Consider the following 144,179-nt stretch of genomic DNA (forward strand, 5'->3'; position numbering starts at 1 on the left):
TACTTGTAACCTATCAATCCTTTCCCTTTAATTAAATGTAAAGGCCAGCTCCTCCAGGAAACCCTTATAGATTGAGTAGATGAGAGAGAAGATGTCATTTGCCCAGGCTTACCTGAAAATCATGTTCTCTTTCAAATTCCTGAATCTTGTGTCTTGATGTGAAAATGCTTAAAATAGGTGCTAGTTCCGTTTTTGTCTGCTAGGATACATTATAATTTTGCCAATGAAAAGAAAAGCAAAAAAAAGTATGCTATCAACACAAAATTAGCAGTACTATACTTTCCATTTGAAATTCACAGGCTGGCTTGAGGTTGTGGTATGGAAGCTGTGTTTAGAACTGTGTGTTGCAGAGGTAATAGAGGTCCGTAGTCTAAGTGCATGAAAGGTGGGGTGCCAAACAATTGGGAAGCTGGGATCTTGATGTCCTGCTTTAGGGGAGCTAAACTCCGGAGGGACTAATGCGGACTAACGTAGTGAATAGCAACCTGAAGACCCTTGATTCATGATTCTTTATTAAACACCTATAATATGCTAGATGTTGTTCTAGATGGTGGGGATACAGCAGTAAACAAAAATAAAGATGCCAACCTTATAGTCAAATAGACGGAGACAGATTGTCAGATGGTGATAAAAGCTAAGTAGAAAAATAAAGCAGGGTAGTATATATATATATATTTTAAAGGGCTGATGGAGTCATTGGGTGGTACAAATGGTTAATGCACTTGGATGCTAACCGAAAGGTTTCGGTTCAAATCCACCCACAGGCACCTCAGAAGAAAGGTCTGGTGGTCTCCTTCCAAAACAAAATCAGCCATTGAAAGCCCTATGGAGCACAATTCTACTCCAAAACATGTGAGGTTTGCCAGGAGTTGAAATCGACACCACGGCAAATGGTTTTAAATGTAGTTATGTGGCTATCTGGAGGGAAGTCATTCCAGTCAAAAGGAACAGCCTTTGCAAAGGTTCTGAGGTATGAGTGGGGCTAAGGAACAGCAGGGAGACCAAGAGGCTAGAGCTGGGTGAGCCAGGGAAGAGTGGTGGGAGGTGGAGTCAGAGAGTTGATTGGGGAGTGAGATCATGTAGGACCTTGTAGTGAGTGAGATGGGATTTAGGTTTTAGAAGAATAACTCTAGCTGCTCTGGTGTTGAATAGATTGCAGACAGGCAGCAGAGAAAGCAGAGACGACTCGGAAGCCTATTGTGGAAGTCCAGGGTAGAGACATGGTGGTTGGACTAGCAAAGTTGTGCTAGAAATGGTAGGATAGAATCAGGTTCTAGGTATATTTTATAGATAGAACCAACAGGATTTTATAATGAATCGTATGTGGGGTGTGAGAAAAAGAAGTCAATGATTATTCCAAATATTTTTTTTTGTTTTATTTTCTGAGAAAGTAGAAGAATGGAGTTGCTACTTACTGAGATGGGGAGGAGAAGATTTTGGAGAGAAACAAGAAGTCTGCTTTTGGACATGTTACATTTGAGATCCCATTAGACATTTAAGTGGAGATGTCTAGTAGGTAACTGGTCATAGGAGTGTGGAGTTCAGGAAGGAAGTTAATCATAAAATAGGCTTTCCTGTAGTGTGAAGATTCAGTTCATTCATCATCCTGCTCTAAATAAGATGGTTAGGATGTCTTCAGGAGCCCTGGAAACTATTGAGTATCTGAGGCATGCTTTGACCCAGGGATTGCCTGAACAATGGAAAACTCTAGTCTGTTCCCTAGGTCCAACCAGCAATTCTTTCATTAAACAATGTTTATTAAGTGCCTACTGCGTGCTGGGCACTGTGCCAGGTGTTGGATAAACAATGGAGATCAAAATACACTCCTTGTCCTTACAGAATGTTTAGTCTTGTAGTGTATGAGGACGAGAGAATGGAGATCTCAGTGCTATGTGGTGGGTACACGGTGCTATTGGACACAGAGTAAAGGCGCTGAATCCAGTCTTGCAGCCAAGAAAAAGCTTCCTAGAGAAAGTGCTATCTAAGCTGACCCCTGAAGGATGAGTAGGGATAGCCAAGGTGAAGGGGTGAGAGACTGGGGGAGAGAAAGTTCTAGGCAGAGAAAAGAGCATGTGACAAGCAAGGAAAAAAAATTTGTTCAGACAAAGAACAAAAGTTCAATTTAGCAAGTCTGGGGTGCAAAGCAAAGGCAGAGGCAGAGAGGCAAGTCAAGTCTGGAGAAACAGTTGTGGGCCAGACCATGACAATCTTAATGAGCAACACTGGGACTTTATTATAAAAGCCGTGGAAAGCCTTGAGGAGTTTGAAGCAGAGGAAAGAGAGTAGGGTAAAGAGTGGATTGGAGGGAGGCAAGTCTGGAAACAGTTGCACCAGGGGGGCTGGTGATGGTGGCCTAAATTAAGTAGTGGCAGTGGGGATCAGGAGGAAAACCGGGTCTTATCTCTCCAGGCCAGCTCAATCTCAGATTCTGACTGCCCTAAAATATCATATATAAATATGTCCTTATGATGTGAGGCAGGGAAGAGGAGGCAGGGCCTGGATCTGCTCTCCCTACCCTCAACTAAAGGGAGACTTGCTCTGAGAAGCTAATTACCTCAATGAAATGAGGCATACAATGCCTACATTTTAATAGGGGCCAGGTGTGGGAGGAAACAAGAAGGAAAGGTCTAGAATGAGGTAGTTCCTGGGAAGGACATACTCTAGTCTTGAGGGGTGGCCAGGGACAAGATTCAAAACCAAAAAACTTATTGTCTTTAAAGTACAGTACACCTCGCTTTGTGTAATGTGTGTGCTGTGCAGTGTGTATTCAGGACAGGACCTGGATTCTGTATGAAGGCCCTTGAGTGCTGAGTGTGTGCTTGGGAATGGATGTATATGATGCGAAGTTTTCTCTGAGTCTGCGTTAATATGCAAAATTCTGGAACGCATACTGTGCAAGTACATACCTGCCGTAAAAAGAGACATGCAGGCAATATATGCTGTGAGAGAACATATGCCCTTTGGCGGTCCATGTTCCCAAGACACAGCCTGGAATAAAACAAGCTAGGGGTTCTGTTCAAAATTAGAGACCCTTTGCATGCAGCAGGCACTCACATATTGTCAAATGAGTGACTGTTTTAGTTTTTTTTTTTTACAGCTCAATAGTTTTAGGGAATATATAAGTTTTGTTGTAAGTTTGAACTAGATGTTTACTTAAGAAAAATAAATTCACAGCCAGGCATCAATGTCCATTTACAAAACCTGTAGTTTAAACACTATAATGAAATTTATACACTAGCTCAAATGCTACCTCCTGTAAGAAATTTTCACTATTTTATTTCATTTTCTTCAACAAACATTTACTGAATACCTCAGGTACTCAGGCGCTGGGCTGTTGCCGCTCAAACTGATTTCCCTTTCCTCTGAACCACCTTAGTCTTAATTATATGCTGTCTCGTATTGTTCCTTCATTGCTGCATGTACATTAATCCACTTCCAACTATGTTCCTTGGGGGCAGGGACTCTATCATAAGCTTCAGGGTAGGTGAGGAGTTTGTTGTTGGGTGCCTTTGAATTGATTCCAACTCATAGCCACCCCATGTGACAACAGCAGAATTTCTCCGTAGGGTTTTCTAGGCTGTAGCCTCTATGGGAGCAGATCGCCAGGTCTTTCTCCTGCAGAGGCTGGGTGGGCTTGAACCCCCAACCTTTCTTTTGGCAGTAAGCGCTTAACCATTGTGCCACCAGAGTTCCTTATGAGGAATTTAGTAGAGAGGTGAATACACAGAAGTGAGTAAATACCCACTATTTGAGGAAAACTAAGAACAAAAACCATTTTTGTTTATGAACTTTAATAATATAATAGATAATAAAATACCTTAATAACAAGGGAACATTGCAATTAATTAACAAATATTTCTCTAATAATAAAACACAGTAAGCCTCCCAAAACAGGGAACTATAAGGCAGGAGACTGTCAGAGAAGGAAAACTAAAATATTTTCCATTAATAGTGACAGAAAAGTGGTAAGACTGCACCCTGTCAAAGTTAGAAACTTTTCTAGACCCTGAAAAGCAAGGCAGTCCCATGGAGTTCCGGCTTTCACAGTATATGATTCTCATATGTATGTTCACATTAAGAAAAAGATTTGTGCATTGATGTAATTGCTACTATTCCCAGAATGTCATTTTGTTGTTGTTGTCCTTATTCTTTATGCAAAACAAAAATGTTTCCTTCCGGATGTTGGCTAGAAGGTAGAGCCAGTCTTTGGTGAATTATTTGAAAGGCATTCATTACCTTATAGCAGGTTTTTTTTTTTTTTTTTTTTTTTAGCAGTGGCACTGTAGACATTTTAAGCCAGATAATTCTTTGTTGTGGGGGGGCTGTCCTGGGCATTTTGGATATTTAGCAGCATCCCTGGCCTAAACCCACTACAAGCCAGTAGCACCGCCCCCTCCCCAGTTGTTAAAATCACTAAACGTCCCCAGATATGGCCAAATGTTCTTTGGGGTGGGAGCAAATCCCCCCCCCCCACCGTGGAGAACCACTGTCCTATAGAAATTTTGGTTTTATTTAGGTAATTTTCTTTTTAAAAAATGGTAGGCGATGGGGGAAGGGAAAGAATATTGCTTATTTGCTAAGTTAAGTGTTACAATTCTGTTATTTTATTTCGTTTTACAGATAAACTAAGGTTCAGAGAGAGAAAAGAACTTAGTGAATATCATAAAACCAGTTCAGCAGTTAAATTAGGATTTCATGCTAGGCTTGTATGACTCCAAAGCCTTTAGTACTTTCCAGCACATTTCCCACTGCCTCTCTGTAAAAAAGGCAAAAAAAAAAAAAAAAAAGCATACTTCAAATCGAAGGTGAACTGCAAATTAAAAAAAATTATATGCAAACATATTTTGAAAACTTCATTGCGGGAGGGGGAATCAATACTCTTCTATTCATTAAATGTACTTGAATATGACTATGTATGCTCGTACACATACACACTTGGGGCCCCTTACTATCGTTGTAGCTCTGGTCTTATCTCTGAAAAACAAGAGCAACACAATGAAACACCTTCAGTTCTCCTTGTTACAAATTATACAAAACCAGGGTCTAACGGTGCCAAAAGGAACCAGTATTGTTTACATAAGGACCTAAGGCTAATAGTTAACTTTCTCCCATTAAATCCAGAAGCAGTAAATAACGACTCACTTTACAACTACAAATGAGTAAAATCTAGTAAAAAGTCATAATATGGAGAAGAAAACATTAAATAAAAAGAAAAATGAAAAGGTTGGTTTTCAACCGCTGCCTTTCTGGCCCCCTTCCTCACACTATCGCGGCAAGTCCCAGTTCCGCGGCCTGCGTCCCTATCACCCCCGCCAGCTCCAAGCCGGTAGCGCCCTGCATGCTCTGGCTCCTTTCCCGCCCTAGAGCGAGCTCGGGCTCTCTCGAAGACTGTCCCAGAGGCAGGCCTGGAAAAACAGCAGTAAGAAACTTCGGCTCAGTTTGCGGTTCATTGAAAAAAAGCAAACTGTCAATTTTGATTCGAGGCTTCAGCCGCCGGTTCCGATTTTGGGCTGGGGGGGGGGGGCGTCATAATTCGTCAAGTTCAAGTGCGCATGTGCATGAAGAGTCGCTCGGGCCCTTACTGAACACCCTCGGTCTACGAGCGGCTGGGGGTGTGTATCCCGCGTGCGGTGGGTGTGTGGGGAGGGCGCGGGCGCGCGTGGCCGCCGAGAGGCGCGCAGACCCTGTGCGCGCGCGGAGCCCGTGGCTGGTGGGAGTGGGGCCCGGGACGGGCGGCGGGGGGTGTGTCCCTGAGGCTCGCTCGCTCGCGCGCTCCTCCGCTCCCTTCCCGGGCGGGAATCCGGGCCAGGTTGTGGCTGCGGCCGTGTACGTGAGCGCAGTGTCCCGGAGAGGGAGGGGAGGCCGGCCAGGTGGGCGCGAACCGATCCTGGGCGGGCGGCCGAAGACGAGCGGGGCGGCGGGCTGCGCTGGGTGGGGGGGCAGGCAGGAGCGGCGGGAGCTGCAGCCCCGAGCCGAGCGGAGGCGTTTGAGCGGGAGCTGCCCGGTCCGTGCTGCTGCTTGCGGCGGGGCGAGGTGAGCTGCGCGGGGACTCGCGGCGTTGCAGCCCGGGGCCGCGGGCGGCCCGGAACTTCCCACGCGTTGCACGCCCGCGGGGTCCAGGCCCGCGGCCTGGGGGCTCGGGGAGGCCGGAGCCGCCGGGGCAGCGGCGGTCAGGCCGTAGGGGTGATGCTGCAGTGCCTGCGCTGGATGGGTGGGGGGGGGGGTAATGTGGGGGGTGCCTGCCCGCTCTCCCGTGCGCCGCCCTGTTTATCTCGTCGGCCGCCGGCGCTTCCATCGGATCCCCCTCCCCAACTTTGGAGCGGTTGTGCAGAGTCGCGTCACCGATGGAGGCTGACCGGGTTAACGTGTCCCCTCCCCGACCCTTTCCGGCCGGGCCGCCAGCTCAGCCCTCCCGGCTCCCTGCGCATTCCTGCCCACTCCACGGAGTGAGCGAGAGCCGGACTCTGGGACCGGCGGCGCAACACACCCAACACCTCCGGGGCTGCTCCCAACTTCTATCTCCCGTTCTGCCCACTCCCTCCGTCCCGCGCGGTTTCACCCAGCCTTGCCTCGCCTCTCCCAGGCTCCTTGCCCTTCCTGGCTGTGGCACTGCAGTGAGTGTGGGCATACGGGTGGGGGCCTGGATAGGGAGTTTGTGATGTTCGAACAGTTCCAAAGGCAGCATTTTCTTCCCTGCCTTGGAGCTCAGGGCTCCGCGCCTAAGCTTTAGGATTGCATCAGATATCTCAAGAAGCCCACCTGCCAGACAGTGAGGGGTGCCACTGCCTCCTTGTTTTCAGGTAGCCCTGGCCAATTCCCAAAGACTTTGGGGCGCTTCCGCTAAGCAGGCGTTCCCATGATGCCAGGCCATCAAGCCAGGCACGGGGGTTACCTACAGGCTACCACTAGTTTCTTTACATTCTTTCTACAAAAAAGTAAATGGCTCCTTTTGGCTCAGAATAAGTGATCAACAGGTATTGAAGGCCTGCTTTACACTCTGCCACGGTGCTGTGTAAACAGAGGTTCTTGGTCTCAGGGGAACTTGAGATGCAAGGAAACAGCAATTAAGTTCAACTCCACAGGTACTTTTGAGGAGCTGTTGTATTTTCAGCAGTATGCCAGGCTCTCCTAGAGATGGTAAGAAAAAAAAAAAGAGGCACACAAAAACTCCGAGATTTCAGGGAGCCTCCTGACTAGGTGGAAGTGATTTGAGAGCTCAAGTTCAAAACAGTGTGCTGTGGATGCCTAAATTGGTGTAAATGCCCAGGGGCTGGGGGAATATCAAATAAAGAAATAGAGTTGGGGGAGGGACCTACAATAGTACATTTTAAAATAAGTTATGCATGTGGAGAATAGCTCACTGATGTTGCCTCAAAGACAAGAAAGGAAGAAGTAACAGGTGGGAGAGGTCACAAAGGAATTACTAGAGGAGCAGAGATTCATACAGCTATCTCAGGATGCAAAAGATACATGAGGTGATTCCCTCTTGGGTTTATAATCTCATGAAGGAGATGGAAAGACATGAGCACGTGAAGCAAATTAGATCTCGAGCTAGAGCATAGCTAACTGTCAAAATGCATGGTGTAGAAATAGGTGCTGCTGGAGTTCGGAGACAGAAGGTGTGGGCAGGAGTTGCCAGGACTGTATTCCCAGAGGACATTATGACCCTTGAGATGGGCCATGAAGTGGGAATGAACATTGCTTTCCTGAGATATAGAAGAATGGCCTTGACCAAGCCAGGGAACTTTCCTTGAACAGTGGGAGATAAAGATGGAGAGGAACAATGGTAGAGATTGTGAAAGTCTTTGAAAGCCAGGCTGAGAAATTGCACTTTACACTATGTCTGGTGGGGAGACTAAAAGTTTATGAGCCAGGGAATGATGTGACAAAAAGTATTCGGAAACGTTTTTAAAGTAATATTAGGAGATGAATCAGTTAGTAGACTATTACAGTTGTGGAGTGCTCAGGGCTTGGACTGGGATAACTGGAAATAAAAAAGGGGGTGGGTTTTAGAAAAAGTAACGTTGAAATAATCTGTTGACGGGCAAGGTGAAGGAAAGAGATGAATGGAAATTAATTTTTTGTGGAAATTGATTACATGCCAGGGCCTTGGAGCTGCTGTAGTCGGTAACTGGAGAAATCGGAAGTGTGTGTTTTGGAGAGAAGTAATAGATACTCAGATTGCAGAGAAGTTTCTTGGTTTGCCAAGGCATCCAAATGTAAGCGTCCTGTGAGGAACTGGGGCTATGAGATTGGTGGGAACCAGGGTTGTATAGTATTATTGGAAAGGCTGCCAACACCTTGAGAGGAAGACACTCCTAGCGTATGTAAATGGAGCATGTTCTTGGTAATAGGGAGGCAGCAGAGGATGCTGTTGAGTGGGGTTGAGGGTCTGAATCAGAGGGCACGTGTTCTTATTGCCATTCAAATTACAACTCCTGGTCCTGAACTGAAGTTGGCAGAGCAGTTTTGGGGAACTGGGGCACTGAGGATGGGGCCACTCATTCTTCCAGTCGTGAGGATGGGCTTGGAGATTGGAGAGAATTAGAATGGAATTTACTAAAGATATAATTTCTTGGGTTTTGAAACAAGTTAAATGGAATCTCAGCTGGTGTTACTCTCAAGTAAGATCTTCAGGCTAGTCCTGGTGCACCTCTCATGAGGGGGAAGCATCAAGATGATCTAAGGAGTGGGAGGAAATTTTGGGTCTAGGGAATACTGTCTTTCTTAGGCCCAGGTCTGTTTTGACCTGCACTGCTTGTCTGTTCTCCGGAACCCGGTGAACAGCAGGCAGATGGGAGCTGGTGGTATTTTTCCTGAGCTCTGAATTTTGCTTTATTGTTGCAAGGATGATTTAGAGTGATTTGCCGAACAAATTCCCCAAGCCTGAACTTGCAACATCTGAGAGCTGGTCAATTTGAAGGATGTTGCAAAAAGTTGCAGGACGAGCTGAGAATGTAATTGTAGTTACTGAGCCTCTCTTGTTTCTCTGAGATGCAGGATCATTGAACTAGCAGGTGAGGCTGACAATGGGGGGGGGGGGGGGAAGACGACGACGACGGCCAATCAGGTTTTGTTTTGTTTTTTTTATAGGGAATAGTTGACTGTCAAAAAAACTGTGTGGAGCAGTGATTGAACTAATAACTCATTGTAAAGCAGTGTTTTCTGTGCTGTTTTGATCGTGACCTTCATTAAGAAATAATATTTACGTCATGACTTAGTACAATTATGTATTTAAAAGTCTAATTTAAGTTCACGAAAGTATGACTGTTTCCCTTTACTTGGTGCAGGCTGCTCTGATACTTTTATTTTTTTGTCCTATTATTTTTCATTTAAAAAATACTGTGCCCCACTAAACTGATTTAATCACTCTAATGGCTCATAATCCATAGTTTGAAAAACGCAGTTACAGAGAATTTTCACATTTGACAAGTATTTATTAAGCTGTTTGTGTGTAGAATTAGCATTACTTGTGTGCTAAAGATAGGAAAAGAATGGCGAAGTGATTGACAATTTACAGTTGAATTGGAGAGATAAGATATACTATGATTAAGGAGAAAGACAAGATGACGAAATGACAAAATCAATAGTAAGTATCTTTAGGACTCAGAGAAGGGAATGAGCAACCTGTGCTGGAGTAGCTCGGAGAAACTTTTGGCGTAAGGAAGGAAGCCTGGGGTGAACTGTTTGTGGTCTTTCATGGTGTTGCACAGTCAGGAGGCATAACATGAGCAAAGACTTGGAGTCAGGGATGTGCACAGGGTGCTTGCGTAAGAGTGAAGAACAGAAGATTCTTGTTAGGGAGGAGGGAGAAATCAGGTTGGAAAGGTGGACTACGGTCAAAATGTAGTGTAGGCGTTGTAAGCAGGAACCCACCCCATCGAATGTTTTAAGCCTAGAGATGTGTTATCATTTGGACTACATCAAGGTTTTAAAAAAGTGAGAAGAAGCCAGAAAACCTCTGGATTTGGGGGCTATCTTAAAGAATCAGTTCTAGCAGCCCTCTAGAGCTGAATGGTGGCTACGACAGGCAGGATGTTCTCCAGTTGTGTAGTTCCAGCACTCTCTGTTGCCTCAGTTCAGTCTCTTTAGACTCCTTGCCTAGTCCTCTAGGCTTTTGGGTTTGTGACATGTTTTCAAGAGACTTGAATGCCAGTCTAGGGAATTTGGGACCTCTGTCATGGGCTTTGGGTTTTTTTGTGTTGTCATGGGCTTTGGGTGGCCACTGGAGGATCCAGGGTAGGAGAGTGACATTATAGTATCTGAGATATTTGGGTGCAATGGATTTGTTTTAGGTAAGTCAACAGCATTTCATGAGGAGCTGCTGATTGGAAGCTTGAAATATTTTTATGATGATTGTTAATGGTATTAATTAGAGAGGGCTTTTAACTGTATACTCTATAGTGAGGAAAATTTTTGGTGACCCCCAAGTCTGTCAAATCATCTCCTTTTTTACTTTTGGCTGGCACAGTGAGATGTTGGCTCCTGGCATGTATTCTCTGAGTATGATGTCTGGGTAATCACTTGGTGAGATGTGAGTCATGGCCACCAAATTATGTATGACATTAGACTCTCAGAAGCTTTGGTTCTGTGAGCCAATAATAAAGGAATAGTAAGAGGAGGAACTGTGTCATTTCTTCTCTTACTTCCTTACCCTGAGGATGACCCCAGGGGATAGGTCTCCAGGATCAGGAGAGATTCATAATGACCACAGAATAACTGGTTCAAGCCCAGGTGTTCATCCAAATCACTTTCAGACTCTCAAATGATTATGCTGATTTTGGAACCAGGGAGTCCCTGGCTGGCACAAATGGTTAAGCGCTCAATTACTAACCATAAGATTGGTAGTTCACACCCGACCCAGAGGTACCTCAGAAGCAAAACCTGGTGATCTCCTTCTGAAAGATTACAGCATTGAACACCCTATGGAGCACATTTCTACTCTGACACACATGGGGTCACCATGAGTCGGAAATGACTTATCGGCCACTGGTTTGGTTTTTGGTTTAAAGTGAGTAAGTTCACAGCTCTCTGGGCTGGAGACAGTCTGGTTTAACTGGGAGAAATCCATAATTATCCATGATGCAGAGCTCTTCCTAGGTGAGCTCAGGTGAGGGGGACTGAACAGTAGTTACCCAGCTTTTTACAGGTTGGGCAAAAGTCAGTTACTTAAAAATATTGCTTTTGTAACATTAAAAGAGTAGAAATGCATTTTTGCTTAAACATGTGTGGCAGTAGGATCAAGCATAACAGTTTTACATGATTGTTAGGTTGCTAAATCGGGAATGGTGCAGCGTCTGTGTGCACTTTGGCTTTACGAGCTGTTAATAGTTTCTTAAGATAGGATGGTGCATATTATATATAAATGATAAAACGTGAGCTGGATGATGGTGTTATTATTTAATAATCATATGTAAAAATGGTTATTGTTGGCGCTGGGTCAGCCTGGAAGGAGGTCTGAAAATGAGTGCCATAGGGTTCTGTTTTGGCCTTGATCTATTCAACGTTTTTCCAGTGTTATGGATGAAAATACAGAAGGTACGTTTTGTTGGTGGCACAGAGGTGGAAGGGATGGATTATTTAGAAGTCATATCAGGGCTCAAAGTCATCTACAATGCATGGCCTGAATTAATGGGCTGGGGGGGAAAGAAATTCAGTAAGGATAAATGTGAAGTCTGGATTTAGTTTTTAAAATTTGGATTGTAGTATATTGGGATGTTCATACATTGTAATAAAATAATTACACTTTTGGGGATATAACTGAGACCATATACAACACGTAGACGATGTTTTATGCACAAAGAGACTATTTAGAGTTTTTCACTATAGTGATAAATTAGAAGCAACTTAAATATCCAATGGAGTGGGCTGAAGGTAATACATAACTGAATTCTGATAATCTTGTCTTTACAATGGAATGTTATGAAACCATTAAAAATGATGTTTAGGAATAGTTTTAAAATTACACGAAAAATGTTTCTGCTAAAACTTAAGGTGCATCTCCAATATGATTTCAAACGTGAAAAAACAATGTACGTAGAAAATGACTGGAAGGAAATATACTAATGCTAATACCAAAATGCTAATACTGGTTGTTTCTATATAGGTTGGCTTGAGTGACTCTTTTTAAAAAATGTTTTAAACTTATTATTTGTATTTTCTTTAATATGTATGTTTACAGTGGGAAAAACATTGTTATTTTAAAAATATTTTTCAAGGACAGGATGGGGGAAAGCTAGGTGGTTCATTAAATAATTAATCTTAAGCACCTGCCTGCTATGTGCCAAGCACTGGGTTAGGCACTGGGGTCAGAAAAATAAGATTCAGTTCCTGACCAGAAGTTGTTCATGGTCTAAAGAGGAAGACTGACAGGTAAACAGAATAGCATAGTATAGCCCTGGTGATGTTCCAGGTACACTGAGGAGGGGCAGGTCATGTGGAAAAAAAGTCTTGGGATTGTGCCATTGTTCATGAGCCCTGAATGGGATGGGTGTTTAAAAAAGGTAATCTAGTTTATAACTGGATTACAAATTCAGTAACCCAGTCACAGATAGAGTCTTAATGGCCTCTGCTGATCATGTGACACTTGAACCATGGGGGAGCCATGATTTAAAAGGGACATAACAAGCAAGACTTTATCCACAGGAAAGAGACTAGGATGATGTGGGATTAGGAATGACTGGAGTATGCTCATGGGGTGGATAACAAGAGTGCCTTCAAATATTTTCATGGTTATCAGATACAAGAAAGAGTTGACTTGTTCATTTTTGTTCCAGGTATTGAAATATAACCAATGGGTGAAGTAATCACTTTATCCTCTCTAACTCAGGTTTCTAGAATGATTAGAAAATAAATCAAGGCTCAAAGTAATTTACAGTGAGGATGGGCTAAAAGTCCTCTTTACCCTAAAGGCTGGAGCCCTGGCGGTGCAGTGGTTACATGTTCAGCTGCTAACCAAAAGGGCAACAGTTTGAATCTACCAGCTGCTTCTTAGAAACCCTATGGGGCAGTTTTACATTGTTCTGTGGGGTCGCTATGAGTCAGAACCGACTTGACGGCAACAGGTTTGGTTTTGGTTTTTACTCTAAAGGCTAGGAGAGCAGATTTCAGTTCAATATGGAAAAGAATTTTCTAGTTGGCAAAACTGTCCAACAATGGAAATACCTGTCCATGGACTTAGTGAGCTTCCTGTTATTGGAGCCATTCGAGTAGGGCTGAATATAGTTGATCAGGGATGCTGTTCAAGAGAGAACAGGAATTAGAGCTCCGGAGTCTTTTCCAATTCTTAGGGTCAATTGTTATGTGACTTGCTATAGCTCAAAGATAATGTGAAATAGGGAATGTAATATTAGTTGCATAACATCATCACGTAAATTCTCTAAAAATTTTATGAACAGGTTCTAGAATTTTCTAGAGATCCTTCTGGTGTCATTTCTAAAGGATAAAGGGAACTATTCTGAAGTGGTTCAGAACTCAGTTTGTAGCCCCAGAGCTGCTGAAAATTGAATTTTGTCCTTAGAAAAAGTAAGAAGGTGAGGGGGTGGGGAATGACACATAATAATAAATGAAATAGATTGACCTGTAGAAGAATAATGTGTTTACTGGCTAGTTCTACTCAGTGTAATGAACAAACCAGAATGAGGCTCTTCAGTTGAATCCTGGATCTGCCACTTGGCTGTGGCTCCGCTTGAACCTGGAAGTGCCCTTGAACATCCATTCTCTCCTTCATTTCTCACACCGTGGGTTTACATTGCTGGGAACAGTATTTAAATGCCATCCTGACACCAGGGATGAGACTGAGCCTTATGATTGCTCTGTAATTTTAGCTACAAAAAGAACAAGAGGCAGACAAATTAAAAAAAAAAAACTTGGGCAAGATTTTCCCGGAAAGCAGATACTTAGTTTATATCAGACCATATGTTTGTGGTTTGAGTACTTAAAATCTTAATTTTAGCATTTTTTAAAAATTAGCAGTTTACACGTGGAAAATTTGATTTAGTTTAATCTTTCCAAAGTTTTATTTGAAATTATTTAAAATTTTTTGATTTTTCTTACTGCTATTTTTGTTATTATTTTTTGATGTGGTTAAGTGTTCAGCCGTTAACTGAAGGGTCAGCAGTTTGAATCCACCAGCCACTCCTTGGGAGAAAGATGTGGCAGCCTGCTTCCATGGAGATTTACAGCCTTGGAAACCGTATGGGGCAGTTCTGCTCTATCCTGTAGGGTTGCTATGAATCAGAATCGGTTTGACAGTAGTAGGGTTGGTTGGTTTGTTTACTAGGGCTAAATCATACAGCAGAGCTTTCTTAGAGAGCTCTGCAAAGAGAATGGAGGCTACTTTATCTCATCAGAATATCACAGGATGATTTCTGTCTCCATGTGATTCATTTTCACATTTTGGCATTTGAAAAATCAGCATTCTGCAGAAGTGCTCTCTATTTTCATGAAGTAAAGTAATTTTGGGTACACTGACCTAAGGACTGATAGTTTTAGATATCTGTAGAAAGTATAGGCGAAACTTGGTTATTTAGAGCGAAAATGAAAAATCCTTGTGACCTTGTTGACACTGGGTCTCTGTGTCATCTGTGCCTGGCATGGTGTCTGGCTCACGGACCGTGTTTACTGAATTGCAGTGAGTCAGTTCACTGAGCCACATATAGCAGATGTGGGGAAAAGTTAGACTGCCATATACTTTTCATTTGTTTTTTAAAGCAATCATAGCCAAGAAATAACTGTTCAGCCTTTTTTGTCCTTTGAGTATTGGGAGGCCATAAAATTGTTTTAGTAAAAACAACCCACATGCAGTGGATATTTTTTAGAGTGCAGGAAGAGTGGAAAACTTCCTTACCTTTTTCTTTTTCTGCTGAAAATGAATTGCTCTTGGTGTGCTGTTGTTAAATTCATGTGTCCTCTATCCATTTTCATCTCATCTATTTTTATGGTGACTGTCGCCGTGGTACTCGTGCTCTTTACATAGCACAACAGAGATTTCAGGTGTCTGATAGAACAGCTCGAAGTTCTGCTGCAGTGGGAGAGAAGTTGTGTTTCAGTAGTGTTTTTTTTTTTTTTTTCTGTTGAGGTATAATTTGCATATGGTGAAATACTCAGATCTTAAGTGTGCAGTCTTGATGAATGTGTATCAAGACAGAACCTTTCCACCACTCACCCCAGAAAGTTCCCTCGTACCCTTCTCTAATTCCCCGGCCAGAAATATCACAGATCTGATCCCTGTCACCACAGGTTGATCTTGTTAGGTTAATCGTGTTTAATAGGTTCTTAATATTTTAATTTTGTCTAGCAACAGGACTTTATACGGAATGCTTTGACAAGGTATAGGGTTGTGGGGGTATGTATTTAAAAATCAGTATCCTGTATGGTTAGGAGGCCCCATTAAGTAAATACTAGTATTCTTGAGCTCATCTTGAGCTTAGATTCTTCCTTCTTATTAGCCTAAGGGATCCAGATTTGTGTTAGGAATCCTGATTCCCAGATGGAAAAGTCAGAGGTGCAGACAGCTGACCTGGTGTGGGCTAAGTGTTATTGGACAAGTGCTGCCATTACTGGGTGTGTGTATGTGTGTTTGTTTTAGTTGTTCCGTTGGAGAGCTGGAATGCTCAGTTAGAAGATCTGGAATTGCTCCTAGGACATCCCTTTGGATTATCCAGAAGCCCCTTTGACATACTTTCTCCCTTTTCCTGCCTCTTCCTTGAACTAGCATATAAATTTAACAATCCACAGAGTTACAGAGTTGGGCCTGTAATGTTGAAACAAGATCTGTATTGCAAAGCCCATGGCTGACTGGAAACACAGATTCGCTTTGCACTGCTGAGCTCTCCGCCTCCTGGGAAGTGTGTGTCAGATCGCCTCCCCTTATTTGGGTAGAAATTGCTCCCGGACTCGTTTGTGAAATGTATTGAGTAGGATCAGTTTCTTCCTTTTTTAAAATTAAACTGTTTTACAAAAATTTCATTACACAAGTAATATATGAACACATTCGCAATAGAAAAAAATGCAAACCTTCCTGAACAAACAAAAATCTTTGATGTCCTTCCCCAGGGATTTGTTGGTATTCTTTAAATGTTTTATATACCTACATTTATCTGTATAAAACCAAAAATTAAGTGCATTGTACTACATGTATTGTTCTATTGCCTTCACCCCGCCCCACTCAACAGTGAATCTTGGTAATAGTTCATGTCAGCACTTACAGGTCTTCTTGATTTTATTTAACTCCTCCTGCATGGTCTTCTGTATAATGGGGAGGACCACAGTTGTTTAGCCTTTCACCAACTGATGGACATTCAGGTTATTTCACTAAGAGTCAGAACTGACTTGATGGCAACAGGTTTTCGGGCTTGTATTACTATTACAGATAAAATAAAATAAAATAAAAACATCACTGTGCATTTACAACACATGTGAGTGTTCTTCCAGAGTAGATACTGAGAAAGTGAGATTGCTGGGTATTTGTTGTTAGCTGCTATTGCGTTGGACCTACTCATGGCGACACCATGCACAATGGCATTGGACCATTGTAATCCATAGGGTTTTCAGTGGCTGATTTTTGGAAGTAGATTGCCAGACCTTTTCTTCTTAGTCTATCTTAGTCTGGAAGTTCCACTGGAACCTGTTTAGCATTATAACAACATGCAAACCTCCACTGGCAGATGTGTGGCAGCCGTGTGTAAGGTACGTTGACTGGAAATCGAACTTGGTACTGTAATTTTTTATTTTAATAATGATACATTATAGGGCCAGTTCTTAGTGTAGATTTAATGTAGGCCAGGGGATACGTGAAGTGTGCTTAGGCACTAAGCAATTATTTTAAGACTAGGGCAGGATTTAGGGTGTGCCAGGAGTAGGTTTATGCATCTTCACGTGCTAGTGCTGGTTGAGCTAAAAGGATTGGTGTTGGGAAGAGCTCTTCAGGACCCTGTAGTTGCTTCTGTCTGGTGCCCACCTGTCCTTGTACTTCTGCAGAGGGCTTTGGCTGCTATGTTGATAGTGTTGTATGGAGGAGGAGAATCATAGGAGGGATAAGCAGCAGATTGTGGACTCAGGATGGTAAATTCTAAACTGAGTTCATTCTCTGCGTAGAGACCTGTGATTCTTCTCCTAAAGTATGGCTTAAGCATTTAAGCCAAGGGTGAGGCATTTGGGAACATTTTTGTTTTCTTTAAAAACAAAACAAAACTAGAATACTGCAATTTTTCTTTTATTAACAGTTTTATTTTAGTTACAGAAGAATGCTGTATGTGTGACTATATTTATACTTCATGTCATCTAGACCTCTGAAAACTAGAAAACACGAAAATTAACCACATCAAGGTACACCCATGCCAGCGTGGCAAGGGAGGGCTTGGTTGTCCCCTTCTTGAAGATTCCTAAGCAGATGTTAATGGGAATATTTCTGGTTCCCACCTCAGAACAACCCGACTCTTGCATTCAGACCGTTGTCCAAACCCCTTAATGCATTTATTGCCATTTTTGGGGGTTCCATAGGCTTCTCCTCCTTTGGTCTCCCGCTTATGTCAGCAGGAACTCCCTCTCCTTTCCCTTCAGGATTTGGTGACCAAGTCCCCATCCACCTTATCTGTCCCATTCATGACTTGGTAGATTCCCTCAGGGCGTCCTGGCCTCGACCTTTCTGACCTAAAGAGCACTGTTTTCTTAGCCCGCCCTCCTCATTGCACAGCTCATTTAGGTTGACTGCTCCCTAGTTTCACAAATCTTCTTTCTTGATGGGCTGCAACCAGTGTTCCCAGTGTAGATGATTTCCTGATTTTATGGGGAGTGACTGGGCAGAGGGGTCCCTGCCTGGCGCAGACTGTTAAGCAGTTAACTACTAATCGAAAGGTTGGTGGTTCAAACCCACCCAAAGGTACCTGAACAGACAGGCCTGACAGTCTGCTTCTGAAAGGTCGCAGCCTTGAAAACCCTGTGGAGTAGTTCTATTCTGCACACATGGGGTTGGCTTTTTGATTTTTGGAGTGAGCCGTGTGTTTCTTTTTGTTTTTTGTACTTTTGTAATGATGATGGACAAAACTTTTTTGGCTTCGTGACTACAGTAGAATGGCATTTTGCTCTACATTGACCTAACTAAACACATTGACCTAGAAGTCCCTTTATTGGACTGTGAATGTTACCACGAAACTCTTGCATGTTTCTTTCCTCCATGAATGTATTATATCTCTCTTGAAGATGTTAAAATATATTGGCTATTTTTTCCCCTACTTGTACAAACTCTTCCCTGTAAACTTTCCACAAGTTTACCTCTTCTCTTCACTACCAAGAATTTGGTGTCTTTTTTTTTTAAAGCTAAAATTTATTGAGTATCTGTGCCAGGCATGGTGCTCAGCATGCAGTGTATGTTTTCTCAGTATTTTCTAGGCATCTCCTTCAAACTTAGGAAATCAGAATCTCGAAGAAGAGGAGCTTCACCTCTTAAAAGGCAGGGCACTTTTTTTTTTATCTTGGTGAATATGCCATGTCCACTTGGAATGTCATTTAGGTCAAGGTGATTGATAGTGTTGTTGAGATCTTGTGGGTCTTTCTAACTGGAGGACTCCCTTTAGTATTTCTTTTTTTATAGTGCCTTAAGTGAAAGTTTACAAATCAGGTCAGTCTTTCATACAAAAATTTATATACACCTTGCTATATTTTTTTTGCTGTATACTCCTAGTTGTTGTCCCCCTAGCAAGATAGCACACTCCTCTTCTCCACCCTGTATTCCATTCAGCCATGTCCATTTAGCCAGCTCCTGTCCCCCTCTGCCTTCTCATCTCGCCTCCAGACGGGAGCTGCCCACATAGTCTCATGTGTCTACTTAAGCCAAGGAACTCACTCCTCACCAGTATCATTTTCTGTCTTATAGATTAGTCCAATCCCTGTCTGAAGAGTTGGCTTTGGGAATGGTTCCTGTCTTGGGCTAACAGAAGGTCTGGGGACCATGACCTCCAAGGTCCTTCTAGTCTCAGGCAGGCCATTAAGTCTGGTCTTTTTCCATTAGTATTTCTTCAAATTTTGGTTTGGTTTTTGCAAATTCCCTAAACTTCTGTTTATCTGGAAATGTCCAAATTTCGTCATCTTTGACAGACGTTTTTGCTGTATATATAATTCCTGGCTGGCAATGTTTTTCCTTCAAGGCTCTATATATGTCGTTCCATTTCCTTATTGCCTGCATGGCTTCTGTTGAGTAGTCAGAGCTTAGTCTTATTGACTCTCCTTTGTAGATGACTTTTTGTTTATCCCTAGCCACTCTTAAAATTCTCTTTTTATCTTTGGTTTTGGCAAGTTTGATTATAATATGTCTAGGTGACTTTCTTTTGGGATCTACCTTGTATGAGGTTTGATGGGCATCTTGGATAGCTGTCTTCTCATCTTTCACGATATCAGGAAGTTTTCTGACAATAAATCTTCAACCGTTCTGTCTGTATTTTCTGTTATTTCCCCCCTCACCCCCCAGCCCATTCTGGTACTCTTGATAGAGTCCCACATAATTCTTAGGGTTTCTTCATTTTTTTTTTAATTCTTTTATCTGATTTTTCCTCAAGTATTTTGGTATCAAGTGCTTTATCTTCAGTCTCACTAATTCTGACTTCGATTGCCTCAATTCTGCTCCTATGAGTTCTTATTGAGTTGTCTCATTCTGAAATTTTATTGGTAATCTTTTGGATTTCTGTTTGCTGTCTCTCTAAGGATTCTTGCAGTCTGTTAAATTTGTCATCGTGCTCTTCTGTAATCTTCTTAAGTTCCTCTGTTACTTTGTGTGTTCCTTGGCTTGTTCTTTGTTTTGTCTAATCTCCCTTCTGATCTCTTGAAGAATTCTGTATATTAATCTTTTGTATTCTACCTTCGGTAATTCCAGGAAGTTTTATCTTCCTCTGGAAGTTTTCTTGATTCTTTGCTTTGAGAGCTTGCTGAAGCCATCATGGTCTTCCTGTTTATATGATTTGATATTTACTTTTGTCTCCGAGCCATCACTAAGTGTCCTAGCTCTTGTTTTGATATGCCTAAATAGGATGCTCAAGTAAGCTGGTTTGATTATTGGTGCCTTTGAAGCTCTAATGTCCAGTCACCAGGTGGTTAGATTTGTTACTAGGTATGTGAGCCCAGGAGTCCTTTACTGTTTTTGTGTGGATTCAGCTCGGTGTTCAGATAGTCGGTCATCAAGTGTGTGGTGTAGGCTCTTACCTGGAGTCTTAGATGGGCAGGGGTGATTGGAGTAGGCGTAGGCATCTGGCTGCAGTAGGGGGTCATGTACTGAGCAGGAAAGGGGGCTGATGGCTGGCCCTGAGGGTCTGAAAGGAAAGTGTGTTCCTGTTCCCAAGAGTGCATAGGGGCGTGGGTTTTGCAGCCATACTATGGGCATCTAGTGGTACAGGCTGTAAGGACTGGGAGACACCGCTTATTCTTGGACCCCGTTGCAGGTGGCTAGGTGGCATGGGTGGAGCTACCAGTCCTCAGGCCCCTGATCTGGGTAGGTAAGGACCCTGCTTAATGAGCACAGTGGTGTCAAATGTCACAAACCTGCCACTCCACCATATAGCTAGTAGTGCAGTGAAGTTAGGCTTCAGGTATATGTCCTGTTGTACGGTGCTAATGAGGGCCTACGCTGCATAGGCCTACACAGGTCTATGCAGGGGTGAAAGTCATTCAGAGTCTGTGGACCCTTATGCCTGTGCCTAGGCAAAGGAGCTGTACCCGCCCTGAGTTCCCTGCTTAAGGGAGCTGGCAGAGCATTTTTTTCCTGTTTGTTAATTCGTTCCCTCTCCCAGGCCAGGAGAATGGCTCAGAGCTTGTGCTGGGCCCTACTTCTGGCCCAGGGGAAGTGGAAATCAGCAATCGGAAGAAATCGGCAATTGCTGAAGCCAGCCCAGGACCTGGTGCAGAGCGGGGAGGGAGCAGGGAGAGAGGTTCTTCCCGAACTGAGTGTTTTTTGAACTGCGTGGTAGGTTAGACGTGTGTACTTATCTTTTGCTGATTGAAGGCTGCTTCTCGCTGGTTCTGGAGGGTTGAACAGACTCTCTGCTGCTCGGTCTCTCCTCATGTGGAAAACATGTCCTGAACTCCACTGCTTGCCTCACTGTGCTCGTCAGCCGATCTGGCCTGCAGGGTGCCAGTTTCTGCTAGGTCAGGTCTGGCAACACCTCGCTGCTTCTGAACCATGTCTCCCCTGCCAGCCCCTGCCAGTCAGTCTGATTCCTCAACTTTGCTTTTGATGTTCAGGGCTCCTAGATTGTCATATATAATCGATTCACTTGTTTTTTCAGGTCTTTGTTGTGAGAGGGACCACCGGAAGCATCTGACTATTCTGCCATCTTGGCCCCGCCTCTGTCCTTCTCAGATCTTATGGGTCTTGAGTGATATTTTGCCTTGTTCTACCAATTAAAGAGTGTTAAAGTCTCCAGCTATGTTTGATGATGTGTCTAATTTTTCCCTTAGTTTTCCAGTTTTAAGCAAGGCACTTTTGAAAAAAGTGCCTTATCCTTTCAGCAGAAGTTAATGTTTTTCTCATTTTATGGGTGAGGAAACTGAGGTACATAGAGGTGAGGTACTTTGCCCAAGGTCACAGAGTTGGGAAGTTACAGCTTATCTGCAGCCCTGAGTGTTTCACTATGTTTTCTCGTTCAGATATTTGTAGAAGTGTTGAAAACAGTTTAGCCTTGATCCTGGTGGAGCCCTATACATTATACTTAGCTAACCAGAGAAATGCTCATTTCTCTTCCATGCCACAACCACCCAACCACAGTAACCTGTTGGTGACTCAAGTTTTTAGTAGCAAGGAACCTTGGGAGGTCACCTAGTCCAGCCTCTTACTCGATGTACAATTTTACTGGCTGTACAGTAGAGCATAGATTTCAGAATCAGACATATTTGAGCTCAAATCTTAGTTCTGTCACTTTCTAGCTTAGTGGCCTCAGGAAAATTACTCAGCCTCCCTGAGTCTCAGTTTCCTCATCTATAAAATAAGGAAGATAATGATTCTTATCTCATGGAATTAGTGGGGGGCTAAATGAGATTTTATTCCTTGTGAACATCACAGTACTATTTCCTGAAAACACTTCCAGTCTTGTGGCCCTGAACTGAATAGTCTGCCTGCTGGGGTGAGACTCACTGCACATCAGCCTCTTGGCTTGTCCTCTTTTGGACCAGGCTTGGTCTTACCATTGTTGTGGCACGGCTTGCGGGTTGGCTTCCCAAGAGCCAATTTCATCCTTTACTTCTCTCAGAACTCTCAAGGGTGGGCCATCTGGTCTTTGTGATTTATCTACCTCTATTTTTTTATTTATTTATTATTTTTTATTTATTTGTCACTTTGGCTTAGAACATCCTCATCAATGAGCATTATTTGATTAATGCTTCCACGCTGTCCATTATAGAAAAAACACCAGAGAGTAGACACCGGATATCCTGAGCTAGGGCTGGGGCGAGTACTCATTCAGCCTATTTCTCCCTCTCTATTTTGTCTTCGAGTCTATTCTCAGTCCCAGATTTATGAGTCCATAAAAGACTTTCTTTAAAGAAACATGTTTAAAGTGCTTTAGTGGTTTGTGTCTTGGGCAAGCCCACCTGCCCCACTTCGCTTGCTTTTCTCTATGCGTGTAAATTATCTTCCTTTATGGTGTCTTTATTCTCTTCACTATCCCTGGGTGGTGTATATGGTTAATGTGCTTACCTGCTAACCAAAAATTGGAGGTTTGAGTCTACCCAGGGATGCCTCAAAAGAAAGGCCTTGTGATGTACTTCTAGAAAATCAGTCACTGAAAACCCTATGGAGCACATTTTTTGTCTGACACACGTGGGGTTGCCAGGAGTCTGAGCTGACTCCACAACAGCTGGTGGAGGTGGATTCTCTTCACTTAGACTGGCTTTTTATTTTTTGGGGGGAACACGTCTGTCTTAATCTCCAGCAACTCAGCAGAATTTCAAAGATGCCAATGTTTTTGTCCTGTGGTGTCCCTTTCTTTGGGATCCTCTGGGGTTGATAATAAAGAAACTCCTATGTTGATTTGAATTGGTATGGGCGGGATCCAGGATGATTGGAACCCAGAAACTAAAGCTTCAGCTGGGTGGGACAAGAGATTTGGAAAGGCCTAAGCAGCAGGCATTGGAGGTAGTTCAAAGTGGCTGATCAGGCACTGCCTCAGGGAAGTTTGGCAGCAGGCGTTGAACCACACTGGGCAGGGAACCAAGACTGAGATTTAGGCTTCAGGGAAGGTGAGCAGGATTGGACCTATTTGCTGAAAGTGAGGTAAGCAGGGGCCAGGTCATGTGGGGCAGAGGGCAGAGGCTGGTTATTGGTTTTGGGCCCTAGGGTCGAAGCCCATCTGACTTGGCGTTAAACTCTCACCACTGAGCCCTGGGGTGGGTACATTTTGGCCAGCAGGCCTCTAAGTGGAGTAGGTTGGGGTTCCCCTCTCTTGCCAAAATCTGTTTTGTTGTGATTTCAATTAAAGGCTCACTCATAGTCAACGTTTTGATTTCCTTTAGTGTTAGTTCTTGAGTTATTACTGGTTCTGGTAGAATATCCTTATACAACCGTATTTCCTAGATGCTGCCTGTTATAGATTGAATTGTATATCCCCAAAATATGTGTTGTAAATTCTAGCCTCTGTGCCTGCGGTCATAATCCCATTTGGGAATGAGTTGTCTTTGTTATGTTAATGGGACAGAATTAGTATAGGGTGTGTCTTAAATCAGTCTGTTTTGAGATATAAAAGAGATTAAACAAGCAAGTGAGAGAAGCAGAGATGGGGGGAGAGAGATGTCAAACCACGCGAAGATTGTCCAGGAGCAGAAGCTCAGAAGAGAAAAGGAGGACCTTCCTCTAGAGCGAACAGGGAGAAAGCCTTCTCTTAGAGCCAGCACCCTGAATTCAGAATTCTAGCCTCCTAAACCATGAGAAAATGAATTTCTGTTTGTTAAAGACACCCATTTGTGGTATTTCTGTTAATAGCAGCACTGGATTACTAAGATACCACCATATAGTGGCTACTAAGGGCTCAAAATTGTTTATTGTGTTATTTAGCTGTCTAGCACTGATCTGGAGCCCTGGTGGTACAGTGGTTAAGTCCTCAACTGCTAACCAAAAGATTGTGGTTTGAACCCACCAGTTGCTCCACAGGAGAAAGATGTGGCAGTCTGCTTCTGTAAAGATTCCAGCCTTGGAAGCCATATGGGACTATTCTGCTCTCTCCTATAGGGTCCCTATGAGTTGGAATTGACTTGATGGTGATGGAAGCACTGGTCTAAAATAGGGTAGTGGGGGAAGGAAACACATCTGTTGAGTACCTTCTAGATGCTAGGCACTGTGTATATTTTATCCTCATGACAACTCTGTGAGGTATGTACAGTTCTCATTTTGACAGATGAGGTGGGGGAACTGAGGCTCTGAAATGGTGGATAAAAATTGTCCAAGGTCACGCAGGTCAGACTGGCTGGCCCATGTCTCTGGGTGCAGAGTCTGCTGTTTCCCTAGAGAAGCTTCCTCTGTGATGTCAGGCGTAGCCCTCTTCTGGACATATTTGGTGTCCATCTTGATGTGTCAGTTTTAGTACCTCGGTGGTATCCATTCTTTCCCCGTCTCTCCAAGCCACAGCACTCCTGAGGAATTGGAAGCATTCCCATTAGTATTAGGAGTCCCCCATGATGTGTGGGGGGCTTACCCCTTCCCATGAGAACAGAGCAAAATCTTCCAAAATGTGCTAGGATGGTTCTGAAACCATGCTCCTTGATGGGGGTGTGGAGGCAGGGGGGAGGTGGTGATGCCTTCCATCCTGAAATAGAAAACATGTATATGCCAGAATTGTGACCTTGGGTTGTGCAAATGGTTAATACACTTGGTTGCTATCCAAAAGATTGGAGGTTTGAGTTCACCTAGAGATCCTTGGAAGGATAGGCCTGGTGATCTACTTCTCAAAAATCAGCCTATGGAGCATAGTTCTACTCTGACACACGTGGGGTCACCAGGAGTCAGAATTGGCTCAGTGGCAGCTGGTACTGTTACATATCAAAATAAAGGGAAAAGTTAGATTAAAAGTTGATCTGCGACTGCCTCATACCTCCTTTTGACCAGAGAGAGTTATTCATTCCCATTGGCCCCCCAACCATCCTTGTCTTCTGACACACAATGCTGGTATCCAGCTATTAGTTCAGGCTTTTTTTTTTTTACTGTTATCAACCACTAGAATGTTCTGTCATCCCAATAGCACAGGTTTCTTATCTTGTGACTTATAATTTTGAATATTACAGCGTATTTTCTATTACTTTTCATTTTGGGTGGGTGATTCTCAGATGAGATTTGGATTCCTAAAGGATATTTGGGTGGCACCTTGGTCTCCTTCCTTCCATGTTTGTTATCTTTTCTGTTAGTTGATCAGTCTTGCCTGTGTGTGCATTGTTTCTTATCTTTAATTTTGGGTCTGACACTCATGGCTTGGCCTCCAGACAGGGTAATGCTCTTCTTGGGGACCTGCAGCCCTCTGTGTCCTGATTACCCACCACAGGAGAGGCTCTGCCTTTTATTACCTTCAGACCCGCCAGGAAAGTCACTAGGTAGCTCTAACCCTCCCTGTAGACCCCACTGCCTGTTTATTTGGCATTGTCAAGGAATGTGATAATTCATTTAAGTGACTGTTGAGCTCCGAACCAGTTTTCTAATTTAACCATTCACTGCCTGGAATAATTTATTTGGTGTCATCGAGAACTGTGATTATTTGTAAGTGAATGTTGAGTTCCAAATAGTTTTTCTACTTTAACCACTTAAATGAAGGGCCTTAAAGTGACTGGCCCTTGACTTTTAGAATTTTTAGATTCTCATGTCCGTGTTTTGTATTTTCCTGGTGATTCTTCTATTGTTCGGAGTTCCTGGGTTATGCAAGTGATTAAGGGCTCATCTGCTTCGTTTTCTTTTGTTGTCAGTTTTTGCTTATCATCACTAAAGTTTCTCCAATAGGTCTGTCTTAGTCATCTAGTGCTGCCATAACAGAAATACCACAAGTGGATAGCTTTGACAAGGAGAGATTTATTTTCTCACAGTCCAGTGGGCTAGAAGTCCAAATTCAGGGCGCCAGCTCCAGGGGAAGTCTTTCTCTCTCTGTCGACTCTGGAGGAAGGTCCTTGTCATCAATTTTCCCGTGGTCTAGAAGCTTCTCTGCACAGGAACCTTGGGTCCAAAGGATGCGCTCTGCTCCTGGCTCTGCTTTTGTGGTGGTGTGAGGTTCCCCTGCTTTCTGCTTCTTTCCCTTTCATCTCTTGTGAGGTAAAAGGTGGTGCAGGTTGCACCTCAGGGAAACTCCCTTTACATTGGATCAGGGATGTGACCTGAGCAAGGGTGTTACATCCCACCCTAATCTCGTTTAACGTAATCTAATCTTGCCTCATTAACCACAGGCAGAGATTAGGATTTACAACATGTAGGAAAATTATATCAATCACAAAATGGAGGACAACCACACAATACTGGGAATCATGGCCTAACCAAGTTGGCACATTTTTGGGAGACACAATTTAATCCATGACAAGGTCCCTTTTTTCTAATGAAACTTAGACTTTCTTCCTCACAGCATTGTAAGGACCAGATGTTGTTGTTGGCTGCCACAGAGTCGGCCCCCAATTCATGGTGACCCCAGGTGTTACAGAGTAGAACTGCTGCATGGGGTTTTTCTGGCTGTAATCTTTATTGAAGCAGATTGCAGGCCTTTCTTTCTTGGAGCTGCAGGGTGCAAAGCCCTTGCGCCACAGGAACCTAGGACCAGATGAAGCAATGTTAAGGTGTCCAAGCTGTGAACTAGATAGTCCGTATCCGGCTGCTGGATTTCTACTTGTGAGAAGAGAGACCTGAACTCAGGAGGACCTAGGAAAGCTGCAAGCTTCACAACTTGCTAGCTGTGTGATTTTGGGCAAGTAAGTGAAGTTCTTGAAGATCCTCAATTTTCTCAGCTATAAAATGGGGAGGATATTACCCCTCTATATTTATTCAGTTGCCGCAAGGCCAGGAGAAACAGAAGCTCTCAGATGTGTGTATTAAAGTGAGTGTAAACCCAAGTGGCTTTCAGGCATTCACTGGTGGTTTTATTAAATGTGCAGGTGTCTTACAAGCTTACTGTGAAAACTGCTGTAAAGAACTGCTAGTTCTCTGGGGCTTGTTCTCCTGGGGAGACTCAGTTCCCGGCCCCTTCCGTCCCATTCCTGCTCTGGGTAAAGTGCCAAGTCAGCAGTCATCTGTCTCCCCGCCTTCTCCTGGAACTCTCAGTTTCAGCACAGTTTAGATCAGGTTTAACTACACACGCAAACACACACGCCCATGCATTCATGTGTGCTCATCCTGCAATGAGTGCTTATCCCCCCATGTGTGTGCAAAACAGCAGTGGACAGCCTCTCCACTTGTGCGGCACATTTGTGAGCACGATTTCACTTATACCTCCTTCTCTATAGTATTCTCCCCGTTTTCACAACTGAGTTTTCTGCCTGTTTCCTACCTGTTTTAGAACTAAGTTTGAATGCTATTAAATACTCTACTCTTGCTTTTGATCCCTCTGTGACACAAGCAGTAATGGCTACTGTATTAGTCATCTAGTGCTGCTATAACAGAAACACCACAAGTGGATGGCTTTGACAAAGAGAAATTCATTTCTTCATAGTAAACTAGGCTGAAAGTCCACATTCAGGGCATTAGCTCCAGGGGAAGGCTTTCTCTCTCTCTGTCGGCCTTCTCATCAGTCTTCCGCAGACTAGGAGCTTCTCCACGCAGGGACCCTGGGTCCAAAGGACACGCTCTGCTCCCGGCACTGCTTTCTTGGTGGTGTGAGGTCCCCCTGTCTCTCTGCTCGCTTCTCTCTTTTATATCTCAGGAGATTGCCTCAAGACACAATCCATTCTTGTAGGTTGAGTCCTGCCTCACTAACACTACTGCCGCCTATCCTCCCTTATAACATCACAGAGGCAGGATTTACAATATATAGGAGAATCACACAATACCAGGAATCATGGCCTAGCCAAAATGATACACACATTTTCTGGGGGATGTAATTCAATCCACGACAGCTGCTAACTGATAGGCCGGCGGTTTGAGTCGACTCAGAGGCACCTTAGAAGAAAGACCTGGGCAATCTACTTCTGAAAAATCAGCTGTTGAAAACCTTGTGGGGATCAAATTGACCACCCCAGCTGGAAAGATTAGATAGGAGCCTACAGGACAGTGAGTTTATGTTAATAAGGGAGCAACAACTCTAGAAAAGGAGAATGAGAATAGTTGCTCAACTTGAGGAATGTAACTGATGTCACTAAATTGTACACGTAGAAACCGTCGAATTGGCATATGTTTTGCTGTGTATATTCTCAACAACAACAAACATAAATAAAAAAGGAAAACGAAAATCCTGCGAAGTATGGTTCTACTCTGACACACATGGAGTCGCCATGAGTCAGGGTCAGTTTGATGGCAACTGGTTAGTTTGTTTTTAGTCTTTATTTTAAGGCAGGCAGTAGGTATTATTTCTTATAACACATCATTCTTGAATATTGTCCCTCCTCCTCACTGGGAATATCATGTCTTTAAAATCACAAATCTGGATGGGATAAGCAAGATATGGTCTTTACTGTCCAAGGGCTTACAGTCTATGGGAGGTAGCAGTCCTATTGGTTCGAGCTGAAATAGTTATTGAGCGCTAACTATTTTGCTTAATATAGAATGGTGTATACATGATAGAGGTATGAACAAAGGGCACTGGTGTTTCTGAAGGCAAATAGGGAGGTAGGTGTGAAGGAAAGGAGAAGTATTTCTATTCCTAGATAGGACTGTGAATGTGCTTCTCTTCCCGTGCGGCGTGCAGACTTGACTGAGTGCCTGATGCGCAGTCAGACCAACGGAAGTGTTTGGTGATCAGGATCATTTATTATTTCTGGGGAGAATTCCCTGTAACCAGATCAGATGACCTACTTCTATGGCCCATCTGCTGGAATATGAGAGTTGCACTGCTGTCTGGGGCCCTTGTGTTTCTCTTCCATCGTTCTATTACATCTGTTTCTCATAGTAATGAGAAGGCTGGGGGCTCATATACAGGGGATGCTGTAGAGAGCATTCCAGCCCTGAATGGGAGCTGGTCAACCTTTAAAGTTTTTGTTAATCCTGATATTCTGTAATTTTTTGGGTAGCCCAAACTATTATACATTGATGCAGTATAATCCAGTTTTTAAAAACCTTCAGCAAAAAGGCTATAATTAAAATGTCCTGAGACTCCAAACTGTCATTAACTGACTGGCTGATTTAGAAATATTGGTATCCAATTGACCACTGATGTGCTCAGTGCTATGTATCTCAAGCTTGTATCGTGAAAATCTAAAATACGCATACACATAGATTTTTAAAAATCATGTAACAGGGTCTGATAAATAATTTCAGAGCTCTACAAGTTTTAGCTCAGAGGCTTGAGTGCTGCTCGTAGGATTTTTATCCAAAGCCTGGCTGGGCAGAGGAGTCCTCTGGGAAGAAAAGCTCAGTATGTAATCAGTGAAGTATTTTTCCCCCCTGTGGAGAGGCATCCCAGAAAAAATAAGACTTGAGAATAGGCAGCAGTTGGGTAGTGATGATGGGATATGACAACCTGCTCTACCAGGATTTACATGTTATTGTTGTTAGGTGCCATTGAGTCCATTCTGACTCATAGCGATCCCACGTGACAGAGTAGAACTGCCCCATCGGGTTTCCTAGGCTTAAATTTTTGCAGGAGTGGATTGCCAGGTTTTTCTCCTGTGGAACCGCTGGGTGGGTTCAAACCACCAACCTTTCAGTTAGCAGCCTAGTGATTAACCGTTTTGCCACCAGGGCTTCTTAAGGTTCACATGAACTGCAAACTAGGAGGATCACACATGTATTTGCATTTAATCATAAGTATGCTTGCAAGCGCCCATGGCATCTGTCAATGCAGATATTCCCTGCCTAAGAATGCTAAAAGTGAATTGTTGAGGAATCCTATTCACCACTGAGTTTTACTGTAAAATAAGAGACATAGTTTGTTAGCAAACATTTTGGCTTTTGGATGAGCTTAATGCATCACACTGGAAAAAAAAAAAATTAAAATTCTTACAGGTTTAAAAAAAAATTAGCAACTTGCTGATAAAACATTAAGGATGATATGCAAAGTATTGGCCAAAGAACTAAAAACTTAAATTGTTTTTCTGTGCAGTGGTACCCAATGGGATCACAACATACACAGAAAGGTGAGGTTTACTAGAGAGCCTGAAACTGTTGTCTCCCGAGGATTGATGTTCCTCACCTTGATTGATTAGAGAGGTAGCAAGCACCCAAGCTTTAGCAAATGAGAATCTTACTACAAACTTCAACTTCCTTAACTTTAAAAAAAAACAAAAACAAAATTATTTATGTAATGAGTCACTTTAACGTATGACCTGTGTTCTAGAAGTGCCCCTAGGTGTTCATGGTTTGCTGCGGTGTCACTGGGGGATAGGAGAGAGCAGCCAGTGTGCGTGAGTGCATGCACACGCCTCTGTGTGCTGAGATATGGTTGTCCCGCAACAGTCACGTGCCAAATAGCAGTTTGCAACTCAGAGCCACAGAGAGGGTTTATTTTACTAGCCTGTCTGTCCCAATTATTTAACTGATGGCAGATGTCCTCATTAAGGGTCATTAGGACATCAGAATAATGTTTGCTGAGCCTGGAAAAGGGCTAACCCCTTTTGGTCATATACCAAAATACATATTCTGGGCAGCAAATTCCTCCTGTTGGTGACAGTAGTAGGGGTGAGAAGCACGAGAGAGCTCAGGATCCCCTAAAACTGTTCATCAGCCTAGAACGGTTCTTTATCGTGAATTTCAATTCTTTGTTTTAATCAAGGAATTTCATAAGTCGAGAATGTAAAATCATGAAGTGGACTTTGGCTACATGTTGAAATACTGTTATTGTTACCCTGATATAGATGTTTCTTGATTTCTCTTTGCTGCCTTGGAACCGTATGGAAAATTAGGGAATGGCTAGTTTTTATGGGACTTTGAGAGCTCCCAAGGAAGCAACCAGCAGGGGAGTGAATAGAAGTAGAGATGAGGGAAAGAGGGGTTTGAAGGAGGCTACAACAAGGAACCCTTGCAGCACAATGGTTAAGTGTTTGGCTGCTAACTGAAAGGTCAGCAGTTCGAACCCACCGTCTGCTCCGTGCGAAAAAAGACCCGGCGATCTGTTCCTGTAGAGATTTACAGCATAGAAAACCCTGTGGGGCAGTTCTGCTCTGTCATATAGGGTGACTATGATTTGGAATCGACTTGATGGCACACAACAACAGCAATTAAAATGGTAGAAGCCTACTAGGAAGGGAGAGAGAAGCCATCGATACCCCAGCATGATTTGCTGGAATGGTTGAAAAAGAGACTGGGATCATGGAGATGTGGTGTTGGTCAACCACTAATTGAAAGGTTGGTGGATCAACCCATCCAGTGGTGCAAAAGAAGAAAGGCCTAGTGATCTCCCTCCATAAGAATTACAGGAAGAATTACAGCCAAGAAAACTCTGTGGAGCAGTTCTCTGCTGTAACACATGGGGTCGCCATGAGTCAGAATTGACTTGACAGCAACACATTTTTTTTGTTCTGAGGTGGTATGGAACCCAAACAAAGTCCTGAGGCTCTGAAATAATAAGCGATCCTGGAGAGTCACTCTGGGGCCCAGAGTTAGCTTTCCTTCTCCACCTACCTTCATGATAGACCTTTGTAGGTGCTCTAATTCACTTCTGGATCCCCGAAGACTCTCTTATCTGTAGAGCTAAAGTCATTTGTTGTCATGTGCTGTCCAGTCAATTCTGACTCACAGTGATCCTGTATGACAGAGTAGAGCTGCCCCATACAGTTGCCCAGGCTGTAATCTTTACGGAAGGAGATGGCCAGGCCTTTTCTCCTGCAGAGCTGCTGGTGTGTTCAACCTGCCTACTTTTCAGTTAGCCAAGCGCTTAACCATTGTGATACTAGGGCACCTTAAAGACATTTACTCCTCAGGAAGTTTAAGAACTATTGAAGTTGTCAAGGATTTCATTTTACATGGAGCCACAATCAACACCCATGGAAGCAGCAGTCAAGAAATCAAACGATGTATCGCATTGGGCAGATCTGCAAAAGACCTCAATAACAAGTTTAAGAATTATGGTTGTCTTTAATGTTACATGTTGCTGATTAATACAAAGGAGGCATTGAATACCACCTAGTGATACTGCGTAGCCTACGTTTTTTTCATAGATTATTTATCAAATTTTCCGTTTCCACGCTGTTAATCTTCACTATAAAGTTAGCTAAAGTTTTCCATAGCTTTTTGGATTCATTACATTATCTCTTTGTGCCCTCTTGTTGTTGTTGTTAGGTGCCGTGGAATTGCTTCCGACTCATAGCAACCCAGTGTACAACAGTGCTGTACCATCTTCACAGTCTTTGCTGTTTGAGCCCATTGTTGCAGCCACTGTGTCAGTCCATCTTGTTGAGGGTCGTCCTCTTTTTTGCTGACCCTCTGCCTTACCGAGCATGATGTCCTTCTCCAGGGACTGGTCCCTCCTGATAACATGTCCAAAGTACGTGAGAAGTCTGCCATCTTCACTTCTAAGGAGCATTCTGGCTGTACTCCTTAGTGCCCTTTTAGAAGGCAGTATGTGTATGAAGGTCTTCCCAAACCTCTAAATGATTAACAATGAGTTGGACTGTTTGACCAGGTCAGAATAAGGCATTGACCTATATTTTGTAGGTAGGAGGGTAAGATGCAGGTGGAAAAGAGATTTTTAAGGAAAGAAAGTACATGAGGAAATATAAGTATAGACTTGTAGGACTGGGAACTTTTTTTTTTTGTTTTAAACAAAGGTTCATTGACATAGGGAAAAAATACATGTAGGTTAGAGGTGTTTGTTTCTGGCTTGAGGCTTCAAGGACAACTTAATCGAGTATTTCATTTTGAGAGCTCATATACCTACTGGAATAATGAGAAGAGCACCATTTTTGACACCAGATGGACATGGGTTCAAACCCTAGGGCTGCCGTTCCCTAGTTGTGTGGCCTCTGCAACCTAACTTCTCTGTGGCCCAGATTCCTCATCAGAAATAAAAAACATGTTCACCACAAATTGTTCTGAGGATTAAATTAGATACAGTTTGTGAAAGCCAGTGCTTATTAGGCACTTAATAAAGATATTTTCCCTTCTTTCCTATTTTTAAAAATCATGATTTGGAAGTACTGTAAATAAAACTAATAATAAAATGTGTAGTATTTCATTTTGGAATTTGGGCTTGTTAAAGGAGAAGAGCTAGAGAACGGGACAAGTAGATTTGGAAATAAGCCAGAAGTGGGCAAATTTTATACCAATCCAGCAGATTTGGGAAGTTGCATGCTTAAAAACAAAGTATTCGTTAAGTTAAAAAAAGAAAAAAGTTTACAAAAGCACTGTTAGAGTTTGTTAGCCAAGCATCCCAGGCTCTGTCTAAAGATTAGAAGCCCAGGAATTTGGAAAAACTACCATTTCTTCATTTTTACTGGTAGAAACCCCCAACTTCCTGTTTTGGAAAGTGGGAGTGGCCACCTCCTATTTGTCCTGAAAACAGTTGTCTCTTTCTCTGGGATTGATGCTGCCATCTTCTGTCTGTAACTGGCATTACAGCTTCACCCTTTGCTCTTCTGAGCTGAATAAAATCAGACTGAGAAAAAAAAATTTTTTTTTTTTTTTTTTAGACTGAGAGAGGCGTTTTATTTCTGGCCTCAGACTTCAAGGATAAAGGTAGGTGACTGAGTTTTGAAAACCCATTTAGCATCAGTACCCTGGTGGCACAGCTGTTAAGAGCTTGGCTGCTAATCAAAAAATCGGTAATTTGAATCCACCATCAACACCTTGGAAACCCTATGGGGCAGTTCTACTCTGTCCTGTAGAGTCACTAGGAGTTGGAATCAACTCGATGGCACTGGGTTTATACGTTTTTCTGTAGTGGTAAAGAATTTATCCTTTACATTTTTCTTACTCTTTATGGTCTTAGTAAAGGTTTTTGATACAGTGTTATTAAATGTACAATCACCAGACACCCAATGAATGCTGAGACTCTGACTTATCTCTTCTTTGCTTTGTAGAGAATTCATGGTGGAAATACCATGCTTGAGTAACATACTTGTAAAACAAGCCAAATTCTTTTTCTTAACATTTGTAACTTTATTGTTATTTTTTCCATTTCCTTTGTGTTATGTGGAGATGTTCTCTAGCATGATCTGCTGGGGATGGCTAGGAAAGAAGCTAGGATTAGGGTGATCTGAAGATGACATGGGACCCAAACAAAGCCCTGAGGTACTTTTGAATGAGGGTAAAAAGTTAAGGTCGTTTACAGAACTGTTCGAAGAAAATGTGAACCAGTTGCTCTGGTGTGAATGCAGGCCAGGGAGGAAGAGTGGGTGTGCGTGTGGGAATGTGGTTGAGGCCGTCTTTTGAAATGCTCAGCTTTATAGACTAGGTGGAACTAGCCTGGTAGGGCCTTCTGGGTAGGGGAAATGGCATTGGTGTTTAGGTACATGAACGCTTTAGTGTTCTTTACTTGCCGCAACACCTGGGATTTGCTTTGTACCTGTCAAGCCCTCAATTAACAGGAGTACATGAATAGGAAGGGGCGGAGGATCTGGAAGAGCTGTGATTGGGAATGTGCCAGGGGGTCCAGAGGAGAAGAACATAGGAAGGCTGAGGAACTGCGAGGGCTCTGGAGAAGGAGGGTGTTTGCAACGTACTGCGTCTCATCCTTCTGCTTCCACCAGCAGAGCCTGGACCTGGGAGCAGGGACTCTGTGTAGGAGCAAAGCAATCAGGTTTGTGGGGGAGGAACTGCAAAGTTCAGGCCTGTTGTCTGTGAGTAAATGGAAGTCAGTTTGCAGAGAGGAGCTGGTGGAATGAAGCTGGCGAGAAGGGCAACACGTGGCTGAGGACAAGAGGGGTAACCCATTAGGAGTGTGCATTTGGAGGTTGTGAGCACAAAGCGTGACTCTTTGGAGGTTGAGTGGTACCTTGTGATACCAACTTAGGATATAGATGGTGGAGATGGAGGTCAGTGGAGCCAAAGAAAATGAGAAATAGGGACATTGAAGCCATACGTCGTAAGTTACAAGAAGAGCTGGAGCATTTCTGGAAAGAGGAGGAGGAACATGGTTTAGTAGCAGGAAACACAGACTTTGAAGTCAGCAAATCTTGGGATCTGGATCCTGACTGTGCTTAGTACCAGCTTTGATTTTGGTCAAGTTTCTTAATGTCTCCGAGCCTCGGTTTTTTTTTAAATTGTGGTAAAACTTAGTTTTTTTTTTAAGAGTAGAACAGGACGGATGCTGATGGTACCTGCTGAGTGAAAGAACGCCTGTAAACCACTTAGCACAGAGTCTGGCAAAACAGTCAATGGCCTTAAGTGCTAGCGATAAGTACAGTGTGTATATACGTAAATGAGGGGTTCAGAGGTGAGCTGTCCGAATGGTGTGAGGGTTAGAAAATATTACCTAAATGGAGAAAAAAGGACTATTCATCTTGGAAAGGTGTAATCTTTTTAACGACTTGAAAGTCTGGTAGACTTCCCCAGTGAAGACACCTGGTCCAGGGCTTTTCTTTGTTGAGAGGTTTCTGATTACGGATTCAATCTCTTCACTTGTTATGGGTCTTTTGAGGTTTTCTGCTTCCTCTTGAGTCAGTTTAGGTAGGTTATGTGCTTCTAGGAATTTGTTCATTTCATCTAAATAATCATATTTATTGGAGTACAGTTTGTAGTATTGTTTCGATCCTTTTAGTTCTGTTGGGTCAGTTGTAATATCTTGGCTTTTGTTTCTTCTCTTTTTTCTTTGTCAGTCTAGCTGAAAGTTTGTCAGTTTTCTGAAAGGAAAATTTAATACAGAGTCGTATAGAAGCCTATACCCAAATGGTTTATTTCCACTGAGGCTAGAGCTAGATTGAACTTCATCATATCAGTATCACTTTGCATGTACATCACACTTTACAGTTTGTGAAGAGCCTCTACAGGAATGTTCTCATTTGATCCTGTGAGGTGTCAACAAGAATGGTAATTAGCATTCTGATTTATAGATGAGGAAACAGGATCTGAGAGGTTAAAGGAACTCGAAAATGAGTGGGGACTGACTGTGTGGGCTTTGATAGCTGATCTAGTATGCTTTCCCCTGAATCTCACTTAGCAGGGAGGATGTGGGTTAGAGCAGGCATTTCCTAGTAGGAAGGTTGTTGACTGATTTGGATTCCTGAGGGAAGTTATAGAGCCTTTTTCATGGGAGAGACCTGAAAGATGGAGTTCCTCTTTTCTGGAATGGTCTAGGTGTTTGAAGCTGGAGTGGTCCAGATGGCCTCTGAAGGCTCTGCCCAGTCTTGTGGTCATTGAGTGCCAGGGGTGTTAGAATCCTTCCTTGGGCAGGACACCAAGGTTTCTGTGTTTGATCTCTTCACTAGCTCTTCCCCTCTATAAAATGATGAGGCTAGTACTATCCATTTCTCGAGGCTAGTACTATCCATTTCCCTGCTTTCTGCAGTTGTTGGGTGATAAATGCGATGTATTTGGAGTCCCAGAGTATGCGAAAATGATGTGTTCCATTTTCAGATGAGCACCTGAGCCCTGGGTGTTGAGTAAAACTTTCCCTCATGATACCAGTTGTGGGATGAGGTTGACTAGGCATGGAATAGTCTCCTTTGGTTTATGTCAGGGGAAGACAGGTTGTCAGGAAGAATAAACAGCCCTGCTGTGGTCCTACATTTCAAGGATACCTGAATGCATTAGTGGCCCAACACCAAGTGCTATTGGAAGCAATGTTCAGGCAACTTTAAGGCAGAGCAGGAAAGTGGAAAGAGCCCTGGATTGGGAGTAAGGAGACTAGACCTTGTCCCGGCTCTGGCACCAACTACCTTTGTCACCACAAACAAGACATTTAAGCTCTCAGCTTTAGTTTCCTCAAGTGTAAAAATGAGGTGAATGACATGGTTCATATCTGGGGTTCTTTGCAGCTTTAAAGACAACTGATCTTCAAGTAGCTTAAGAATCTGCATGTGTCAGACAAATGCTTTGACCTGGCAATTTTTTATCTAGGAATTTAAGCTAAGGAAGTGATCACTGATGTGCATTTATGCCGAAGTTTAGCTCCAAGGGTGTTCACTGCAGGCAGAGCATTTTAAGCAGCAAGACATTGGGTACAACCCTAAGGTACAGTTATAAGAGGTTTGTTATGTTAGCAGTGTGCGTCCATCTAGGAAAATACTGTTACATTAGCAGCGTGCGTCCACCTAGGAAAATACTGTTAGGTTAGCAGTGTGCGTCCACCTATGAAAATACTGTTACGTTAGCAGCGTGCGTCCACCTATGAAAATACTGTTACGTTAGCAGCGTGCGTCCATCTAGGAAAATACTGTTACGTTAGCAGCGTGCGTCCACCTAGGAAAATACTGTTACGTTAGCAGCGTGCGTCCACCTATGAAAATACTGTTACGTTAGCAGTGTGCGTCCATCTAGGAAAATACTGTTACGTTAGCAGCGTGCGTCCACCTAGGAAAATACTGTTACGTTAGCAGTGTGCGTCCATCTAGGAAAATACTGTTACGTTAGCAGTGTGCGTCCATCTAGGAAAATACTGTGTGGCTTTTAGAAGTGTTTTTGTAGAATAATATTTAATGATATAATAAAACATATAATATATTAAGTAAAAGTTCAGTTTACCAGTGATCTCATTTTTGTACAAATAACAGTGTATGTGAACAACGTATATAGAAGAAAGCATGGAACGTTATACGTAAAAGATAATATACCTCTGGGAGGCAGGTTTATGAATGATTTGTTTTTCTTTGTGCTTATCAGTATTTTCTAAATGTCCTACTTTTGTAAAGAGAAAAAATTGTAGAAGTTACTTTAAGATGTTTCATTCAATGTAACTGACACGTATTGGCTCTTGCTGTGTGTAGGGTGCCAAACTGAATGCTGAAGGAAGTCCCTGCTTCCATGGTCCTGGGGATAATGGGTGAAGGACTCTGTTCTCTTTGTCTCCCCAGGAAAGGCAGCAGCATGGCCAGTGTGCTTTCCCGGCGCCTTGGTAAGCGGTCCCTACTGGGAGCCCGGGTGTTGGGACCTACTGTTTCAGATGGGCCACCAGGGACCGCCCAGCCCTTGGAACCTCAAGCGGAGCTACTGGAGAGGGCTGCTGCACAGCCCTTCCTTGCCTATAAGGACGGCTCCTGCCGTGAGCAACCCAAGGAGGTCCTCAAGGCTCCCGGCATCTCAGGCCTCCAGCAGGTGGCATTTCAGCCTGGGCAGAAGGTAGGTTGGTACCCAGTGTATACAGATGTCTGCTCTACTCAGACTGGGGCTGGAAGGCCAGGAATGTCCCCAGTGGCAGGCAGGAAACTCTTTGGGCGCTAGTATGAGCACAGACCTTTTCCTTCTGGCCATGTGGGCCCTTCGGCAGGTGGGCTTCCTAAGAGAAGGTACCATCATTAGGGGCCCCAGGGCTCCTTGAGGGTTCCTTCGTAACAGTGTTAACTGGAGGGAAAGCTGGCAAAACCTGACATCTGCAGTTCTGGGCTTTAGCCTACTCAAAGTCTTGGTTTGAAGCATGGCCATAGGTCCATTTCTTCTTATTCTCCCTTAGCTTGCCACTTCACAAAACTAGGGAAATAATCTCAGGCTTAAAAGAGCCAGCTAAGATTGCTCCTTTGAATTACCTTTAGATGTTTTCAAGAGATGAAGATGTTTCTTCAATCAGAATTCAATTTGGATTTCCTTTTCCCTTCTGTTGCAGCAGGGCCCAGCCACATCTATACCTGAATATTAGCATTAGATCCAGGTGCATGGGGTTCTCTTTCATTGCCTTTTCCAGGGCTCATCAGTAGAGACCCTGTCTTCCCATCTCTTCTCCCTGAGGCTTGTGTCCTCCAGGCTTCTCTTCCCACAAGGCAAGATGTCCTGCCAATATCCAGGTGCCCTTTGAGAGAGGTCAGCCTACCTCTTCACCCCCTACCCTCTTGTCCAGGTAGACTCAGAATTCTTTGAAGGGAAAAATGCAGGGTCTGATCACTTGAAGACAGTAGTTGGGAATCAGCAGATATGCAGGGGCATTAAAGGCAAGGCAAGGGAAGAAATCAGAAGGAATGGACACAGATTCCAAATTCAGGTCAAATCTCTAGAAACTGTTCACTGTCTCTAGTCTAGAGAGTTTATAAGGACCTGTTTTGGGGAGAATCAGTCCAATTTGCCTAATGTGCGTGCTCAGATGGGAAGCAGGTACCTGGGAACATCTAGCTCAATTAAAGCTGCGTGAGTCAGAGAAGCAGCTTGTGACAGGCAGATCCAGATTCCTGGAAGTTGGGGCATATGAACTCTTCGGGGGTAAGAACTACCTAGTGCTGACTGCTATTGCTGTTTTTCTTCCTTCCAGGTTTATGTGTGGTATGGGGGTCAAGAGTGTACAGGACTGGTTGAGCAGCACAGCTGGGTAGAGGATAAGGTGACTGTCTGGCTGTTGGATCAGAAGTTACAAATCTGCTGCAAAGCAGAGGAGGTGTGGCTTGCAGAGCTGCAGGGCTCCATGTCCCAGGCACCACCCACAGAGCAGGGAGCCCAGGTTCCAGCCTGCAGGCCTGTCTCCAGGAACATTGATGTCCCAAAGAGGTTCGTGTGGGAAGAATTTGGGCTCTAGAAGTTGTGTGGGTCATGTGAGGTGTTAGGCTGTGGGCTGTCTTATGATGGAGGGATGGAAAGTGGGAGTTATAGGTATCTAGTTGTCAAGCTATTGGACAAGTGGCTCATTACCTCCTACACAGCAATAGTGTCAAAACAGCCTGGTATTGGTACAACGACAGATGCAGAGACCAATGGAACAGAATCGAAAACCCAGATGTAAATCCCTCTACCTATGGCTACCTGATCTTTGACAAAGGGCGAAAGTTCATTAAATGGGGGAAAAGACAGTCTCTTTGACAAAAGTGTTGGCAAAACTGTATGTGCATCTGTGAAAAAGTGAAACAGGACCCATACCTCACATCATATACAAAAACTAACTCAAAACAAATCAAAAACCTAAATATAAAACCTAATATTATAAAGATTATGGAAGAAAAAATAGGGACAGTGCAGGGGGTACAAACCATAACCAACATTACAGAAAGTCCAGAAGATAAGCTAGGTAACTGGGATCTTCTAAAAATTAAACACTTACAGTCATCAAAAGACTTCACCAAAAAAGCAAAAAGAAAACCCACAGACTGGGAAGAAATCTTTGGCTACAATATATCTGACAAGGTTCAAATCTATAAAATACATCAACACCTCAACAACAAAAAGACAAATAATTCAATTAAAAAATTAGCAAAGGATATGAACAGACACTTCACCAAGGAAGACGTTCAGACGGCTAACAGACACCTGAGAAAATGCTCGCGATCATTAGCCATTAGAGAAATGCAAATCAAAACTACAGTGAGATACCATCTCACCCAGACTTTCCTGGCACTAAACAAAAAAACAAACAGAAAATAAATGCTGGAGAGGTTGCAGGGAGATTGGAGCTCTTATACATTGCTGGTGGGAATGTAAAATGGTACAGCCATTATGGAAAGTGATCTGGCGCTTCCTTAGAAAACTAGAAATAGAAATTCTGTGTGATCCAGCAGCCCCACTCCTATGAATATATCCTAGAGAAGTAAGAGCTGTCACACAAATAGACGTATGCACACCCGTGTTCATTGCAGCATTATTCACAATAGCAAAAAGATGGAAACAACCTAATGTCCATCAGCAGGTGAATGGATAAATAAATTATGGTACATACACACAGTGGAATACTACACAACGTTAAAGAACAATGATGAATCCACAAAACGTCTCAGAGCTTTATGCTGAGTGAAATAAGTCAATCACAAAAGGATAAAGATTGTATGAGACCACTATTATAAAAACTCAAGAAAAAGTTTACACACAGAAAAAAAAAATCTTTGATGCTTATGAGGGAGGGGACAGGTGGGGAGGGAAAATCACTAACTAGATATTAGACAAAGTGTTACCTTTGGTAAAGGGAAAGACAACACACAATATAGGCGAAGTCAGCACAACTTGACCAATGCAAAGTCCTAGGAAGCTTCTTAGATACATTCAAACGCCTTAAGGGACTGAGTTACTGGGGCAGAGGACTGGAGACCATGGTCTTCGGGGACATGTGGGTCAATTGGCATAACATAGTTCATAAAGAAAATGTTCTATATCCTACTTTGGTGAGTAGTGTCTCCCCAGGGTCTTAAAAACTTGTAAGGGGCCATGTAAGATACACCTGTTGGTCCCTTCTCATCCGGGACAAAGGGGGATGAAGAAAACCAAAGATAGAAGGAAAATTCTAAGTCCAGAGGACTAATAGACCACATGAACCAGTCTCCACTAGCCTGAGCTCAGAAGAACTAAATGGTGTCCAGCTACCACCACTGACCACTCTGACAGGGATCACAGTAGAAGGTCCCAGACAGAGTGGGAGAAAAAGGTAGAAAAAAGTTCAAATTCACAAAAAGAAGCAAACAAACAAACAAACAAAAAAAACAACCAAAACCAGACTTTCTCGTCTGACAGAGACTGGAGGAACCCTGAGACCATGGCCCCTGGACTCTATGCTAACTCAGAACTAAAGTCACTCCCAGAGTTCACCTTTCAGCCAAGGATTAGACAGACCTATAAAATAAACAGTAACACACATAAGGAATGTGCTTCTTAGATCAATCAAGTATACAAGACCAAATGGGTGACACCTGCCCAAAAGCAAATGCGAGAAGGCAGGAAGGGACAGGAAAACTGGACAAATGGACATGGAGAACCTGAGGTGGAAAGGGGGAGAGTGCTGACACATGCAAGGATTGTAACCAATGCCATGAAACAATTCGTCTATAAATTTTTGAATGAGAAACCAATTTGCCGTTACACCTAAAGTACATTAAAAAAAAAAAATTGGACAAATGAGATACAGAAAAGAAAGGCTTGCTTCCTTTAAAAACCCAAAATGGCATATTTTCTTCCCTGTAACTAATATGGATGATGTATATTTGGTTTGGCCAGGGGCTTTTCTTTACCCCATTCATATTTAAACTACAACCAGATCTGAGTTTTTCTTGATAAGAGTCAGGGAAGGAGCGGCTTAGTTCAGAGTCAGCAAAGGTTTTCTGAATGGGCCAGATAGTAAATATTTTAGGTGTCGTGGGCCATGCAGTCTCTGTTGGAACTACTCAACTCTGCCATACAAGAGCAGCCATAGAACAGACAATATGTAAATAAGTGATTGTGGCTGTGTCCCAGTAAAACTTTATTCATGGACACTCAAATTTGAATTTCATATGACTACCATGTGTCATGTGCCAAGAAATAATATTCTTCTTTTGATTTTTAAGAACCATTTAGAAATGTAAAAACCATTTTTAGCTCACAGGCTATACAAAAACAGGCAGCAGGCCAGATTTGGCCCACAGCCTGTAGCTGCTGACCCCTGGCTTAGAGATTCAAAACCACAGATGATGAATAAAGAATGTGTATGTTTTGCTTTAGAATTTTATTATGTAACTTTTCCCTGAGAATGTATATTCTGATTTCTATCTTAAGAAGAAAATCTCCTATCAGTTTAGCCTGTCTTATATACAAGATGTGCAACAGTTAAGCCCTATTCCACCTTGCGCTTTGACTTGGTCCCTAATCTTGTCTTTGGGTGTTCTTGTCATTGACAGTAAACCTAGTATTTTGAGACCAGACCAGAACAACAATATTTGTGATTGTGTATTCAGTGGGTGCTGGCAAATAATGTGTTTTTCTAGTCTATGGAAATGAAATATAAAGATCATACTTAAAAGGTGATTCTGATACGTTTTGTTAATACTCTTGATTTAGCTGCTTTACACCCAGCCACATATGTGTGAACCTGAATTATAAAGAATTTATTAATACAATACTTTGAAATAGATGAACCACCTAGAAGTTTATTTCAGACTAACTTTTCGTAATACTGTAAATTAACTTAGAGACAGCTCTGATTTTACTTCCAAACAATATAACTTTATATGGATTTGAAAAATTACTTATAAAGGTGTATGGAACTCTGCTATATAAAGCATTCAGATTTACATTGGGTGATTTATTTTAGCGCTTTTAGTTTATTTGTAAACTGGCTTATGTAATAGGTTCTCTTGATGTTCAGGAACTGTCAGAATGTTTCTGCAGGGAGGGCTTGGTTAGGGTAATTGTTCCCTGTTGAATTTAAATATAAGACAGGAGAAGGCAGGTAATTTTTTTGAATTCTAGTGGGTGTATTTTATCCCAATGTTTTATTTCATTGTTTTGAGTCCTCTCTCTTCCCTCCAAATAAAATTCTCCACTTGAAGTTGCAGAATTAGGAAGAGAAGTCAGGGGAGAATGCAGCTACCTCAAGGTGTTGGCAGTGGGATGGAGACCATCCTGCTTACACTGGCTTGATTAACAAAGTCATAATTCAAAATGTTTCTTTTCCACAAAGTATTAGGAGACGCCTTCATGCTTTACTTATATTTTTTGAACACACACGGGCTGATCGGGGTGGGTGTTTTGGAAGGGACAGTCCAGAAGTCTATGATTATCATGTGGAAATAACCAGAAACAGAATCTAGTTCTACAGGGTCGTGAATTAGCTGTTTCAGGAAGTAACCTTTCATGCTCTTCCATTTGAATCCAGGAAGTCGGATGCAGTGGAAATGGATGAGATGATGGCAGCCATGGTACTGACATCCCTGTCCTGTAGCCCAATTGTGCAGAGTCCTCCTGGGGCCGAGGCCAACTTTTCTGGTGAGGAAGTGGGGCCTCCATGGGTTCTGGGTGTGGCAAATGCCCAGGACTGACTTCTTCTGCTTCCAGCAGCTAATTGTGAAAATCACCAACCTGGAAATAGGATTTCTGGAGTCTCTTCTCACTTCCACCTCAGACTTGCTGAGTGACATTTAGTTAGATGCTTACATTCTTTTTCCTCAGTTTCCTCATCTGGGGAGAAGTTTCCTGGTGTATTGTGAAGGTGTTTTTGCCCGGGACTGAGCCTCACTGGCCACTTGAGTAAGTTCTTCTATGGGAGCAAGTTGAGTGAGGCACATTGATGGAGACCTGAACAAGGCTAATAGAGGAATATTTAGTTCACAACAGTAGAAATGTACTAAATGGTCCCTTAGTGGCCTCAGAAAATTCATGCCCCATTTTACAGACCAGGGAAGGAGCCCTGGTGGAGAAATGGTTAAGCTCTCAGCTGCTAACCAAAAGGTCAGCAGTTCAAACCCTCCAGAGTCTCCATAGGAGAAAAGACCTGGTGACCAGCTCCTGTAAAAATTGCAGCCTATGAAAACCTATGGGGCAGTTATACTCTGTCATATAGGGTCACTATGAGTCAGATTGACTTGGCGGCATACAATACCACCAAGAACAAAACAAGGCCAAGGACCTGAAATAAATTAGCTGAAGTCTAAAATACATCTATTTGCTTATTAAAAACCAATAGTATTACTTCAAAGCAAATTTGTAAAGTGAAACAAAATTCTTCTAGTTTGGCTCCAAAATACATTATCAGTAATACTGAAGGAAGGATTTGCTGGATATTAGTAGTTTGACAGGACTGGTAGTAAACTTGAAGTTTTTTTGAACTTCGTTATAGGACTGGCCTAACTTACTCCCAGGGAATAACTTTTTCATTAGGGAGAACTGACTGAATTACAAGTCATTTAGGAGGTTGTAGGAAAATATGTGGTTAGCTTTAAACACATGCCTTCACCAAAGGACTAGAGTAAGTTATTGCACTCTGATGGGATCTAGTTGTGAAGCACAGTATTGCATGCCTGCTCTGTTAGTAGGAGCTACATTAGCAAAAGGGGGAGGAAAAGAGTTAACTTCAAGTTCTCAGAGAATTCAGCAAGTTTAAGAGATCTGTAGTAGTCAAGAGGATGAAGATCTAGGAAAGTGTCATAAAAGGAAAGAAAATTATTGACTCCAGTTCTCAGCGAAAGTGTGTAAGTATGTATCATACATGTACACACACATATACACACACCAGCATATACAGAGCTCACTGATAATATGACATAATCCTGATGTCCTAAGTTCCTTTTTGACAAAAAGTTTTTAATTGTCTATTAAAGATTTTTTTCCATTGTAATATACTTCTGATTTTATGGTTGAAGTCAGTGGAAAAATAAGACCCTTGGTGGTCATTTTGGCAGCAGTATATACTAAAATTGGAATGTTACAGAGAAGATTAACATGGCCCCTGCGTAAGGATGACATGCAAATTCATGAAGCATTCCACATTTTTGAGTTTCTGTTAATGGTGGTGGAATAATTTGGAAAAGGATAGTGGTGATGGTTGTACAACACGATTAATGTAATCAATGTCACTGAATTATACATGTAAGAATTGTTGAATTGGTAAATGTTTTGTTCTTTATATTTTTGCCACACAAAAATGGCTTCCTTAGCAGCTAATTATAATTATATATATGAAGAGCTTATTATATTGCAATATGCTGCAGTGTGAGGTATATACAACAACAAATACCTCCCTCTAATCGTGGCTACTATTTGCACCTAAGCCACCTTTTCCCTTTAGTTCTGTATTATTTGGAAGGCTGTGTCTGTGTAGAGATGGCAAGAGCAGAGGAAATTGTAAATATTTCTTAAAAGTTCACTGTAAACTCTCAGTGTTCTGCATTTTCAGTGGAACACTTTATTTTCATGATGTTGAATGTCTAGTGTCCTTGCCCTAGAAAAACTCACTAAGTAGGATAACTTATGAATGGCTTATGTTCATCATATAACACAGATTAATTTATGGTATTAGCTTTTTGCTTTGTTTTATGTTTTTCTTCCTTTGTATGCCAATTTTCCAGTTTTGGAGTTTGAGCCATTTGAAGTGGTCATGCCCTGTGCCTATATAGGGAACGCCTGCTCTATTTGTAGGGTTTGCCACTGCCCAACCTGTCTTTTATCCCTAGAGTCCTGATCACCCCAGATGTAGTTTTCTCCTGCCTGGAACTTTGATCCCTGCTATGTTTCCTGAGTAGATGTGTGTGGCTTAACCAGTTAACCTGTTGGCCTGTTGGGTGGTTTCTGAGTTCTGCCCTAAAGGTCTACTCTGGTTTAACCACACTGTGTAGATATAGTAACTTCTTGCTTTCTAGGAAGGGAAAGCTGTGGCTTTGAGACTTGACAGTGATATTTAGGAAGGGAAGAGTTCCATCCTTCCCATCTTATTCCGTTTGGATAGATGAGAAATTTAAGGAGAATCTGGGTTGGAAACATGGACAGCTGGGAGTCTGTACTAGGTGTCTAGATTAGCATAAAAGCAGTTTGGAATATTGAGCAGGATGAGAGAAAAGCAGGAGGATTTTATCATTGTCATGAAGAGTGTGGAATTCAGTCTTGACGTCCAGGATAAGGAGGCTCCTTTGGAACGCAGTGTTAGGAGCTGGGGCTCTGGGAGACATGAGGCGTAATATCTGCAGGCTTTGTAGCCCCCTGCCCTCTTGCTACTTAATATAAATTCAGATTTATGGCCTGGAAATGAAAGAGTCTGGGTTGGGCCTAAAGCAGCCTGAAGACAGGCAATTTAAAAACTGAGCATTTACCACGTCTCACCTGACCTCCTCCCTGTTCAGATGCGCTATTGGGAGCAGGGCAGTCGGCTCAGGGCCACAGCAGGTGTGAGGGCCTCCAGTCATCTTGTGATTAGTCATATTCTCAGAGCTTGTCTTTCCTTCTCCAAGTGTGTCTCTTCTGAATAAAAATAGGAGCAACCTGGGCTGCAGCTAGCGCTGGTAAATGTTATGCCCTCCTGATATTTCTAAGAGCCAAGTGGCTTCTTTTTACTCACAGGCTTTAGTGTTCTTGTAGGGGTTTAAATTATTGAAAGGCATTTTTCAGGAAAGCCTAGTCAGAAAGCTCTTGGCCTTCCCAGCCTCAATAGGATGAAAATCTGTAGGGAAAGCTTTCCAAGTGGCATTTGACATACTTGTATGTGTGCATTCTCACTCACCCTCAGAGGCCTAGAAGGCAGGAGAGCTTTTTTTCCTCTCCACTCTCCATTTTTACTTCAGCTCACAAAGGGGAGGTTATTTTCTTTCCTTTGGAGTGGCAAAGGCAGGCAGAGTCAGAGCCGAAATTGGACTCCAGACCCAGGTTCCCAGACTAGAATGCACGGTCCCCCGGCCTGGGCTGTCAGTGCAGAATCTGGCATAGACAAGGCCATGGCAGAGCCCTGCCCAGACACAAGCCCTGGGCATCCTCTTGTCTTCTCTCCGGCCAGCTTCCCGCACAGCCTGTGACCTGTGGAAGGAGAGCGGCGATGTGTCCGACAGCGGCAGCAGCACCACCAGCGGGCACTGGAGTGGGAGCAGTGGCATTTCCACCCCTTCTCCCCCCCACCCCCAGGCCAGCCCCAAGTATTTGGGAGATGCCTTTGGTTCCCCCCAAACTGATAATGGATTTGAAACAGATCCCGACCCTTTCCTGTTGGATGAACCAGCTCCACGCAAAAGAAAGGTACATGGTGCAGTGTGAGTGTGAGCCTGGCTGGTGGAGTTAGTGTCTGTGAGCAGCTAGGGGCAGGGACAGCCAGCAGAGGAGGGCCCCTGCAGGTCCTAGATGTTCCCAGGTTCCACCCCATTTCAGTTTTCTTTTGCTGCTTCTTTTACCTCATGGTATTCCCAGGAGCCTACTCCTTTTCTTTAATGCAGTTCCATTTTTTTTTTCAATCTCTATCCCAATCCCTGCCTTCTTTTGTGTACTATTACAGAGGCTTATGCATGAGAGGTCTGGTGGGCTCTTCTCCATAGCAGCTATCCCTGCTGTTTACCATTAGGACTATCTCTTGGGTCCAGGTTGTCAGTTTCTTTGGTCCTGTAGAACCCCTTTCCTAGACCCTTCTGTTGGGTTTTGCCAGAAGGCAGAGGGTAACAGCCAGTTGAAGCTCAAGTCTCCATTAGTTTGGGATGAGAGAGGGGTGAGGGAGAAGAACATATCCCAATTACCCAGTCTGCCTTTTCCCTTAGAACTCTCTGAAGGTGATGTACAAGTGCTTGTGGCCAAACTGTGGGAAAGTTCTGCGCTCAATTGTGGGCATCAAACGACATGTTAAAGCCCTCCACCTGGGGTAGGTATGGAGCCCCATCTTTGTCTGGGGTACCATTCAGGGATTCCTCCACCCTGCTAACTCCTTATGACCCACAGCCCAGAATGCTTTCAAGGAAAGCACTTGCTGAGAACACCACCTTTTCACCTTCCTTTTTCTTCAGGGGTTTATCCCTGCCCCTGTGCCACGCAACATAGGACCTTCCTATCATGACAAATGACGACGATGAGTTTGCTGTGGATGAGAAGGGAGCTCTGTCCATCTTATGGATGTGCCTTCTTGCCTCACTGTAGGAAGCAAGATGTCTGGTTTTGGTTCAGGGTAGAAGTAGGGTAATTTGGTTCCACCACTGGTGATACCCTATTGCCAAGAAATATAGAGACCAGTTTCTGGGGAGACCGATCTCCATCAGCATTAGCCTTCTGGAGCCAGGGACTTATTTCCGTGCAGAGCTGGGGCTGAGCCTCACAGCTACTCATGACAGAGGAACTGACTCAGCCCTTGAATAAAGAGCTTGGGTCCAAGTAGGTAGGGGCTGGAGATGACTCGTGGCAGAGCTTAGAGTCAAATGACTCCTGTGGGAGGAGAGGTTCGCACAGGTTCTGTGAGAGCAGAAGCCTTATGAAAAACAATTCCTGTTGCGGTGTGAGAGCCTAATCCTTTGTGACACCATATCAGGAGATGGGCTCCTGGGTATTCTCATGGGCTCCTTCCCTGACTTGCTGAGTGGCCCTGAGCACCTTGGACTGAGGCAACTTGTACCTAATCATGCCACATCTCCCTCCCACACAGGGACACTGTGGACTCTGACCAGTTCAAGCGGGAGGAGGATTTCTATTACACAGAGGTGCAGATGAAGGAAGAATCTGCTGCTGTTTCTGGCACCCTCGCCCCTGGGACCCCCACAGCTGAACCAGCTCCCACCCCCAGTGTGACCAGCACACCCCTTGCCATTCTTTCACCACCTCCTCCCAAAGCCCAGTCCTCAGGCCCAGAACACCCTGGCCTGGAGTCTTACCTGCCCTCTGGTGCTCTCAGCAAGTCAGCTCCTGGTTCCTTCTGGCACATTCAGGCCGACCATGCATACCAGGTATGGGGCTGGGGCAATCTGGTTGCTCAGCCTATGGCTGTGAGGACATTCAGTGTCTAGCTTGTGACTGGCCAGCCTCATTAGAGACCACTGACAACCCTGACTGAAGACTGAACTGTTCAGCCAAATTGCTAATCCTTTACTTGTACAAAGAAGGAAAAAGAAAATCATTTCACACTCAATGAATGTGGGAATTCTAGAGTTTTAAATTGGTAGCTGTCACAAGTGGTGACTAAAAATCGAGCTGAATCCCTAAGTAAGCAATTTAATTTATTTGGACTGGAGAATTATTCCATCACTGTTTATTAAAGGTGATGGAATAGTGGAGTTGGGATTCCCAGAGCAAATCTCTAGTCCCTAGAATTGTGTTACATTAGTAAATAATCCAGCAACTATTTTTTAAATATCTACAATGTGTCAAGCATTGGGCTAAGCTTTCAGGATAAAATAAGACATAGTTCTTGCTCTTGTGAAGTACATGGTTTAGCTGGAGAAATGAATATATAACTGATTAATCATAATAAATCGTCAAAATAATTATAATGTATAAATATAATAAATAGTCAAATTATAATAAATAGTCCAGAGTGCCTTTACTAGAGGCATGAGCAAAGTGTGGGTCCAGGAAGAAACAATCTGTTACGCTTGCATGATTGGGAAAGTGGTCATGGAGGGGTGACACTTAGGGTCACTGTGAGTTGGAATTGACTCTATGACAACAAGCTTTTAGGTTCACTGTATGTGAACCCTGGTGGTTCTTGTACAATCACTGCTAACCAAGAGGGTGGCGGTTTGAAACCATCAGCAGCTCCTCAGGAGAAAGATATGGCAGTCTGCTTCCGTAGAGATTTACAGCCTTGGAAACCCTGTGGGATCACTATGAGTCAGAATCAACTCAACAGCAGTGAATTTGGTTTTACTGTGCATAGTAGGTGCTCAGTGAATGTGCAGCTTTTATGTAGCAGTTTTCTTAAAGTCATTGTGTGCCTACAGTTTGGTTTTATCAGACTCTGGCCTGATTTGTTGGAATCGACTTGACGCCACTGGGTTTGGCTTTTTTTCTTTTTTTTGGTTTGGCCTGATTTGCAAGTTAGCCGTTAAAAACAGGGCTTTCAATAATACATCTAAAAAATGAGCCAGCCCTCCCTCTGATTAGAATGAGTGGCTGCTTTGCTATTTCAAGTTGCCTAACTTCAGGTGGAAACCCTGGTGGCATAGTGGTTAAGTGCTGTGGCTACTAACCAAAAGGTTGGTGGTTTGGATCCACCAGGCCCTCCTTGGAAACTCTATGGGGCAGTTCTACCCTGTCCTATAGGGTCGCTGTGAGTTGGAATTGACTCGATGGCAACGGGTTTGGTTTTGTTTGGTTTTAACTTCAGGTAGCCCCATCAGCAGCTGTGGTTGACATTGTGTGGCTGACATTGAGTGTGGCTGATGTTTTTACGAACAGACCTAGACCTGTGCATCCATGTGAGGGCTGTCAACCTTCAAGTAGTTGCCTTGGGATGCATTTCACTTACTCCAGCAATGCCACCCATGCTTAAAAGGCTTTTAGACTTCTTTTGGAACTGCCTATAGCATGTTCCTGGTAGGTGCTCAGTCTGAGATTTTAATCCTCTGTGATGATTAGGTCGTGAGGCTGGCACGTCAACCAGCTTGAGAGCATTTGCTAAGAAGAGTTCCAAAAAAGATTAAAAAACCCTTTACCATCACAAGTCGATTCCAACTCGTAGTAACCCTATAGGACAGAGTAGAACTGCCCCATAGGGTTTCCAAGAAGCAGCTGATAGATTTGGACTGCCGACCTTTTGGTTAACAGCCAGGTTCTTAATTACTGTGCCACCAGAGCTCCAGGAGACGACTTCAAACATTTGGAAATTCTGATATTTCTCTTGTGAAGATGCATCTTTCCTATCCCAGTGTCTCCTGGTCATCTCACGGACGCAGAGATGCACCTTCTGCTGCACAATGTGAAATTACACGATGATTTCTAGGCTTTGAAGGCTTCCTGAGGTGTTGCCTTGGTTGACTATCTTGTCTCTGCAGGCTCTGCCGTCCTTTCAGATCCCTGTCTCTCCACACATCTATACCAGTATTAGCTGGGCTGCCGCCCCCTCCACTGCTTCCTCCCTTTCTCCGGTGAGTGGCCCTCAGTACTTCCTGGGGCTCTGGTATGAGCCAAGGGCTCTTTCACATATATCCTGTGCTAGAGGCCTCCAGCCCCTAAACCTCTCGGAAGATCTTGATGCACTCTCCTCCATCCCATAGCAATCCCCAGCTGGTCACAGGCTCTTTTAGAAGGCGAAAGGAGGTGCTTCCAGAGGAGTGTGGGGATTTAGCAGGTTTATTGCCCAGAAAATCCCCAGGCTAGGTTGTCTTTGGGTGCTGATTGTGGTTTTAGTATTGAGAGGAGAGGAAGGGAGAGAATTCTCTATAGGGTGGTCAAATAGAAATAGAAGAAGGTGGGAAAAATGAAGAAGATAGGAGCATGTGAAGGGGTGTGTGCAATGAGTCAGAAATCTTGATGGCCATTGTGGACCATGACTTAGGCTGCTTGTCCTTGGAATAAATAAACTGGAAGTCATTTTGAACCACATGTGGTGAGCTCTAGTCTTAAATATCTCCTACAGGAAGGTTATCATACACTGTAAAACCTAAGTGCCTGAAGGTGCCATTGAGCCAGTGGAATCTCTCCCCTTTGTTTCACAGATGGTAACTGTCTAAATCTCCTGTAGGGAGCAGCCCACTAGATGGCCTGCAAGTGGCTGCCTTTGATCCCTACCTACCCTTGGCCCCTACTCAGTTTTTAGCCTTAAAGGCCTGCTGCTCACTCTTCAACTTCACCTCCTTACCTGGCCCCTGTTGCAGAGCATGATCACCTCTGCATCAGTGCATGATATAGGGCCCAGCACTTAAAGGGAGCTCAGTCAGTGTTGCTGACTGTGCTGCGGGAGTGCTTCTCTCATTTCCCATGACTGCCCTCATGCTCACGGCCTGGACTTACTGCCACTCTCCCTGTGCCCAGGTCCGGAGCCGGTCACTAAGCTTCAGCGAGCCCCCTCAGCCACCACCTGCAATGAAGTCTCACCTGATTGTCACTTCGCCGCCACGAGCCCAGAGCAGCTCCAGGTGAGACATCTGCCATCTTGCTCTTTGGTTTCTGTCCTCACCATCTCCACTGGAAGCGGAGACTCTGAGTCCTCCAAACCATCATCACCAGAGTTAGTCCCGAGAGGGGACTCTACATGGGGAGGGCTTTCAATCTTCTGTGCCTGTGGTCACTTACCCTCTGGAAGTCAAGCTGCTGGCCCTGTTGGCTTCTGTCTGAGCCACCTCTTCCAGTCTCACATGTTTGCTCAGCCTCTTGCTTGGCTGCTGTCCAAGTCTAACCAGCAGCATTTCTTTCTTTTGGCAGGAAAACCCGTGGGGAAGCAAAGAAGTGCCGCAAAGTGTACGGCATTGAGCATCGAGACCAGTGGTGCACAGCCTGCCGGTGGAAGAAGGCCTGCCAGCGATTCCTGGATTGAACTTGTCAAACCGGCTCATCCTCTGTTCTTTCTGGCCTTGACCTGCAGCCGGATGACAAAAGGCAGACTTGTCACAAGAAGCCCTCAGCAGAAACCTAAAAGATAAAGGTGAAAATGTGGATTTGGGGCTCTATTGGCCAAGGTTTAACACTTAAAGCATTTTTTCCCCATGGGGGAACATTTTATTTTTTAAAAAAGAAACGGAACTATTTTTCCCCTAAAATAGAAGAGAGCCAAAACTGCCCAAGGGTATTCTACAGTAAACCAGAGACCAAAGAATGAATTACCCTCCCTTCCCCACACCTTGTTTCTCTAGGGTATTAGTTTGTATGTATCAAAAGAAGGAAGAGCTCATTCTGTTTCTTGCTGAGTTGGTGAATTCTTTGCTTTCTCAACTCCTCCAGAAGGGACTGTGAGCAAGACGAATTTAGTTTTGTTAAAAAAAAAAAAAAAAAACAAGTTTCTGGCTGATCACTCAGAGAGCAGGACCCATTGCGTATGGGGGTGGGAAGAGTATCTGTGCACTTTCCAAGGTGCCATCTCCTTTTCTTTATCTGAATCTGAGAAGGGAGCTTTTGTGCTTCTCACCAAGCCGCTTCCATGGAAGTAAAAAGGGACACCCTTTCTTGGTGACAAGTATTTGAATCTGGGTTCTCTCAGATGTTGGGTTTCCTCCCAACAAATATTATGTGGCTTCTTCTCAAAGCCCTGGCAAATAGGTTTTTAAAGACTGTCCCAAATTAGCTGAGCCAAAAGGCTAAAGATCACTTTTTGAAATGTGACAGTTAAACACTACCTTGATCATTCTTTCCTGTTTCTTTGAAGAAATGCTAGAGGGTTTTAGTGTCTGTGAAGCTCTCTGCTGTTACTTCCCTCTTGATGTCTCCTCCCTCCATTTATGGAAATGACACTTCTAAAAACACTTTGTTTTCTTTTATGGGTTATTCTGAAGCCTTTATTCTGGATACTTTATTAAAGTGCCCTCTTAGTTCAGTGACCCTCAGAGACCCTCTAGGTTCTTCACCAGGGATGTCTGCCATATTCCTCCTAAGGCTGCAGGTAGGGATGGCCATGGAGGAGGGAGAGAGAAGGGAACAGATAGAAAGGCAAGTGGCAGATGGCTCCCATGATGTAGAGGGAGCTCACAGGTTCCCGATTGTTCCATTATCTAACCCGCCCTTTGGGAAGAACCTGATCTTCTTCCTAAGGTGAGACAGAGCCTAGGACTCTTCAGTTAATACAGGAAAGTTGTTCTGGATCTTTTCAGTGTTGTTTTAGTCAGTGTGATGTGGAGGGTCCGTTTGATGACTGTAACCTTCCCAGATGCCTGCTGAGCATCATCTCTTACCTGAAGGTAGGATAGTGGAGGCTAAAGGGGGAGTCCTGGGGCAGGGAGTAGGGTGGGGGTGTATGAGATTCAAGCTGAGGCAGTCATGTAAAGAAGATGTGAGGCTGAATTCACAGCCACTGGAGTTCAGGCCTTTAGTGTTTCTGGAGACCACAGGAATTTAAGGGAACCTGGGCCGCATTGCTTATGAGGTAAATAAGCAAAGATATTGTTGGGAAGGGAGATTTAGGGAGTTTATTGGCATACTAGCTAATGATTAAAGATTGGGTGAGATGGGCCCTGAAAGTAGGGCAAGTTTTTGTTTTGGAGCCTCACCTTTCTTCTAACCATGAAGAATTCTCCAAGGCCTGCTTGCACGTGGTCACCAGTGCCAGTTATCTTGGTAGGAGTCCTGGACCTGCGTCCCAGATGTCAGAGCTCAGGGAATCCCACTAGGCCACCTCTCCTGGGACTGAGCAGCAGCATCTACCCCTTGATTCTAATATAGGCTGTCCTCCTGGTCCTAGGTAAAAATACCTGGCTACTGAAGTTCCTTTGGCCGGCTTCCAACGGGAAATACACATATACTTTTCAATCCAACACACATTTAATATTCAAAAAAAAAAAAAAGACCCTTGAAATCTAAGAATGTGATGTTGTAAAGGATGATAGTGGCCTGGGTTTGGTAATACAAGGGAAAGGCACAGTTTTGCAGGGGTGTCTTTGGTGGTGATGGAGTATATTTTTATAACTTAGTAAGAAAAAATTCTGTGGATTTCTGACTCTTGGTAAAGCTAGAAACCAGGCCAGCAAAAGGTGGCCCAGGGTTCTTCCTCTTCTCCCTTCTGCCTCATTGACAATAAAAGCTGATGTCAGGCTATCAGTGTTCCTCCCAGTGTTACTCATCTTCAGATCTCACCGGTGAGGGGAGGGAGCATTTTGAAAAGTGGGAACGCAGCACAAGATGATCATCCCCTCTCTTGTAGGCAGTTTTCTTAATCAGAGCTCTTGCTGAGTCTCTTCTTTAGGAAAGCTGCTTGACTCCCACCCCCCACCCCCCACCCCGCCCCGCCTCAGTTTGTACTGTGTAGATATAACTGGATACAAAGATTTTCTCTAAGTGAGGTAGGCTTCCCATTTCCCTGGTGCACAGGACAAGAAAGGATGATAGAAGAAGAAATTAATGGAACAATTGAAAAACTGAGGCTTTTTTCCCTTCTTTTTTGGTGCAGCCTTCCCTGTCCGCCTTTGCTCCCACTCTCATTTTGGTGATATTGGTCTCCTCTGCTCCTCCTCCTGCCTGCTCCTCTGTCTGGTTGCTGCTGTGTTGGTTTTTGACACGTGGTTGTCCTAGGGGTTGCCCCTTTTGTTCTTCTCGGGGTATGGGGTGGTTTGTGAATTGATCAAGTGATCATGCCTGTTTTCTTCATCTCTGTATCTCTCTACTTCCCAGCCCAGCCAGACAGCAGAATTGGACTGAGGGAAGATGCCAGAGGTGTGCTTTTGAAACTAACAGGACTGATTTTCAAAGCAGTTACCTTGGGAAACTGTATGTTTATTCCATTGATGTCATCCTTATTCAAAATAGTTCTTGGACTTAACCTTCAGAGTCTGTGGTGCTGTCTTTTAAATTGCCTTAACAATGGAAATCACAAGTCGGGTAAATCATGTCTGTGGTCAAGTAGGGTAGTTAAGGTCTTAGGTGCAAAGCAGAAGGATTGACTATTGAGTAAAATTGCTTGGATTTATTTATGTGGCTTTTAAACTGGCTCTGAAAGCAATTTTGTAATTTCAGAGTGTGTTTTGAGCAATGGCCACTTGTTGTAGTAAGCCGATAGCTTCCCAAGGTGACTCCTTGAAGGACAATAGTAATTTGGGTATGGGAGCTCTGGTTTGTTTGAAGAAATCTGTCCTGTTACTTTCTGGTTGGTCATCTCAGGTTCTGACTTTACCAAGGGCAAAAAAAAGAGAAGAGGGAGATAAATCCCATCTGTGAATTTGTCTTATTGGCGCCTTTCCCCCGGCTGTCTTCCAAGTATTATTTTTACTGTTAAAATTTTTTAAAAAAATGTGAAATGTAATGTTTTTACAGCATCAATATGAAATATATTTTATAAAGAATAAAATGGTACATTGTCTGATTTAATTTGTGCCTGTCCGTCTGCGCCCTCCCCATGCAGAAAATAAGATTGTCATTGTCCTTGGTGTTAAGCAAATGATACCATGTCACACATTGTCGGCAAAGCATATACATCCATTTGCTTGTAATAACAGCAGGTAACATTTACCAGATACTAGGCCAAGTGTTTACATGGATCACCTGAAATAAATCCTCACCATAGCCTGTGAGGGAGTTAGTATTCTCATTCTCATTTTGTAGATGAGGAGTCTGGGTTAAGTGACTTGCCCAAGGTCATGAACCAGGGAATAATGGCCTCAGGATTCTAATCCAGATGGTAACTGTTTACTGTAATGTTTATATTGACCGTGGGGTAGCATATTGGCTATTCCTGGGTCTACTGAGGAGTAGCCCAGTATAAGATAATAGGCTTAAGAGAAAACAAATCACACTGTACTTATAGGATGGGTTCGGAACCTAGGGAGCAACATGGTTTACTCCCTGGTCATTCCCTGAAGACATCCATTACACGTATTATGATGGCCCAGATGTCTAGTTAGAAGCTGGCCTCGGTGGGAAGGATGATGGAAGCAGAAAGCATCACCCCACCCCTGCTACAAGGGGCCCTGGTGGCTCAGTGGTTAAGTGCTTGGTTACTAACCTAAAGGTCAACAGTTCGAACCCTCCAGAGGCTCTGCAGGGGAAAAGACCTTGCGATCTCCCGTAAAGATTACAGCCTAGGAAACCCTGCATGATAGTTCTGCTCAATCACATAGGGTTGCTATAAGCAGAATTGACTGTACGGCACACAACAACAACCCTTGCTGCACCGGGACTACATTATGCAATTTTAGTTGCTTAACTTTAAAAAAGGCAGTGAAGCAACTATAGACTCAGGGAAGACCAAGTAAAATTAAGCTTGAAGAAGCTGGAATTGTGGAAATGTGTTTAAACATTCAAAGTATACTTAAAATAAGGGAAAAGTTTTTGCACTTCTAAGAATCTGAGGTGGCGGCAGGGGGCAGGTGGGAGACACTTGGTTAAATCCTTTTCATATGAAGTCACATTTGCTGTATGGGAGAAGCATGTGCTGAGTAGTGAGAAATTGATGTGCAGAGTGGCAGGGGAAGCAGAGAGGTATTCAGAAGCTTTTGGGGCTGTGAGGCAGTTAGTTCTAGGAGAGTGGGAACTAGGGACCCCTAATAGTGCTTGATGGTGAGAGTGATTCCACCTCTGAGGAGATGCAGAAGGCAGAAGTCAGGCAAGCCCAGTAGGCTGTAAAGCAGGTGTGGGAGGTTGTCTTTTTCTCCATACCTTGGGGTAGAATAGAGGACTTCTTTCTCCTCATTCTGTGTTTCCTTGCCCCACCTCCTTCCCTCTAAGAAAGTGAAAAATAGAATCTGCCTGTTCTACTGCAACTTGACAAAGGCCCTGTTCCCCAAATCAATTAATTGCCTTTGTACCAGGTTTGTTTGCAGCTCTGTGCTCTGCGAGACTTACCCTTATGGTTGCATCAATAGACACCTTATGTTCTGGCTTCCAGTTGGTTTTGGACAATTGGTGATACCAGGCTGGACTTTGAAGTGTGTGGGAGGAGAGAAATTGGAGTATTCAGTCCCCTGGTTGCCTAGCACAGTGTGTAAGTGGCTGTTTTCCTCTACTGAAAGCTGCGGCGAGCTACGGTTCCCACTGGGTTCCAGAGACTCCCTTTTCCCTGTCAGGACTCCCTAGCTCCCCAGCAAAGTACTTCACCATCTCTTACTGATTTTCTGTAACGTTGTCTACTTATATAAATAGTCCTTTCATTTAACTCTCCTCAGTTACTCCCTCTGGGGTGCTGTGTTTCTTGTCTAGACCCTGACAGTTGCAGTTTAGTGTTAACTGGAGGTTTTTACAAATGACACCAGCAGATTCATTGTGGCTTCAGCCCTTGCCCCATGTCCCAATCCAGTGTTCCCAAAGTGTGGTCCCCAACCAGCAGCATCTGGCTTACCTGGAAACTTGTTAAAATGCAAATTTCTACTGTGTCAGAAGCTGGAGCCCCACAGTTTGTCCTTTGTGTGATTCTGAGGCACAGTAAAGTTTTGAGGACCACGGCCCTCCCTTACCCCATCCATCCACTCCACACGGCTGTGTGCCTCTGTTTCCCCCACTTACTCCACTTGGATCTGACAGCAGTTGGGGTGTGTATGCTTACCTATCTTGCATGTTATACTTTATACGAAGCAGCCCTTTGCCTCTGGCTTTTTTTTTTTTTTTTCCAGGGAGAGGCAGCTCTGATTGTGGGTGTGAAATCTGTGCTTTTCAGTTGTTTCATTAAAACAGCAAACTGATTTATTAGCCAACCATTTGCTCAGTAGAAGTTTAATGGAGAAATACTTGTTTAAAACATTGAGTCAAAAAGAACAACTCTTTTACAAACAAGTTATGGCAGTGACAAGTCAAAACCCCAGGTTTGTATTTGATTGGTCATATTCCTTTTTTTTTTTTTTTTATTCCTTTAACCCACCCCTAGAAGAGGGAAGAGGCAGGTGAGAAGAAACGATGGGGCCATTTAAATGTTAGCTGGAGGAATTACAAAAATACACTCTGATGTAGCAACAGGGGTGTTGTGAAACATGCCGTGAGGGAAACGGTAGGTACAACCAGACAGGGAGTTCTCCCTGGGGGTGGAGACCTGGAGGCAAAGCCTGCAGTGCCTGTGGCTGCTCAGTGCCTTGGGGAGGAAGGAATCCTGATTCTCTGCCTGCAGGTCTTGGGCTGGAGACATGCTGTTTTGGGGATCACCTGGACACCTGGGGAGACAGACATAGTTAAAATGGCAAACCCAGGAGTTTTTCTGATTCTTCAATCCAGTCTGCATATTATTCAATTCTGTTTGGCTCAGATGATCCAAAAGAGGCAAAGAAAAGCTATCAACCCAGTCATTAGTCCCTAATGTATCCAGAAGCGTTCCCTAAGTCCCTCTGCACATCTGCTTCCCTGATCTGAGTCTATTGTCAGGACTGATGGAATAAAGGGGGGCGGGGTCTGTGGGCTTTGACTTGAAAGGCATAGCAATAGGCCCCCTGCCCAGAAACAGTTTCTCTTATCTCTGGTATTTGGAATTCCATGCCTAGCAATTCATTTCTTTAGGCTAGATGGTGCCCTCCTTTGTACTTCTCTTGTATTGCAAGTGCTTTTTAAGCCTGATATCACTAATATCGCACCATGAATGAATCTATTCACTTTCCACTGTTTAGCAGAGTCAAAGCCTCGGGCAGTGAGAGAGAGGAGAGCAGTACTGGGGCCAGGGAAAGGGAAGGAAGACAGCAAGACCAGCTGTGCCCACTTCGCGGTTCTGACTGTGGCTGGCTCTGTACCCCATTCCTCTCATTCCTAGGACATCATTCATTATACTTTCTGAATAGGGTCCTTTATCCCATTCCAGTGGTATGTGGCCCCATTTCTTCCCAACCTTGTAAGGTGGGAGGAATGGTAGATTGGTTTTTTATGTCTTAGAAGTCAAGAACAGCTTTAGTAGCAAGAGTTCCCCACGATGGAGAAATGACAATAATTGTAAGGCAGGTTGGGGTGTGTGTATGTGAAGACAAAGTTTAAGTTGCCTGTTCCAGACTCATAAATACATATCTGTATTAGAACTCAGCAACCATGAAGGCACGGAAAAAAGGTGGTTGCAGGAGAAAGAAGAGCAATCAGTGATACCCAAATGAGCTGGTTAATGTTTCCATCAAGAACTTTACATCTTGAACAAAGTAGTAGACAGAAGCTAGGTACTGGCTTTGTTTCAGCCCATCTCAGCTGGAAGCTTAAAAGAAAATTAGAAAAATCAATTGCCTGAATAGGGGCTCAAATGGCTTTTGGAAATAAATTGATTCCTGCTAGTGTGAGTGATTTTCAGCTGTGTTTGGGTAAAGCAAACTGTTCTAGTTCAGAATTAGACATGAGCTTTAGCATTCCTTAATAACCACTTTAAAGGAGAACGTCTTTAAAATTTGAAAGAATTCATTCGTGTTACTTCTGAAGGATTTACTGTTAGGTACTGTGCGGATATGGCTTAGGGAGAAACAGAATGCTTGTTAAGGATCCAAGAATATGACTTCAGAAACACTGAGGTTAATTCAGGGCTTTCAGAAATTAGTTATTCTGTTAAACAGAGCAGCCTCTCCTCACCACTTAACACATATGTCCATATTTGGCAATGGGCCTGTTACAAGGAAGCTTGCCTACCTTCAAGGAGCTCTGGCCCCATGCTGGGCCAAAGGTTAACAGAGATATTAATATACTTGAAGGAAGATTACTAATGGTCTGGCTACATTTGACTTATGGGAAGTAAAATAAAACAGCTAATGTAGATTATTATTATTTTTTTAATGCCTCTGAGAGGCAGGGAAAAGCCCCACTTGGGTAATATTTTAGGATGATTTTGATGGACCGACTCATTCTTTATGTTAAGTTTCTAGGGTGTTTAAGGAGAGGCATGGAACTCTGCAGATGATCATATTCCTATATACAAATTAAGGCACATATGTGTGGTGGTCGATGGACAAGTGGCTTGTGGAGGAAAGAAAAGCAGAAAGCCTAACTGCTGGCCCTAGCATGAACTCTGACTGGGGGAGAGTGGAAAAGTTTAATGGTTTCCATGGAATCCAGGCACCTTAAGACAGGGGGTAGGGGAGAGGATAGGTAAGCTGTCTTTGAAGATGAAATAATAACATAGTAACCACAGTAATCAGACCCTTTGCAAATGACAGAGTAGGTCCAGCTATTGGTTCTTAGAGATAAAGTCTCTCAGGAAAGGTGAGCTGAATGGTTGCTGTGGAAACCAGATAGGAGGATTGGTCCACTTAACTGTCCCCATAGTAACTAAGCTCCTGGAGAGATAAAGAAAAATTAGTTATCTTAACATACTACTATTATCCCCATGGTAACCACGCTTTAAATGAGAGTGGTCAGCCCTAAGAAGCAATCCTAGAAAAATCTTTGTTCCCTAGAGCAAATGTGGGCCGATTAGTCCCTGGTTCAGGAGGGAAGGAGATGACTGTACCTCACAAACCCCACAGTAGCTGAAATCCTTGAGGTTCTGTGTTGTGTGTGTATGTGTTTGGGGGAAGAGGTAATGTGCTTCTAGGTCTGGGAGGAAGGCTAAGACAGTTGGGTGTATGAGGTTATCTTCTTGCCCCCAGTTCATTTGTGCCCAACTCACTCATGGGTTGAAGTGGACGGTGCAGCTGGAAGGGGCTCCCCTTCCAGCTACGCATTACCATTCTGGTGCAGGGTGCGCCGGCGCTGGCTGGACTGCATGCTCAGGACGAGGTACTGCCTCATAAACTCACTGAACCGCTTCTGGTTGGCCAACTTCCGGGCCGACTTCCGGGCCCCAGTGAAGCCCCCGAACCTCTTCTGCAGCTGCTTCTGCTCCATCTCTCCAGCCTCATCCATGCCAGGTTTTGTGTTTTCCTGTCCTTGGAATAGGCTCCTTATGCGGGGCATTCGCTTTAGATTCTGCATCTCAGATGCTCTTGGCTGGTAAAGAGCAGCAGGCATGTGCACCGGGTCAGTAGGGCTGAGCTGCTGGGACCTCCTGGTCAGGTCCTTGATGCACGGAGTCCAGGGAGGGCTTGGGAGGACCTTCTTTTCACACTCAAGAATGCATGCCTGCCAAAAACAGAGGTGGGAGGAGGGGAAAAGAAACAGGGACTTCTGTTAGTCCAAAGCAATGGAGGAGGTGACTCTCAATAGTCTCTCTATATACCAGTGTGTTTCCAAAGCATCTATTTACCAAGTACTGTGCAGCAGTTTTACACACAGATATTTAGGTTCATAAGAAGCCCTGGTGGCGCAATGATTAAAGCAATGGACTGCTTGCTGAAAGGTTGGCAGTTCGAAACCACCATCAGCTCCGTGGGAGAAAGATGTGATAGTATGCTTCCACAGAGATTCACAGCCTTGGAAACCCTACAGGGTCACTATGAGTTGCAATCAACTTGATGACAGTGGGTTTTTTTTTTTTTTTTTTTTTGGTATTTAGGTTCATAGAATTTCAGAGTTGGAAAGAAACAGAGAACTATATGATCAAACATAGCCATATTACAAACGAAGAAACTGGGACTCAGGGAAGTCAGGTTAATTTACCCAAGGTGACACACAGCAAGTTGGTACAGAATGAGTGCACCAAAAACTGTATACTGTTACATCCTTAGTTGAGTCTTTGGAGCCAAACACGCTCATGAGAGTCACCCATAAAGAAGAATTTTACTTTGTTCTCATCAGGCTTGAGGGAAGTCAGATTGCTTTAAGAAATTGGAAGTGTGACTAGACTGAGTCCAGCACAAATAGATGTTACCTGGCTACCACCACTGACTGCTCTGACAGGGATTACAGTAGAGGGTCCTGGACAGAGACGAATGTAGAACAAAGTTCTAACTCACAAAAAAAGACCAGACTTACTGGCCTAACAGAGACTGGAGAAACTCTGAGAGTTTGGCCCCTGGACACCCTTTTTTAAAAATAATTTTTATTGTGCTTTAAGTGAAAAAGTTTACGAATCAAGTCAGTCTCTCACACAAAACCCCATATATACCTTGCTACACACTCCCGATTACTCTACCCCTAATGAGACAGCCTGCTCTCTCCCTCCACTCTCTCTTTTTGTGTCCATTTCGCCAGCTTCTAACCTCCTCCGCCCTCTCATCTCCCCTCCAGGCAGGAGATGACAACATAGTCTCAAGTGTCCACCTGATCCAAGAAGCTCACTCCTCACCAGCATCCCTCTCCAACCCATTGTCCAGTCTAATCCATGTCTGAAGAGTTGGCTTCACGAATGGTTCCTGTCCTGGGCCAACAGAAGGTCTGGGGGCCATGACCACCGGGGTCCTTCCAGTCTCAGTCAGACCATTAAGTCTGGTCTTATAAGAATTTGGAGTCTGCATCCCACTGCTCTCTTGCTGCCTCAGGGGTTCTCTGTTGTGTTCCCTGTCAGGGCAGTCATTGGTTGTAGCCGGGCACCATCTAGTTCTTCTGGTCTCAGGATGATGTAGTCTGTGGTTCATGTGGGTGTTTCTGTCTCTTGGGCTCGTAATCACCTTGTGTCCTTGGTGTTCTTCATTCTCCTTTCATCCAGGTGGGTCGAGACCAGTTGATGCATCTTAGATGGCTGCCTGCTAGTGTTTAAGATCCCAGATGCCACTCTTCAAAGTGGGATGCAGAATGTTTTGTTAATAGATTTTATTATGCCAATTGACTTAGATGTCCCCTGAAACCATGGTCCCCAGACCCCTGCCCCTGCTACGCTGACCTTTGAAGCATTCAGTTTATTCAGGAAAAGGCTTTTGGTTTAGTCCAATTGTGCTGGCCTCCCCTGTACTGTGTGCTGTCTTTCCCTTCACCTAAAGTAGTTCCTATCTACTATCTACTATCTAATTAGTGAATGCCCCTCTCCCCGCCTCCCCCATCATAACCACAAAAGAATGTGTTCTTCTCAGTTTAAACTATTTTTCAAGTTCTTATAATAGTGGTCTTATACAATATTTGTCCTTTTGGAATGGACTAATTTCACTCAGCATAATTTTTAATGCCTTCCAGGTTCCTCCATGTTATGAAATGTTTCCCAGATTCCTCACTGTTCTTTATCGATGTATAGTATTCCATTGTGTGAATATACCGTAATTTATCCATTCATCCGTTGATGGGCATCTTGGTTGCTTCCATCTTTTTGCTATTGTAAATGGTGCTGCAATAAACATAGGAGTGCATATATCCATTCGTGTAAAGGCTCTTATTTCTCTAGGATATATTCTAAGGAGTGGGATTGCTGGATCGTATGGTACTTCTATTTCTAGCTTTTTAAGGAAGCGCCAAATCGATTTCCAAAGTGGTTGTAGCATTTGACATTCCCACCAGCAGTGTAGAAGTGTTCCAATCTCTCCACAGCCTCTCCAACATTTATTACTTTGTGTTTTTTGGATTAATGCCAGCCTTGTTGGAGTGAGAAGAAATCTGATTGTAGTTTTGATCTGCATTTCTCTAAAGGCTAATGATCGTGAACATTTCCTCATATATCTGTTAGCTACCTGAATGTCTTCTTTAGTGAAGTGGCTATTCATATCTTTTGCCCATTTTTTAATTGGGTTATTTGTCTTTTTGCAGTTGAGTTTTTGCAGTATCATGTACATTTTAGAGATCAGGCGCTGATAGGAAATGTCATAGCTAAAAACTTTTTCCCGGTCTGTAGGTGGTCTTTTTACTCTTTTGGTGAAGTCTTTGGATGAGCATAGGTGTTTGATTTTTAGGAGCTCCCAGTTACCTAGTTCTTCTTCTGCATTCTTTATAATGTTTTGTATACTGTTTATGCCATGTATTAGGGCTCCTACTGTTGTCCCTATTTTTTCTTCCATGATCTTTATCGTTTTAGATTTTATATTTAGGTCTTTGATCCATTTTGAGTCAGTTTTTGTGCTTGGGCTGAGGTATGGGTCCTGTTTCCTTTTTTTGCAGATGGATATCCAGTTATGCCAGCACCATTTGTTAAAAAGGCTGTCTTTTCCCCATTTAACTGTTTTGGGGCCTTCGTCAAATATCAACTGCTCATATGTGGCTGGATTTATGTCTGGATTCTCAATTCTGTTCCATTGGTCCATGTATCTGTTGTTTTACCAGTACCAGGCTGTTTTGACTACTGTGGCTGTATAATAGGTTCTAAAATCAGATAAAGTAAGGCCTCCCAGTTTGTTCTTCTTTTTCAGTAATGCCTTATTTATCCGGGGCCTCTTTCCCTTCCATATGAAGTTGGTGATTTGTTTCTCCATCTCATTAAAGAATGTCATTGGGATTTGGATCGGAATTGCATTAAATGTATAGATCGCTTTTGGTAGCATAGACATTTTTATAATGTTAAGTCTTCCTATCCACGAGCAAGGCATGTTCTTCCACTTATGTAAGTCTCTTTTGGTTTCTTGCAGAAGTGTACTGTAGTTTTCCTTGTATGAGTCTTTTACATCTCTGTTAAGATTTATTCCGAAGTATTTTATCTTCTTGGTGGCTACTGTAAATGGCATTGATTTGGTGATTTCCTCTTCGATGTTCTTTTTGTTGGTGTAGAGGAATCCAACTGATTTTTGTGTGTTTATCTTGTATCCCGATACTGTACCTATTTTGCTGAGAGTTTTTATCATGAATGAGTGTTGAAATTTGTCAAATGCCTTTTCTGCATCAATTGATAAAATCATGTGCTTCTTTTGTTTTATTTATATGATGGATTACATTATTTTTCTAATGTTGGATCATCCCTGCATACCTGGTATGAATCCCACTTGGTCGTGGTAAATTATTTTTTTGATACGTTGTTGAATTCTATTGGCTAGAATTTTATTGAGGATTTTTGCATCTACGTTCATGAGGGATATAGGTGTGTAATTGTCTTTTCTTGTGGTGTCTTTACCTGGTTTTGGTATTAGGGAGATGGTGGCTTCATAGAATGAGTTTGGGAGTATTCCATCCTTTTCTATGCTCTGAAATACCTTTAGTAGTACTGGTGTTAACTCTTCTCTGGAAGTTTGGTAGAACTCTGCAGTGAAGCTGTTGGGACCAGGCCTTTTTTTTGTTGGGAGTTCTTTGATTACCTTTTCAATCTCTTCTTTTGTTATGGGTCTATTTAGTTGTTCTACCTCTGTTTGTGTTAGTTTAGTTAGGTAGTGTGTTTCTAGGAATTCATCCATTTCTTCTAGGTTTTCAAATTTGTTTGAGTATAGTTTTTCATAGTAATCTGATGTGATTTTTTTAATTTCAGTTGGGTCTCTTTTAATATCACCCATATTATTTCTTATTCGGGTAATTTGCATCCTCTCCTGTTTTTCTTTTGTCATTTTGGCCAATGGTTTATCAATTTTGTTGATTTTTTTCAAAGAACCAGCTTTTGGTCTTGTTAATTCTTTGAATTGTTTTTCTGTTTTCTATTTTATTTAGTTCAGCTCTAAATTTTATTATTTGTTTTCTTTTGGTGCCTGAGAGTTTCTTTTGTTGCTCTCTTTCTATTTGTTGAAGTTGTAGGGATAATTCTTTCATTTTGGCCTTTTCTTCTTTTTGGATGTATGCGTTTATTGATATAAATTGACCTCTGAGCACTGCTTTTGCTGTGTCCCAAAGGCTCTGACAGGAAGTGTTTTCAGTCTCATTGGATTCTCTGAATTTCTTTACTCCATCCTTAATGTCTTCTATAATCCAGTCTTTTTTGAGTAGGGTATTGTTCAGTTTCCAAGTGTTTGATTTCTTTTCCCGTTATTGATTTCCACTTTTATTGCCTTATGGTCAGAGAAGATGCTTTGTAATGTTTCAATGTTTTGGATTCTGCTGAGGCTTGCTTTATGACCTAATATATGGTCTATTCTAGAGAATGTTCCATGTGCACTAGAAAAGAAAGTGTACTTGGCAGCTGTTGGGGGGAGTGTTCTATACTTGTCTATAAGGTCGAGTTGGTTTATTGTGGCATTTAGATCTTCCGTGTCTTTATTGAGTTTCTTTCTGGGTGTCCTGCCCTTCACTGAAATGGTGTGTTGAAGTATCCTACTATTATTGTGAAACTGTCTACCTTGCTTTTCAATGCCGATAGAGTTTGTTGTATGTATCTTGCAGCCTTGTCACTGGGTGCATAAATATTTAATATGGTTATATCTTCTTGGTGTATTGTCCCTTTAGTCATTATATAGTGTCCTTCCTTATCCTTCCTGATGGATTTAACTTTAAAGTCTATTTTGTCAGAAATTAATATTGCCACTCCTGCTTTTTTTTGATTGTTGTTTGCTTGATATTTTTTTTCCATCCTTTGGGTTTTAGTTTGTTATTTTTTTTCCATCCTTTGAGTTTTAGTTTGTTTGTGTGTCTAAGTCTAAGGTGTGTCTCTTGTAGGCAGCATATAGCCGGATCGTGTTTTTTAATCCATTCTGCCACTGTCTGTCTCTTTATTGGTGCATTTAGTCCATTTACATTCAGGGTAATTATGGATAGGTATGAATTTAGTGCTATCATTTAGGTGTCTTTTTATGTGTGTAGTTGACAGTTTCTTTTTCCCACTTGATTTTATGTGCTGAGTAGATTATATATTGTCCTTTCCTCATATTTATTGTTGTTGATTTTGTTTCTGCTGAGTCTGTATTTTTCCCTTGTATTTTATTTTGATGAGTAGGATAGTTTGTCTCCTTTGTGGTAACCTTATTTTTTACCCCTATTTTTCTAAATTTAAACCTAACTTTTATTTCTTTGTATCGCCGTATCTTCCTCTCCATATGGAAGGTGTATGATTACATTTCATAGCCCCTTTTTATTATTTTAATGTTGTCTTCTTTTATATAATAACATCGTTGTTACCCTGTTTTGGGATTTTTTTTTTTTGAATAATCTTGCTTTGTTTTTTTGGATTTCCCTGTCTGGGTTGACTTCTGATTGCTCTGCCCAGTGTTCTAGTCTTGGGTTGACACCTGATATTATTGATTTTCTAGCCAAAGAACTCCCTTTAGTATTTCTTGTAGTTTTGGTTGGGTTTTTATGAATTCCCTGAACTTGTGTTTATCTGGAAATGTCTTAACTTCACCTTCATATTTAAGAGACAGTTTTGCTGGATATATGATTCTTGGCAGGAAATTTTTTCCTTCAGTTTTTTAAATATGTCATCCCATTGCCTTCTTGCCTGCATGGTTTCTGCCGAGTAGTCCGAGCTCATTCTTATTGGGTCTCCTTTGTAGGGTGACTTTTTGTTTATCCCTCGCTGCTCTCATAATTGTCTCTTTATCTTTGGTTTTGGCAAGTTTGATTATAATATGTTTGGGTGACTTTCTTTTAACATCTACCTAATGTGGAGTTGGATGAGCATCTTGGATAGATATCTTCTCGTCTTTCATAATATCAGGGAAGTTTTATGCCAAAAAATCTTCAATATTGTTTTCTGTATTTTCTGTTATCCCTCCCTGTTCTGGTACTCCAGTCGCTCATAGGTTATTTCTCTTGATAGAGTCCCACATGATTCTTAAGTTTTCTTCATTTTTTAAATTCTTTTATCTGATTTTTCTTCAAATATATTAGTTCCAAGTGATTTGTCTTCGAGTTCAGAAATTCTAGCTTCTACTTGCTCAATTCTGCTCCTCTGACTTTCTACTGAGTTGTCTAATTCTGTTATTTTATTGTTAATCTTCTGAATTTCTGATTGCTGTCTGTCTATGGATTTTTCCAGCTTATTAAACTTTTCATTGCATTCCTGAATAATCTTTCCAATTTCTTCAGTTTCTTTATCTCTGTGTTCCTTGGCTTGTTCTGTGTATTGCCTCATTTCCTTCCTGATGTCTTGAAGGGTTCTGTATATTAAACTTTTGTATTCTGCATCTGGTAATTCCAGGAATGCACTTTCATCTAGAAGATCCCTGGATTCTTTGTTTTGAGAGCCTGTTGAGGTGCTCATAGTCTGTTTCTTTACGGGACTTGATATTGTTTGTTGTCTCTGAGCCATGTATAAGTTATTGTATTAGTTTATGCTTGCTTACTGTGTCATAGCTGCTTGCTTTGTTTTGTTTGGTATACCCCTATGGGTTGCTTGAGTGAGCTGGCATGATTATTTTTGCCTTTGGAGCTTTGGTGTCCTGTCCTCAGCTGGCTAGAGCTATTATCAGGTATATCAGTCTAGGAGTCCATTCAGTTTTCTTGTATGAATTTAGCTCAGGTTTCCAGGTAGCTGATCATCAAGTGTGTGGTACTGGCTTTGTCCTACAGGCTTAGAGGGGCAGGGGTGATTGGCGCATATACCGGTATCTGATTGCAGCAGGGGGTCACACTCTGAACAAGGCAGGGGGCTGAGAACTGACCCCCAAGTGTCTCTGAGGAAAACACATCTCTGTTCCCTAGACCGTGCTGGTAGGTGGGTTCTGCAGAGGGACCATGGGCACCCAAAGTTTTTGGTTGTAAGGACTGGGAGGTACCAGTTATCTATGGATCCCTGTCGCGGGTGGCTGGGTAACCTGAGTGGAGCTACCTGTCCTTAGGTCCCTGATGCGGGTAGGTGAGGACCTTGTGTAATAGGCAAAGCAATGTCAAACGTCAAACACCCACCTCTCCACCGCACAGCTGAAATAGTTGGAGTTTGCCAACAAGGGCCCATTCTCCAAAAATAGGTCCACGCAGAAGGGAAGGATGGTCAAGGTCTGCGGGTTGTTTATGCCTGGACAGGAGCCGCTTCTGTCCTGATTTCCCCCGGTTAATGGAGCTAGCAAATTATCTTTTCCCCCTAGTTGCAAATTTTTTCCTTTCCCAAGGCCAGGAGGACGGCTCTAGATGCTCACCAGGGTCTATCTCAGGCCCAGGGATTCACCTGCTGAAGCCAGCTTGGGGGTGGGGGGGAGGGCCGCGTTAAAGTATACTCAAGTACTTAGCTTTTGCCAGGAGCGCCGTTCTTCTGAGGTTCTGGAGGTGTGAGTAGGCTGTGTTGCTGGCTGCTTCTCCCTGAGGAAACTGCGGCCAAACACTAGTACCAGCCCGCCGCCGCTGCCACCGCCACTCTGGGAATGGTGCCTGAGGGCTCCCCACGATTCAGGTCAGGTAACTCCTCTCCACTTCTGAACGGTCTCTTCCTCCCCCTGCCCCTCAGTTCATTATCTAAGCTTGCCTTTGATGCCTGGGGCTCCCAGCTTGTCACAAATATACTTCTTTCACTTGTTTCTTTGGGTCTTTGTTGTAAAGAGGGGTCGCCGGAAGTGTCTGTCTATTCCGCCCTCTTGGCTCTGCCAGTACCACCCCCAGACACCCTTTTAACTCAGTACTGAAGGCACTCTTGAGGTTCACCCTCCAGCCAAAGATTAGACATAAAACAAACAATAATACACATAGCTCAACCATGTATACAAGATTAAGTGGGCATACCAGCCCAGGGGCAAGGATGAGAAGACAGAAGGAGAGACAGGAAAGCTAGATGAATGGAAATGGGGAACCCAAGTTTGAGAAGAGGAGAGTGTTGACACATTGTAGGGTCGGCAACCAATGTCACAAAACAATATGTGTATTAATTGTTTAATGAGAAACTAATTTGCTCTGTAAACGTTCATCTAAAACCAAAAAAATCCCTCTGCCGTCGTGTCGATTCTGACTCATAGCGACCTTATAGGGCACAGTAGAACTGCCCCAAAGAGTTTTCAAGGAGCGCCTGGCGGATTCGAACTGCTGACCTTTTGGTTAGCAGCCATAGGACTTAACCACTATGCTACCAGGGTTTCCTGTTCGTCTAAAGCACAATTAAAAAAAAAAAGAAATTGGGGGTTTGAGAATGTATAGTGAAATCTGCATGTTTATTTTAAAGTCACCATGTGAAGGTCAATCCTAGTGTTATTAATTTTTCATCCCACATACATTTAATCATCAGTATGTGTGCATCATTTATAGAAAATATGGTCAAGCCACTTTGGGATGTAGGTAGGTTGGGCATTTAGGGATAAACCTGCAATCCAGTTTCAGGTAGGGGAAGAGATGCTACCAGATGCAAGCCAGATAGACCCACAAGACCCCTGGAAACTCCTTGCTGCTGTCCTGCCTCTTCACCACCACTAATTTCTAGTCTAGGCCACCAGCCTGACCATGATGTTTTTCGAACCCTTCCTGATTGTTCCTGACCTTTGCCCTTCCTGTCTTTGGTTGGGTCTTCTGGAAGTCTCTGCTTACAACTTTTCTTCCTACTTAATGTTTGGCTTCACTCCTGAGTCTCATCTCTATTTTTTGGCCTTAGCCAGATGAAACCCCATCTCAACCTAACCTTGCCAACATGGGTCAGCAGGAAGGTGCTTTGTACAACCTTGAGGCTCTTGCCTGGCTTACAGGGCACCAAGAGTTACTGCTCAGTCTGGGCAGCTGCAGAACATCAGGAGATTGGTGTGTGTGTGCCCCAAAGCCCCTATCTGGGGAGCCAAAGCACTCACCTCAGTGTTCACAGTGGTACAGATGGCTCCGTGGCCAGGGTTTCCAACCTGATCCCTAACCAAAAAGTACGATGAGCGGGCAGCTTAGGCCACAGACCTTACAGGTTGTTCCTCTTTATCCTAAAAAACCCTTCCTTCAGTCCTACTTCTCTTCCAAGCCTTTGCCACAGCTCCACAAGCCATGAACCTGTTTAGTCACTGACAAGCTTCTCCAAGATGTGGTCTGCATGTGATGCCTCCATTTCAGCATCTTCCAGCTACTTCTCAACTCCTTAGAATCTGGTTTCCTCCCTCATCTACAATAGCCATTGACTTCCCAGTCACCAGGTCCAACCACCCTCCTTAGTCCTCATTCTCATTGGCCCCGTAGCATGTGGCAATGTGGACCACACACCCCCTTCTTAAAACTCTCATTCTGATATTGCAGTCAGAACTCAGACTGTTTGTGCTCCTTTCCTCCTCTGTTCCTAAGATCCTACCTTTAAACTTCTCCCCGTCTCTTTACATTCTATCCATTGGTGACTTTGTTCATTTCTGTGCCTTCAGTCGTTAATTCTGTCAGGTTACCCCAATTCTATACTTCTAGCACCTGATATCTCCAGAACTGATCTTCTGATGCCCTGCACCTGCCCAGACCGTACTCTGATCCCTGCCTGGTATTTCCACCAAGATGTCTCACTGGTACTTTTTTAAGTGCAATTTGTTAAAAATAAAGCCCATCTTCCCTTCTGGGGTATAGGCTGCCAGGAGCCTATTCCGTACCCATCTCCCTTCTTCCTTACTAACAGAACACACATTTCATTCTTTATAGCCAGAGGTGGCCAATGACATATAAATGGAAGTGATCAGGTGGGGCTTCCAGGAAAGTATGGGCTGACTCATCTGGGAAGAACATTGGTTTTTCCTTCATCCTTCCCTTCCTTTAGCGTCCTGTATACGCTGTGGATGTTTTGGCTCTGATGCTCAATTGGCCATCTTGAAACCATGAGGGGAGGCTGAGGATGGAAGTCACATGAGGGTGGAAGCCATTCACTGATGGAGCAGAAAGAAAGGAGTCTGGGACATTGATGATAGCCCTGGACTATCTACCTCTGCCTTCTTTATGAGTAATCAAATTCTTGACTTATTTAAGCCACTGTTACTTTAGGCCTTTGTTACTAGCAGGTGAATGTAATTCTTGTCTGATATACTTTTCCCACCTGGAAGCCTTCCCTTCTGTATGGTCTCTGTCTCTCTAAGTGGCACCTTATTCTCCAACTCACTCAGGTTTAAAAACCTGGGGATGTCTTTAACTTCCCTCCTCCCCATCCAATTAGCATGCACATCTGCATTCTCTCTGCCACTGCCTTTGTAAGGACTTCATAACCTCTCAGGTTGCAGTGGCTTCCTAACTGGTCTCCACATCTCTGATATTTGCCTCTCCAATCTACTTTATACTCCTGGCAGAGTATGCTTCCTGAAGAATAGCTCAAATCACCTTGTTACCTTACCCATAGCTGTCCAACATTTTGTCGTTGTTCATTAGAAAAAGTCCCAATTCCTGAGCAGAGCATTCACGTCCCTTCCCCATCTGGTCCCAGCCCACCTTTTCAGTCTGATTTCTGATTCCTCCTCTCACACCATCCTTTAAGCATATGGTGCTGCTCCTAGTGCCTCAGACACACCTAAGGTCTTCCCACTGCCATGCCTTTTCTCATTCTGTTCCCTCTGTTGGAATGACCTCCTGCCATCCACTGTGGACCACAGCCAGCCCCTCTGTGGCACCTTCCTCAATTCTGGCCAGAACTACTTTCTCCTGCCTCTATGTTCTCACAGAATTTTGTATGGCTCTTGTGGAAACTTTAGTACTTAATGTAATTGTAATGCATTTTAAGGCAGAACATGACAACGTAAGGACCACATCTAACTCATGTTTGAATCCTTTATAGGAATCTTCTCCATGCAGTAAGTAGGATTTCAACAGGAGTTTGTTGAACTGAGCTGAGTTAATCAAGTAGTGACCTTTATACTTAGCTAGGGTGAAAAGGGAGGAAATGAAAAAAGATGAGGAGAGTCACTGGAAGAACAGGAGTTGCAGCTAGTTGCAAACAGACCTTGAACTCCCCCGTTGTTATTGTTGTGTGTCATCGAGTAGTTTCCAACTCATAACGACCGTATAGGACAGAGTAGAACTGCCCTGTAGGGTTTCCAAGACTGTAATCTTTATGGAAGCAGATGGCCACATCTTTCTCCTGTGGAGTGGCTGTTGGGGTTCGAACTGCTGACCTTTCAGTTAGCAGCCGAGCTCTTAACTGTTGCAACACAAGGGCTCCTTTGAATTCCCCTAGCACTCAGTAGACTCTTGTGATGTAACACTTGTCACCATGTGGCAACTCTTTGTTTGCCTGATTATTTGTCTCATTAGACCAGGGGTCTTAACCTTTTTTTCAGTAATGGACTTTTTTGAGAATCTAATGAAAACTGTGGACCCACCCTTTTGTCATATAAATGCATACTCATGTCAAATTTGCATGCAGTTTTAGAGGGTCCATAGATCTTCCAAAACCTATCTGTGGACCAGCCATCCATGGACACCAGGTTAAGAACCTTTTCACTTGGCTGTAAGTTGTCCGTGTGGGTAAAGTCTATAGACATTCCAAGCATCTAATGCCTGACAATTCAGAGGCAGATTAACCAGTAAGCAAGGTATGCATGAGCTTAATTATGTTTACTTACTAATCTGTAGTGCACAATTCCATATGGTTTTTACCACATCAAAGATGTGGTGAAAAACAGGTGAAATTGTGCACTACAGGCTTAGTAAGTAAGTACAAGTAAGCCTGGGTGTACCTTGCTTGTTGGGTAATTTGTCCCTGCCTAGCATACAAAGTGGAGCTCGATAGCGAGGATGTGAAATGAAGCAAGCCAACAGGAGAAGGGAGGGGATTCTGCTTCAGAAGTCACCCATTGGCCACATTGGGAGACCACCTCAACTCTGCTTGTGTATCACCAAAGTGTTTCATACAATAACAGCACTAGGGGGGACCTCAGGCAACCCCTGGGGCAGTGGGTCCTAAACCTGGGTGTGAATCCAAGTCATCAGCAGAGCTTTAAAAAACACAGACTTTCAAGACCTGATTAAATCCCCAAGGCATACAATGGGAGAAATTTATTTTTACAAAACTCCTTAGCTAATTCTGAGGTTTACTTGGGTTTGGGAATCACTAATGTGGTGCAATCTTCACATGTTACAATGAGGCTCAGTAACTTGCCCAGATTTACACCGTTAAATAATAGGATAACCTGAATAAGAACTCAGATGTCTTGATTCCCAACGCAGGACAGCTACTCAAATAAGTCCACGTGCTTGTGATACTGATTGGTGGAAATTCATGCAAGAATAAGAATTCTGTGACACCCAAAGGTAAGGTTCTGATGGGAGTAGTGCTCATTCTCCCCTGGACTAGAGAGGAGAAAGAGGTAGTATTCAGCGGGGTGCTGCTTTCCATCACTGCTAAGGCTTCCAAGGAGCTCCTTTCCTGCTACCCGGAGGTGATGATGTTGGCCTCTAATGATATTCCAGCCATGGTTTTTCTGAGCATGTCTTTTCCTCTGAGATTTTCCTCAGAGATACTTGACAGATGAGAAATAGTTGCTGACAGAACTAACAGCAGTTAGTGCAATTTCAGCAGAGATACCTAGAGAAACCGCTTTTTAATACCCACAGTGTCACTGGGTATGAAAAACAACAGGCAAGTTTCATAGATGGAAGACCTAACAGGGACAATAAAGTTGTAAACTTTAGTGTCTATAAGCATCGCTACTGCAGTTGGTTAGAATGCAAATTCTTGGACCACATCCCTCAAAATTCTGATTCAGTAAGTTAGGAGAGGGTCCAGGAGTCTGTATTTTTAAATAAGCACCCCAGGTGATTCTGAGGTGGGACTAAAATTTGAGAAATCCTGCTTTGGAACTTGCTTATGGGACACGGTGGTCAGAGGTAGTACTCCTTTAGAGAAAGACAGGTGGATCTGCACTTAGCCCATTGCCAAAACACTTGGAAGAAAACTGGGTAGAATCTTATTTGGGTTATTACTTTGCCACAGTGGTTCTTATCTGGGGGAAGTTATTTTGAGTACTTACTTTGGTTTTTATTGTGGTAAAAATACACAACAAAACAAACACCCAATTCACCAGTTTCCACATGCATAATTCAGTGACACTGATTACATTATCAAGTTTTGCAACCATTCTTGCTATCCTTTTTCAAATTATTCTACCACCATAAGCATAAATTCAGTGCAAAAACTCCTCCAACTGGGGGCAGTTTTGCCCTCCACGGGACATTTGGCAATGTCTGAAGACATTTTTGGTTGTTACAACTGGGGGTGGGGGAGTGTGCTACTGGCATCTATTGAGTAGAGGCCAGGGATGCTGTTAAACATCGTAGAATGTACTGGACTGCCCCCTACAACAAAGAATTGTACAGCCCAGTATGTCAGTAGTGGCAAGTTGGAGAAACCCTGCTCCATTAAGTCAATGGGAAAGCAGGAAAACATGAGTACCATTGGAGAAGTTGCATAGAAGTGTAGAATTTTGGAGCTAGAATGGACCTTTCGGTATACTTGGTCCAATTTTCACAGGACTGAAGCCCCAAAAGTGCTTGTTGAATTGTTCTGCTTTTTCTGTTTTACAGAAACAGGTGGAAGAGTCATTAAACCTAGAGGCTATTAGATCTCATGTGGGCCCCTGAGTTTCTAAGCCCAGATGGTAATTAGATTTCGTGTCAATCACAGAAAATGAAATTCTATGATCAAACCGGATGCACAGCCCATACTCAGACTTGACACAATGTTAGATGAATTAGGTACTAACAAAATCATCTCAACTCCTGGTTTAGAAGAAGATTTTGGACAAATATGAGGAATCCAAATTCAAAACAGCATTTGTAACACCAGATGGCATATGAGCTTAATGCCTAACACTCTGGTTGGAGGAACCTGCCAGCCTCTTTCCAGAGATGGGTTAATGGCCTATTAAGTGAACTGGACATATTTGCACAGCCCATGCTGATGACATTGCTATATTAAGCCAGAGTATGGATGAGCATCTGGGAAATCTCGTATTGTTGCCAAATTGATCTGAAAACTGGACTTGTGGGGAAACTGAGAAAAGGGCCATTTGAATGTCTGGGATCAAATTATTAGGACACAAAGTGGGAAACAGGCAAATGATTCCACTGGGAGGAAAAGACGAAGCTAATTGAGATGGTCAACTTTCTGCCATTAAAGAGCCAAACCGTTTGTGACCAAGAGATATTTGGATGCTATTAGCTCTAGGAGGTTCTGCTAGACTATCTGAGGCCTGACAGATGAATAGGAGAGAAGAAAAACATATAATAAGTGCTCAGCTGCTAACCAAAGGGTCAGCGGTTCGAACCCACCAGCTGCTCTATGAGAGAAGGATGTGGCAGTCTGCTTCTCTAAAGGTTATAGCCTTGGAAACCCTATGGAGCAGTTCTACTTTGTCCTGTAGGGTTGCTATGAGTCGGATTTGACTTGACAGCAACAAGTTTGGTTTAGGTTTACTGAAATCAACTACTAAGAGTTTTCATTTAATAAAGATAGAACTACCAGAAGATTGTTTATCTTGCAATAGAGTTTTAGGAAGTTTTAAATACATTTCCTTAGACGTTTCTTGGGGGTTACCTTCTCTTTGTCTCTAAAATAACTTCCTGAATCTAATTTCTTCCATTTGAGCTGATGGGTTAAGTACAATTCAGTTAAGTAAAAGCGAATGGGTTTGGGTGTGTGAATCATTTCCCAATCAAAATTAGACTCTAATGATAAGCCAGTCATACTTGGACCATGTACCTGGGGTAAGAGATAAAGCTGATGAAGCAAAAGGTGTAGTGGATCATGGAAACAGCTCAGGATTATGTAATTCCAAGGAGGGTTTGGGGAAGTAGTCCTTGACAAAGTATCTGAGTCCCCTCTGCCATTCACAGTGTGGACATAATCAAGGGTTGCAAGATTTGGAAATGAGACATGGTTGCCTACATTTTTCTAAGCATTTCATTAAAAATTTAAAATAGCTTAAAAGTGAAATACGAGCTAGAAACAAAAACAACCAAGCAGCCAAGTCTTCTGGGTGATTAGCAGGCACTGTGAAGGGTTTTACACACCCAAACCCAATTAGCACTCATGGTGAGGCTATAACTGGTCCATTTTCTGACTTGTTTCAAAGAAGTAAGGCTAATAATGTTGTGTGGACCCTACAGATTTAAGGTGTTATGGAGAAATGGAAACGTGCTCCAAATTCTTTACTGGTTTTGAAAGACTCAAATGTAAAAACTACAGTGTCTGCAATGGATGCGCCTGATAGGAGATTAAATGTGACTATCTTACAGTTTCTCTAGGAGGCATTTATTGAGTACTGCTCTGTGGCACACACTGTACTATGTGCTGGGGACATCCAGAGATATGACACAAGGAAGGTGAGAGAAAGACCTGCAAACACAAAAAATTGTCAGAGCACAAAGGAGGGAGAGGCCAACTCTGTTGGCAGCAGGTAAGAATGGGGAAAATTTTCTCTTAGAGGTGGAATGTAATCTGGGTTTTGAGGTATGTGTAGGATTTATCAGATTGGAAGGAGGGAAAGGCAAGTGCAAAAATGGCAGGGCTTGTTCCTAGAGCAGTGAGAAAGTCAGTAAGGGAAGGTGGGATTTCCTGGTAACTATGGAAAATGACCACCACTCATCTGTCAGTTTGTCGTACTCTGGTGGCTTGCATAATGGCATGATGCTGGAAGCTATGCCACTGGTATTTCAAATACCAGCAGGGTCACCCATGGTGGACAGGTTTTAGCAGATCTTCCAGACTAAGACAGACTGGGAAGAAGGACCCGGCAATCTACTTCTAAAAGAATTGGCCAGTGAAAACTATGAATAGCAGTGGGACATTGTCTGATATAGCGCCGGAAGATGAGCTCCTCAGGTTGGAAGGCACTCAAAATACGACTGAGGAAAAGCTACCTCCTCAAAGTAGAGACGACCTTAATGATGTGGATGGAGTCAAGCTTTCGGGACCTTCATTTGCTGATGTGGCACAACTCAAAATGAGAAGAAACAGCTGCAAACATCCATTAATAATCGGAATGTGGAATGTAAGAAGTATGAATCAAAGAAAATTGGAAGCTGTCAAAAATGAAGTAGAATGCTTGACAATAGATATCATAGGTGTTAGTGAGCTGAAATGGATTGGTACTGGCCAATTTGAATCAGACAGTCATATGGTCTACTGTGCCTGGAATGACAAATTGAAGAGGAATGGTGTCCCACTCATTGTCAAAAAGAACATTTCAAGATCTATCCTGAAGTATAATGCTGTCAGTGACAGGATAGTATCTATATGCCTACAAAGAAGACCGGTTAATACAACTGTTATTCAAATTTACACATCAACCACTAATGCCAAAGTTGAGGAAATTGGAGATTTTTACCAACTTCTGCAATCTGAAATTGATTAGACATGCAATCAAGATGCATTGATAATTACTGGTGATCAGAATACTAAAGTTGGGAATGAAAAAGGATCAGTAGTTGGAAAATATGGCCTTGGTGATAGAAACGACACCGGAGATCAAGACCAACAACCTATCCATTGGAAATACCTTTTTTCAACAATGTAAGTGGCAACTACACTCATGGACATTGCCAGATGGAATACACGGGAATCAAATAGATTACTTTTGTGGGAAGAAATGATGAAGAAGCTCAATATCATCAGTCCGAACAAGGCCGGGGGTCCGACTGCGGAACAGACCATCAATTGCTCACATGCAAGTTCAAGCTGAAGCTGAAGAAAAGTAAAACAAGTCCACAAGAGCCAAAGTACTACCTTGAGTATACCCAATCCAAATTTAGAGACCATCTCAAGAATATATTTGATGCACTGAACACTCATGATTGAAGACCAGACGAGTTGTGAAATGACATCAAGGACATCATACATGAAGAAAACAAAAGGATCATTAAAAAGACAGAAAAGAAAAAAATGACCAAAATGAATGTCAGAAGAGACTCTGAAGCTTGCCCTTAAATGTAGAGTAGCTAAAGCAAATGGAAGAAATAATGAAGTAAAAGAGCTGAACAGAAGATTTCAAAGGGTGGCTGGAGAAGACAAAGTAAAGTATCGTAATGAAATGTGCAAAGACCTGGAGTTAGAAAACCAAAACGGCAGGACATGCTCAGCATTTCTCAAGCTGAAAGACCTGGAGAGAAATTAAAACCTTAAGTTGCAATATTGAAGGATTCTGTGGGCAAAATATTGAACTATGGAGGAAGCATCAAAAGAAGATGGAAGGAATACACAGAGTCACTGTACCAAGAAGAATTGGTCAGTGTTCAGCTGTTTCAAGAGTAGCTCATAATCTAGAACTGATGGTACTGAAGGGAGAGGTCCATACTGCACTGAAGGCATTGGTGAAAAACAAGATTCCAGGAATTGATGGAATACCAATTGAGATGTTTCAACAAGCAGATGCAGTGCTGGAAGCGCTCACTTGTCTATGCCAAGAAATTTGGAAGATAGCTACCTGGCCAGTTGACTGGAAGAGATCCATTCCAAAGAAAGGAGATCCAACAGAATGCAAAAATTATCAAATATTAATATCACACACGAGTAAAATTTTCTGTAGTTCAAAAATGGTTGCAGCAGTGCATTGACAGGGAACTGCCAGAAATTTATGCCAGATTCGGAAGAGGACGTGGAATAAGGAATATCATTGCTGATGTCAGATGGATCTTGGCTGAAAGCAGAGAATACCAGAAAACTGTCTACCTGTGTTTTATTGACTATGCAAAGGCTTTTGACTGTGTGGATCATAGCAAATTATGGATAACATTGTGAAGAATGGGAATTCCAGAACACCAGTTGTGCTCGGTGGAACCTGTACATAGACCAAGAGGCAGCTGTTCAAACAGAACAAAGGGATGCTGCATGGCTTAAAATCAGGAAAGGTGTATGTCAGGGTTGTATCCTTTCACCATACTTATTCAATCTGTATGCTGAGCAAATAATCCAAGAAGCTGGACTATATCAAGGAGACGGAGGCATCAGGATTGAAGGAAGACTCATTAACAACCAGTGATATGCAGATGACACAACCTTGCTTTGCTGAAAGAGGACTTGAAGCACTTATTAATGAAGATCAGAGACTACAGCCTTCAGTATGGATTACACTTCAACATAAAGAAAACAAAAATCCTCACAACTGGACCAATAAGCAACATCATGATAAACGGAGAAAAGATTGAAGTTGTCAAGGATTTCATTTTACTTGCATCTATATATATATTTTTTATAGTCAGTGTTCTTGGAAGCTAACAAAGTATTGTATTGGGCAAACCTGCTGCAAAAGGCTTCTTTAAAGTTTTAAAAAGCAAAGATGTCACTTTGAGGACTAAAGTGTGCCTGACCAAAGCCGTGGTATTTTCCAGTCGCCTCATATGCATGTGAAACCTGGACAATGAATCAGGAAGACAGAAGAAGAATTTATGCATTTGAGTTATGGTGTTGGTGAAAAATACTGAATATACCATGGACTGCCAAAAGAACGAACAAATCTGCCTTGGAAGAAATACAGCCAGAATGTTCCTTAGAAGTGAGGATGGTGAGACTGTGTCTCATGTACTTTGGACATGTTTTCAGGAGGGACCAGTCCCTGGAGAAGGATATCATGCTTGATAAAGTACAGGATCAGCGAAAAAGAGGAAGACCCTCAATGAGATGGACTGAGACAATGGTTGCAACAATGGGCTCAAGCATAACAAAGATTGTGAGGATGGTACAGGACCAGGCAATGCTTTGTTCTGTTTTACATAGGGTCACTTTGGGTCAGAATTGACTGAACAGCACCTAACAACAACATGGAAGATGACTACTGCCTGTCTGCCAGTTTCTTGTCCTGTGGTGGTATCTTAGTCATCTAGTGCTTTTGTAACAGAAATACCACAAGCGGATGGCTTTAACAAAGAGAAGTTTTTTTTCCTTGCAGTAAAGTAGACTAAAAGTCCAAATTCAGGGTGTCATCTCCAGGGGAAAGCTTTCTCTCTCTGTTGGCTTGCTTATCAATCTTTCCTGGGCCTAGGAGTTTCTCCACGCAGGGATCCTGGGTCAAAAGGATGTGCTTTGCTCCTGGCACTGCTTTCTTGGTAGTATCATGTCCCCCCTCTCTGCTAGCTTCCTTTTCCTTTTTATCTCTTGAGAGATAAAAGATGGTGCAGGCCACACCCCAGGGAAACTCTCTGTACATTGGATCAGCGATGTGACCTGGGTAAGGGTATTACAATCCCATCCTAATCCTCTGTAACATAAAATTACAATCACAAAATGGAGGACAACCACACAATACTGGGAATCATGGCCTAAGCAAGTAGACACGTATTTTGGGGGACACAATTAAATCCATGACAGGTGGCTTGTGTGTTACTATGATGTGGGAGTTATACCACTGGTATTTCAAACATCAGCAGAGTTTTCCATGGTGCATAGGTTTCAGTGGAGCTTCCAGGCTAAGACAGACTAAGAAGAATGACCTGGAGAACTACTTCTGAATATTAGCCAGTGAAAATCATAAGGAGTACCACAATATTGTCTGATATAAACCCAAACCCAGTGCTGTCGAGTCGATTCTGACTCATAGCGACCTTATAGGACAGCGTAGAACTGCCCCATAGAGTTTCCAAGGAGTGCCTGGCGGATTTGAACTGCTGACCCTTTGGTTTGCAGCCGTAGCACTTAACCACTATGCCACCAGGGTTTGTCAGATATAGTGCTGGAAAATGAGCCCCCTAGGTTAACTAAAAATACACAGTGGCCACAATAAAGGAATCGAGCATATCAATGATCCTGAAGATCGGACCAGGTAAAGTTTTGTTCTGTTTCACATTGCGTCACCATGAGTTGGAGTCAACTCCATGGCAACTAACAGCAACAACAATGGAAAATGAGTGGGAATGTCCTCTGGAGCACAGTAGAGAGTGTAGGCCGGGAGTGTACATTTGGAAGTTACTTGCAGACTGGGGAGAACTGAAGGCATGGGCTGTGTGGATGGAGTCTCAGAGGGAGAGAGTACATTGAGGTAAGAAGCAGGAAGTCTTGGCAATCACTTATGTCTGGGGGGTGAAGAGAAGAATAGCCAACACAAGAGGAGAGAAGAACAAGCCAATGCAAGAGGCAAAGAGAGTCGGAGCAGGGAAAAGAACTAGGCAAGTTCACCAAGAAAGGTCGGGGGTTTCCTGAAGGAGGAGCGGATCAGCATGGGTTAAATAGTGCACAGAGGAAGAGTAGGAGGGACACAGAATACCAGCCTGTGGCATTTGGTGATTAGGCGTTGCTGGTGAGCTCTGAGAGTGCAGTTAAGTGATTGAGAGGCAAGGAGGTTAAAATCACTTTGTAGATTATTCTTTCAAGAAACATGACAATGAAGGGAAGGAAAAAGCAAGTCGAAGAGGGGAAAAAGAGAATGCCCAAGAGGAAGATGGATAGCACAAAGGAGGAAGAAGGGGACAAGAGCACAGGGTGGGAGGCAGGTGGGGAGAATAACCAAGAGTCTGATCTGAAATGGTGATAAAGGAACTGGAGAGAAGCTGTACTTGGTGGCATCCATTTAGGATCCCTGGGTAGTACCAATGGCTAAGTGTGTGGCTACTAATTGAAAGGTTGGCAGTTTGAACCCACCCAGAGGCATCTCAGAAGAAAGGCCTGGCGATCTGCTTCTGAAAGGCTACAGTCTTGAAACCTCTATGGAGCTCAGATCTACTTTGCAGCACATGGGGTCATCATGAGTTGGAATCAACTTGACAGTAACTAGTTGGTTGGTTGAGCCTCCATTTACTTGGTATGGAGCAACCCAAGGTCATGGTGTCTAAAGGAGTGCAAAGGCACACTAGTGGTTCACAATCAGGTATGTTTGTTACAAACCACCTACTTAGGTATTTTTATTTACTTTGTAAATAAATACATTAAATTTAGAATGATCTCTACAGTTAAATTCCTAATGCTTTTTTGAGTGGGAGATAAAGGGTCGCAGTGAAAGTGATTCAGGAATTGTGCATAGCCTTCAGTTGTATCTATGCTGCAACTTAAGAACCTTAATAGTGTGGCAATTACAAGATAATGGCTTAATCGGCTCCTTAAGAACAAGGGAAAGTGTTTTTGGGTGAACTTCTAAACCATTCTGAACCAGTCTGAAGAAGTAACAAGAAACAGCTTTGGGCTTCTGCATAGAAAACGTGTGTGGGACCTACTGTGCTCTAGTCAAACTCAGCTTTTCTCAGTTCTTTAAATACCTGCTGCCCCCACCACCCCCCACCCGTATAGGCTTTTTCACATATTCCCTAATCCCCACCCCTCCTCTACCATTTGGGATACCCAGGACACACTTCCCTGCCTCATCATTTTCTTTTATCTTCAGGTCCATTATAGACTCCATTTCCTCTGCCCCTCTAGACTGGCTGGGGTCCACTTCTCTGTGCTTCCCCAGTGCCTGTGATTACTCTAGCATGAGGAATTGTGTGTTCTTCTAGTCTGCTAGTTGCAAGCTCCACCCATCTGCTCGCCTTCGAATCTCTAGGCCTAACACATTGTATACAAAAAAACCAAATCAGTTTCCACTGAGTTGATTCCAACTCAGGGCGACCCCATGCTTACTCCATAGGGTTTTCATGGCTGCGACTTTTCAGAAGTAGATTGGCAGGCTTTTCTTTCAAGGTGCCTCTGGCTGGGTTTGAACCGCCAACCTTTCAGATAGTGGTGGAGTGCTTAACTGTTCACTCTGTTCAGGGACTTACATAGGTGTTCATAAAAAAAAATGGTGAATGACTGAGATAAATGAATAAACTTTAATGATGCTTTTCATGATTTTACTGTTTTGAAAACCACTGAGCTGAGTAGGAAGAGTTTGGTGTACTTGGGTCTGTTGGGGCTATATCTGCTTATCTGTTACTGGGAGATGCCTTGGTGCCTTAGTCCAACCAGAATACTTGGTTTCTATGTTTGTACATTTGCCTTAGTAACAGCAGTTACTTTTAAAAGGTTGAGGAATTTGAAACATGGCATCTTTTGAGCACGAAGTTTTTTTGACTACAAAGGAAATATAATTGAGTTATGCAAGATTTAAGAAGAGAATAATTATGTAGACTGAAGTTATAGTTGGAAAAGCAGTTTACTTAATGAGTAAAAATTTAACAACAGATTTGCAACTTAAATTTGAAATGTTAAAATATAAGAGATCATTTAAGTACCTGAATATTCACTGCAGAATGACCTATAATATCAAAATGGAGGACAGCATTACTAACACTGCTAACAGTAGGGGACTGGTTAAACAAAGGAAACTGTATCCATAGAAATATTTTAAAACAGTATTTAATAACATGGGAAAATGATCCTGGTATAGTATTAAGTGAACAAAGCAGGGATTCTTTCTCTGACTGGTGGGATTAAAGATGATTTTAATATTTTTATACTTCTTTGAATTTGCCCAGTTCTCTAAAATGAGTGTGGCTTATTTTGATGTGAGAAGAAATGGCAATATAGGCATGTCTGTGTTTGAATGTCAAGTGGAAAGACCACAGGGATTTTGGGTCAGGAGATGGGAGGTCCAGCCCTGATCTGTTTCCTACTGACCATGTGACACTGGGCAAGTCGTGTGACCTCTCAGCAAGGCCTTACTTACACATTCAGAGTCTGCTCTGGAGGGAGGGTAGAGATGAACAGGCAGAAGGGATGTCGCCTCTTGCCTCTTGCACTTACCTCTAGGTTGAAGCTGTCAAGGGCTGGGCGGAACCTCTCTCTGCAGGTCAGACAGTCTCTCTGACAACCGCTGAACACACTGGAGAACAGGCTGAGCAGCAGGAGGTCACAAAACAGGAGTTTCATGGTGAAGGAGCAGGAAGCAAGATGCTAAAACATGAACGGGGCGGAGGGGGGCAGCAGTTAGTAGAGCCTTTCTGTGAGGGGTGGTCAGGACTAGAGACCCCGACACAGGAAGATCCTGCAGGAAAGAGGGAGCAGCATGAGGGGCTTGAGATTCACCTCCTGGGAGGAAGTGTGTTGCCAGGGGCACAGGTGGTCTGCTTCTGTCAGCCAGGCCTAATGTTCATGGGTGGGCTAGTGTCTAGGTTCCTGAAGAGAGCACTCATGTGATTCCTGCCACTGAGCTGGCCTCACCACCACACAAGAACTTTCTGGAGCAACTGTGGTGTAGAGACAGAACTTTCCTAAGTGCTAAATGTATTGCTTTGTAAGAAGGCCTGGTAGTGCAATGGTGAATCACTTGCCTGCTAACCAAAAGGTTGGTGGTTCGAACCTACCCAATGGAACCTACCCACGGGAGAAAGACCTGGAGGTCTGCTCCTGTAAAGATTACAGCCTAGGAAACTCTATGGAGCAGTTCTACTCTGTCACGTGGGGTCGCTATGAGTCAAACTCCAGTCGATGGCACCTAACAACAACAACAAACATGTTGCTTTACCTCTTACCAGTGTGTGACCTTAAGTCAGCCTCTGTAACTCTCAGTTTTCATAGCTGTAAAATGGGAATATCTGCCTTGTCGCAAGGTTGTCATGTTAAATGAGATATGTGAGGGAAGTTTTGTGAAGGTCTATACAAGATTAAGATGTGTAAAATATGAGATTTGTTAATGACTCATTTACTTCCTCTCATCCTCCCCAGCCTTCCCTGCCTCAGTCAGGAATGCCACATGCCCCAGAATTCTCTGTTCCAGAAACCTTCTGCCAGGTTCCTTGTCTGTTTCCCCTGATAGACTTAAGCTAGCTCTCTGAGGACAGGGCCATCTTGTTCGCCTTGGTATTCCATACCAAGCACAGGACCTGGCACGTGGAATTCTGTATTGAAAAATGAACAAAACACTATTCTGAGATAATCACTCCAATGATATTTATGAAGGAGTGCTTGCAAGATACGCAGTTTTTCTGTTTCTCTTTAAAATTTATCTTTCGATCAAGTCTCTTGTATCAGAAAGCTATTTCCTTGGACTGCATCGTTTGGGGTCCCAGGCAAACTGCTCCCATAAAGATTACAGCCTCAGAAACCCTATGGGGGCAGTTCTACTCTGTCCTGTAGGTTCGCTATGAGTCGGAATTGACTGTATAGCACACGACAATAGAACCAGCTTAACCTGGAGGATTAAATGGAAAGGGGCACAAGGGAACTTTCTGGGATGATGGAAATGTTCTTGATTGGGATGTAGATTACAGGGCTGTGTGTGTACATTTGCCAGAACTCATTGAATTGTATATTTAAATTCTGTGCATTTCACTGTATGTAAATTTCACCTCAATAAAGGGTTCAGTGTAGAAAAACAAAAATAATGGCTTTTTATTGCTTTTTCATCAGACTATACTGAGAAAATGTATAAGGTCGTGCAACTCAAATGCAGTCTGCAAACCACAACATCAGCATCGCCTGAGCTCTTGTTACAAATGCAGAATCTCCAGTCCCACCTAAGCCCAAAACCACCGAATCAGGATCTGCATTTTTAGCAAGATTGTCAGGTAATTCATATGCGTACTAACTGTTCCAAAAGCACTGGTATCAGGAGGATGAGAAATGGAGTAGGTGACAGGAGAAAGGAGCTGATTCTGTAGGTGAAGTCACCTAGTGGCCATGTTGGGAGACCACCCAGTTCTTCTTGTGCATCATCAAAGTATTCACACCAAGAGGATGTTGACTATTGATGTTGTTAGGTGCCGTGAAGTCGGTTCCGACTCATAGCGACCCTGTGCACAACAGAACGAAACACTGCTCCGTCCTGCGCCAGCCTTACAATCATTGTTATGCTTGAGCTCATTGTTGCAGCCACTGTGTCAAGCCACCTCGTTGAGGCTCTTCCTCTTTTCTGCTGATCCTGTACTTTGCCAAGCATGAAGTAAGGGCTGATCCAGGGACTGATCCCTCCTGACAACATGTCCAAGGTATGTAAGACGCAGTCTCTCCATCCTTGCTTCTAAGGAGCATTCTGGCTGTACTTCTTCTAAGACAGACTTGTTCATTCTTTTGGCAGTCCATTATGTATTCAATATTCTTCACCAGCACCACAATTCAAAGGCATCAATTCTTCTTTGGTCTTCCTTATTCATTGTCCAGCTTTCCCATGCATATGATGCTATTGAAAATACCATGGCTTGGGTCAGGCACACCTTAGTCTTCAAGGTGACATCTTTGCTCTTCAACCCTTTGAAGAGGTCCTTTGCAGCAGATTTACCCATGCTATGTGGAAACGACTCGATGGCAGTGGGTTTGGTTTTTGGTTTTATGCGTCTCTTGATTTCTTGACTGCTGCTTCCATGGCTGTTGATTGTGGATCCAAGTAAAATGAAATCCTTGACAACTTCAATCTTTTCTCCGTTTATCGTGATGTTGCTTATTGACTCAGTTGTGAGGATTTTTGTTTTCTTTATGTTGAGGTGTAATCCGTACTGAAGGCTGTGGTCTTTGATCTTCATCAGTTAAGTGCTTCAAGTCCCCTCTTCACTTTCAGCAAGCAAGGTCGTGTCATCTGCATAACGCAGGTTGTTAATGAGTCTTCTTCCAATCCTCATGCCCGATTCTTCTTCATATAGTCCAGCTTCCTCATATTATTTGCTCAGCATACAGATTGAATAGGTATGGTGAAAGAATACAACCTTGATGCACACCTTTCCTGACTTCAAACCAATCAGTATCCCCCTGTTCTGTCCAAACAACTGCCCCTTGATCTATGTAAAGGTTCCTCATGAGCACAATTAAGTGTTCTGGAATTCCCATTCTGTGCAATGTTAACAGTAATTTGTTATGATCCACATAGTCGAATGCCTTTGCATAGTCAATAAAACACAGGTAAACATCCTTCTGGTATTCTCTCCTTTCAGCCAGGATCCATCTAACATCAGCAATGATATGCTTGATTCCATGTCCTCTTCTGAAACCGGCCTGAATTTCTGGCAGTTCCCTGTTGATGTACTGCTACAGCCGTTTTTGAATGATCTTCAGCAACATTTACTTGCATGTGATATTAATGATATTGTTCTATAATTTCCACATTCGGTTAGATCACCTTTCTTGGGAATAGGCATAAATATGGATCTCTTCCAGTCAGTTGGCCAGGAAGCTGCCTTCCATATTTCTCAGCATAGATGAGTGAGCACCTCCAGCACTGCATCTGTTTGTTCAAACATGTCAATTGATATTCCATTAATTCCTGGAGACTTGTTTTTTGCCAATGCCTTCAGAGCAGCTTGGATTTCTTCCTTCAGTGCCATCGGTTCCTGATCATATGCCACCTCTTGAAATGGTTGAACGTTGACTAATTCTTTTTGGTATAATGACTCTGTGTATTCCTTCCATCTTCTTTTGATGCTTCCTGTGTTGTTAAATATTTTCCCCATAGAATCCTTCACTATTGCAACTCGAGGCTTAAATTTTTTCTTCAGTTCTTTCAGCTTGAGAAACCCCGAGCATGTTCTTCCCTTTTGGTTTTCCATCTCCAGCTCTTTGCACGTCATTATAATACTTTGTCTTCTCGAGCTGCCCTTTGAAATCTTCTGTTCAGTTCTTTTACTTTATCAATTCTTCCTTTTGCTTTAGCTGCTTGACGTTCGAGAGCAAGTTTCAGAGTCTCCTCTGACATCCATCTTGGTCTTTTCTTTCTTTCCTGTCTTTTCAGTGACCTCTTGCTTTCTTCACGTATGATGCCCTTTATGTCATTCCACAACTCGTCTGGTCTGCGGTCAATAGTGTTCAATGTGTCAAATCTATTCTTCAGATGGTCTCTAAATTCAGGTGGGATATACCCAAGGCCATATTTTGGCTCTCATGGACTTGCTCTGATTTTCTTCAGTTTCAGCTTGAACTTGCATATGAGCAATTGATGGTCTGTTCCACAGTCGGCCCCTGGCCTTGTTCTGACAGATGATATTGAGCTTTTCCATAGTCTTTTTCCACAGATGTAGTCAGTTTGATTTCTGTGTGTTCCGTCTGGCGAGGTCCATGTGTATAGTTGCCGTTTATGTTGGTGAAAGAAGATATTTGCAATGAAAAAGTCATTGGTCTTGCAAAATTCTATAATTCGATCTCAATGTTTCTTAAATAAACGAGGTCACATCTGAGCTGAGTTTTGAGAAGTCAGTAAGAGTTTGTCAAGAAGACAGAGAAAAGGATGTCTGAGGGACACAGGAAACAATATTTTCAGAGGTATAGAGGATTCGGGATCATAGCTTGGGGGGTGGTGGTGAGCAGACTGGTGCACTGGGACCACCTGCCCACACTCCTCCAGTTAAGCAACCAGCTGAAATGGAGGCTGGGCCAGAGTGAACAGGCCCTTCTTTGCTATCCCAAGGGATTTCAACTTTACCTTATAGATGATGGGATATCCTGGGCTAATGAATAATGAACACACAAAATAAGGCATCTATACAAAGGAATATACCTCATATTTATATTTTCTTCTCTATCTTGGGGGCCAGTGCCTTCGTTCAGATTCATTGCCTTGATTATTGTAATTTCAAGCCTCTAATTAGCCCTCCTAATGATCTGGCCTCCCTCCAAGCCATCTCCAAATCTGATGATGCCACTTCATACTTACAATAATTCTGTAACCCTTACTGCTGTTAGGAGGAACTCCAAGGACTCAGCTTAGCACTGGCTTCTGCCCACATGTCTAGCCTCATCTGCTGTCGCTCACACTTGCATCTCCTCTGGTCCTGGTGAATCACATGTAGTTCCCCAGCTGTATCAGGCTCCTTAATGCCTTCGTATCTTGGCGCTCACTGTTCTCTCTGCCCAGAGTGCCCTTTTCCAACTCACACTTCATATATACCTCAAAAATCATCCCCTCTGGGAAGCCATCTCCAATCCCTGGTCTGAGTTAGGTGAATCTCCTGTGTTTTTCTATGGCATTGGGAAGCGGGACGTCATAGTGGGAAGCAAGTGAGCCTCAGGCTCCTTATCTGTCAGTCAGGCAGAACAGACCTACATTGCAGAGTTGTGATGTGCGCTAACTTACCTGCTCGGTACAGGAGGCTGCCTGGTTCAGATCCCAGTTCTGCAGCTTGTTAGCTGTACTTAGCCTCTCAGTTCTTCATCTATAAAAATGGGATAATAATAGTACTTAATGGAGCACTGGTGGCGCAGTGGTTAAGCAATAACCAAAAGGTTGGTGGTTTGAGCCCACCCAGAGGCTCTTTGGGAGAAAGACCTGGCGACCTGCTCTTGTAAAGATTACAGCCTAGAAAACCCTATGGGGCAGTTCTACTCTGCCACATACGGATGCTATGAGTCAAAAATTGACTTGACAGCACCTAACAACAACAATACTACCTATCTCATAGGTTGTTATGAAGGTCAAATGAGTTGACATCTGTAAGTACTTCAAATAATACCTGGCATATAGTAAGTACTATAACAAGAGCATATAAGAGAGAAAGAGCCCAACTCATAAGAATCACTCTGTACTACTATTATTGTTTTTCTTGTGGTGCTTGTCACATTATACTGCAAGCTTGGGCTTATGGGGCTGTTTCTCCCACTGCACTGTGACCTCCTTGAGAACAGGCCATGCTTTCTGGTTCTATTTCCAGCACCTAGCACAGGGCCGGTCATTTAGGAGGCGCTCCATAAGTGTTTGACAAGTGGCAGTGCAGTCTCCTAGGAGCCCCTCCCTTCTCTTAAGCAAACGCAGAGATTGAGGAGTGTCTAGAAGCATCTGTCTCATTGGGGGCCCAGGATGCTCATGACACAGGAGCCACCTCAGGACTTGCCTCGCTGACAAAGTGTCTATTAGCTAATTCTCCAGTTTGAGAAGGTGGGGTGGGAGCTGGTTTTGTTCCAGAGCAAGGCAAGTTGCCATCTTAAGCAGGTACAAATGGCCATTAGGCATGGTTGGAATAGTGCTCTATGCTAGGTTTGTACAAGTTAAATCGGTGTTTGTGGACAAGCTCTGGGAGTTCATCACCACTTAGTTCTTTTGAAGAGAAAATATATTTTGAGTTCCAAACAGCCACCATATAAGCAAATGTTTTAGAACACAGTCCAGTCTTAAACTAAGGACCGCCTCAATATTTATTTGTTTCATATGAGAATTGTCTTTACATTTCTTATTAAAGTAAGTCTCAGTCTTTTTAGTCAGTAAATATTTTCGTAGAATTTGTCTGAGATGGCATGGCTGTGCCCTCTTCGACCACATGATGGCAGTGGCTGTACGACAGAGGAGAGGAAAGCAGCGGAGACAAGGGACTGTTTCCTTCCCTTCCTTCTACAAAATTGTAATACATAATGGTCGCGTAGGCTGAGCTTGTAAGTTGTGACAGATGTTAATGAAATGCTGTCTGGCTGAGGTTTTTCATGAACTTCATTAACCGCTGTAATGTGCTCATTCAGGAAACGATTGGTGGATTGACTGATGTTTGTTATCTCAAATGGGATTTAAGGGTGAGGTGAAGAAAGACGATGAGCTTCTGAGATATTTAGCATGTGCTCCAATTAATAGCTTTCTTGCATGTATAATGTGGGGCTTCTTTGGATTGGTTCTTGGGGAAACTTTATCAAACTTACTTGGCTTTAGCCAGTGCCTCCCTGCTGGCCCATGGCACAGCCCCCACCCCCCGCCCCACCCTGTGTGATTCTTTTCCACTCTCTCCCAGCCTTCATCCTCCCTACGCCTTTGTACCCCACCCCTCACTTCTAACAAGTGACTCCACCTTTTAGAAACCATTCATGCTCCATGCTGTGCATCCTCCATTGCAATTCAAAGAATCTGTAAAATGGGCATAATACAATGTAGTAGTTCAATCTCTCAGGCTCTTTGTGACATTTAAATGAGAAAATATACATGATAGCTCAAAATAAATGTAAATATTATTATAAAACAAACAAAACCAAACCAGTTGCCGTGAGTCGATTCCAACTCATGGCAGCCCCATGTGTGTCAGAACAGAACTGTGCTCCATAAGATTTCCAATGGCTGATTTTTTGGAGGTAGATCTCCAGGCCTTTCTTCCAGTGCATCTCTGGGTGGACTCGAACCTCCGAACTTTCAATTAGGAGCCAAGTAACATTAACAATTTGCACCACCCAGGGACTCCAAATATTTTAATAAAACCATACTTTTTGGTACTCCTCATAACACCTAGTCCAATTGTGTTCTAGGTTAAATTAGATTTTGAATTTTTCTTGAAAATTCAAAGAAGTTTTTCATTTATGGAGCTCTGGTGGTGCAGTGGTTAAAAGCTCAGCTGCTAATCAAAAAGTTTGCAGTTCAAACCCACTAGTTTCTCCTTGGAAACTCTATGGGCAGTTCTACTCTGTCCTGTAGGGTCGCGCTGAGTTGCAATCAACTCAGCCACAGTGGATTTGGTTTTTTTGTTTTGGTAGCTCTGTATATGTTAATGTCAATTAAAATGAAAGTGAGTAACTAGCTAATTTATGAGTTACATTTATGTTTTAACTTCACACTTTGAAACTGTGTGACTCTGGTAACGTTATCTCACCTTCTCGAGCCTCAGTTTTTTCAACTGGAAAATGGGGATGATAACAGGATTTTTTTTTAAGTGCACAACAATAGTGACCATCAGTAAATAAAACTTACTTGAGTATGTTTGAATTTTACATGGCTTGTATTTCGCTTGGTGAGCCCAGCTCGGCTAACACTTCTATATGGCAATACCATAATCCAGGTGTTTTGTATTGAATAAAGAAATGTTTAATTACCTTTTATTTTCACAGTGACACTTTATGAATTTAATTATGCCTCACTGTTTATGAAGATAAAATATTGCGATGTCTCAGCCTTCATCTATTTGCATGCTGTCTTACTTCTGAGGGCGGTGTAATTAGTTGCATATCTGTTTGGAGGATTACGTATAAAGATTTAACAGAAACTGAAAGATATTTGAGTTTTCTCTTACGACCTATGAACCAAAAAAAAAAAAAAAACCAGAAAACAAAAAACAAACCTTTTGCCGTTGAGTCAATTCCGACTCACAGCGACCCTATAGGACAGAGTAGAACTGCCCCATAGGGCTTCTGAGGCTGTAAATCTTTACGGAAGCAGACTACCACATCTTTCTCCTGTGGAGCAGCTGGTGGGCTCGAATTGCTGACCTTTTGGTTAGGAGTCACATGCTTGAACCACCGTGCCACCAGAGCTCGTTTATAACCTATGAGAAATCCTGTAATTTTGGCAATTTTAGTGGCAAAGGGAAGAGGGGGCAGCCCTGTTGTAACAGGTATATATGTTCCTGTCCCCATCAACCACATGTATAGAATATGGTTCTTTGCAGGTAAGAAAATACTTTTATATTCATATACAACCTTGTAATCTAGGGAGTCCCTGGGTGGCACAAATGGTTAAGTGCTTAGCTACTAATCAAAAAGTTGGTGGTTCAAACCCACTCAGAGGCACCTTGGAAGGTAGGCCTGGCAGTCTGCTTCCAAAAGGTCATAGCCTTGAAAATCCTAGGGAGCTGTTTTACTCTGCATACACGGGCTGGCCATGAGTTGGAATCCACTTGATGGCAGCTAACAACAACAATCTAGGGTTATTATATTATCCTCTTTTCTGAGATGAACATAGATTCATGAAGGTTAAGCAACTTGCCTAAGATCATCCTGGTTAAGTAGCATTGCCAGAACTTAAATGTTTTGATTCCAAATCGGGAAACCATAAACTCCATATACAAGTTGGCAAATTCTGGTGGAATTTGGGATGGTCTTTTTTTGACTTTAATAAGAACCACATTACTTATTACATTTAGAGCGCAGACTATGGGCTGGGCACTGTGCTAAGTGCTTTGTAGACATCCACTCTGTGGGGTAAGTGTTATTATCACCATTTTACCGTTGAGAAGAGTAAGGCCTGAAGAGGTGAAATGACTTAAGGTGGCAGAGCTGGGACTCAAACCCACTTGATTCCCAAGCTCATGCTCTTAACCATACTTCTCAATGATCTCTGCAGGCATCTATGGAACACTGTCTTTGTGTAGGTGAGCTGGTTCTAAGGACCTCCTTTTTTTCCTCAACTCTGGGCTCCCTCCTGATAGCAACCTCTTTATTGTTGCCTCTCCTCAGTTCATAGAGGAATCATTCATTGCCCACCGGCTGCACATCCATTAAAAGAAAGGCACGGGGTGGGTCTTTCACAGGCCCATTCTTTGACCCATTGTTGATGGGACTCCCACGCTGAGCTTGTGCATGTTCACTGCCCACCATCTATTCCTGACAGAGGCCTCTTTAGTTTCTCTTCTTCCTCTGACTAATACACTTAAGAAAACACCTCTTCGTCTACTCTAAATTTCCACCTGGAAAAAAGGGATGAGCATCAAGGAGGTAGAGGACAAAACACTCTCTCTGCCCCGCATGGGCCAACTGTGCCTAGTGCTGGGGAGCTCTGTCATCACCTGTGCCGTTGCCAGACTCCTTCTCTTTCTGGGCCTCAGTTTCCCTTTCTGTAGAAATAGGCAGTTGGATTAGCTAGTTAATAGCCTTTATTTTATGAATGGCCAGATATTTGGCCTCTCCTAGTAAGGGGAAGCAAGAAGGAAGGAGTGAAGAGCAAGAGAAGGCAGACTTCACGGGGAAGCAGCTTCACAGTGCAACGCGGGTCAAAGGCAGTAATAACAGCATAGCTGTGGTTTCAGGAGAGGCCTTAAGGGGGCAAAAAACACTTTCCATCAGGGCTTGCATGAAGGGAAACATATCACTCTTAATTTTTGTCTTCCTAGTCTGGACTACAGTCCCACATATACTGTTAACATAATTTGAAAGATTTTAAAAAGCTTTTATAATAAAAGTGCTCAGTGTTCTCTTCAGAGATTAGAAAACATAGATTAAAAAAAAGAGTAATAAATCTAGACCAATAGTATTCAAACTTCTTTAACTTCGTCTAACTATTGCGAGAGGTCTAGCAATAAAACATTTTTGAGCACACTTGACTCACTAAAGTGCAAATTAAAAAAGATAAGATAAAACAAAAACCAAAGCCCCAATTTCCTGAAGCCCAGGGGGACCTCGGGTGTGCAACCTGCTTTGGAGACCAGTGGTCTAGACAGACTAACGTTTAGCTACGTTGACTGTACTGAGGACGGTAAGGACTGTCTGACAGCTCCGTATTCCTGGCACCTGGTGCTGTGCGTCTCCTATCAGGAACTCAACACACGTTTGTCGGCTGAGTGAATGAAAGGGTGAATGAATGGGTAGTGGGGGTGGGGGAAGATCACAGGCAGAGTCGGAGAAGAGGGAGAGGTTGGCTCCTAGCCACTATGGGAAGGCAGAGCCCCAGATGTAGGGTGGTTTACTGACGTTTTCATCAAGACCCTGGACTCCTCCTAGGCAAGCTGTACACCTGCCAAACCAGGCCCTTCAAAGTTGGGGATCTTGTGTTTCTGCAATGCTGAAGCAGCTGCCATTATTTTGAAAAGCCAGAAGATCACAGAAAGCCAAGACTGAAAGTGATAGTAGCTTGTCTAGGGAGACACCTGAAAATTGAATTATCCCCAAAATGGTTGTGGCCAAAATCTCATGGTTAGTTTGTCCTTAATGTTAGTTGCTGGGGACTCCTACAGGTATTTAAATAAACCTGTTCTAGAAAATCCAGTTTGCCCAATGAGTTTTTAGCAAATTGAGCCACTGCAAGTGATAATGACACCTATTTTCTGAGAAGGGCCCATTCCTTTCCTAGGGTATCTGATAAGTAGCTCCACTCAGACCTAGAACAAGTGTGATTTCAGAGGGTCCCTTCTGCTCGTTGGGAGTTGTGCAAGTGGGAAGTGATGATCACTGAACCATGTTGATGCGAGTGTGGAAAACTCACTCCAAATTCTACATTCCTACCTTGGGGGGATTAAATGAGAAAAACATGTATGTAGACAAGTTTAGCTCATTGCCTGGCACATAGTAGATTTCAGTAAATATTAATTTCTTTGTCCTTCTTTTGTGTACTTGTTACCACTGCCTCCCTCTCAATAGCGCTGTTGTTGTTAGCTGCTATTGAGTTAGTTTCTACCCATGGTGACTCCATGTATGCAGAGTAGAGCTGCTTTATAGGGTTTTTAATGATGTGACCTTTCTTAGAAACAAATTGCTAGGCCTGTCTTCTGGGTGCCTACGGGTGTGTTCTAACCATCAGCCTTTTGGCTAGTAGGCAAGTGCTTAACTGTTTGCTCTACTGAGGAGCTCCTTCAAAAGCCCGATTCACAGTGACCCTCTAGGACAGAGTAGAACTGCCCGATTGGGTTTCCTAGGCTGTAGTCTTTATGGGCTAAGTTGTAAGAGCTTGGCTGCTAACCAAAATGTTGGCAGTTCAAATCCACCAGCCACTCCTTGGAAACCCTTGTGGGGCAGTTTTACTCCGTCCTGTAGGATCACTATGAATTGGAATCGAGTTTACGGCAACAAGTGTGGTTTTTTAATCTTTACGGGAGCAGATTGCCAGGTCTTTCCCCTACGGAACAGCTGGTGGGTTCGAACCACAGACTTTCAGATTAGCAGCTGAGCACTTAACCACTGCACCACGGGGAGTCTAGATCCATCTGAATTCTGTCTCCTTCCCTACCCAGTTGCCCCTCAGAATCTCCCCCATCTTGTTTTTTGGCCCACACTAAGGAAACGCCCTTTCCCCCCAATTCCTCTGCACTTGCTGTCTGTACCACACAATGTGGGACTTAATTACATAGTCTTGCATTGTTCTCTAATTGTTTCACATATGTTTGTGTTGTCTCCTCCCAATTAGTTTATGAGCTCCCATGAACCAAATGGGGAGATGTGCTGGAGCCAGGAAGGCTGGGCTCGGTCCCAGCTCTGCCATGTACTGAACGAATTATTTAACTCCTCAACTTCAGTTTTCTCAACTGCAACTTGGAGATATAACACCCGCCTCACAGAGTTGTTGCCAGGGATAATGGGTGTGAAAGCGCTATGTAAAATGTAAACCGTTGTACAAATGTAAAGGGCTGTTATTATCACCTTTGTTGAACCCACCAGAGCCCCAGCACGCCTCCCCTGCCTGCTGGAGTGTAGATGATAAATACCTGATTGATGGAATATGGAATAGTTTTTGACAGCTCCTGTTATAGGCTCGAGAGACCACAGGTTTGAGCCTAATCCTGCAATTATTCCCTTCATTGGCAATGCAAAATTCTCCTAAATCCCTAAGCACCCTCAGCCTTCAGCTGACGAAGCAGGGGGCTGTCTCCCCACAGAGAACGGAACTGTACCCAAAAACTACCACAGGTGGGAGCTGCTCCTTTGACTAAGATTGTGGTGGTGGCTGGGGACAGTCTTTCCAGGGACCCTCCCCTGCAGAAAACTAGCAAGCGCAGAGGAAACTAATCTTTTTTTGTTAAAGGTATCACAGCAGCAGTGGATGCTTGTAGGATATTTTCCTGCCACACTTTGCAAATGAGAAAAAGGATTGTGCTTTCAGCAGATACCCACCGGCAGGGAGAAACAGCAGTATTTTGGCGGGGGGGGGGGGGGGCGCGGTTTTGATAAGAAGCCAGGCAGTTACTTTTTCCCTTTATGTAGAAAACTCTGGTTTAGGCTTGCTGGTGAATGTCGTGCAAAGCTTATCTTTTGTTAGTCTGCCGAACAATGTTATTGGTTATAATTGGGGCAATTATGTGTGGCTCGAAGAAGCTAAACACAGATGTTTAAGCCCAGGATCAGGGTATTCAAGACGAAAGCAGCCTGCTTTAAATAGTCCATTTCCCAAATCATCCTGCCTTACTTGAAATTCCCCCAGAACTTGCACATGTTCCCACCGAGATGGGGGCAGAAAGGGATGGGAAATGAAGGGAGGGGAAGCAAGACACACAGGGAGAAAGAGGCACAAAGAGAGGAGAAAGGAAGGAGGCTGAGAAAGAGCAGAGAGAGTTTGGATGCTGTGACTTCTGAAAGTAGTTTTCCACAGGACCTGGGCAAAACCTGGGTAGGAGAGTTGGGCAAGATACAAAGAGAGAGAAGAGCTCTTAAAATGATTCAGGGTCTAGGAGACCAAGGGTATCTCTGCAGAAACTCTCTATGGAATTCACACACAGCGGCTGTGTTCAGCAATGTACAGGTAGAGAATATCTCCCTGGGTTTGAATCAACAACGCTATTAGCAATTTCTATTCAGTACATAAGGGAGAAGGGTTCCCTTAGGATTAAAAGCGCAAATATAAATAGTGTCAAATTCAGCGAAATGTTGAAAACCATCCTGAACAGAATTATCAGGGAAGGTAAAGAAGTCAGTCACAGAACAAAAACCCTCATGAGAGAACCAGGGGCTTCCTGAGGGAAGCCTTGCAAGGCAAGCCCCCTTCTAAGTGCCTGCCCCTCATCTAACCTCACTCCTATAGCCCTCTCTTTTCAACATATAGCAAAAAACAAAGTGGGGGCTAAAACTGGAGAATCAAACTTTTCCTATTTCTAAGTTCAGCTCTTTCTTCTTCTGCATTTCTCTTCAAGATAAAAAACTTAAACCCCCATCCAAGCACTGAAAATAAGGTGCATGAAATAATCTTACAAGAAGACCAGCAGCATCTAAATTGGACAAAAGAGGGTGGCTGAGGAAAAAGCTCCTGGCTATCCTGTTCTTCCCCAGTCCTGAGGCTCTTAGCAGTTTGTCCTAGGGCTGGGGTTCGCATGCAGTTGCCTTACCTGAGAGCTGTCGGTAGCTGGGCTCCCTCGGATGTGAGGCTTGGTTCTGCTGTATCAGCCACACCAGCATATATATCCTCCCCACACACACGCACAGCCCTCCCCTTCCCTGCCCACCTCAATGACACATACACATGCTGACCCCCTTAATCAACTCAACAGCAGAACCTACAGTCCTTCCTGGCTGCTCCCCTCCCCCTTCACTCTGCAATCAAACCTGTGACATCCCAACCATCCCCATCAGTCCATTTTCAAGCCTGCTTTACCTGGACTCTGTTCAGCCAGGATCCCCACAGCTGCCTTCCCTTTGCTTCCAGAGGCGTTGTGAGGACTGGCAGGGAGCAATGACAAGTCAGTCAGAAAAAAAGACTCCTGGTGACAGCGACGAGGCAGACCCCAAACGCTGGAGTCTCCTTGAGCAACCTTTTTGCCTCAGGACTAAAGAATAGGAAGTGGGCAGAGGGAGGGAAAGCTCACGCCAAGCTCCCATCGGCACAGAGAAGCCCAGAGCTAAGTGAAGCTCCCTCCTGATGTCACTGCCCCCTTGAGCAGCAACAGCTAGGCCACTGCGAGTGGCTGGCTCTGCCTGTGAAGGGCTGGGTCAGAAGTCATTTCACAGGTACCCACAGCATGGTGCAATGGAAAATACTGAGACTGGAGAATCAGATTCAAGTGTCTGAAATTCTGGCTCTACCATCAGAGCAAGGTGTTTATCTTTGCAAACCTCTGTTTCTTCTTCTGTAAAATGGGTATAATACAGGCTGGTTGTGAGTAGTAGAATGAAATTCTGTTTGTATCTGGAACATATGAGGCCTTTAATATTAGTTCTGCATCCCCCTACACTTTTGACACTAAATACTACTACCTGAATCTAGAAATCTCATGTCAGCGTCCAGCGTTACAACAGAGCAGCGTCACTAAAGGTGCTTGCGTACCTGAGGGTGTCACCACCAAGTCCCTTGGAGGCTTGAAGCTGTTAAATATGTCCCCACCTCAGTAGGGAGCCTCCTTTTCTTTTGCTGCTCAGGTAGGGGGTGGATTGCATAAGGTAGGTCATAGTAAGCTCAGGCAGAGAATCTTTAGGTTCTATAGAGTCCTTGTGGATCCTCTCCTCTCGTTGCCCCCTAGGCAAATTGCACCATGACCTCTTCTCTGGCTCTCCTAAAAAAAACTAAAAATAAGAGGATCCAAAATCCCAGAATTTGAGCCTATGTTGGCAAGGAGCTCAAGCACTAACTTAAGTAGCAAGTCTGACACTCTTGTCAACCTGGGACTGAGTGGAGAAGGATTAAAGAAAGCACCTGCCCTGACTGCTGATAGGTATGGGGTTTGTTTTGGGGGTGATGGAAATGTTCTGGAACTAGATAGTGGTGATGGTTAACCAACATGATGAATATAATAAAAACCATTGAATTGTACACCCTAAAACGGCAGATTTTATGTTCTGTGAATGATATCTCAATATAAAAATATTCATAAAAGAAAAAGAAAAGAAGGGAGGAAGGGAGAAAAGAAGGAAGGAAGGGAGAAAAAAAGGCTGTCTCAGGGTTAAGAGCAACAAAATCTAAGAATAAAATTTCCCTCCCACCTATGTTCACAGCACAAGGGCCCAGGAGACCAGCATACTCACGATTCCTCTCTTAGATCTCTGTTGCCCAAACTTCACACTTTGTTACTACAGGTCAAAGCTACCACTATGAACTCTTTGGAAAATGAGGACTTTCACTGCATGATATGGGGCCAGTTTTGCATCCAGACATACATCGGGGTCCCAGGTCTGGAGCTTGATTTCACACATGCATGGCAGATATTGCTGGTTGCCTACCCAATACCCATTCTTCTGCTATTCCTTACTAAACAGTACTTTTGATTTTATTCTGGGTGGCAAATGTGCTCAGCTAAAAGACTACATTTTCTAGCCTCCCTTTAAGCAAAGGATGCCCAATGAGAATCAAGCTGCTAATCATTGTGTGAGACTTCAAGAAAAACTCTTTTAAGGAGAGTTGACTGAGTTAGAAGAGACATCCTCTTTGCCATCCCTCCTTCCTGACTGGAACACCAAGTGATGGCTGGCGCCCTAGCAGCTATATTGGATTATGAGACAACATCGAGGATGGAAACCATGGGCTAAATATGATGGAGCGTAAAGATAGGGATTACGAGTCCGTGATGACTTTGGAGCTGCTATACCAATCCTGGTCTGCCTACCTCCAGTTTTTTTTTTTTTTTTTTTTTTAAAGGCAAAACAATAACAACAACCTTTTAAAAAGTATCAGTCAGGGGTTCGGGCCAAGACAGCAGAGTATTCAGGTGCTTCCTATGGTCCCTCTTAAAACAAAGACCTAAAAAACAAGTGAATTATTATATATGACAATCTAGGAACCCTGAACATCAAAGCAAAGTTGAAGAATCGGACTGAGTGCCAAGAGGAGAGAGAGATGGTTCAGAAGCAGCAAGGAGTTGCCAGAAGTGACCTGGTTGGCACCGGCACCCTGTAGGCTGGATCGGCTGGCGCATGTGGGGTGAGGCGAGCAGTGGCTTTCAGGATGCGTTTTCCACATCAGGAGAGACCAAGTAGTGGAAAGTCTGCTCAAGCCTCTAGAAACAGAGAGAATCAGCGCTCAATCTGCAAAAGATAAGTACAAGAGTCTAACCTACTGCGTGGATCAAAAAAACCCTTCCCCCATTTGGGAAGTAACTATGTCCCATTTACCTGCCCCCTCCCCAATCTGCTCTGGTGCCGCTTCAGCTTCAGTGATTGTTGTGCCCCTTGGGCTGGAAGTAAGACCCATTGCACATCCTGAGCCATTCTCCTGGCTTTGGAGAGGGAACAACAAATTAACAAACAGGAAAAAATACTCTGCCAGCTCCCCTAAGCCAGGAACTCAGGGGATACACAGCCCCTTTGCTTAGGCACAGGCATAAGGGGTCCATGGACTTTGAATGCCTTTCACCCCTGCCTAGACCTGTGTGGGACCATTTCAAAAGCATAGGCCCTCATTAGCACAGTACAACAGGCTATATACCAGAAGGCTATTTTCAATTGCATCAGCTCTAAGGGCGAGTGGCAGATTCATGACATTTGACACTGCCCTGCCCATTAAGCAGGGTCCTCACCTACCCACATCAGGGGCCTGAGGGCTGGTGGCTCCACTCATTGCACCTAGCTGCTCGTGACAGGGGTCCAAGAATAAGTGGTGCCTCCCAGTCCTTACAGCCAACAGCATTCAGTGCCCACAATCCAGCTGCAAAATCCACCAACCTATGTGGTCTAGGAATCAGGGACACGCCTTCCACCCAGACACTCAGGGGCACCCATCAATCCCCCGGCTTGCTCAGCATATGACCCCCTGCTACAGCCAGATACCTGTGCCTACTCCAGTCACCCCTGCCCGTCTAGGACTGTAGGTGAGAGCCTGCACCACTTAGGGACCAATGACCTGACATGTGAGCTGAATCCACACGAGAAAAATAAACAGACTCCTGGGCTCACATACCTAGTAATAGTTCTAACCACCTGGTGATAAGACGTGAGAACTTCAAAGACTCCAATAATCAAACTAGCTCACGTGACCAGTCAATTTGGGCATATCAAAACAAAACAAGAAGCTAGGACACAGTAAGCAAATATATAAAATAAACAAATATAGGAGACACTGACTGAGGCAATGGTCAATACCAAATCATATGAAGAGCAGACCATGATCACTTCAGCAAGCCATCAAAATAAAGAACCAAGAAACTTTCGAGAGGAAGAAAACTTCTTGGAATTACCCGAGGTAGAATTCAAAAGATTAGTATACAGAGCTCTTCAAGATATCAGGAGGGAGATCAGGCAAAATGGAGAACAAGTCAAGGAACACACAGACAAAGCAATAGAGGAGCTTAAGAAGATTATACAGGAGCATAATGACAGATTTAACAGGCCACAAGGATCCACAGAGAGACAGCAAACAGAAATCGAAAACATTAACAATAATATTTCAGAATTAGACAACTCAATAAAAAATCATAGGAGCAGAATTGAGGCAATGGAAGTCAGAATTACTAAGACTGAAAATCAAGTACTTGACACAAACTTATTTGAAGAAAAATCAGATAATCCATCACATAAATAATACAGAAGAACCACTTGAGCTTGTCAATTGATGCAGAAAAGATATTTGACAAAGTCCAACACCCATTCATGATAAAAACTATCAGGCAAAATAGGAATAGAAGGGAAATTCCTAAACATAATAAACGGCTTTTATACAAAGCCAATAGGCAACATCATCCTAAATGGAGAGAGTCTGAAAGCATCCCCCTTGAGAATGGGAACCAGACAAGGATGCCCTTTATTACCACTCTTATTCAACATTGTGCTAGAGGTCCTAGCCAGAGCAATTATGCTAGAAAAAGAAATAAAGTGCATCCAGATTGGTAAGGAAGAAGTAAAACTATCCCTATTTGTAGACGATAATGATCTTATACACAGAAAACCCTAAAGAATCCACAAGAAAACTACTGGAACTAATAGAAGATTTCAGCAGAGTATCAGGATACAAGATAAACACACAAAAATTGGTTGGATTCCTCTACACCAACAAAGAGAGCTTCGAAGAGGAAATCACCAAATCAGTACCCTTTTCAATAGCTCCCAAGAAGATAAAATACATAGGAGTAAATCTAAAAAAAAAAAAAAAAATCTAACAGTGATGTAAAAGACCTATACAAAGAAAAGTACAAGGTGCTACTGCAAGAAATGAAAAGAGCCCTATATAAGTGGAAAAAACAAAAACAAAAGCAAAAAACTGCTCATGGATAGGAAGATTCAACATTGTGAAAATGTCAGTTCTACCCAAAGTGATCTACAGATACAATGCAATCCTAATCCAAATTGCAATGACATTAAAAAAAAATTTTTGTGTTTAAGTGAAAGTTTACAAATCAAATCAGTCTCTCACACAAAAACTTATATACGCCTTGCTACATACTCCCAATTGCTGTCCCCACAATGAGACAGCCCACTCCCTCCTTCCGTTCTCTCTTGTCCTGTCCGTTTTGCCAGCTTCTAACCCCCTCTACCCTCTCATCTACCCTCCAGGGAGGAGATTCCAACATAGTCTCAAGTGTCCAGCTGATCCAAGAAGCTCACTCCTCACCAGCATCCCTCTCCATCCCATTGTCCAGTCCAATCCCTGTCTGGAGAGTTGTCTTTGGGAATGGCTCCTGTCCTGGGCTAATGGAAGGTCTGGTGGCCACGACCACCGGGGTCCTTCTAGTCTCAGTCAGACCATTAGGTCTGGTCTTTTTATGAGAATTTGGGGTCTGCATCTCACTGTTCTCCTGCTCCCTCAGGGGTTCTCTGTTGTATTCCCTGTCAGGGCAGTCATCGGTTGTAGCCGGGCACCATCTAGTTCTTCTGGTCTCAGGATGATGTAGTCTCTGGTTTATGTGGCCCTTTCTGTCTCTTGGGCTCATAATTACCTTGTGTCTTTGGTGTTCTTCATTCTCCTTTGAAACAGGTGGATTGAGACCAATTGATGCATCTTAGATGGCCACTTGCTAGTGTTTAAGACCCCAGACGCCACTCTCCAAAGTGGGATGCAGAATGTTTTCTTAATAGATTTTATTATGCCAATTGACCTGAAGCCATGGTCCCCAAGTCCCCACCTCTGCTACACTGGCCTTTGAAGCATTCAGTTTATTCAGGAAACTTCTTTGCTTTTGGTTTAGTCTAGTTGTGCTGACCTTGCCCATATTGTGTGTTGTCTTTCCCGTCACCGAAAGTAGTTCTCATCTACTATCTAATTAGTGAATACCCACTCTTCACTTTCCCTCCCTCCCCGCCAGTAACTATCAAAGAATATTTTCCTCTCTGTTAAAACTAATTCTCGAGTTCTTATAATAGTGGTCTTATACAATATTTGTCCTTTCGCCTCTGACTAATTTCGCTCAGCATAATGCCTTCCAGGTTCCTCCATGTTATGAAATGTTTCACAGGTTCATCACTGTTCTTTATCAATGTGTAGTATTCCATTGTGTGAATATACGATAATTTATTTATCCATTCATCTGTTGATGGGCACCTTGGTTGCTTCCGTCTTTTTGTTATGGTAAACAGTAGAGCAGTGAACATAGGTGTGCATATATCTGTTCATGTAAAGGCTCTTATTTCTCTAGGATATATTCCAAGGAGTGGGATTGCTGGATTGTATGGTAATTCTATTTCTAGCTCTTTAAGGAAGTGCCAAATCAATTTCCAAAGTGGTTTTACCATTCTACATTCCCACCAGCAGTGTAGAAGTGCTCCAATCTCTCCACAGCCTCTCCAACATTTATTATTTTGTGTTTTTTGGATTAATGCCAGCCTTGTTGGAGTGAGATGAAATCTCATTGTAGTTTTGATTTGCATTTCTCTAATGGCTAATGATCGTGAGCATTTGCTCATGTATCTGTTAGCTACCCGAATATCTTCTTTAGCGAAGTGTCTGTTCATATCTTTTGCCCATTTTTTAATTGGGTTATTTGTCTTTTTGCAGTTGAGTTTTTGCTGTATCATGTAGATTTTAGAGATCAGGCGCTGATTGAAAATGTCATAGCTAAAAACTTTTCCCCAGTCTGTAGGTAATCTTTTTACTCTTTTGGTGAAGTCTTTGGATGACATAGTTGTTTGATTTTTAGGAGCCCAGTTATCTAGTTTCTCTTCTGCATTGTTAGTAATGTTTTATATACTGTTTATGCCATGTATTAGGGCTCCTAACATTGTCCCTGTTTTTTCTTCCATGACCTTTATGATTTTAGATTTTGTACTTAGGTCTTTGATCCATTTTGAGCTTTTTGTGCATGGAGTGAGGTATGGGCCTTGTTTCATTTTTTGCAGATAGATATCCAGTTATGCCAGCACCATTTGTTAAAAAGACTGTCTTTTCCCCATTTAACTGTTTTGGGGCCTTTGTCAAATATCAACTGCTCCTATGTGGCTGGATTTATGTCTGGATTCTCAATTCTGTTCCATTGGTCTATGTATCCATTGTAGTACCAGTACCAGGCTGTTTTGACTACTGTGGCAGTATTATAGGTTCTAAAATCAGGTACAGTAAGGGCTCCCACTTTGTCCTTCTTTTTCAGTAATGCTTTACTTATCCGGGGCCTCCTTCCCTTCCATATGAAGTTGGTGATTTGTTTCTCCATCTCATTAAAAAATGTCATTGGAATTTGGATCGGAGCTGCATTAAATCTATAGACTGCTTTCGGTAGAATAGATGTTTTTATAATGTTAAGTCTTCCTATCCATTAGCAAGGTATGTTTTCTAATTATGTAGGTCTCTTTTGGTTTCTTGCAGAAGTGTTTTGTAGTTTCCTTTGTATAAGTCTTTTACATCTCTGGTAAGATTTACTCCTAAGTATTTTATCTTCTTGGGGGCTATTGTAAATGGTATTGATTTGGTGATTTCCTCTTCAATGTTCTTTTTGTTTGTGTAGAGGAATCCAATTGATTTTTGTATGTTTATCTTGTATCCCAATACTCTGCTGAACTCTTCTATTCGTTTTCAGTAGTTTCCTGGAGGATTCCTTAGGGTTTTCTGTGTATAAGATCATGTCATCTGCAAACAGAGATAATTTTACTTCCTCCTTGCCAATCTGGATGCCCTTTATTTCTTTGTCTAGCCTAATTGCTCTGGTTAGGACCTCCAGCACAGTGTCGAATAGGGGCGGTGATAAAGGGCATCCTTGTCTGGTTCCTGATCTCAGGTGGAATGCTTTTAGGCTCTCTCCATTTAGGATGATGTTGGCTGTTGGTTTTGTATAAATGCCCTTTATTATGTTGAGGAATTTTCCTTCTATTCCTATTTTGCCTGAGAGTTTTTATCCCGAGTGAATGTTGAACTTTGTCAAATGCCTTTTCTGCATCAATTGATAAAATCATGTGCTTCTTACCTTTTGTTTTATTTATATGATGGATTACATTGTTTTTCTAATGTTCAGCCATCCCTGCATACCTGGTATGAATCCCACTTGGTCGTGGTGAATTATTTTTTTGATATGTTGTTGAATTCTATTGTCTAGAATTTTGTTGAGGATTTTTGCATCTAAGTTCATGAGGGATATCGGTCTATAATTTTCTTTGTTAGTGGTGTCTTTACCTGGTTTTGGTATCAGGGATATGCTGGCTTCATAGAATGAGTTTGGGAGTATTCCATCCTTTTCTATGCTCTGAAATACCTTTAGTAGTAGTGGTGTTAACTCTTATCTGAAAGTGTGGTAGAACTCTGCAGTGAAGCCATCTGGGCCAGGGCTTTTTTTTGTTGGGAGTGTTTTGATTATCTTTTCAATCTCTACTTTTGTTATGGGTCTATTTAGTTGTTCTACCTCTGTTTGTGTTAGTTTAGTTAGGTAGTGTGTTTCTAGGAATTCATCCATTTCTTCTAAGCTTTCAAATTTGTTAGAGTATAATTTTTCGTAGTAGTCTGATATGATTCTCTTAATTTCAGTTGGGTCTGTTGTAATACAGCCCGTCTCATTTCTTATTCGGATTATTTGCTTCTTCTCCTGTTTTTCTTTTGTCATTTTGGTCAATGGTTTATCAATTTTGTTGATTTTTTCAAAGAACCAGCTTTTGGTCTTGTTAATTCTTTCAATTGTTTTTCTATTTTGTATTTCATTTAGTTCTGCTCTAAGTTTTATTATTTGTTTTCATCTGGTGCCTGAGGGTTTTTTTTTGTTGCTGTCTTTCTATCGTTCAAGTTATAGGGATGATTCTTTGATTTTGGCCCTTTCTTCTTTTTGTATGTGTGCATTTATTGATATAAATTGACCTCTGAGCACTGCTTTCGCTGTGTCCCAAAGGTTCTGATAGGAAGCGTTTTCATCCTCATTGGGTTCTATGAATTTCTTTATTCCATCCTTAATGTCTTCTGTATTCCAGTCTTTTTTGAGCAGGGTATTGTTCAGTTTCCAAGTGTTTAATTTCTTTTCCCTGCTTTTTCTGTTATTGATTTCTACTTTTAAGGCCTTATGGTCAGAGAAGATGCTTTGTAATGTTTCAATGTTTTGGATTCTGCTGAGGCTTGCTTTATGACCTAATATGTGGTCTATTCTAGAGAATGTTCCATGTGCACTAGAAAAGAAATTATACTTGGCAGCTGTTGGGTGGAGTGTTCTATACTTGTCTATAATGTCAAGTTGGTTTATTGTGGCATTTAGATCTTCCATGTCTTTATTGAGTTTCTTTCTGGATGTCCTGTCCTTCACTGAAGTGGTGTGTTGAAGTCTCCTACTATTATTGCGGAACTGTCTATCTCGCTTTTCAGTGCTGATATAGTTTGTTGTATGTATCTTGCAGGCTTGTCATTGGGTGCATAAATATTTAACATGGTTATATCTTCCAGGTATATTATCCCTTTAGTCATTATATAGTGTCCTTCCTTATCCTTCCTGATGGATTTAACTTTAAAGTCTATTTTGTCAGAAATTAGTATTGCCACTCCTGCTCTTTTTTGATTGTTGTTTGCTCGATATATATTTTTTCCATCCTTTGAGTTTTAGTATTTTTTGTCTCTAAGCCTAAGGTGTGTCTCTTGTAGGCAGCATATAGCCGGATTGTGTTTTTTAATCCATTCTGCCACTCTCTGTCTCTTTATTGGTGCATTTAGTCCATTTACATTCAGCATAATTTTTTTAATGAATTTATTGCTATCATTTTGATGTCTTTTTTTGTGTGTTGTTGACAGTTTCTTTTTCTCACTTGATTTTATGTGCTGAGTAGATTATCTTTATATATTGTCCTTTCCTCATATTCGTTGTTGTTGATTTTGTTTCTGCTGAGCCTCTATTTTTTTCTTGTATTTTATTTTGATGAGTAGGATAGTTTGTGTCATTTGCAGTTACCTTATTTTTTACCCCTATTTTTTCTAAATTTAAACCTAACTTTTGTTTCTTTGTATCGCCGTATCTTCCTCTCCATATGGAAGGTGTATGATTACATTTCTTAGTCCCTCTTTATTATTTTAATGTTGTCTTCTTTTACATAATAACATCGCTGTTACCCTGTTTTGAGTGTTTTTTTTATCTTGCTTTGTTTTTTTGATTTCCTTGTCTGGGTTGACTTCTGATTGCTCTGCCCAGTGTTCTAGTCTTGGGTTGATAGCTGATATTATTGATTTTCTAACCAAAGAACTCCCTTTCGTATTTCCTGTAGTTTTGATTTGGTTTTTATGAATTCCCTAAACTTGTGTTTATCTGGAAATGTCCAAATTTCACCTTCATATTTGAGAGACAGTTTTGCTGGATATATGATTTTTGGCTGGGAATTTTTTTCCTTCAATTTTTTAAATAAGCCATCCCATTTCCTTTTGCCTGCATGTTTTCTGCCAAATAGTGTGAGCTTATTCTTATTGGCTCTCCTTTGTGGGTGACTTTTCGTTTATCTCTAGCTGTTCTTATCATTCTCTCTTTATCTTTGGTTTTGGCAAGTTTGATTATAATATGTCTTGGTGACTTTCTTTTAACATCGACCTTATGTGGAGTTCGATGAGCGTCTTGGTTAGATATCTTCTCTCACGATATCAGGGAAGTTTTCTGCCAACAAACCTTCAACAATTCTCTCTGTGTTTTCTGTTATTCCTCCTTGTTCTGGTACTCCAATCACTCTTATGTTATTTCTTTTCATAGAGTCCCACATGTTTCTCAAGGTTTATTCATTTTTTAAAAATTCTTTTTTCTGAGTTTTCTTCAAATATGTTAGTGCCATGTGCTTTATCTTCAAGTTCAGAAATTTTGCCTTCTACTTGCTCAAATCTGCTTCCCTGACTTTCTATTGATTTGTCTACTTCTGTAATTTTATTGTTAATCTTCTGAATTTCTGATTGCTGCCTATCTATGGCTTTTTCCAGCTTATGAAATTTTTCAGTATATTCCTGAATAATCTTTTTACTTTCTTCAATTGCTTTATCTGTGTGTCCCTTGGCTTGTTCTGCGTATTGCCTCATTTTTTTCCTGATGTCTTGAAGGGTTTTGTATATTAATCTTTTGTGTTCTGCCTCTAAGAGGAAAGATGTCACCTTGAAGAGTATGATGCGCCTGACCCAAGCCATGTTATTTTCAGTCACATCGTATGCATGTGAAAGCTGGACAATGAATAAAGAAGACCGAAGATTGGCGCCTTTGAATTGTGGTGTTGGAGAAGAATATTGCATATACCATGGCATGCCAAAAGAACGAACAAATCTGTCTTGGAAGAAGTACACCCAGAATGCTCCTTAGAAGCAAGGATGGTGAGACTGCATCTTACGTACTTTGAACATGTTGTCAGGAGGGATCAGTCCCTGGAGAAGGACATCATGCTTGGCAAAATACAGGCTCAGCAGAAAAGAGGAAGACCCTCAACAAGGTGGATTGACACAGTGGCTGCAACAATGACCTCAAGCATAGCAACGATTGTGAGGATGGCTCAGGACTGGACAGTGTTTCGTTCTGTTTTGCATAGGGTCGCTATGAGTTGGAACCGACTTGACGGCACCTAACAACAACATTCTGCCTCTGGTAATTCCAGGAATGCACTTTCATCTAGAAGATCACGTGATTCTTTGCTTTGAGAGCTTGTTGAGGTGATTATGGTCATTTCTTTATGTGACTTGATATTGACTGTTTTCTCCAAGCCATCTATAAGCTATTGTATTAGTTTATTTTGTTTGCTTACTGTGTCGTCGTGTCTTGCTTTTTTTTTTGATATGCCCAGATGGGTTGCTTGAGTGAGCTAGCTTGATTATTTTTTGCCTTTGGAGCTCTGACGTCCTTTCCCCAGATGGCTAGAGCTGTTATCAGGTATATCAGTCTAGGAGTCCATTCACTTTTCTTGTATGAATTCAACTCAGGTGTCCAGGTAGCTGATCATCAAGTGTGTGGTACAGGCTCTGTCCTACAGTGTTAGAGTGTGGGGGTGATTGGTGTAGCTACTGGTATCTGGTTGCAGCAAGGGGTCACACTCTGAACAAGTTAGGGAGCTGAGAATTGTCCCCCACGTGTCTCTGAGGAAAGCTGTCACTGATCCCTAGAGCATACAGGTGGGTAGATTCTGCAGATGGACCATGGGCACCCAGTGTTTTAGGTTGTAAGCATGGGAGGTATGCTGTTGCGAGTGGCTGGGTGACCTGAGTGGAGCTACCAGTTCTTAGGCCCCTGATGTGGGTAGGTGAGGACCCTGTTTAATAGGCAAAGCAGTGTCAAACATCCAACACTGAACTCTGTGCCAACAAGGGCTTGTCCTCCTGAAATAGGCCCACACAGGTCCATGCAGAGGGGAAAGGTACTCAAAGTACATGGACCGGTTATGCTTGGACAGGAGCTGCTTCTGTCCTGAGCTCCCCCGGTTAGTAGAGTTGGCAAATTACCTTTTCCCCCAATTACAATTTTTTTTCCTTTTCCAAGGCAGGCAGGATGGCTCTAGGCACTCAACAGGGCTTATCTCAGGCCCAGAGGGTTCAGCCACTGAAGCTGGCTTGGGGGCGGTGGCGAGGGGCGGGGGGCGCGGTAAAATATACGCAAGTTTTGCCGAGAGTGTCGTTCTTCTCTCTTCTGGAGTTGTGAATAGGCTGTGTGGCTGGCTGCTTCTCCCTGAGGAAACTGCGGCCGAATGCTAGTAGCAACCACTGCCGCCGCTCTGGGAGTGGTGCCTGAGGGCTCCCCGTGATTCAGGTCTGGTAACTCCTCTCTGCTTCTGAACCATCTCTTCCTCCCCTGGCTCCTCAGTTCATTTTCTAAGCTTGCCTTGGATGCTCAGGGCTCTTAACTTATCACAAATATACTTCTTTCACTTGTTTTTTTCGGGTCTTTGTTGTAAAGAGGGCTTGCTGGAAGCATCTGTCTATTCTGCCATCTTGTCTCCGCCTCTCCAATGACATTTTTTAATGAGATGGAGAAACACATCACCAACTTCATATGGGAAGGGGAGAGGTAAAGCATTACTGAAGAAGAAGAACAATGTGGGAGGCCTCCCAGTACCTGATTTTAGAACCTATTACATCACCTTGGTAGTCAAACAGCCTGATACTGGTACAAACAACAGATACATAGACCAATGGAACAGAATTGAGAACCCAGAAGTAAAGTCATCCACCTATGGGCAGCTGATATTTGACAAAGGCCCGAAGTCTGTTAAGTGAAGAAAAGGCAGTCTCTTTAACAAATAATGCTGGCATAACTCAATACCTGCCTGCAAAAAAAATGAGTCAAGACTCATATCTCACACCATGTACAAAAACTTACAGAAAATGGATCAAAGATCGAAACACAAAATGTAAAATGGTAAAGATCATGGAAGAAAAAAATAAGGACAATGCTAGGAGCCCTAATACGTGGCATAAAGAGCATACAAACTATAACTAACAATGCGTAAACACCAGAAGAGAAACTAGATAGTTGGGAGCTCCTAAAAATCAAACACTTATGCTCATTAAAAGACTTTACCGAAAAAGTAAAAAGGCAATGTACAGACTTTAAAATCTACAAGATACTGTAACATCTCAACAACAAAAAGACATATAATTCACCCAATTAAAAAATGGGCAAAGGATATGGACTGACACTTCACCAAAGAAGACATTCAGGCAGCTAACAGACACGTGAGGAAATGCTCAGGATCATTAGCTATTAGAGAAATGCAAATCAAAACTACAATCAGACCATCTCACCCTAACCAGGCTAGCATTAACCCAAAAAACACAAAATAATAAATGTTGGAGAGGTTGTGGAAAGACTGGAACACTTATACGCTGCTGGTGGAAATGTAAAATGGTACAACCACTTTGGAAATCAATTTGGCGCTTCCTTAAAAAGCTAGAAATAGAAGTACCATAAGATCCCACAGCCCCACTCCTTGGAACATACCCTAGAGAAATAAGAGCCTTTACACGAATACATATATGCACATCCATGTTCATTGCAGCACTGTTCACAATAGCAAAAAGATGGAAACAACCTAGGTGCCCATCAATGAATGAATGGATAAACAGATTATGGTATATTCGCACAATGGAATACTGTTGTTAGGTGTCGTCAGGTTGGTTCCCACTCTTAGCAACCCTATGCACAACTGAACGAAACACTGACTGGTCCTGTGCCATCCTCACAATTGTTGCCATGCTCGAACCCATTGTTGCAGCCACTGTGTCAGTCCATCTCGTTGAGGGTCTTCTTCTTTTCCGCTGACCCTCTACTTTACCAAGCATGACGTCCTTCAGGGACTGATCCCTCCTGATAACATGTCCAAAGTATGTGAGACGTAGTCTCACCATCCTTGCAGTGATATGCAATACTACACAATACTACGCAACATTAAAGAACAATGATGAATCTGTGAAACAGCTCATAACATGGATGAATCTGGAAGGCATTATGCTGAGTGAAATTAGTCAGTCACAAAATGACAAATATTGTATGAGACCAGTATTATAAGAACTCAAGAAAAGGTATAAACACAGAAGAAAACATTCATTGATTTTTACCAGTGTGGGACGGGAGGGAGAGAGGAATCCACTACCAGACAGTAGACAAGAATTAGGTGAAAGGAAGGACTACACTCATAGGTGAACGGAAAGACAACACGCAATACAGGGGAAGTCAGCATAACTGAACTAAACCAAAAGCTGAGACGTTTCCTGAACAGAAACAAACAGTTCGAGGGACAGAGTAGCAGGGGCAGGGGCCTTGGGACCGTGGTTTCAGGGGACACCTAGGTCAATTGGCGTAACAAAGTTTATTAAGAAAATGTTCTGCATTCCACTTTGGTGAGTGGTGTCTAGGGTGTTAAAAGCTAGCAAGCGGCCATCTGAGATGCATCAATTGGTCCCAACCCACCTGGAGCAGAGGAGAATGAAGAACACTAGAGACATAAGGAAAATATAGCCCAAGAGACAAAAGGGGTCACATAAACCAGAGACTCCATCAGCCTGAGAATAGAAGAACTAGATGGTGCACAGCTAGTACCAGTGACTGCCCTGACAGGGAACACAACGGAGGGTCCCTGATGGAGCAGGAGAAAAAGGGGTGCAGAACCCAAATTCTAGTAAAAAGACCAGACTTAATGGTCTGACTGAGACTGGAAAACTCAAGAAGACATGGCCCTGGCCCCAAGACTCTCTGTTAGTCTAACTAAAACCATTCCTGAAGCCAACTCTTCAGACAAAGATTAGACTGGACTATAAGACGTGAAGAATGTGCTTCTTAGTTCAAGTAGATACACAAGACTAAATAGGCAGCTCCTGTCCGGAGATGAGATGAGAAGGCAGAAAAAGATAGGCGCTGGTTGAATGGACATGGGAAATCCGGGGTGGAGAGGAAGAGTGTGTTGTCACATTATAGGGGTAGCAACTAGGGTCGCATAACAATGTGTGTATAAATTTTTGTTATGAGAAACTAACTTGAGCTGTAAAATTTCCCCTAAAGCACTATATATATATATAAAAATACACATACATAAACCCCCAAACCCATTGCCATCGAGTCGATTCCGACTCATAGCAACCCTATAGGACAGAGTAAAACTGCCCCATAGAGTTTCCAAGGAGCGCCTGGTGGACTTGAACTGCCGGCCTTTTAGTTAGCAGCCATAGCACTTAACCACTACGTCACCAGGGTTTCCATATACATACATACATATATATATGTATATATGTGTATATATATCAGTCAGGACTCAGTTAGCTATTGCTCATAATAAGCCATACCAAAACTCAGAGGCTTAAAACAACAAACCATTTATTTGGCTCATGAGTCTACAGACTGACAATTCAGGCTGAGTTTAGCAGGAAAGTTCTTCTGGTCTCAGCTTGGCTCACTCACGCATCTGCTGTCAGCTGCAGGCTGGCTTCAGGAGGTTGGTTGGCTGTCAGCTGGGACACCTTGGCTCTCCTCCATTTGTTTTGTCCTTTATGTGTCTCTCATATCCCCTAACAAACTAGCCTGGCGTGGTCTCATGGCAAGGCTGAAGTGCAAACATAAGCAAATACAATCAAGCAAGAGACTGAGTAAAAGCATGTAGAGCCTGTTGAGGCCTAAACCTTAAGTTGGCATTCTATTGCTTTTGCTGCATTTATTGGCTAAATCCAGTCACAAGGTCAGTTCAGAGCCAGAGTGGGTGAGGACTACAAAGTTAGCGAGGCTGTATGGAGCCATTGATAACTTAAAACCATATTTTGTTTAAGCCACTTATTTGGACTTTGTTACATAAAATCGAAAGTCATCTTAAATAATATACCTAAGGCAGAGATCCCCAGGCTACTGCCTCAAGCAGCTTTGCATCAAAATTCTGTTTTCTTTGCTTACCCTACAGCTTTGCATTAGAATCCTGTTGCCTTTGCTTGGCCTGGAGAGGCATGAAGTTATATGTAAACCCCATTGTGCCTGCATAGTATGATTAAGAATGTTGCTGACATAACTTGTAAGAACTTCCTAACTGTAGTCTCCTTAAAAGTAACCTTCCGCCTCGCCCTTGCAGAGCAGTCTGGGCAGCAGCAGCTCTGACTGACTCCTTTCCTTGCATAACAAAATAAAGGTGGCTTTTCTGCTTTCCAACCTCGGTCTCTTGTTTATTGGTCAATTCGAGTCACACCGAGCAGAACCTGGGGTTTCCACCTGGTAACATACCTGCCCACGAGCACCTAGCCATTCTCAGGATGTTCCATTCTCAGGATGTTCAGGTAGCTAAATATTTTTCTTCCCTTGCAGTTAAGGGGCAGGAAGAGTGGGGGTGGGGGGAGGCAAGAGTAAAAAGTCACTTCTCTGAATTTTTCTTTCCTCATTTACAAAATGGAAGAGTCGAACCAAATTACCTGGAAATAGTTTTTGGGTTCTATGACGTTGCATATTGCACTAGGCTGTCTCCTGTAATAGCAGATGGAGTAAAGGGCAGGAATGAACCCAGGGAGGGAGTTTAAAATCACTAGTCCATGGGAGTATTAGAACCTTGCCTCTCAGAGAAGCAAGAGGAAACTAGAAAGGATAGAAAGTGTGTTAACATTCAAAGTCACTTAAATACTTGGTGTTGCAAGACTGTGCCCTCAAGGCTGTTTTCTCTGCTGCACTTAGTCTGAATGGGGAGGCTCACAACCAGTGAATCATGGTGCCTTGTGATCCATGGGCTTCCCTTAGTCACAGAGTAATGAGCTGCCCACAGCTTTTCTGACTGATAATATAAATTTATTAAAATAGTTGGTGAGTAAAGATCACACAGCCTTATTTCTATTAATTACTAGGCAAGGGAAGTTGACTATTGTCCAGACCAGCTTGTCATCCATCCTCTTACAATAGACAGTCTCAAGCCAGAAAAGCTGCAAAATTAGACTGTTCAGTCCTGACATAAGTTTTGAGGCAGATTTAGAAGCCCTTAAAACAGCGACCAGAAATCTCAGTGGAAAGAGTACAAGGAGTACAAGGGGAAGTCAGAAGGCAGTTTAGGCGGGCACCCACATTGAACTACTTAATCCTCCACCCACCAAGCAATTTTCCCCTCTCAAAGTAAAGCAACTCTTCCTACACCAGGTATTTGGCTGCTAGGTATTTACTGATTAATTACTGTACCTATGGCCAATTGGTCGCCTTAGTAACCACTGGAGCACGGTCTCAGCTGGAAAAGCTGCATCTTATTTTCTAAGGGGGCACACCCTCTTACATTTTAAAACACCTCGAATTGGAACACAAATGGATTTAAAATTAGACACATGTTTCACCACAACTTCACTTCAAAAAATGGATGGGTTTTTGAACTATGGAAGACAAGTTGAATTTTATGACCGGTGATCAGTAAGAGCTAGATTTTAAATGAAGGTTTAGGTGAATACGATAGAATGCAAATAGCCAATTATTGCCTTTGCAAGTATAGGTTTTACTAGCCAGTGTTCAGCCAAGTGTTGTGCTAGATGCTGTGAGAACATCAGGAAGCCGAAGAGAGGTGTTCTTGCCCTCAAGAAGCTAGTCTGGGGGACAAAACATATATTAATGAATGCTGAGCATGTACTATAGCCCCCCAGACAATTAGAGGATTAGAAAGCACAGAATAAGTTGCTAATTGTAGACTGGAAGTGAAAGAAGATTGAGTAAGAAGGGAGAGATGATATGTTTATCTTATTTTTTTGAAAGAAATGTTTAAATGAGGGTAAATTGCTGGTTCTGAGTGGGTAGAAAGGTGGCAGCTGGGCTTCAGTATGGACAAGTGTAAGTATTAGGGGGGAAATGAAATTGCCCCCATCAGGTAATGGAGATACAGTCCCAGAAAGGGAAGGAAAGATCACTGTGGGACATGGGCTGAATAATGTGCACAGTGTGTTCCTTCCACCCTTTTGCCCCTAAACCCAGAAGTTGGTATCCCCAGACACTTAGTAGAAAACATTGCTCCTGCTTTGTCACACCATAGCATGCCTGGAACACCCCATGCAGCTCTCATGGCTGTATTCTAAGAGTCCCATCCCATTCAAATTTCCAGTGTCATAGTACCATTCTCACAGCCACTCAGTTTTATCACCACCAGTTGCCATCAAGTCAGTTCTGACTGATGGTGACCCCATGTGTGTCAGAGTAAAGCTGGCATTTTCAATGACTCATTTTTCAGAAGTAGATCATCAGGCCTTTCTTCTGGGTTGCCTCTGGGTAGACTCAAACCTCCAAACTTTACCAACTGAGCAAGTTAACTGCTTGTACCACCCAGGGATTCCTGCTCAGTTTTATAACATGAGTCATTTTCCTTCACACTCTTTGTCTCACCCTTTGTATTAGATGTCTTATCAAGTGTAATCAATTCATCTTTATCATCATTTGTCAGAGCTCCCAGTTCTCCCTTTCTTTTTAATTTATCCTATATACAGTAATTTGCCTATTATTTTTAAAATGGCATTTTCATTTTGCTTTAATACCTTGCTCCAAACTTGTAGTTCAAAGGCAAGGGGTGGTAGTGGGGTGCACTGGATAGCACATTGGACCGAAACTCAAAACACTTGGGTTTGTATCCAGACTTAGTGCCTTAACTGCCATGTGACTGGTCAAATCACTCCTGCTTTCAGAGTCTCAGACTCTTATTCTTTAAAATGGGAATAGTAATATCCAATTATGATGGTGTGAGGATTTATTCAGTTAATGTAAATGAAAACTGTAAGGTACCACACAAATACAAAATGTAATAATTATCCTTCAAGGCCATCTCAAGCACAAGCGCTTCTTATAGCTATTCAAAAATTGGCCTTTTTGCCCAAAGTCCATCAAATGGGGAAAAGACGTCTTTTTAACAAATGGTACTGGCAAAACTGGATGTCCAGCTGCAAAAAAAAAAAAAAAAAAAGAAGAAGACCCATACCTCACACCATACACAAAAACTAATTCTTCATCAAAAGAGTAAAACCAGAACCTACAGACTGGGAAAATTTTGGCTATGACAAATCTGACAAAGGCCTAATATCTAAAATCTATAGGAAAATCCAACACCTCTATGACAAAAAAGACAAATAATACAATTAAAAAATGGGCAAATGATATGAACAGACACTTCATCAAAGAAGACATTCAAGTGGCTAACAGACACATGAGGACATGCTCAAGGTCACTAGTCATTAGAGAAATGCAAATCAAAAACCACAATGAGATACCATCTCACCCCAGCATTACTGGCAAGAATCAAAACAAACAAACAGAAAATAACAAATATTGGGGAGATTGGAATTCTTATGCCGTGCTGGTGGAAATATAAAATAGAACTATTTTGGAAAACCATATGGCGCTTCCTTAAAAAGCTAGAAATAGAAATACCATATGATCCAGCAATCCCACTCCTAGGAGTATGTCCTAGAGAAATTAGAGCTGTCACATGAATAGGCATATACACACCCATGTTCATTGCAGCATTGTTCACAATAGCAAAAAGATGGAAACAACCTAAATGCGCATCCACAGATGAATGGATAAACTATAGTACATACGTACAATGGAATACTTACTACACAACGGTAAAGAACAATAACGAATCTGCGAAGCATCTCACAACATGGATGAATCTGGAGGGCATTATGCTGAGTGAAATAAGTCAATCACAAAAGGACAAGTATTGTATGAGACAACTACTATAAAAACTCATGAAAAGGTTTACACACAGAAAGAAACAATCTTTGATGGTTATCAGGGAGGGGAGGGGTAGGAGGGAAAAGGACTAAAGAGACAATAGATAAGTGGCAACTTTGGTGAAGGGTAAGACAGTTACACAATATTGGGGAAGCCAGCACAACTTGTCCAAGGCAAGGTCATGGAAACTCCATAGACATATTGAAACTCCCTGAGGGGCCAAATTACTGGGCTAAGGGTTGTGGGGGTCATGGTTTTGGGGAGCATCTAGCTCAACTGGCATAACACTGTTGATTAAGAAAACATTCAACATTTTACTTTGGTGAGTAGCATCTAGTCTTGCCCCATGTGGAGCAAGGGAGAATGAAGAAAAACAAAGACACAAGGGAAAGATTAGTCCAAAGGACTAATGGACCACATGTACCACAGCCTTCAACAGACTGAGTCCAGCACAGCTAGAGGGTACCTGGCTACCACCACTGACTGCTCTGACAGGGATCACAATAGAGGGTCTGGGACAGAGCTGGAGAAAAATGTAGAGCAAAATTCTAACTCACGCACACAAAAAAGAGCAGACTTGTCTGACAGAGACTGGAACAACCCCAGAAGTGTGGCCCCTGGACATCCTTTTAGCTCAGTAATGAAGTCACTCTTGAGGTTCACCCTTCAGCCAAAGATTTGACAAGCTCATAAAACAAGACTAAATTGGCACGCCAGCCCAGGGGCAAGACAAGAAGGTAGGAAGGGACAAGAAAGCTGGTAATGGGGAACCTAAGGTTTAGAAGGGGAGAGTGTTGATAGGTCTTGGGGTCAGCAACTGACGTCACAAAACAGTACGTGTATTAATTATTTAATGAGAAACTAGTTTGCTCTATAAACCTTCATCTAAAGTACAATGCAAAAAAAAAAAAAAAAGTCCTTTTCCTTTCCTGAACTTTCACAGCACATTTCTGGAAGGTGTTCATATTGTGTGTCTCCTATTGTTCTCTGCTGCTTTCACATCTTGCCCATGGGGAGGACTGTAAAGCACCTGAGGGAAGCAATGTATCATATTCTCCAGCTGAGCAGGGGGCCAAGCACACTGAAGTCAATCAACCACACATGTACTCACTGAGCACCAAGTCTTTATTGATATACAGTGGCAGACAAGGAATTTTGCGCATGCTCTTGAAGGACTTGTAAGATCTGGATTGGCAGAGATGGGGGAGGGGTGAATTAGCGAACAGGCCAGGTAAACTGGAGGCAAGGAAGCTTTGTGGAAAAGAGCCATAGGAAACAAGGCTGTAAATGCAGCTTGGGTAAGACAATGGAAGGTTTTGAACAGTGTCCTCAAAGGTTTGTATTTTGCAGACAATAGGAAGACATTGAAGGTTTTTGAGCAGGGAAGTGATATGCTTAAGGCAGTGTTTGGGAGTGACACTAATTACTAATTGATTTGAAAAAGCAAGAGAGTGTCTGTGTAGGTGTTCCTCTGTCTTTATATGGCTGGTTATGTATGGATAACTGTGGCCTCAAAATCTCACTAGAAATAGACAAATAGTTAAGCAACTGCACTGAAAGCTTTCTATTTTCTCAGCAAATAGTGTCACATGAAAATCTCCTAATCACTTGACATTACCTGTTTCTAGATCAATTCAAATCTCTCCTTCACCACCACCATCCAAACGAGACAGCCACAGGATGAGCCTGTGCTCCACACAAAAGGACCCCTTCTTCCTCCCTTTCCCCTGCCTCACATCAAACAGTTATTGGCTTAAAGCTCACAGAATGCCATTTTACAAAATTGTGTTGTTGCTCATGTAAGATGACCATCTTCCCAAAGCTATTTCGTGGCTCTGGAAGAGAAAACATGAAATAGATATTTTTTTCCTGAGGAAAAAAATTACATCTTACTCCTTTTCAAAATAAAAGAATGGACCTCTAAATCTAAATTTTCTACACCAATTAAAGGACATTTCCTGAATGGTGACACATGAAGAATGTAACCAGTATTATTGAATTCTACATGTAGAAACTGTTGAATGGGTGTATGTTCTGCTGTGTATATTTAAAAAAAAAAAAGACATTTTCTAAGAACCTTGTTGTGACCTTCTCCCTCCCCAACGCTCTCTTCCAGCCTGAGCCTCTGCTGGTTACATACTCCAGTCCCCCGGTAGTTACAGCTCTTTCTGCTATCGTTACAAGAGAAGAGAATTTGCCAGCACCTACACAAGCTGGCACCATTAGAATTCCTTGTAAAATGTGTCTGTCTGAAACACATTAGCAAGATGCCTAAAAAAATTTGAAGCCACATGGTTGGTTAAGATAATGGAATTATTTATCGGAGGGAAAGGTAGGCGATTAAACCCTCGTGTCATGTATAACAAAACTGAATGCAGAACTCTAGGAGAGAAACTTTTTCAGGGTGACTAACTGGCACTTTGCTCTGCCTTTTTCTGTTACTTTGCCCACAAATGTTGACGAGTTACCCAAGCCAGGCCCCAGGAGCTCAGGCTCCTTTCATAATGAAAACGGGACTCCCTCCTGAGGTGGCACATCTGTATTCCAGGCTGCCATGAGGCCTCCACTGGGGCTGCATCCAGGACCTAAATGTTTTATTGAGCCATTAATAGTGAATTTTCTGCTTGAATTCCCTGCTGCTTGGAGACAAAAGGCACCAGAGGGCTCTGAGTCAGGGCTCTGGGTTGGGGTGCAAATGTTCCTATCTGTATCCCATAGCTTCACAAGTGTATATACACTTCTAAATACACACAAACAACTCCCCCCGCCCCCCCAGCAGCAAATAACTGCACATTCTTGTTCATTCACTCAGCAAACATCTACCAAGGACCTCCTCAGTGCACTGTGTGAGGAGCTGGGAATAGAGACAAGAAAGAGACAGAATCCCTATCTGCAACACACCATAGCCCTTGAAGCTTGAAAAGTGCATTGAGGATTAACACAAAGCAATACATGCCCCAAATGTGAATAGATTCCACAAGGTTTTAAATTAATGAACAATTGATTAAAAAAGGATAGTAAAGGGAGGTCAGATGATCACAATTGGGTAAAATAATACATATGCAGATTCATAGGAAAAAATAAGGAAGGAAACAACAAGGAAGGAAACAACTGACATGGTGATTTTTCAAAATTTTATTTCATGCTGTTACAGTAATATTTATATAGCAAAATAGGGAGAAAAAATTTAAATTTAGATATAAGGATCCTCCTCTCCTAGAACCGAAGGGCAGGACATACTGCTGTAGCTTTTTAGGAGACTGCGACCAAGAGCCAAAATCTCAGAAACAAGGCCAAGAAACCAAACCCGCTGCCATACAGTCGATTCCAACTCATAATGACCCTATCGGACAGAGTAGAACACCACTACAACAAAAAGACAGATAATCCAATTAAAAAACAGGCAAAGGTTATGAACAGACACTTCACCAAAGAAAACATTCAAACGATTAACAGACACATGCGGAAATGCTCAAGATCACTAGTCATTAGAGAAATGCAAATCAAAAACCACAATGAGATACCATCTCACCCCAACATTACTGGCACAAATCAAAAAAAAGAAAATAAATGTTGGGGAGATTGGAATTCTTATGCTGTGCTGGTGGGAATGTAAAATGGCAGAACCATTTTGGAAAACCGTATGGCACTTCCTTAAAAACCTGGAAATGAAAATACCATATGATCCCGCAGTTCTACTCCTAGGAATATATACTAGAAAAATAAGAGCTGTCACACAAATTAGACATATGCATATTTTTTTTATATCCATGTTCACTGCAGCATTGTTCACAATAGCAAAAAGATGGAAACAATCTAGGTGCCCGTCAACAGATGAATGGATAACAAACTATGGTACATACACACAATAGAATACTACACAACGATAAAGAACACTGATGAATCTGCGAAGCATCTCACAACATGGATGAATCTGGAGGGCATTATGCTGAGTGAAATAAGTGAATCTCGAAGGAACAAATATTGTATGAGAAGACCACTACTACAAAAACTCATGAAAAGGTTTACACACAGAAAGAAACAATCTTTGATGGTTATCAGAGAGGGAAGGGGTGAAAGGGAAAACACTAAAGAGACAATACATAAGTGGCAACTTTGGTGAAGGCTAAGACAGTTAGTTACACAATATTGGGGAAGCCAGCACAACTTGTCCAAGGCAAGGTCATGAAAGCTCCATGGAAACATTGAAACTCCCTGAGGGACCAAATTATTGGACTGAGGTTTGGGGAACATCTAGCTCAATTGGCATAATACAGTTGATTAAGAAAACATTCTACGTTTTACTTTGGTAAGTAGCTTCTGGTCTCACCCCGTCTGGAGCAAGGGAGAGTGAAGAAAACCAAAGACACAAGGAAAAGATTAGTCCAAAGGACTAATGGACCACAGCCTCCAGCAAACTGAGTCCAGCATAGCTAAATTGTGCCCAGCTACCACCACTGACTGCTCTGACAGGAATCACAATGGAGGGTCGTGGACAGAGCTGGAGAAAAATATAGAACAAAATTCTAGCTCACCAAAAAAAAAAAAAAAAAAAAAAGGCAAACTTACTGGTCTGACAGAGACTGGAGAAACCCTGAGAGTATGGCCCCCAGACACCCTTTAGCTCAGTAATGAAGTCACTCCTGAGGTTTACCCTTCAGCCAGAGATTAGACGGGTCCATAAAACAAAATGAGATTAATTGGGCACATCAGCCCAAGGGCAAAGACTAGAAGGCAGGAGGGGACAGGAAAGCTGGTAATGGGGAACCCAAGGTCAAGAAGGGGAGAGTGTTGACATGTCGTGGGGTTGGAAACCAGTGTCATAAAACAAGTGTATTAATTGTTTAAAGAGAAACTAGTTTTCCCTGTAAACCTTCATCTAAAGCACAATAAAACAAACAAGCAAACAAAAAACCGTGGTTCAGGGAGGTTCAGAAAATTTCCCAAGGCCATGCAGATAGTAAGTGATGGTATCAGAATTCAGACCCAGGTCTGTCTCAGATTGAAGCTCAAACCCTTTTCATTGCACTCTCCTTTGATCCAGGTCTGGTACTGCCACTGCTAAGGATCTGGGTAAAAGTCATCAGGGCAGGAATGATGTCTAATTTGTCTACTATTGTTTCCCCATGGCCTCACAGTACTAGTTACAGTACTCGAATATTTGTTGAATGATTATCTTTGCCATTAAAAGCATATAAGGAGCCATGGTGGTGCAATGGTTAAGCACTTGCCTGCTAATCAAAAGGTTGGCAGTTCAAACTCACTCAGTGGCTCCATGAAAGAAAGACCTGGCAATCTGCTCCCTTAAAAATAAAACCAAAACCAAACCCATTGCCATCGAGTCAATTCTGACTCATAGCGACCCAACAGGACAGGGTAGAACTGTCCCATAGAGTTTCCAAGGAGCGCCTGGTGGATTTGATCTGCTGATCTTTTGATCAGCAGCCATAGCTCTTAACCACCAAGCCACCAGGTTTTCCCTCTTAAAAATAATAGCCAAGAAAACCCTGTGGGGCAGTTTCATTCTGTCACATGGGATCACTATGAGTCAGAATTGACTTGATGGCATACAACAAGAGCTTATGATTTTGTTTAGGTAAGAAATCAAGCAAACATAAAACCAATATCACACAAGTGTTATGGTGGAGGTTCAATTGTAAAAGTAACTCAGGGAAGGAAAGGTCAGGGTAGACTGCAACAGCAGAAAAAGACTTCAGGAAGGAGATGGGACTCTAGCTGGACCTCTGCTCTCGGGACACCAGGAAAATAGTCACCTCCATTTACCATCAGGCTTCAATGGATTATTTATCTTTTACATTTTAAGTCATTCTATGATTACTGTTCTGACCCATGATATTGAACTTTTCCATCGTCTCTTTCCACAGATGTAGTCAATTTGATTCCTGTGTATTCCATCTGGCAAGGTCCCTGCGTATAGTCACCAATTATGTTGGTGAAAAAAGGTATTTGCAATGAAGAAGTCGTTGGTCTTGCAAAATTCTATCATTTGATTTCCGGCATTGTTTCTATCACCAAGGCCATATTTTCCAACTACCAATCCTGCTTCTTTGTTTCCAACTTTAGCATTTCAATCACCAGTAATTATCAACGCATCCTAATTGCATGTTTGACCAATTTCAGGCTGCAGAAGCTGATAAAAAATCTTCTGTTTCTTCATCTTTGGCCTTAGTGGTTGGTGTGTAAATTTGAGTAACAGTCGTATTAGCTGATCTTCCTGGTAGGTGTATGGATATTACCCTATCAATGACAGTGCTGTACTTCAGGATAGATCTTGAAATGTTCTTTTTGACGATGAATGCAACGCCATTCCTCTTCAAGTTGTCATTCCCAGCATAGTAGACTATATAATTGTACAAATCAAAATGGCCAATACCAGTCCATTTCAGCTCACTAGTGCCTAGGATATCAATGTTTATGTGTTCCATTTCATTTTTGACAATTTCCCATTTTCCTATATTCGTACTTCCTATGTTCCAGGTTCCAATTATTAATGGATGTTTGCAGCTGTTTCTTCTCATTTTGAGTCGTGCCACATCAGCAGATGAAGGTCCTGAAAGCTTTATTCCATCCATGTCATTAAGGTCAACTCTACTTTGAGGAGGCAGCTCTTCCCCAGTGGTCTTTTGAGTGCCTTCCAGCCTGGGGGGAGCTCATCTTCCGTCACTGTATCAGTGTTCTGCTGCTATTCATAAGGTTTTCACTGGCTAATTCTTTTCAAAAGAACTGCTGGGTCCTTATTCCTAGTCTGTCAGTCTGGAAGCTCAGCTGAAACCTGTCCTCCATGGGTGACCCTGCTGGTATCTGAATACCAGTGGCATATCTTCCAGCAACACAGCAAAATGCAAGCCCCCACAGTACGACAAAGTGACAGACACGTGGGGGAAAGAGATGATGGAAAAGCTCATCATCAGTCAGAACAAGGCCAGGGGCTGACTGTGGAACAGATAGATCATCGATTGCTCATATGGAAGTTCAAGGTGAAACTGAAGAAAATCAGAGCAAGTCCATGAGAGCCAAAATACAAGCTTCAGTATATTCCAACTGAAATTAGAGACCATCTCTAGAATAGATTTGACACATTGAACACTAATGACCGAAAACCAGACTAGTTGTGGAATGACATCAACGACGTCATACATGAAGAAAGCAAGAGGTCATTGAAAAGACAGGAAAGAAAGAAAAGACCAAGATGGATATCAGAGGAGGCTCTGAAACTTGCTCTCTAATGTCAAGCAGCTAAAGCAAAAGGGAGAAATGATGAAGTAAAAGAACTGAACAGAAGATTTCAAAGGGGAACTTGAGAAGACAAAGTGTTATAATGACATATACAAAGAGCTGGAGATGGAAAACCAAAAGTGAAGAACATGCTCGGGGTTTCTCAAGCTGAAAGAACTGAAGAAAAAATTCAAGTCTTGAGTTGCAATAGTGAAGAATTCTGTGGGGAAAATATTAAACAATGAAGGACGCATCAAAAGAAGATGGAAGGAATACACAGAGTCATTATACCAAAAAGAGTCAATGTTCAACCATTTCAAGAGGTAGCATATGATCAGAAGCCAACGGCACTGAAGGAAGAAGTCCAAGCTGCTCTGAAGGCATTGGCAAAAAACCAGGCTCCAGGAATTGATGGAATATCAATTCAGATGTTTCAACAAATGGATGCAGCACTGGAAGTGCTCACTCATCTATGCCAAGAAATATGGAAGACAGCTTCCTGGCCAACTGACTGGAAGAGATCCATATTTGAGCCTATTCCCGAGAAAGGTGATCCAATTGAATGCAGAAATTATTGAAGAATATCATTAACATCACACACAAGCAAAATTTTGCTGAAGATCATTCAAAAGTGGGTGCAGCAGTATATTGACAGGGAACTGCCAGAAATTCAGGCCAGTTTGAGAAGGGGATGTGAAACCAGGGATATCATTGCTGATGTCAAATGGATCCTGGCTGAAGGCAGAGAATAGTGATGGATGTTTACCTGTGTTCTATTGACTGTGCAAAGGCATTAGACTGTGTGGATAATAACAAATTATGAATAATATTATGAAGAATGGGAATTCCAGAACGCTAACTGTGCTTATGAGGAACCTGTGCATAGATCAAGAGGCAGTTGTTTGGACAGAACAAGGGTATACTGAGTGGTATAAAGTCAGGAAAGGCATGCATCAGGGTTGTATTCTTTCACCATACCTATTCAACCTGAATGCTGAGCAAATAATACGAGAAGCTGGACTATATGAAAAAGAATGGGACATCAGGATTGGAGAAAGACTCATTAACAACCTGCGTTATGCAGATGACACAACCTTGCTTGCTGAAAGTGAAAAGGACTTGAAGCAGTTACTAATGAAGATCAAAGACCGCAGACTTCAGTAATGGATTGCACCTCAACATGAAAACAAAAATCCTCACAACTGGACCAATAAGCAACACCACGATAAATGGAGAAAAGATTGAAGTTGCCAAGGATTTCAGTTTATTTGGATCCACAATCAACAGCCATGGAAGCAGCAGTCAAGAAATCAAAAGATGTATTGCACTGGGCAAATCTGCTGCAAAGGACCTCTTTAAAGTGTTGAAAAGCAAAGATGTCACCTTGAAGACTAAGGTGCGCCTGACCCAAACCATGGTATTTTCAATCACATCGTATGCATGGGAAAGCTGGACAATGAATAAGGAAGACCAAAGAAGAATTGACACCTTTGTGGTGTTGGCGAAGAATATTGAATATACCACGGACTGCCAAAAGAACGAACAAGTCTGTCTCAGAAGAAGTACAACCAGAATGCTCCTTAGAAGCAAGGATGGTGAGACTGCATCTCAAATACTTTGGACATGTTGTCAGGAGAAATCAGTCCCTGGAGAAAGGACACCATGCTTGGTAAAGCAGAGGGTCAGCAGAAAAGAGGAAGACCCTCAATGAGGTGGATTGACACAGTGGCTGCAACAATGGACTCAAGCATAACAACAATTATAAGGATTGTGCAGGACCAGGCGGTGTTTGGTTCTGTTGTGCATAGGGTTGCTTATGAGTCGGAACCGACTCGATGGCGCCTAACAACAACAACAACAACAACAACAATATGATTACTGTACAGAAGTAAGGATAGAAAGATAGTGAAAAACAGCTTTATTATACATTTTAGTAATTTAAATATAGCAAATTGCTTTGTACCGAGTAAATTCTGATGCACAAACATCATCAAAAATAAAATAAATCTGTCACTATCCTTTTAGCAAATGGTATGGTCACAAAATTTTGATGATGAGGCCTTTTCTGTTGACTGATTAACTAGATGAAAATGCCATATTCCCTTTTTATCCTCAAAAAATATGTTGTTCAGACATTGATTCTTAATTTTGAAAAAAAATCATCTAGCATAGTGTCATTTGAGGACTCACAGTCTGAGATTTCACTTACAGGGTAAATTTCACTATCATTATTACAGTTTAGAGTGCTGCTGTCTACCTCTTCACATTCATCTTCTAGTTCGTCTAGTAATTTGAAATGTCTTTGTACTTCGATTTTCTTCTCTTTGCCTTTAAGGGTGGAAAATGAAACGTTCTGAAGTCTCCACTGTGTTCAATGAAGGCTAAAGGCAGACCACAAAGATGGTGTCTCCTGTCTTCTTTTGTATCTTCTTGAAAGATGGTGCAATTCTTTTGGGAATAAGAGAACTGAAGGATGACAATTTATTCTACTATTCCATCACCTTTCTAGGCAATTCCATAATTCTTTGATTTCAAAAATCATTTTGTCTTTTTTTAGTATGTTTGGGAACAATTGGTGAGTAATGATGAGTAACAATGAAATACTCCCCAGGATAATGAAATAGTAAAATGTTTTAAGGTACAGGAAAAATAAGATCATTATGATCCCATAATGTATCTTAGATTTATAAAACAGTCCAACAGACTCACATAGTAATTGCAAAATAGAATAAGTTTTACAAAATTAAAAAAATAAGTAAATGCTTTTTGTTCTTTGGAAGAACTCTAAGAAGGAATAAAAGCCCTGAAATATCAATCCTTATAAATAGTTAGAACTCAAAAAAGAATTGCTAAAGGGGATTTGGGAAATGGGGTGAGGAGTGAGGCCCTCCAGCTGTGTGGGGCAAGGTTGCCAAATGTACAACAGGAAGAGGCAACACAACACTGTGTGTATGGGAGTCAGCAAGTGAATCAGATATATCAGTTTTTGTCGAGAAGTAGGGGGAGCCATGTTGGGGGCCCAATGATGGCAGCCCATACATTTGAGCAATGTGGACTCTATCCTTTAGATAAGTTTCAGTAACTCTTAAGGATTTTGAGCAGGGAATGGCATGATGAATGTAAAAACTTTTCTTGCTGTTTTCAACTATGATTTTGGAAATTTATTCCCAAGGAAAAAATTTAGCTTTTAACGTGTAATAAAGATCATACATAAGAATCTTAACTTTCAATTCAGAGCATTATGCATTTATTTTCAAGTACTTCAGTGTATATTACCTTCTCTTACACAAATTAAAAATCCACGTGCTGTTTTCATCACCAGTTAAAACCATATACAAATTAACAAATAAACTATTTGGTTAAGCCCCATTTCATTGGGAGTTTGCACTGACTCCACAGGCCTTGGATGTTTCAGGTACCACACTGGTTTGCCGTTAGAGAATGTGGCTAAAAATACTAGACTTCTCAACCTGGAAAGGTGAAGCTTAAGAGTGAATGTGATCATAGGCTCTAAAACACAGTGGATAAAGTGAAAAAGGATTTGTTTTTCAAATTCTGGAAGAGTTTCAAAGGGGAGAAGCTTATGGAACCATTATCCCAAGAGGTGGCAGTGCCTGAAAAAGTAATTTCAAAGCAGATTAAGATAAATGTGGAGATGACAGTCATAATTGGCTCAGAGAAAACTGAGTGCTTTGGGTGGCCTTGTCCTCACTGCCCCCCTGGCCCTGAGAGGCTGCTCTCAAAAAGCTCTCAGGGCCATGTATTTCTAGCAGCTTAGCCAGAGAGCCACAGCTAGTGTGGCCTTCTTACAACCTTGGAGGCAGTCTGCACCAAGAGAAGCATCTTGCTTTCAGAACATAGCCCCACTGACTTTTTTAAAAATAATACTGGTTATCATTTCCACATACTGATAATAATGATACCTAACATATCCTCCATATCATCTTATCAATCGATCATTCATTCAACAAATATTTATTGTTAGGCATTATATCCATACTTGACATCTGAATGGAGCTTTACAGTATCCAGAACCCAGTGCTGTCGAGTCAATTCCGACTCATAGCGACCCAACAGGACAGGGTAGAACTGCCCCATAGAGTTTCCAAGGAGCGCCTGGTGGATTCGAACTGCTGACCCTTTGGTTAGCAGCCATAGTGCTTAATCATTATACCACCAGCGTTTCTACAGTATTCAGAAGGGCCTTCATATCCATTATTTTCCTTGATATTACCAATAACCATACAAGAATGGCTGGGCTTCTTTTATGTCTTTCATTGTTCAGATAAAGCAATAAGAAGCTAAGGAACTCATTAGAAGCCCCTGAGCTGGTCCCTGGTCCAGAGGTCAAATAAAACCCAATTCTGTCCTGGTGTCATGTTTTTTCCACTTACCACCCAGAGGACCACCATCTCTCTGTCTCTCTTTCAAAAGGTCCAAGATTAGGGAAGGGGAATAGACAACCAGGTAGATTTGCTCAGAGTATAGTTTGGAACAATTGGAGAGTAACCTGGTGAGTAACCCCCAACCTGATGCCCCCTATTTCCTGACAAAAACATGGACTGTGATAAATTTGATTTGCTCATGACTCCAGTACACACAGTGTTGTGGCCTGTATACTGGGTGACCACATTATCATCCAAACTGGGACACCTGAGAGTGAAACATGGTGTTATTAGTAACTATATTGCGATGACAGGCATAACCAGAACTGTTTGAAGTGAACTAGACATATGGTCACCTACAGGGATACTGTCAAATAGTCAAACTTGACTGGAATGCAAGTATCTTGTGCCTTTCCACCGAATCATGCCTCAATTTTTCAACTTTCTATCTCTTTAAACAAAATGAACAAATGCTAATAGAGCCACCAGTATATGTGGGGGCCACAACTTCTTAGGATAAGGCATGGGAGCAATCTGTGCATTTACACTCAACTGCCTAGACCAACCCCTTGTACCTGGCTCATCCCATGCTAAGGCCCCAGTATGGGCTTGGGTTGATGGGTATAGGCCTGGAAGGAGATGATCCAGGTGTCCTAGGCTTCTCATCTCTCTCTCCTGCTCTGCTGCATGGTTGGGGAGGCTAAGAAGAGCATACTCCAGAGAGCAGCAGTTGAGGGTAAAAGTGGGCACTTGGAATAAAAGGTGGGAAAAGAAAGGCCACCTGGAATTGGTAGCCTATAACTGAAGCCTAGAATTAGGGTGGGTAAGTCAGAGGTGAACAAAATGGAGGACAACGTGGTTGCCAACTGAGTGTGGGTATGGTAGCGTAGCCTGGGGTAGGGCTGTGTGGCAGTCTGTGTTCTCCAGAAGCTAATGCTGAGGTGGAGTCTGGGGTGCAAGATGTTTATCAGGGATCAACACCTGGAAAAGAAAGGGCAAAGGAAGCAGTCACAGTGTGAAGCAAGTTGTACAACACCTTGGCTAACCCAATGGGGTATTCTGGAGCAAATGCTGTCCATCGGAGTTGTCACTATTGGGCAGAACCCCCCGCCTCACTTAGTCACTTCTTGGGCTGCCCAGGAAGGATGTGACCTTGGGTGGCACAGACTTCTGCAGCTGGAGCACTCCTCAGAGCTGGTGGCTGTGTGCTGACCACATTCCCCACATGGGGCTGCAACTCCTTCCTTGAAGGAAAATCTGAGTGGGGTATCCCTATGTCCACTACCACAGGTTGTTCTACCAAGAAACAGAAAAATCAGAAGAAAACTTCTGTTTTAAATTAGACATTGTCTCAGACTGAAGAGATCTGGTGTAGTTTCTGCCACTAATTAGTTGTGTGACCTTGGGCATGTTCTTTCCCTCCAAGAGGTTCATTGCTCTCAATTGGAAAAATGAGGCAGTTGAATTAGTCATCAGTTAATCTCCCAGGCACTTCCTGGCTCCACACGCTGTTTTGTAGACACCAAGTTATCTGCGTTGTAACTTGTTCTGCCTGGTAGAGTGGGTTGGATTCAGCATTTTTACTCTTGGTTGGGGATATTTGTCATAGGCCGTTCAAAGTAAACTAGAATACCCCCTGGAGAATAATGTTTTAAATGGAGTTGCAGAAAAATGTATTGTGACTGTTAAGTGACGAGTTTATTGTGACCACAAAGAACAGAGAATCCCTAGGGAGTGATTGGATAGCACTTGTCCCACTTGGAAAGATTTAGTCTTTCCATTAGTGGGAAAGAATGCAGAGTTGTGTAATAACTGTATTGTACTGTACTTAGCATTTATGGAGAACTTATTGTGTCTTTCCTGTTCTTTAGATTTTACTTCTTTCCTGAAAACTCTTCGCTGGGCTCTTTAGTTTCCTGTAAGCCTCAATATAAAATTGCACATTTGACGTAGAAGATTTTTTTTTTTAAACTAATGGGTTATTTGTAGCTTTCCATTATTCTTATCTTTCATTACAAGGTAATTAAAAGATGGCTATACCTTTGAGCACTTCAAGGTTTCCTCCACTTATCTGCAGTATTTATCTTTCTCTGCATTACTGAATATCCTCTTTTCTTGGTGCCGTCACTGTTTCTGGCAAATTGCTGACAGGAGGTTATAGGCAGATCTTTCTGAGACCCGCTCGTGCTCTGGGCAGTTGAGTTTAAGTGATGTCGAAATGGGTGCCCACAGTGTGGCAGATTGGCATCTTAGAATATCCTACTCCCCTCCCTGTCTCGACTCCTCTTAGAACAGGTGGAAGATAAATGGGAAACCAGGGACTTTGGGAGGTGGAAATCTCAGCAACATTCAGAGTTCCGTCTTTCTACTATCTGGTTGGGAGAGATTGAGGTAGCTATAATTCCTGTTAGATTGGGGAAGGGTAGAAGCAGGGCCCTTTGGGCAGTAGGGTCTCCTCTAGTGCTACCATTCTTCAACAGTGAGAGAGGAAAAAGGAACCAAAATTAGTGGGCGTGTTCAGCTGATAATGGTCACGTGTGGGTTAGCCACAGGCTTCCTGAAGGTGAATTCCAAGATGAAGTTTGAAGAAGGTGAGGGATATTGATGATGGAGGGGAGTAGGGTAAATAACAAGGAATTACCAGAGACAAGACTCAGCCAGTCACTCATATGAGCTAGAAAACAGAAAAAGTTGGCTGGCACCAGGGCCAAGTAGGGGAAAGAATGCTGGTGATATAGGATGACTGTTAGTAATCAGAAATTATTCCTCTCCATTTTCTGTCAAGAATCTAAGGAGTTGACTGGTAACCAATAGAGGCTCGTCAGCAAGTGGGAAAATAACATTTGGAGGAGGGGCGGATTAACCAGTAAGCAAGATACACTCGGAGCCCTGGTGGCACAGTGGTTAAGAGCTCAGGTTGCTAACCAAAAGGTCAGAAGTTCTAATCCACCAGCCGCTCCTTGTAAATCCTATGAGACAGTTCTACTCTGTCCTATAGGGTTGCGATGAGTCAGAATCAACTTGATAAACCACTGTGATGGCAACAGGTTTTTTTTTTTTAAGGTACACATGGGCTTACAGTATGCAAGGTGCCTACAGGCTTACTTATGTTTACTTACTAATCTGTGGTACATATGATACGGAGAAAACCAGGTGAAATTGTGCACTACGCATTGGTGAGTAAGCACAAGTAAACCCCTGAGTACCTTGCTTATTGGGTAATCCATTGCTGATTTGGAGCATGATTACAGCTAGGAACAGATCACAGTGGGGAAGAAACTGTGAGGCAGGGGAGCAGCAACTCAAGGGAATATGCAGTAGCCCAGCTCTGAGAGAATGGAAGGGTAAGTTATGTGTATGCTCTACAATGTCATACAAATGTGTCCTCTCTTTTTTTTTTTTTCAATTTTTATTATGCTTTAAGTGAAAGTTTACAAATCAAGTCAGTCTCTCATACAAAAATTTATATATACCTTGCTATATACTCCTAGTTGCTCTCCCCTTAATGAGACAGCACACTCCTTCTCTCCACCCCGTATTCCCTGTGTCCATTCAGCCAGCTTCTGTCCCCCTCTGCCTTCTCATCTCCCCTCCAGACAGGAGCTGTCTACACAGTCTCATGTGTCTACTTGATCCAAGAAGCTCACTCCTCACCAGTGCCATTTTCTATCCTATAGTCCAGTCAATACCTGTCTGAAGAGTTGGCTTTGGGGATGTCTTGGGCTAACAGAAGGTCTGGGGACCATGACCTCTGGGGTCCCTCTAGTCTCACTCAGACCATTAAGTCTGGTCTTTTTATGAGAATTTGAGGTCTGCATCCCACTGCTCTCCTGCTCTCTCTGGGGCTCTCTGTTGTGTTCCTTGTCAGGGCAGTCATGGGTTGTAGCCGGGCACCATCTAGTTCTTCTGGTCTCTAGTTGATGTAGTCTCTGGTTTATGTGGCCCTTTCTGTCTCTTGGGCTCATAATTACCTTGTGTCTTTGGTGTTCATTCTCCTTTACTCCAGGTGGGTTGAGACCAATTGATGCATCTCAGATGGCCACTTGCTAGCATTTAAGAAATGTGTGCTCTCTTGCTTAATGTCAACACCTTCCAGAAATCTGGACCTCAAACTCTGATAATCTCCCAAACAACTTCATGATGCACCTTGTCCAGTTTCACTGCCCTGCCTCTAAATGAGCCCTTTAATATTGTGAACTTGGACTATTGCAACAATTTCATAACCGGGCTTCCTTGCCTCAATCTCCTCTACTTTTGATTACAAACTCTTCACTGCTTCTGGAGCAATCTTTGCAAAACACAGCTATGGTTCTCTCTTCTGACCAAAAGAACCCTCCAAGTCTCCCCAACCCCTCAGAGTAAGGCTAAAATTCCTTAGCAAGCACTCAAGCCCTTCCCTTTGCTTTTTCATGCTTAACTCCTGTGCAATTCTCTGCATCTTATGGAAAGTCACAGTTCTCATTTTGTTGTTTCTGTCTTTATAACTTGTCCTTTTAGTCCTTCCCCCAAACCTTATCTATAGAAATCTTACCATTCTTAAGGCCTAGTCCAAATACTACTTTGTTCATGAAACTTACCAAGATTTTTCTGAGTAGAATCCATCTTTTTCTCTTCTCTGCTGCCATAACACTGTGATTGCATGCAACCCAGTTGGCTGTGCTTATTAGTTCTTTTTTGCCTTCTGATAATTAAGATGCGGTGATTGAAGGGTAGAGATGGTGTCTGACTGGTCTGTGTGATTGTTAATGTTGTGTGTCAACTTGGCTGGGCCATGAATCTCAGTGATTTGGAAGTTATAATGTAGTTTGGCAGTCATATAATGATTTAATCATGTTCATGATGAGATCTGACATAATGTGATCACCTCCATGGTGAGATCTACTGTGGTAGCTGATCAGGTGAAAGGGAGTTTCCTTGGGGGTGTGGTCTGCATTCAATATATGTGGACTTTCTGGCAAAGCTCTCTAGCTTTTGCTCTGCTCTGGATCCTGCATTTGGCTCGTCAGCATCTGACTTTCAGTTCTTGGGACTTGGGCCAGCAGCCTGCCATCTTACCTGCTGATCTTGGATTCGTCAGCCTTCGTAGCCCTTGAGTAGCCTACTGTCTGACCTGTGGATCTTGAGTTCCTCAATTCCTGCAGCTGTGTGGGTCAGAAGAAGCCTCCAGCCTGATGCCTGACCCATGGACTTGGGACTTGCCAGCTTCTACCACCAGGTAAGAAATTTCTTTGAAATAAATCTCTCTCTATATATAAATAATATATGCATATAATATACATATATTATTTATATATAAAAGATCATGTGTATATCTATCTATCTATCTATCTATCTATCTATCTATCTATCTATCTATCTATCTACCTATCTATCATCTATCTATCATCTATCTATCATCTATCTATCATCTATCTATCTATAATTTCACTGGTTGTGCTTCTCTAGAGGACCCACCTAACTAGTGAATACCTTATGAATAGCAGCAGAACATTGTCTGATATAGTACCGGAAGATGAGCCCCTTAGGTTGGAAAGCACTCAAAATATGACTGGGGAAAATCTGCCTCCTCAAGGTAGAGTTGGCCTTAATGAAGTGAATGGAGCCAAGTTTTTGGGGACCTTCATTTGCTGACGTGGCACAACTCAAAATGAGAAGAAATAGCTGCAAACATCCATTAATAACTGGAACATGGAATATATAAAGTATGAATCTAGGAAAATAGGAAATCCTCAAAAATGAAATTGAACACATAAACATTGATATCCTAGGCATTAGTGAGCTGAAATGGACTGGTACTGACCATTCTGAATCAGACAATCATATAGTCTACTATGCTGGGAATGACATATTGAAGAGGAAGGTGTTGCATGCATTATCAAAAAGAACATTTCAAGATCTATCCCGAAGTACAACACTGTCAATGATAGGATAATATCCATACTCCTATAAGGAAAACCAGTTAATACACTGTTATTCAAATTTACACACCAACCACTAAGGCCAAAGATGAAGAAATTTAAGATTTTTACTAACTTCTGCAGTCAGAAATTGATCAAACATGCAATCAAGATGCATTGATAATTACTGGAGATTGGAATTCAAAAGTTGGAAACAAAGAAGGATCAGTAGTTGGAAAATATGGTCTTGATGATAGAAATGATGCCGGAGATTGCATGATAGGATTTTGCATGACCAACCATTTCTTCATTGAAAATTCCTTTTTCAACAACATCAACAGTAACTATACATGTGGACCTCACCAGATGGAATACACAGAATCAAATCGACTACATTTGTGAAAAGAGACGATAGAAAAGCTCAATATCATCAGTCAGAACAAGGCCAAGGGCTAGCTGTGGAACAGACCATCAATTGCTCATATGCAAGTTCAAGTTGAAGCCGAAGAAAAGTAAAACAAGTCCACGAGAGCCAAAGTATGACCTTGAGTATATCCCACCTGAATTTAGAGACCATCTCAAGAATAGATTTGATGCATTGAACACTAATGACAGATGAGTTGTGGAATGACATCAAGGAGATCATACATGAAGAAAGCAAGAGATCATTAAAAAGACAGGAAAGAAAGAAAAGATCAAAATGGATGTCAGAAGAGACTCTGAAAATTGCTCTTGAACGTAGAGTAGCTGAAGCAAAAGGAAGAAATGATGAAGTAAAAGAAATGAACAGAAGATTTCAAAGAGTGCCTGGAGAAGACAAAGAAAAGTATTATAATGAAATGTGCAAAGACCTGGAGTTAGAAAACCAGAAGGGAAGAAGACACTAGGCATTTCTCAAGCTGGAAGAACTGGAAAAAAAACTCAAGCCTCGAGTTGCACTATTGAAGGATTCTGTGGGCAAAATACTGAACGATGCAGGAAGCATCAAAAGAAGATGGAAGGAACACACAAAGTCACTGTACCAAAAAGAATAGGTCTATGTTCAGTCATTTCAGGAGGTACCATATAATCAAGAACTGATGGTATTGAAGGAAGAAGTCCAAGCTCCACTGAAGGCACTGGTGAAAAACAAGGCTCTAGGAGTTGATGGAATACCAATTGAGATGTTTCAACAAACAGATGCCATGCTGAAGATGCTCACTCATCTATGCCAAGAAATTTGGAAGACAGCTACCTGGCCAATCAGCTGGAAGAGATCCACATTTATGCCTATTCCAGAGAAAGGTGATCAACAGAATGCAGAAATTATCAAACAATATCATTAATATCACACACAAGCAAAATTTTGCTGAAGATCAGTCAAAAGCAGTTGCAGCAATACATTGACAGGGAACTGCCAGAAGCTTAAACCAGATTCAAAACAGGATGTGGAGTGAAGGATATCATTGCTGATGTCAATGGATCATGGCTGAAAGCAGAGAATACTGGAAATATGTTTACCTGTATTTCATTGACTACGCAAAGGCATTAGACTGTGTGGATCATAACAAATTATGGATAACATTGCAAAGAATGGGGATTCCAGAACACTTAATTGTGCTCATGAGGAACCTGTACATAGACCAAGAGGCAGTTATTCAGACAGAATAAGGGGATACTGCAAGTTTAAAGTCAGGAAATGTGTGTGTCAGGGTCGTGTCCTTTCACCATACTTATTCAGTCTGTATGCTGAGCAAATAATCAGAGAAACTGGATTAAAGGAGAAGAATGGGGCATCAGGGTTGGAGGAAGACTCATTAACAACCTGCATTATGCAGATGTCACAACTTCGCTTGCTGAGAGTGAAGAGGACTTGAAACACTTACTGATGAAGATTAAAGACTACAGCCTTCAGTATGGATTACACCTCAACATAAAGAAAAAAAAAATCCTCACAACTGGAGTAACAAGTAACAGCATGATAAATGGAGAAAAGATGAAGATGGAAGTTGTCAAGGATTTCATTTTACTTGAATCCACAACCAACACCTACAGAAGCAGGGGCCAAGAAATCAAAAGATGCATTTTGGGCAAATCTGATGCAAAAGCCTCTTTAAAATGTTAAAAACAAAGATGTCACTTTAAGGACTAAGATGTGGCTGACCCAAGCCATGGTGTTTTCAATAGTCTCACGTGCATGTGAAAGCTGGGCAATAAACAAGGAAGACTGAAGAATTGACTTGTTTGAAGTATGGTGTTGGCAAAGAATATTGAATATACCATGGACTGCCAAAAGAGTGAACAAATCTGTCTTGGAAGAAGTAGAGAGAGAATGTTCCTTAGAGGCAAGGATGGCAAGGCTTCATCTCATGTACTTTGGACATGTTATTAGTAGGTACCAGTCCCTGGAGAAAGACATCATGCTTGGTAAAGTAGAGGGTCAGTGAAAGAGAGGAACACTCTCACGGAGATGGGTTGACACAGTGGCTACAACAATGGGCTCAAGCATAAAGATGGCGCAGGACTGGGCAGTTGTACATAGGATGGCTGAGTCAGAACTGACTTGATGGCACCTAACAACTAACAACAACAGGGAACCCAGCCTAAGACAGTCTGTATATGCCTCATGGTACCCAGACACTTAGGACCAAATTGTTATAGCTCTCTCTTGAACTTTGGGCATCATTTATTTTCTTTCTACATTGTATTGCTTTTGGTGATCAAGATCCCTTCCCAGACGTCCTGATTTTGATTCTCTGTGGGACCGATGCCGTTATATTTCCATGTGTTCCTCTGTATGATACTAACAACAATTAGTATCATCTCCTTTCCTGTGACAGAAGCTGTGATTGTATAAGAGTTTTATTTTCACTGTCCTGAAGATAGCATGGTAACCCATCAGGGTCAGAAGAGCTGAATCATTAGGTAAGTTTCATTTTCCCATTTTGTAGATGTTAAAAAATAGATGTCAGTAACTACTGCTCAGCGGTTTTAAGGATAAAGAATGAAATCACCGATGAATAAGAACTTCGTAAAGAAAAGTTTAAAATTCAAGATGAAACATTTAGATGACCCTTAGCTCATCTTATGATTTTTGGATGCTGTTGAAAAAAATCAGTTCACCTCTGTTTTCGTTTCCTAGGGCTGCTGTAACAAAATACCACAAACAGGGGGGCTTAGAGAAACAGAAATTTTTTTTTCTCACTCTTTTAGAGGCAAGTAGTCCAAATCAATGTGTTGACCGAGCCATGCTTGCTCTGAAGTCTCTAGGGGAAGATCATTTCTTGTGTCTCCTGGCTCTGGAAGCCCTGATGTTCCTTGGCTTGTACATGCATCTTCACACAGCTGTCCTTCCTCTGCCTCTTTGCATCTGTTCTCTTTCATAAAGGCACCTCTTGGATTGGATTAGGACCCACCTTACTCCAGTATGACTTCATGTTAACTGATACCAACTGCAAAGATCCCATTTCCAAACAAATTCACATTTACACATTCCAAGGGTTAGGACTTCAACATATTTTTTGGAGGACATTATTCAGTCCATAACAACCTACATTATAATCTATCATGTAAGAACTAAGAGTCTTCAGAAATACTTGTCTAACTATCTAGAGAGTGGTGAATAGAAGTTAAGTGACTGGCCCAAGGTCCCACAGCTAGCGAGGGCCACATTTGACATAACATTAATCCAAATATGTATATATAAAAAAAAAAATCCAAATATGTATAGTGAGGAGGAAGTTCTTTTTGAAACCAGGGATGCTGAGGGCAAGGAGATTGCCTTCCTGAACAGATAGACTTGGCATCTTCTCAACACATTATTGTTTTCTAGGGCCATCGCTATTCACTAAGTCGGTCACCTGACTTAGTCACGCACAACTCTTTCCAAAACAACATAAGTAACTATCTTGTAGGCTCCCTTTGGGAGATCACGCTGCAGCCAGCTTACAAACACTGCCATTATAGACAAGGACAGTGTGAAAAAAGCATGGCCAGGAGGGCTGTGAACATCTGACACAGAGTAAACAATTCTTGAATATTACCCACTGTTGTTGTTAGGTGCCATCCAGTTGGATCCAACTCATGATGACCCTGTGTACAACAGAATGGAATGCTGCCCAGTCCTGCACCATCTTCACAATCGTTATGTTTGAGCCCTTTGTTGCAGCCACTGTATCGATCCACTTTGTCGAGGGTCTTCTTCTTTTTCACTGACCCTCTACTTTTATGTTTATTCTACTGTTTATTATTTCTCACCTCAGAACTATAATATGGACTATTTTGATGTAATCTCAGAATTTGCAGTTGGAAGAAACATTAGAGATCATCTAGTTTAACCTCTTCAATGAGTAATCCTAACAAATGGTCTAGGCTAGAGCCTTGCTACTCAAAATGTGGTCTGTGAACCAGCAGCATCAGTATCACCTGAAAGCTTTCTAGAATTGCAGACTCATGGGCTCCATCTCAGACCTACTGAATCAGGACCCGCATTTTAATAGGCCCCTCAGGTATGCACATAGTATGCATATCTGGGGACCTTATCTCCCCCAGCCCCCAACCCCAAGTATGGATTTGCCTTCCCTGCACACAATGCTTCTGCCAAAACTACCATCCGTGGACTTACAGAATGCCTTATCCACCGTTATGGTATCCCACACAGCATTGCCTCTGATTAAGGGACTCACTCCACAGCAAATGAAGTGTGGCAGTGGGCCCATGCTCACGGAATTCACTGGTCTTACCATGTTCCCGTCATACTGAAGCAGCTGGCTTGATAAAATGATGGAATGGCCTCCTAAAGACACAATTACGGCACCAGCCAGGTGGCAATACCTTGCTGAGTTGGGACAGTGTTCTCCTGGAGGCTGTATATGCTCTAATCCAGCATCCAATGTATGGTGCTTTTTCTCCCATAGCCAGGATTCACGGGTCCAGGAATCAAGGGGTGGAAATGGGAGTGGCACCACTCACTATTTCCCCTAGTAACCCGCTCACAAAACTTTTGCCTCCTGTCCCCGCAATCTTATGTTCTGCAGGTCTAGAGGTCTTAGTTCCAAAGGGAGGAATGCTCCCACCTAGAGACACGTCACTGATTCCATAGAACTGGAAGCTAAGAATGCCACCTGGCCACTTGGGCTCCTTATGCCTCTGGATCAATAGGCAAAGAAGGAAGTTAACATGCTGGCTGGTGTGATTGATCCTGATTACCAAGAGGAAATCGGATTAATATCACATAATGACGGTAAAGAAGAGTATGCCTGGAATGTAGGAGATCCCTTAGGGTGTCTCTTAGTACTACCATGTCCTGTGATTAAAGTCAATGGAAAACAACAGCAACTGAATTCCAACATGACTACTAATGGCCCAGACCCTTCAGGAATGAAGGTTTGGGTTGCCTCACCAGGCCAAGAACCATGAACAGCTGAAGTGCTTGCTGAGGGCAAAGGGAATATGGAATGGGTGGTGGAAGAAGTTAGTTCTAAATACCAGTTACGGCCACGTGACCAGCTGCAGAAACGAGAACTGTAATTGTTGAGTGTTTCTGCTTTGCATGTGTGCTTCAGATATTTTTGTTTTCTTCACTTATAAATCATAAGATATAAATGGGGCTAGTGCATTTTTGCTTGTACGTGTGTTAATTGTGTCATATTAGGTACAAGTATGACTTTGTAATTGTGTTTATTCAGAGATTATGTATGGTTTGGGGAGATGTGTACAGGTGCCAGATTGACAAGGGGAGGGTTATAATGGTTAAGATTGTGTGTCAACTTGGCTGGACCATGATTTTCAGCATTTTGGCAGTTGTATGATGTTGTGATCACTTCCCTGTAGAAATGTGATATGCGATCACTCCCATGATAGATTCTGCTGAGTGGTACTGGCAGGTGCAGGGCCTGTGGTGGCTCCCGGCCTCCTCAGCTTCCATCTCTCTGACCTCCACCACCTACTTCCTTCCTGCTCACCTTGTGAAGATTTTTGGCTTCTTCTGGATCCAGCAACTGCCTCTTGTCCTCTGACCTCTGGTTCTTGAGATTTGAACTAGCAGCTTACCTGTTGATCTTGGGATTCATCGACCGTCACAGCCTGTAAGCGGGAACCGTGCTCTCCAGCCTGCTGATCTTGGGTTCACCAGCTTCTGAGGCTACATGAATTGGGAGAGGCCTCTATCCTGATCCACGGACTTGGGACATTCTAGCCTCTACAATCATGTGAGCTGTTTCTTTGGTATAAATCTCTCTATATATACATTTATATGTTTTACTGGTCCCTGGTGGCGTAGTGATTAAGTGCTACAGCTGCTAACCAGAAGGTCGGCGGTTTGAATTCACCAGGCACTCCTTGGAAACCCTGTGGGGCAGTTCTACTCTGTCCTATAGGGTCGCTGTAAGTTAGAATCGACTCGACGCCAATGGGTTCAGGTTTTTTTGGCTTTGGGGACCTTATTAATATGGTCTGTATATCCCTTAGCTTTTCCTAGGGAAGGGGTGCTAACTACTTCCCTACTGGTCAGCTTCGTTAGTTCTTACACTGAGTAGTGATCTTCTAGTTATATCTGCCCCATGGTTTGGGTTTGGCCTTCTGGTGCAACACGGAGCAAGTCTTTCCTGCTTTCTGAAGGGCAACCTTTTAGCTATTTGAAGCTAACCATCATTTCTCCTCTGAGTCATCTCTCTGCCTGAAGGAACCTGATTCCTTCAGCCACTCATCATGGCACACTACTTCCTGAGCTTTTGCTATGTTGCCCCCTGCCTTTGAATAATTTTCAGGTTTATAATTAACACACAACCTCCTTCCTAAAAGAATTAGAAGTAGTTTATGACAGCAACAGCCAAAATGCTGTCCTAATAGAAAAGGGAAATTAGGAACAGAAAAAATGAGGAAACATAATAATCCTAGGAGTTAATGCAGTTGTTGTAATCTAGCATAGAATTTTGTTCTGGGTATTTTAGCAGCAAGAGTAAAAAACAAACAATAAGTTATAGGTATTTATAAGACAGACTAGAAAGAAAGATCTGGTGACCTACTTCCAAAAATGAAAAGTCTTATAAATCACAACAGAATATTGTCCGATGCAGTGCTGGAAGATGAGCCCCTGATGTTGAAAAGCTCTCAAAATACACAGAAGCCATATAACGGATTGTGAAGATGGTGCAGGACCAGGCAATGTTCTGTTCTGATGTACGAAGGGTCCCCATGAGCCCGAGCCCACTCCACTGGCCACTAACAATAGCAACAACAACAGCAACATTTATTGTTACAAAGGAGAAATGCGTTCCAGACCCTCTTGAGAGATGCGGTTTTCTTGCCTCTAAGCTTTTCATACAGTTTTTACTTTTTTTGAAATAAACTTTTTATTTTGGAATAATTTTAGGTTTACAGAAAAGTTGCCAGGATAGTACAGAGAGTTCCTGTATACCCCTCACCCACTTTCCCCGCTTGTTAACATTTTATTACCAGGTACATTTGTCAAAGCTGAACAGTTAGCAGTGGTATGATAATATTAACTCAACTTCAGACCTTATTAGATTTCAACAGCTTTTCCACTAATTTCTTTTTCTGTCCCAAGATCCAATCTAGGTGGTATACATTGCATTTAGTTGTCTTGTCTCCTTAGTCTCTTCTGGTCTGTGACAGTTCCTCAATCTTTCTTTCACACAGGGTTTTTTTTTTTTGTTGTTGTTGTTATTGCTGTTATCAAAAATGTTGAATAATGTTCTTAACTACCAGATTTATAACAAAAGCAGAATCGTATTTCACATACTATCTCTTGTAGTGATGCTTTAT

The 144,179-nt window shown here is 42.6% G+C and overlaps 2 protein-coding genes and 1 non-coding gene across 5 annotated transcripts; 2 read left to right on the top strand and 1 right to left on the bottom strand.

Annotated features, from left to right (window-relative positions):
* The first annotated feature begins 5,584 nt into the window (after window positions 1-5,584).
* ZNF395 (zinc finger protein 395) lies at window positions 5,585-53,210 on the top strand. Of its 3 annotated transcripts, none has more exons than XM_064272641.1 (10): window positions 5,585-5,612; window positions 38,032-38,296; window positions 39,414-39,646; window positions 43,707-43,816; window positions 47,310-47,545; window positions 48,055-48,155; window positions 48,927-49,224; window positions 51,271-51,363; window positions 52,250-52,353; window positions 52,640-53,210. In XM_064272641.1, exons 2-10 carry the CDS (start codon window positions 38,045-38,047, stop codon window positions 52,749-52,751), a joined length of 1,539 nt encoding a protein of 512 aa, XP_064128711.1. In that variant the 5' UTR covers window positions 5,585-5,612; window positions 38,032-38,044; the 3' UTR covers window positions 52,752-53,210. The 3 variants fall into 3 exon arrangements, with proteins under 3 accessions (XP_064128711.1, XP_064128710.1, XP_003412506.1); XM_064272640.1 differs by lacking the exon at window positions 5,585-5,612 and adding an exon at window positions 5,950-6,033; XM_003412458.4 differs by lacking the exon at window positions 5,585-5,612 and adding an exon at window positions 33,712-33,757.
* On the top strand, window positions 45,219-45,320 carry LOC111751312 (U6 spliceosomal RNA). Its single transcript, XR_002786390.1, has one exon. It is a non-coding gene; the product is annotated as a U6 spliceosomal RNA (small nuclear RNA).
* Window positions 53,211-61,235: 8,025 nt separating the features above from the next.
* PNOC (prepronociceptin) lies at window positions 61,236-85,095 on the bottom strand. Its single transcript, XM_003412354.3, has 2 exons — window positions 84,936-85,095; window positions 61,236-61,855 (listed from the first exon to the last, which is right to left on the bottom strand). Exons 1-2 carry the CDS (start codon window positions 85,059-85,061, stop codon window positions 61,451-61,453), a joined length of 531 nt encoding a protein of 176 aa, XP_003412402.1. The 5' UTR covers window positions 85,062-85,095; the 3' UTR covers window positions 61,236-61,450.
* Between the last annotated feature and the right edge of the window lie 59,084 nt (window positions 85,096-144,179).

This window comes from Loxodonta africana, chromosome 19 (assembly GCF_030014295.1).
Source record: "Loxodonta africana isolate mLoxAfr1 chromosome 19, mLoxAfr1.hap2, whole genome shotgun sequence".
Classification (NCBI taxonomy): domain Eukaryota; kingdom Metazoa; phylum Chordata; class Mammalia; order Proboscidea; family Elephantidae; genus Loxodonta; species Loxodonta africana.

What these genes read in the sequence shown, in the direction of transcription:
- PNOC (XM_003412354.3), bottom strand. Translation starts at nt 85,061, where the DNA reads ATGAAACTCCTGTTTTGTGACCTCCTGCTGCTCAGCCTGTTCTCCAGT. An exon ending in TTGACAGCTTCAACCTAGAG is followed by an intron (nt 61,856 to 84,935) that starts GTAAGTGCAAGA and finishes TGTTTTTGGCAG; the next exon opens with GCATGCATTCTTGAGTGTGA.
- ZNF395 (XM_064272641.1), top strand. Translation starts at nt 38,045, where the DNA reads ATGGCCAGTGTGCTTTCCCGGCGCCTTGGTAAGCGGTCCCTACTGGGA. An exon ending in CAGCTCCACGCAAAAGAAAG is followed by an intron (nt 47,546 to 48,054) that starts GTACATGGTGCA and finishes CTTTTCCCTTAG; the next exon opens with AACTCTCTGAAGGTGATGTA. An exon ending in CTGCTTCCTCCCTTTCTCCG is followed by an intron (nt 51,364 to 52,249) that starts GTGAGTGGCCCT and finishes CCCTGTGCCCAG; the next exon opens with GTCCGGAGCCGGTCACTAAG.